We start from the raw sequence: 144179 nt of genomic DNA, 5'->3' as shown, positions 1-144179 counted from the left end.
CATTTAATGTGTTCATGAAAGATTGCATAGATACAAAATGACCCCTACATGGCTCATCATGACAAGCATGAAAATATTATATATCGCATCCTCCCTTATGACTATCCTCATGAAATTGTTAGGTATAGTGTACAAGTAGTATCCAAATACCCAAGAGTATGAAAAATGTTTTTATATTACTTGACATTTTTCTTTAAAAGAGAAGTAAGTTGGAGTCCCTCCTAATAATAAATAATTGGTAATATTTACATACCCTAGGCTACGTGTTTGAAACATAAAGATATGTTCATTTATAAAGGATTCATCATAATAAGGTATTCCACTTCATCATGACCACACCTTAAAAATGAAATCTACAACTACATTGGCCCTACTAGGTTTATCTATTGTGGTTATTAAAAACTCTATAGTAGAAGTAACCATCTAACTAACCTACCAGTAGTGATGGGTTTATTTATTATCTTATTATTGAATTTTTAGCATGTGCAAATACCTAATATCCAGTGATGTAGTGTCTAAACTTGTTGCCATAAATGGGTGCCAACATTTTCCTTTTGTCAACTCTATAACTATTATTAGCTAAGGGTCCATTTGGTTCATGGAATTGTAGATATTGAGATTTCTACAAATCTTGATTTAACTAAATCAAGGTTTTTCAAATCTTACATTACTATTTTTGGTATTTTACTTCAACCGTTTGTTTCACTTGGAAGATGAGCATGAATATACATTTTCATGTGTTTGGTTCCTTGAATTGGAATTGGAATTATAATATAGAATCATGCAATAGTTTGAAAATAGAATTAAAAAGTAGATCTATAACATCGTTCCGATGCAATAGCTTAATGGATGAACCCAAAATAGTGGGTTACACTTTTCTAAAGGAAGAAATTCCTCCAAATTGTGCAACTACGAATTTTACATTTCTTAGTTTTGACAGAAACTATTTTAAAAGTTTTGATAGAAACAAATTAGTTTGTATCAAAACTAATAAAAATGCAAGTTTCTATCGAAACTATTTGTGCCATGTAGTTTCAATCAAAACTACATAGATAGTTTCAATCGACATTATCTATGGAGTTTCAATCGAAACTACCAAGTCCGACCAGGGTTTGTTAACTCCGACGTTGAGCTTGCTAGTTTTGATTGAAACTAGTTAATATAGTTTGAATCTAAACTAACAAAAAATGAAAATGTGCAAATAGCTCACTATAACCCCACATGTCATTTTCAATAGTAGGGCTATAGACAGTTTTGATCGAAAGTGTAGAGAGGCATCTAAATTTATTAACCTTCAAAAAAGGTATGATTTTCCCCTTTTTTTACCCATTTTAAATTATTTTAGTTTTATTTTATACATTTTTAGTTTCATTTTATATATTTTTAGTTTCATTTTATATATATATTTGTATGTATGTATATATATCACGTATATGTATATATATAACATGTATGTATGTATGTATATCATACATGTATGTATATATGCATATATATACCATGGGTGTATACATGCATATATGTATATGTATATACACATGTCTATACATGTATATATATGTACATAAATATATATGTGTGTGTGTTTTATATACATATCATGTACATGTATATTTGCATGTGTGTATATACATACATACATATATATGTATATGTATATATATACACATGTATGTATGCATACATATTGTGAATATGTACACATACATTTAAATTTTTAATGTACACATGTGAACTTGTAATATATTAAGATTTAAGTTCATATATACATGTGTGTTTAAATCTTCACCTAAACCCTAATAATAATTTCAATGAACTAACCCTAACATTAGTTCCAATGAGTTAGGTGATGATATGAACCCTAATATAAACTTCACCTTGACCTCCTTACCCTAATCTTAAGTCTAATTAAACCTTGACTAAAACCTAATCTAAAAAATAAATATAACCACAATCCTAACCCTAAATGTCATGTAACACAATGCTAACCCTCATGTAAATTTAATCCTAATCTTAAATCTAAACATTATATTTACCTTAGAATTGATCTTGATTCTAACCATAACCATAAAATTTAAACCCTAAACAAAAAATTTTAAACCTAAAGTTATATCATTTTAACCCAAAAGTTATCCTTAAACCTAACCATGATTTGAAGACTAACTATAAATTTTTTACACCAAAATCCTCACTTCTTAACCCTAAAAAACCCTAATATGAATCCTAACTAACAACTTTAATCTTGATTTACACTAACCCTAAACATTATATTAGTTCCCTAACATTGATCATGATTATAACGATATAGCTCTAAATCCTAACCACGATCCTAACTCTAAGTATAACCATGTAAATATAACCATAACATAAACCTTAATCCTAATACTAAACTCTAATGGGATGATTAGATCAACTTGCTCAACATTTAACACTAAATCCTAAACCTAGTCATAATTCTTCTTGTAACCCTAACATAAGTCTCAAACTAATATTAAATACTAATGATCTAACTATATAAACACAATTATAATACTAACCCTAACTCTAACCATAATAGCTTACTCAACATAGAACACTATATCTGAACACACATTCCTAATGCTAACCCTAACATAATGAAAATTTACCATGATTAAATGCTAATAATGACCCTAAACTCAATCTTAATACTAAACCCTAATCCTAAGATTAACCCTAGAACCATAATATAAACCACAATCATGATATAACATTAACCTTGAATGCAAACCCTAATCAAATTAATTTATGGTATGAGGCACATGCAACAAGAACAATATGTACTACTAATTTTATAACTCTAAACCTAACACTAACTCTAAATCTAACCATAGTCCTACTTATTTCCCTACTAACCTTAGCCATGATTGTGACAATATACCTATTAAATTATAAATAGTGAATCTAGTTCTGTATTTAATCTAGTTATGTGTCAAGTAGTCCACCCATGTGATCTAGACTCTATCTAGACTTAATTGAAACAATTTTATGAAGTTGTCGCACACATTTAGAAAATTCTATCTATATGTACATAACATATGTTTGTTTCATGTTTAAAAACATATTATTTAATTTCATGAACTTATAAAATTCTAGTTTCTTAAATGTCATCAAGTAAACAAAGTTCAAGTTTATTAAATGTCATATTTTAATTTAGGATGTACAAAACACACATGTAGTATTGTATGTTATGTTTATTTCATGTTTACAAAATTCTAGTTTCTTAAATGTCATTGTACATGATAAATTTCATTTTTTTTTTAAAATGACATTTAAATTTTAATTTCAGGTTTACACATTATATACACATTCATACTACATATATTGACCTCTACATGGTAGATCAACAACCTCCTATCCCTCTTGAGTAGCAACCTCCTATCCCCCCTAAGCAGCAACCTCTTATCCCCCCCGAGCAGCAACCTCTTATCCCCCTCGAGAAGAAGTAGCCTCCTATCCCCCTTGAGCAGTAGCTTGTCCCCCTAGTAGTGATCTATTCCCACAAATCAGAAACCTATCCAACTTGACATGCTCTATGATCACACTAACCAAGAGATTCAAAGACTTTATGAATCCTTGGCTAATGGCACATGCTCTAGTGTGTATAGTAGTACATGTCAAAACATCTTATGGAGCCTCACATATATTAGATATGAGATTCATGCTTTTGCTCCATATTCTGTACATCTATGCATATTGTCCTTGACAATAAGAGATAAGAGGTCTCTTCAGGTCTTTCACTGTAGCAGGTACAAGGCTTAGTGCCCAAAGAGACACTAAAGAGGGAATATTTCCCTCATTACGTTCCACTAAAGTATGTGAAAGGGTATTCTCCCCTTAAGTGTACAGATCCACAGACGGTTGCACGTATATACCCATGCTTCCTTAATGCTCACGGTCATTATGAAAATAATGACCAAATTCCACTCTATTTTACATGGCATCTTTATGTTGAGGTTTTCTTAGGCAATGTGGTGAACTACACTAATTTATCATCACATTTAAGATAGGGGCATGGTAGATTAGTTGATAGGAAGTCGGGTCATCCACCACTAACACATAGGTCAATTTTTGGAGATAGGGCACCTATTATTTCCCGTATATTAGGTCTTTCAATTGATGAGGCCATGCATAACACCTAGTTGCAAGGGGTGATTTAGGGAGTTGGAGACACTGTTGTAGCTGTCAGATCTATTTCGAGTGACAAGTTTGGCCAATATTTGATGTCTTTTCAACATTCCACATCATTTCCTAGTGCTTCATCTTCAGGAGACTTCTACAGTGCAACAAGAATCTCTTCATTAACTAGCTTAGAGGGTCTCACTAGAGTGTTGGCACAAGATACTATGACTAGTCTTATTGAGGATCTATTATATTCATATAGATTCATATTAGAGCATCTTGGCATACCCATATCAAATGTTCGACATTGTTTCCATGGTCCTTAGCCACGTTCCTCTCATTGATCAAGTAGAGGTCATGGTGTTAGTACACATCATGATCCACCTACTAACCACTATTTTGCTACAGACAGACATATATATACTAGTATAGACCCTTTAGCTAGTGTAGGGCATGGTCAGAGTTTAGATATGGACCTTGATGATGTTGACTTCAGCTTGTCAACCACAAGATAGACATACTTGTTGACACATGATGATTCTACTTCTATGCCATCTCATCTAGTCATTCCACTTGGCTCTTCATTATTAGGACATGTGCTAGTCACTAGTTCAATTAGGTCATCATTAGCATCAAATATTTGTGCTTGTCTATTTTGAAATTCAACTCAATGCCTAAACTAATCAACTAATACTCAACAAGTTATATTTTAAACCATCAACCCAATATGTATTGTCACATCTGATCTTATCATTCAGTATAACTGATTCTTTACCTTTCACATAACATGGTGCATCATTGCCAAACTTAACACCACTTCCCTTATAATGTTCTATCTTTTCAAACTTACTTGTATCACTAGTCATATCATGTGAGCAACCCACTATCAATGATCCATCTGTCATTCTTACTCACATGTAAAATAATGTAGTTTTTTCACCAAAATCATAATCATCTTTCATTGCAACATAAACTTCATCATCATTTTCATTTGTGATACTATCAGAACCATCTTCTTCAACAATGTAGCAATACTTCTTACCTTTATCTTTGTAATCTTTTTTACCTTGGTTGTCTCTACTATATCTCCTTCCTTATTACTTGAAGTCTTTCCTTTCCTCCTTATCATCTCCATTAGGACACCTAGTAGAAATATGAACCAACTTTTCTATATGTAAAACATATAAGAAGGAGTTTACCTTTGTAATTTCATTTTCCTCTTGGTATCCTTCTTTCCAATAATGCTTCAAGATCATCTAATTTACTATTATTGTCCACATGCCTACTTGTCTTCTTTCTCTTAGATCCATCGAGGGTTAGTTGAGACTTGAAAGCACATTCAATACTAGCAAGTGAACAATTATTAAAATTTGACAACTCAAATGTAGTGAGTTAGCCAATTAGACTATCCAAGGTTATATCCTTTCTAGGTGTACATCTGAGTTCTTGAATTGTAAAAAGTCTAATTGTATAGATAGGTAGTAAAGTCCTCAATACCTTACTTATCACAGTCTCATTAGTTATGATGCCTCCTACTCCTCTAATAGCATTTACAACCCCCTTGATTCGACCACAATACTGAGCAACAATTTCACCTTCTTTCATTCTCATGTCATCAAATTTACCTCTAAAACTTTTAGCTTTATCCCTCAATACATTTTTGTCTCCTCCATGGATTTGGGCCAAATTGTCCCATGTTTATTTTGTAGTAATACATTTCTTGACATCATCAAATTCAACATAACTCAATGCAGATGTCAAATCTATCATTGTAGACGCCCTAAAATTGGAAAAGACCTAAACCAACATGAATTTTTGTCAAACAACAAAAAAAAAGGAAAATTGAGGGAAAAAACAAACTTTTGAATCAATTAAAACATCAAGTCATTTGAGTGGTTAATTAATTAATTACCTAAACCCTTCATCAAATTCAAAGAGACCAAAATCACTTTCAAAGAGGAAATTCAATTCATAAAATCAAAAATAAAGTAAATTAAAAGGAAAAGGATAAAGACAAAAAGTTAAAAAGAAATGCAACATTTAATAAATAAACTAAAATCATTTATCCTCTCAAAAGTGAAATCCACTCTTTTTGGATTTTAAAAGACTTGAAAATTCCTATTTATACCCACAAACCAAGTTCGTTTGACTATTCCTCTTGGGGTTTTTTGAGATATTTAAAATTTCACCTTTACCCCCAGTTAATGGAAAATCCCATATCTTTACCCTAACTCCCTTTTGAAATCCTATAAATGGAAGAGAAAATCAAGAACAAAAGGACCCAAGTTTTATGCATTCTTTCTATAGGCATATTAGAGCTATCATTTTGGTCATCTAATTAACATCATTATTATAGAGATTTTTGTACCATTTTAGCATCATTCTAGTATAATTATCATTACTTAGCATTGTTTAGTCTCATATACATATCTTAGCATTTTCATCTTCTTATTTTGATATAATTTTCACTTAATATAGATCTCATATAGACTTTAATAGATCTGCACTAATAGCGTAATCCCATTCTTAAATTATCACTAAGATGTTGTTCTTAGAGTAATTTTAGTATTTGTAGTTAGAGAAACATGAGATGTTCATAGAGACATTACTTAGCAGTTGTTTCTTGGGTCTAGCTTAGTTTATTATTATTCTTATTGCACTCTATACCAAGGTCTATGGAATATATGTTCCCATTGTGGGGCTTCATTTTAAAGCATCATTGTTATTTAACATTTCATTCTAATCTTTGAATATCTTTGTAGATTTGTGTGTTACTCTTATTTCTTGTGTAGATCTAACTTTTTCCAAGCTTAACAAAATTTGGAAAGACTCGTATCAAGCATGATAACCTTTCAAAGATGCTCCCAAACTCACAAATACCATATCTAAGATTTTTTTGATGTTCTAGAACTTTTAAACCCTCTTTTAATGCTTTTGAATTATGTTTTTAATGCATTTGAAGTGTTTTGTAATGCATTTACAAGATCTGATAATGCATTTATATGAGTTTCTAGTACATATACAAGATATCCTTGCATATTTTCTAGATTGTCTAGCACTTTTATAAGATTACATAGCACATTTGAGTAATCCTATAGTGCATATGTGCAATTTTCTAATGCATTTGGTTAGACCTAAAAAAATCATGTTTAAATTGATGATTTGGTTTTTGGGTGCTTAAAGGTCTCTTTTGAACCAAATAGGAGCTTCTAGGTCATTGAAGTAGTGGGAAGGGAGTGAAGAAAATTAAAAATGTGCCTAGCATTTGCTAGCATTCAATTATGTAGGCATAAAATTTTGTTAATTAAGCTACAAAATTTTCAAGGTTTTGAATCTAGTTTAAGTAAGAAAATGGTTTCTTTGACCTACTTTAAACAAGGCCTATGCTCTAAACTCTTTGAGTTGATTAGAATGTCAAACCTTCCAAAAATGTCAATAAGAATCGATTCGGGAATGAACAAACACATAGATTAAATAGGAGCCTCATATTCTCCTAGTTTAAAGGCTCATAATTAAACATCTTGCTTGTTGTGTTTGAGAAGTTAGAGTAGTAGGAATATGCTCTCACCCTTTTAGGGTGATCAAACTCCCCAACCTATTTTCAATTTCTATCTCTTATGCTTTTCCATAGGTAGTTTATTTAGTCATAGAAAGGCATACCTCCTGATATTCACCTTAGTAGGGTTGGTGAGAGGGAAAAAGAATTCCAACTTGTATTCTTAACCGAATGCAAGCTGACTATTTTTGAAACATAGCCTTCCTTTAGTAGCCTCGAAAGAGATTGCACCAAAAGTCCCTCACATTGGTGGGAAGCTCTCATTCATAGAGAGGTATATTTGAACATTGTTGAATAAATACTAAAACTCCTAGACACCAGCCTTAGCAAGCCATTGTCAGGAAGCCATTTTTATATTCTAGATTTGTGCGTGGAATATTTCATTTTCATTTTTTACTTTTTTGTGATTGAATGTTCTTGTTTTAATACATGGTAAAGAACTTAAGGTTACAAAACTTATAAGAAAATTTAGACACAATTGCAAACCAACCTTGAATTAGACATAAATTTTGTTGTATGCCATTAAATAATGCCTTTACAACCTCAAACAGTGCATGTATTCATTCCTTTAACACATTTTCAACCTAAAATAATGCATTTGACACATAAAACAACACATCTAAATAATTTGATAGTGCATTTGAAACTTAAAATAGCACAATGGTATTCAAAATATCACTTACAATCTACAAGAGAGTGCCTAGCACAAAATGAATAATGCATCTAAGTAATGAAATATTGCATATAAATATTTCTACAATGAATTTGAGACAATTTAAAAAATAATGGCTACTTGCACATAGAATAGCCCCAAAAAAAGAGCATATCTGAATACCATTTTACTCCATTAATACTCTACAAATTTGAGGAACTTTGAAAATGACCAATATCTTCAAGATCGAGCAAGAAATTTTCCATCATCCAAATGACCCTACCTAGGGGTTTTATCCAGCCAATATCATCACTCCATCCTTGTATGTCAATCAAATATGAAAGGACACACACATCCTTTCATCACCCGACTTTACAGAGCTAAATCCTATCACCATTAGTATTGCTAGAAACTATTCAAAAGATTGCTTGATACTTCCTTATAACTTGGTCTAAATATTATCCCCATATAATGAAAATGCAAAAGGATTAAAAGGTTCCCATTCACATCTCATTCCACTACGCAAAACCATCATAAGTGCTAAACAAAAAGAACCAAAAAGATTGGCCACATGAGCAAGTGCTAGAATACCATAACAAACTACAAAATATGTGTAATCCTTGAACACCATTGATCCTATAACACTCACTGATTGCTAATCAACCACCATTGTCAAAGAATCACCCCTATTCGAATAATATAATTTAGAACCTGATAATGAAATGGGTTCATCCCAAATCTGGGGCAAGAATAGCCTTGATTCAAATATTGAAGACTTTCAACAAGACCCAAAACTTATTGATATAAAGGAGAGACTACTAGAAATACATAAAGAGTATTACCTCCTATCATTGGCACAATAAGGTGCAAACTTACCTACCAATTTTGATATATCTAACCTCAAAAGGGATCAAAATTATTCACCCTTGGAGGTCATGACCCAAAAACTCCAAGATCTACAAATAGAAATGGAAAGGATGAAACTAGGGAGAGTTCAACTAGCCAAATTTAGTCTAGAGAGGATATGTCCTCTTACATTTGATAGAAGTGTCATCTTGACACCTTTTCTCCAAAATATGCAAATACCAGAATACAAAAAATATTTTGGTACATATAACCCCCAAGATCATCTTTTTCAATTCTATACATTAAGTGTGAGGCCTCACCCTAACACAAATTGAGGAGAGGATTTCTTATAAATATCCCATTGTAATATGTAACAAGGGTCGTCATTATTATGCAATAAAATTATGCTTTTGGTGCTCGCATTTGGAGTGTAGTGATTCTTGCCTGAATTTTTCATTTTTTTGTGAATTTTGTTCATAGAATCGTGATTGAGCCAAAAGTTTATTGTGTTTTTTGTGGTTGTGCAGTCTTTTAGTTCTAGTGTTTGCTATAGATTTACAAATTCTGTTGATGTAACAAGCTTGAGAAGAGATCATCAAATTATGTCTGCATAGCTTTTGTCTCGCATGAGCACACTTTCTATGGCCTTGCGATTTGATGAAAGGTGAAATATCATTTGATTGTTAAATTTTCTCACCAACAATTGCATCAGTGGATTCTAGGAAGCACTGCTCCTATTTTCATTGGTTTCCTACTAATTATTCAAAAGCTTAACTCATAGCGTATTGTTTTCTGTAGCTTATGTCCATTTAGGATTTCAATTTCAAGTTATTTCAATTTCATGTTATTTTCTTTTAGTTTCGTTATTTTCTTTTCTAACCCCTTGTTAGAATAGGAACTCATATTAGCTGCACTATTAGATTGCATTCATTGAAAAAACTAGAAAATACAAAAATATTGTTCTTTTGTGTGTGATTTTGAGATAACAAATAGATTTACTTCATTCTGAGATCATAGTAGAACTAGCCAAGGCCTCCTCGTGGACAATCACATTTATCTTCAACTGAGTAGATTTTGGTACATTGCAAGACAAATACTAAACCTTGGAGTTGATCCCAAAAAGATTAGCTTTTCAAGAGAGGAATTACGTAATGGATTCCTGCCATTGACCTCACGCAAAACCACCGCCCAACATAAGTGACACTAGAAGGAGGGCCCTTTTAGACTCCTAGAAAAGAAGAAAATTTGTCAAAGTTTCAGAATTTTTTCACTTCTATGAAAATCTGTGCTTCACACAAGTTCAAAATTTTTTTGAGTTTTTGAGAAATTTAGGTCTGTAGGTATGCAGGTCTGTAGATTTGCAACTTCAAAGGTGCGTAGGTGCGCAAAACTTTGTGGTGTGAAAAATTTAGAGAGATGAGAAAGTGTACTTCTACAAAGGTGTGATTTTTCCAGAACTGATGCAAACTGGAGGATATTGATCCAAAATCCCCATTTCAGCAAGCATTAAGGTCTATGCCAAGTGGACACAAGTTTCTCAAGCTTGCCCACTTTCGCAAACCACGTAGTGATAAAGGGATACCAAGAACTCCACCCATTCACATTATACATTCCAGCATCATTGCCCACTTTACATTCTACTTCACACATTTCCATCATTATGCACCATGTCTTTCTTCAATGCCCAAAGTTCACCTTTGAACCTAACTGGACCATTACATGACTTGCCCAGAAATCTTGAAAATGTTTGCCCATGGTTCATCTATAGAAAATCACAAATAGCAGAGGATCATCTTAAAATTTTCAAAGAAATTTGTAATCGAAACTAGATTCAGCATATGGATGTGGTACGCCACCTTTTTCCTTACACTTTGGGGGAAATGGCATTCAATCGGTACCTCAATCTACCACCAACATCAATAAGGGATTGGAACTCTTTTGAGAGCAAGTTTCTAGAAAAATTCAAAATCTATATCAATCTAGTTCTCCTACATCATCAGTTCATCTCAATTAAGAAGGATCCTCATGAGACTATTTCATAGTTTAATCATCACTTCTATAGGATGTATCAAAGAATGGAGTTTCCTTACATTATACCACAAGAGGCTTCCATCTAGGTGTATTTTGGAACAATGCATTCATTAACTTCTATTTTTCTAATAAGGCTCCCACCTAGAGACATTGATACCAATGAAAAGGTCTTCAAAGAGGCTATTACATTCACGAAGTAGGTTAGTGTTGCTCTATTGTCAACAATTACATATTCAGGGTATGAGCCCCAAAAGGCTATATTCTTTGAGCAAAAGAATTCTCCACCTGCTAAATTTGAGAACAATATGGCTATAGAATTTAAGGCCATGAGGAGATGATGTCCCTTTTGTCCAATGAACTCATCAAAATAAAGTTGAATTCCTCAAGAAATCAAGGCAATCATCCAAGGCAACTTCCTGCCCTGAACAATTATTCTCAAAATCAAAGCAAAATTTTTGGCCTTTATAGTAACATCAACAATGAGAATAATGGTATTATAGGTATGAGACCAAGTGAAAATGGATATGGGCACAATGATTTTTTAGATCAGCCTCCCCAAATCATGGAGGAACAACCTTTGCAATTTAGTGCAATGGTGTTTCAATCATGCAATAAATCTGTAGGAGGACAAAATGATGAAGATGATCAAGAGGAGTTTGTATTCCCATTCAATGAAGAAATTCTTCCAAGTTTTGATGTTTCAAAAAGTGTGGATATGCCAAGAAATTTTGAGAACATGGGAAATTTTGAAGTTCCAAAACTCCTTGAAGTTGCAAAAGGTGATAAAAATGCAGAGGATCCTGAGGTTGATGAGATTTTTGAATCAAAAAGCCATCAAGAAGAAGATACCAATTCTTCCTACTGTGATATTGATTCCCCATTTGATAATGATAAGATACCTCCCTCAAAACAAGATATGTCATTAGAAGAGATGGATAGAGTGCTCAATTTGGTCTCAAGCTTAACTGAGGAAACGTCTATTTGTGGATATTCTACACATCTATTAAACCATGTCATAACCAAGTCATGTAGAATCCATCCATTTGAGTTCCATTCAGAAGGAAGTTTTCCTAACTTTCTGTTAGCTTGGGAGATTGCAATGGAGGGAAAGTATGATTTTGAATAGGATTCTTTGGGATAAGAGGGAAAAAAATCTAGGTCGATGATAGTAATGAATCTTGTAATTTGAAAGGGAGGCTGGTAATTGAGTTTTCTAGTCCAAAGAAGCCAAAAGTAGAACCTAAAGTGTTTCCAAGTGCACATGAAGTTATGTACCATGAAATAAGACCACTAGAAGAAGAGATTACAATGTGTGAGTGTACCCCTATGGTGTGGGACTCGCTAGATCAAGTGATATTTTCCCATTATCCCTCTTAGTTTGATGATTTTCAATTTGAATATGATGCTAAAGGTAAGAGAACTTATTTGTGGATTCATCATGGTCATAAAGAGTTATGACTTCTGATTTTATGTGATTTGTGCCCAGAATTCAAACCAAGATTGTTTGAACTTTATTTTTCTAATTACAAAGACAAGTCAGCATTTTTGTGAACTATATGGGGTGGTTCAACACTATTGCACATAATGAGAAATCTACTGACAACTACCCTACATTCTTATTATTCAAGGTTTTCTATAGATAAGTCTTTGTTTTTTGTTTTTGTTTTTGTTTTTCTTAGTCTTTTTAGTCTTTCTAGTTAGGTATTAGTTTGCTTGGAGTCTTTTTATTTGGGTTTTGTTTATGTCTGCTTCTTTTCTTTTTTTAGTCATGTTAGTCTGGGGGTTAGGTGCAATCAAGATTTTATCTTGACATATCTCATTAACTACTCTTTTGGTTCCAATTTCAGGAAGATGTATTTCTTTGTCAAAACATTTGGACAATTGTGTGTTTTATACCAACTAAACAACCAACATTCCTTGTGGAAATAGGGGATTTTCAGTCTAGAAATTAGAAGTCTCGACCAACAAGTTCTCAACACTTTGCAAATTTAAAATTTGATTGTTTTAGGTGTTACTAAATTGAAGTCAAAGATGACGAGGGATGATCCAAACTTCAATTGGTTCAAACAGAAGGGGTCTTCTTGAAAGTTTGCTAAGATCATTGTTTGGCATGAGATTTTCTAAAAATTTCTAAAAGAGGAATACAACGGATGTTCACAAAAGGTAAAATCCAAGAAATGGCATCGATGTCTTGACTACATAGTCTAAGCATAGTTAGGATATAGAAGAAAAAGAAGAGAAAAAAAAATACGGTGTTAAGGCTGAAGGATTCTAAAGATCTGAAATGGAAAAAGATATGTTTTCAAAACAAAGTATCTTGTATTCAAAGTATTGTTTCATCAAAAGTAACATTCTAAATGACATGGAGCAATTATTCAAATAGCTAGAAAGTTAAAAGAACGTGGCATCTCGCCAAGAGTCCTCCAACTGATTTCTCATCTGGTCAAGCAATTGATCGATGAATAGCCTTCAGAGAGATTCTGAATGAATGAGCCAGGAGGAATGGAAGATCATTTTGAGTTATCAAAAAACTTTGATAGACTACATCCTAAGATGTCAAAGGGAATGAATACACAATGCACACACTGAGTTTGAAGGTTTTGAATTCTAAGATTTTGATTGTAAAGTCATCTGAAAGACAATCGAGATGTTCAAAGTTTGGTTGGTGTTTGACACACGTTGGAAGAATGTTTTCTAATGAAGAAATGTCTTGCTCATTTCTTCCTTTTTTTAGGGCTATTTGTTATGGTGTCCACAACACACACCCAATTTCGCACTAGAAACAGGGACCCCCCTAATCTTTTTTCTTTTTTTTCTTTTTTTCAACTCTCGAATTCATAGTTTGAGAGTCGAGAGAAAGTTGTTAGAGTTAAAAGTATTTGAGTAGTCAAAAATTTTTAAAACACAAAAAAATTAAAAATAAGAAAAAAAAATTAAAAGTAGAAAAAAAAATCTAACTCTGGAAAATTATGAAGTTGGAAAAAAATCTAACTCTGGAAAATTTTGAAGTTGAAAAAATAAAAATCTAACTCTGGAAAATTTTGAAGTTGAAAAAAAATCTAACACTAGAAGATTCTAAAGTTGAAGAAAAAATCTAACCCCAAAAAATTTTGAAGTTGGAAAAAAATTTAACTCTGGAAAATTTTGAAGTTGAAAAAAAAATCTAACTCTGGAAGATTTTGAAGTTGAAGAAAAATTCTAACTTTGAAAAATTGACACTTAGAAGAATTTTTGGATTTTTGGGTCTTATCACCAAGGTAAAAAGGAATCCTTAACTTGTCGGGGTCATAACTTTTGACCTAGAGCTCGGAATGTAGAACCATTTACACCGCTGGAAAGAAGAACTGAAGATCTAATTTCAGTCCCTAAAATAGTGAGCCTTCAGCTACCTACTTTTAGGGACCAACGAAGGTTTCAACTTGAAATTTTGAGCAAAAGACCTATGAAAAAGCTAGTTAAGAGGACCTACAAAAACTTATAAAATGAGTATGAAAAAGTTTCAAACATCTGATCATTTTGGATAATGTGGGTCACTTGGTGGGAAGGATAGGGCAGTTGGAGAGAAGACAAAGTTCAAAGATATAGAGGTTGGATACATGAAGCGGAATAGGTTCCTCATTTTATGTAACTATTATTGACAAGATTCAATGCAGGTGCTTTGGGATTTTAGATTGAAGAAGTAGGAGTTCAAGTTTATGAAAGTGATTGGCTATAAAGAGGGTATAGCTCATCAAAAAGGGGCAAAATATGTAAATAAAAAGTGATCTAAAACCCCATTTGAGAAAAACCTAGAAACTATTTTCAAAATTGAGAACTTTAATTTTTTGGCAAATGGAGCTTCTGAGGTCCGCAGCTTCTCAGGTACATGTTGGCGTTCATTTTGCACAAGGTCAATGGCAGGAATCCATTGCATAATTCCTCTCTTGAAAATCAAATCTTTTTAAGGATCTGCTCTAAGGTTTAGTATTTGTCTTGCGACGTACCAAAATCCACTCAGTAGAAGATAAATGTGAGTGTTCACAAGGAGGCCTTTGCTAGTTCTAAAAAACTCTTTTATCTCAGAATTAAAGTAAATCTGTTCATTGTCTCAAAATATCACACCAAAAGAATAATATTTTTTTATTTTCTATTTTTCAATGCATGAAACTACCAATGCAACTAAAATGTGTTCCTATTCTAAAAAGGGGTTAGCAAAGAAAATAACAAAACTAAAAGCAAATAACATGAAATCAAATGACTTGAAATTGAAATTCCTAAATGGACATAAGCTATAAAATGCAACATGCTACAAGTTAAACCTTTAATAAAATCAGTAGGAAACAAATGAAAATAGGAGCAATGCTTCTTAGAATCCACTGATGCAATCGTTAGTGAGAATCTTTAACAAGTTGAATGATGTTTCACTCTTCATCAAATCACAAGGCCACAGAAAGTGCGCTCATGCGAGACAAAAAGCTATGTAGACACAATTGGGTGATCTCTTCTCAAGCTCGTTACGTCAACAAAATTCATATATCTATAGAAAACACCAAAACTAAAAGATCGCACATCCAAAAAAAACACAATAAACCTTTGGCTCAATCATAATCTCATGAATAGAATCCACAAAATAATGACACATTCAGACAAGAATAACTACACTTTGAATGCTAGCACCAAAAGCATAATTTTATTGCATAATAATGACGGCCCTTGTTACATTTTACAATGGGATATTTATAAGAAATCGTCTCCTCAATTTGTGTTGAGAGTGAGATGCAATAAAATGCTTTTAAAACATTAAAACAAACTAAATATATACAAACTAGCAATCCAACTGGTGCCTAGAGGGACTCCATCCATATTTTATTCATTAATTGGATGCATGAGCCCTTTACATGTCAAAAAAAAGTATAAGAGAGAAAGTAAGAGGAAGCCATGAGTCGAAATGGAATTGCATGGAGGTGCCAAAAATAGAAGCCAGCCCTTCACTCAGCGTGTTTCGAAGTTAACTTGCCATCAAAACACGTCCCCTATGCATGGAAAGTGTTATTTTTGGAACTGGCAATCAACTGTTAGTGCACCTCTGAATTGTAGACCTATGGAGCTACAAACCTCGATTGGGTCAAAATCTAAATATTTTACTAAGTGTCAAAATTGAAATTCTGGCATCTGGGTTTTGTTCATCTTCATCCTAAAACTATGTTTGGATGTTTGCCCTAGAATTTCTCTATCATCTCAGTAATTTTAGTAGCATCTAGAAGATCCAAAGCCTCATACTTGTCCTTAACCTTCTGTCTATAGTTGTCCACCTCAATTCGAGTCTCTGCAAAATCTCCAAGTTTGGTGTCCAACTCTAATAGTGCTTCCTCTGTCCTGAAGGCTTGTCTAATGTCTTCATCATTGGATGCTTCCTCCAAATTCTTCCTAAAATTTTCCATGACTACCTCAACCAGCAACAACTTCTCTCATTTTTCATCTTCAAAAATGTAAAAGCATGCATCACTGTACAACTTTTCTGTTTCCAAAATTTGCTCTCGAGCTTGGTCCTTGAGCCTATGTATCTCATCATGCAATATTTCCATCACTTTATTTCCATCTGCAATCTTTTCTATCCAATCATCTATCATGTCTAACTCTTCTTCAGTATATACACCTATCAAAATGCAATATCTTTGCGCTTTTATGGCTTGTAGATTTTGTAAATCTTTGCTCCATGCCCATACCTCATCCATGATACTGAAGTCCTGTGTCAAAATTGCCACAATCTTATCAACATTCTCTTGTGTAGCATGCAACAACTTCAAACTTCCTATGATTATAGTGAAACCCTTATCCTCAAGGCTGTCTCGCCAATCCTAACAAGCTCTCAAAAAATGGATTGAGTCGTACACCTTCCCCTTCTCTAAGAATGGTATTCAAAGTCTCCTCAAGGCATTTAGAATCAAGAGGACCAATAACTTAAGCTAGATATCCCTTTAGGATCTCAACTTTCCTTTGAAATGTACTAATTTCAATCTTGTCCTATTCCATATTGTTGAGAGCCTCCTTGACTCCCATAGTCATCATCTGTTGGGATGTATCCTATGTAGGCTTTCCTAACATAATATCTCTCACTTCATAGTCCTCAAGACTAATAGTTTCTGCATCTGTACCTTTAGGAGGGTGAGCCACTTGTGCAAATAAGTCCTGGTTCCATGATATAGTGATGAATGTAAATGGCATTGCATCATGTAATGGAGACTCAGGCTTGTTCAAAATCTCTGCAATGTCACAAATATCATCCTCTAAAGCACAGAATTGATGTTTGGCACTTCTCATTATTTCCTTTCGAAACCATCTTGGGATGTCCTTCTATAGCCTTGGCTCTAGATGATGAAGGGATGTGTTCAACTACCTCCTTCCCTTTATTGCTCTTATTTGGAGTCTCCTATTGTGAGGACTCTTCTTCTATAGTCTCAATTTTTGTAGATCCTGTAGTTTGATCCTCAACTTCTTGAGAAGGTTGTTGTGCACATTCTACTATCTGTGCCTCTTTGGATGGCTCATTAGTAACCCCTAGTTCTAGTTGCCCTTGTAATAATGGTTCCTTTTGAACATGTTCTTCTTCTAAACTTGGAGGTGGAGGAGTTATTGAACCCTTATCTACCATCGTGACCTGAGGTGGAGATGGAGAAGTGAGATGAGGACCTTGTGTCTCGGGTAGCATCTGTGTCCAATCTTGCTATTGAAGTTCACCTGTAGGGGTATCTCTGATCTTATCTCTAACTAACTCCTTACCCACAGGCATGAAATCAAAATCCAAGATGGAGAGAACATCATCACCTTGCTCCCTTTTCCCATTCACCCATCATTGTACTTCATCTTCCAAAGAAAAGAGTTCTACCATTTCTGCTTGGGTAGGTGGTGGGGTATTCATGACACTCTTCCTTCTTTTCAATTATGTGGCTTTTGCTAGTCAAGTTCTTCTTTGTAGGGGCACTTTTTCCTCCTCCTCATCTAATTCCATTTCCCCTTCATCTGATTCTTCCTCTAGAATGGTCTCAAGAATGGATGGATTAGGTTCTAATCTTTTATGAACTATTTGTCTCTTGTTCATTCTAACCTTGATCCTCTTTTGTTTCTGTGGAACCATAGAAGAAGAAGGCTCTTCATGCACCGGAGGAATGGAGGTCTCTAAAATTTCTCCCTCTTCTTTTTGACTTGAAAAAATAGGAGGCAATGGACATTCAACCTGGATATGAGAAGCTCCACCATCCTGGGGCTCTTGGGGACTTGATTCCTGTTGCTAGGAAGGGACCTGTTCTTCAACATGCTCTATCTAAAACCTCTAAGGAGAGGCTCTTTTCCTCTTTCCCTTCCTCTCTGAAGGGTGATAGTATCCTACTGGATGATCAAGCTGGTAGATTGTTTCAGGCTTGATAGGAGACTGGAGCGCAAAGATAGGAACTGTGAATTTCCTTCCCTTACCCCTTTCTGGGCGAGCATGTGCATGGAAGATCACTGTATCTAGAATTGGATCAAGTGGAAAGGGTTTCTTGATCCAACTCTTTGTCATTCAAATAACATGTCTTTCTTGATAATTAATATCATCTCCTTCCTCTCTATCAACTTATGCATTCAAAATGGGTCTCTCGCCAACTTTATCTGTATTGAATAGAGGATCCAGTAGTTCTTTCGAGTCTTGTAGCCTTATCTCATTAGGGATGGTCAAATGGAGAGCCTTCTCTGCTAGATACAAAGTCATCCTCCAATAGTCTCTGATGCGGACATCATAGTCTTTTATGGCGTTCATCCAATGATCTTCAATGGCATCCTCATGATAGAACTCCTTTTTTCCAAGTTTTCCACTTTACCAACATTGTCAAAGAATGGCTGAGGAGAGTTATACTCTTCAAGAGGATAATTCTCCCATTCCCACTCAAAATTTAGGATATCCTACTTTCTCTTTACCTAATATGTTCCTATTACGAAAGGCCAATCCCAACAAGGTTTCTACTATCTTTTGATCCTCTCATACACTGACTCAATTTGCGGGATATTTACATTAGGACCAACTTGTCACTTGGGTACCTTGGGAGTTTCTTCGAATTGATAGATGCACCACCTACCTGAATGTATGTAAATGTTTAGAACTAGATGAAATATGGTCTGAGAGTTGTGATCTATGCCTTGGCTTCCTCGAACAATCTCTTTCCATAATCACCTTCGATAAATGAAATGATGGCAAAGATGAAGGCATCATTTACAACCCTATACTCTTTGCTTTGTGACAAGAGCTTCCTCTTTAACGAGGATAGACTATGTATGGCCATGCATTAAGGTCCTGCATACTACCTTTCTTGTATAAACTAGGATGGCTCGTTGCCCTTGTTGCAAGTAGGCACACCACATAAAAATTCATCTAGAACTTCTTCTTTTCCTTTATTGTCCTCAGCTGCTCACAAAAGTTTTCACTAAGTGTAAGGGCCCAATCGAGTGGCATCTTCGCATGTCTGATGGTCTTGATGAAGTTGACCACGAATGGAGCAAGATGACCCGCTGCAAGCAAACCCATGACCCATCTCAGAAGAATGATTGAATATTCGATGTCATCCTTCATGTATCCTCAAGTCATATCCACTTTTTTTATTGTCTTTCCCTGAGGTGGCTTCTCAATGAATTATAAGGAATATATGATGTCAATGGCCTCCTAGTGGTGATCTTTATACCATCTCTCCACTACTTCATACAAGAGTCAGATGAACTAATCAGCTCTGAGAAGATGGAAGACTCTCTCAATGTTATCAAGTCATAGATCTAAGACCACTTCTCCAATGACGCTCTTAACCACACTTTCATCAGGAACAAAATGTCGAGATAAGGTCATGATCAACTTGGCTGACTATATCGACACAAGATGTGACGCTGCATTCACTAATCTGGATCAGATCAATGCAGACACCAAGATTGACCTTTGTGTCAGATTGTTGCATACTCTTAGGAATTCTCCTAACTCTATGTGTCTGAGGTTCGTGTCTTTGATATCAGTGTACTCATCAAGTAATCTTAATTTTGGGGTCACAACTTGAAATTTGTAAACAACTGGTTTTGTTGCTGATCCGAATGTAGACACAATTTAATCACCTACACGATACAAGAAAAATGTTATTAGTTCAAAGACAAAGCATAAAAACTATTAAATTAAAATAGGCATAAGGGAAAAAAAAATGTCCCCTTTGGATTTTTTTTCAATATTTTTTAATTTTTTGATTATATATATATATATATATATATATATATATATATATATATATATATTTTTAAATTTATTTATTATTATTATTTTTAAATATTATTATTTTTTTAAAATAATGTATGTAGGGTTTTGAAAAAAATGCCCTAAGAGCGGTGCGGGCACAAAGCACCGCCACAGGCGTTCATTTTTTGTAGTGCACGCATTTGTTTGTATGGCATTGCGAGTGCTAAGCATGTCATGGCTAGGGTTGGCACCACGTGCGGTGGAGATGTGGCTGAAAAAAGGCACCGTGGGCCATGAAATTTTTTTGGTGCTACGAACCTTTGGAAGTGGCGAGGCCGTGTGGGTGCAAAGTGTCGCGGCGGTGGGTGTAGGGTCTTTTGGAGGTGGTGCAGCACAAGATGCACACACTGTGTGCAACAGAGAAATCAGCGTGGAGATGCGGCATGGAGTAAGAACGTGGCGCGACACTTAGTGTCGCCACGGGCCAAAGCGCCACTGCAAACAAACATGGAAGTGTCACAGGTGCATAATGCCATGGCGGAAGGTTTTGATGATGCTACAATTTTTTAAGGTGGGTGCGCGGGCGCGCGCACTACGTGCAAGCGCCACCTTGGCCGTGGTGCAGTATTTGTCCTAGAGCACGTGCAAGAGCCTCTTTGGGTGCAAAAAAATGTTTATCCAAGAGCATACACAAGTGCCTAGCATAGATAGCGTGGAGGCAATATGTGGGTGTGCACAACACTCAATGCATGCGTAGTGTGAGAAACGAGCGCAAGGTGCCAAAAACATGGAAACGGCGCCAATGGCCACGCCTAGCAAAATGGAGTGCTCACCTTGTGCGAAAACAAATCAAAATGCAAAAGAAGAAATGAAGTATAAAGAAGTGAGGCGGGGGTTGGGGTTTTATAACCCCGCATTGGTCAGGGTGTGCGGCGTGCCTCAGCACGTGTGTCGATGCATGGCGGGCATTTTGACCGGTGTGCGCATGTGTCAGGTACTTGATTTTTTATTTTTTATTTTATTTTTATTTTATTTTAGTTTTAAAGTTTTTTTGTTATATATATAATATATATATAAACTCTAAAATTCTAACTTTAACCAAATTTTCTTCTCCCGACTCTCGAATTGTGAGTCTGGAAGTCAAAAAAAGTAGGGGATCCCCATTCCTTGCGAGGAATGGGGTGTGTGTTGTGGATACCACAAAAAATAGCCTCGAAAAAAGGAAGAAATGACAAAGGCATTTCTTCATTAGCAAACATCTCTCTGACGTGTGTCAAACACCAACCAGACTTTGAACATTTCGAGTGTCTTTCGGATGACTCTTTAATTAAAATTTCAGAACCCAAAACCTTCAAGCTCAATGTTTGCATTGTGTATTCATTCCCTTTGACGTGCCATGGTGTAGTCAATCAAAGTTTTCCAATAACTTGAAAGAATCTTCCACTTTTCTCAACTCATGCATTTGAGATCTTCACGAAGGCTTTTATCAATCAATTGCTTGACCAGATGAGAGAATCAATTCAAGGGCTCTTGGCAGGATGCCACATTCTTTTAATTTATGGTCTTTAGAATAATTGCTTCATGTCATTTAGAATGCTTCTTTTGATGAAGCGATAAAATAGAAGATACTTTGTTTTGCAACATATCTTTAGCCATTTCATATCCTTAGAATCTGTCAGACTTAACACCGTCTTTTTTTTTTCTTTTTTTTTTCTTTTTTTCTTTATTTTCTATATTCTGACTACGCTTAAACTATGTAGTCAGAACATCAGTTTCATTTCTTGGATTCAATCTCTTATAAGCATCCCTCGCATTCCTCTTTTAGAACTTTTTAGAAACTCTCACGCCAAACAATGATTCTAGCAACCTTTTGAGGAGACCCTTCCCATTTGAACTAGTCAAAATTTGGATCATCTCTCATCATCTTTGACTTCAAATTGAACAACATCTAAAACAATCAAATCTTTTAAATTTTCAAAGTGTTGAGAACTTGTTGGTCTAGGCCTCTGATTTCCAGATTGAAAGTTCCCTATTTTCGCAAGAAATGTCAGTTGCTCAGTTGGTATAAGACACATAATCGTCCAAATGTTTTGACAAAGAAATACCTCTTCCTGAAATCTGAACCAAAGAGTAGTTAATGAAATCTTAAGAGAAAATATCAAGTACACCTTACCCCCTAGGACTGATGCAACTTTGAAAGGAAACACACAACTGAAAGCAAACACACAACATGAAAGCAAACACACTTGCGGAAAGAAACACACTTATAGGAATGAAAATCTAAGCTAAATGCGGAAATGAAATCTAACTAATTATTTATTTATTTATTTGTCTTTTAGGCCTCAAAATAATGCTTCAAAAATTGCCCATTTACGGGAAAAGGAACAAATTCCCTCTATAAGCAACTTAGCCTAAAAGCATTCTCTCTCAGATTCTCCGCAATTTGATAAGGGCATGTTTGCAAGCATTGAAACTTGGTATGACTCCCTAGCTTTTCTTTCACCTTATCCCAAAGTAGGACAAGGTCAGAGATCCTGAATCATTTGATCGTGGCTCTCTCGTCGAACCATGTTTTAACAACAACTTGATGTTTGGCCATGTGCTCCAATGTAGTTGTTCATTTCTCATCCATTTCTAGAAGATTCATTAATTGGATTTGTACTCTATTAGCATCATCAGCATACCCACTCATGAATTTCAAAATAGGAATCTTGAGATTAAGTGGGAATATTGGTTCTTTTCTGTAAACAAGCAAATATGGAGAAGTCCCCAAGGCATTTTTGACTCTCGCTCGATCTGTCCATAGGGCATATTTAAATTATGTATGCCAATCCCTAGGATTCTCTTTCAACAATCATTTTATCATAGTGATCAAGTTCTTGTTTGTAGACTCTGCTACCCCATTTCCTTGTGGGTAGTAATTTGAGGAGAACTTGATAATGACTTTGTTTTCAAATGCCCACTGGGTCAAGAATGCAGATGCAAAAGCAGACCCATTATCACATACAAGAGCGAATGGCATTCCAAACCTGGTGAAAATGTGTTATTCCAAAAAGTCAATCACCACCTTAGCTGTGCAATTCTTGAATGCCTCAGCCTCCATCCATCATGTACAATAATCCATAGCTATAAGGATAAATGCATGTTCAGTTGATGATGGTGGATTGATTGGACCTATGAAATCTGATCCCCATTTTGCAAAGGGGTGCACCTAATACACCCATTGTAATGAGATTGTTGGGTACCTCTCCTTGTTAGCACTGGTTTGGCATATATGACAAGAGCGCACGTGTTGAAAAGTATCTTTGAATATTGATGGCCAAAATTAACCTGATCTTAGAATCATGTGATCAGTTGCTTCTACTGAACCATGTCTTGTACCATATTTGTCATAGAAATGTTCCAAGACATCCTTAGCTTCTTTACATCCTAAACATTTCACATAGATCCCTTCGTAGTTCCTTTTATACAACTTGTTATCAAATAACATGTAAGACTCACATTTCATCTTAAGTCCCCTACGTTGTGAACTATTCATCCATTGAGGGATAATAAAAAAATTCTTAGTACCACACATCTGTCACCACACCTTGGTTTATATCAATTTGTGATATAACCATCTTCTTTTGATCATCTTCATGTGTTTCATCATCAAACTTGAATTCCTTTTGATTTCCATCTTAGTTATCAACTATCATTTTTGATGACCCTTGACCTCTAGCTAATCTCATAGATTGAATTTCAAGATCAAGTTCTTGAAGTATAGCCATCCACTTTCCTCTCCTTTCACCAAGTTCATTCTGCATCAAAAGCGTCTTTATTGCTAGACCAGGTACAATTGCATACACCTTACTTCTGAGTATGTAGTAACAGAACTTCTTTACTACCTTGATTAATGCAAAGGAATATTTATCAAGATTTGAATATTTCAACTCAACATTCTTCAGAGGACAACTCATAAAAGCAATTGTCGCTCATCTTCCTTCTCTCTTTTTTTTGTCTAGATCCCTGTGCAAGAGTGTTTAGAAGCAAAGGAATAGATCTTGAATGGTAACTTGTAATCTAGACTCACCAAAACTAGGGTTGTGGAAATGGCAATCTTAATATCATCAAATGATTTCTTTATCTCTGGTACCCATTTTGTTTTAGCCTGCTTTTTGAGTAAATCATTGAGGGGATGAACTATCTCTGCGAAACTACTTATGAATTTGTGTACAAAGTTTATCTTTTCAAAGAAAGATTTTAGTTCCTTCCGATTATGTGGAGGTTCTAACTTCAAAATAGACTCAACTCTATCTAGATCAATGGAAATTCTAACTTCAGAAATGACATGTCCTAGGAGCTTTCCTTTAGTAACACCGAATGAACATTTTTTGGGATTGAGGGATATGCCATATTTATGACATCTATTGAATACCTGGTTTAAATCAGCAATATGGGTACTTCGATCTTTTGAAAAGGCAGTCAAGTTGTCAATATAGATGAGGATACACCTATTTATCAATCCTTTGAAAGCTTTATCCATTGCTCATTGAAATGTAGCTCTGCATTAATCAATCCGAAAGGCATCCTTTTGTAAGAAAATGTTCCCCACTTGGTTGTGAAAGTAGTCTTTAGCCTATCTTCTTCGTTGACCATCACCTAATTATATCTCGAGTAACCATCCAAGAATGACATCATCTTTGAACCATTAACAATTTGCAATACCTCATCTAGTGAGGGAAAAGGATAGTTATCCTTCTCAGATGCTAAATTCAAGTTGTGAAAGTCAACACAAAGATGAATCTCTCCAGTCTTCTTCCGTACGAGAACCAAATTTGCCACCCATGTGGAATGACGAATAGGAAATATGATCTTAGCATCCAATAGTTTCTTTACTTCTTTCATAATCAGTGGTTTGATAATTGCATTTAGTGGTCTCTGTCTTTGTCAAAATGGCTTTACATCAGGTTTCAGCAGGATATCATGTGTGATAATTGTAGGATCATAAGTCTTCAACTCTTCATAGCTCTAGGCAATGGCATCCTTATACTCAGTGAGTAATTTGAGCATGTCTTCCCTTTCTTGTGAGGTACACACTTTTCCTATATGTACCATTTTTGGTTCTTCTTTAGTACCCAAATTGTATGAATCACATTCTTTGATTCCCTTTTCTTGCATTTCCCTTCTATTAAGTGTCGATTGATCAAGGTCAAAGATGCGTTCAAGTTTGACCATCCCTTTCAGAATAGTGTTAGTTTTTAAATTCAAAATCCCATCTTCATCTTCAAGTCCATCATCTTCAGGTCTATCATCTGGTGTATCATCAATTTCTTGTCCCTCAAAATGATGACTACACACGATAATCTCAAGTATATGTTGATCATCTTGAAAGACCTAAAATTTTGTGATATTATCAGGGATGGATGGGACAATGACTAGTTCTACTAAAAATCTTTTCAACTTGCTACCATGTTCTTTCTTCTTGGAATGGATTTGATGTTTAAGGCCTCAAAGTCATCCAATATGTCCCATACCCTTTTCTTGTAAGTCAGTAATCTTTTGTCATTGTAGGAATATATGGATTTTACTTGTTGTATGACCAATTGGGAATCCCCCTTGATTTTAAGAGTTGTGACTCCCTTTTCGAGTGCAAATAGGAATCCTCTGATTAACGCCTCATACTCTGCACCATTGTTGGTACATCTAAATTGCAATTGATATGTAGCATAGAAAGATCTACCTTTTGGGTTGATCGATTTGATACCCACTCCAACTCCCATCCTGCACCTAGAACCATCGAAACAGAGTGTCCAAATTGCATTTTCCTTGGGTTTTCTAACTTTATGCTTATTCATCCTTAACTTTTATTTGACCTTAGCCTTGAATGATTATTTCTTAGGAACCCATTGTAACTTTCCTCGTGTAGGGCTTGAGGAATCCCCTTCATATCCTATGGATAGAGGAAGTGTGTGTTTTTCTTGTTTCTCCTAAATTTCCCCTATCAACTCTTTGATTTCCTCAACTTTAGGTTTAAGATGAATGACTATTGAAGTCCATCCTTTACCTTTCACATATCATCTTCTTCTTTGAATTTTAATCATCCCTGGAGGAGGAGAGGATAAACCTCCACCATCTGAAGAGGTATCACTGTATGATACAATTAAGTCTTCACTTTCTTCTTCAGTCTTTTCAATAAGGTTGGATGAATTCACTGAATCTTGACTTTCTGAGAGTTCATCTTTTGAGGTCTTTGTATCCTTGTTCTCCATCATGTGGGTCAATACCTTTGTAACTGCTTCTTGATATGATGAACATTCAAATTCAAAGTGACTAACTTTGTGTAATCGACAAAATTTCAGGAGGAAGATGTTGGGGTCAACTTCATCTCCTAAACAATGTAGATTAGTCACCATACTTTCTATGAATTGTGTCACGGTTTCACTTTTGGGTATCGGCACCTTAGGTTCTTCATTTTGATCTTAAGATGTATTTTTTGGAACCATATTCAATACCATCACTTTGTATGAACCCAAATCCGATTGTCAGAATGCTATCTCATTTGGGGCATTGTAATCTGTGATCATTGTTTTCAATTTGGGCTCAACATCTATCTTGATTTGATTGTTCAATCCTTTCCATGGCAACCATAATTGAGTGAAGTCTGTAGAGAACCATCCTCTGAGACATTTTGTCCATTCTCTGCTCAAGAGTAATCCATATGTCTCCAGGATATCAACCACATGTATATCAATAATATCTTGGACCCAAGGATCAACTGTTAACTGTATCTGCACATCTTTCAGTACTCCTATGACTTTTACCTTTGTTTTATCCAACTATATCACTAGTCAGTTAGAGGGTTGAGGGTTAACTCCTAGCCTTTGGGCTATTGATAATGGCATTACGTTACATAAAGCTCCTGAGTCAATGAGGCAATTGTGAAGATTCTTCCCATATATCCTTATGCTTAGCAAAAATGGGGTACCTCAACTTTGTCCTTGAACATAGTGGGAATTTCTTTTGCAGCATTTACTTGTTGTAGCACCGTCTTTTGAGGGACAACATTCATATTATGGGAAACCTTTGTATTATCTAATGTCTTCATGAGTGCTTCTCTTTGTTGTGGACAATTCTACAACATGTCGAACATGGACATATTGGCTTTAGTTTTCTTTAGATCTTCTACTACATTATACTTTTTAGTAGACCAAGCGGGGTTCTTCAGTATTGTTGGTATGTTCACTTGATTCTAATATTGTTGTCCTCCTTAGGCTAGCCTTACTGATGGCGGATTGTCATTTGCTCTAGGATTAGGTGGAGTTGGTTGCAAACCAGGAGGAATTCCATCAATCAAGGGACCCTTTTTATTTCTAAGATTATATGTACTTTGATTATCATTTCGAAAGGCAAACATCTCATTGTGTTGAAGATTGGGTTCTTGACTAAATGGGAATGAGAATTCCTCGCTTGTTGTTCCACTTGTACATTCTGTGTAGAATCATAAGATTCTAATAGCATCGCATTGAATTGAATAAGAGGAGAATTGTCATTCACTTGTGAGTTTTAATTCACCTCCTGATTACCATTATAGTATGCACCATCGTTGCTAGGCACATTTTGGCTATCAGCATACTGAACATTGTTGTTGTTGTTATTAGCAAGAATGCTTCCATTATTCAATCAAGTATTCCATTGTCAGTTTTGCTTTTGGAAGCCATTGTTATGATTAGGAGGATTGAAGTTATTTCCTTTGCCATTATTTCCTGCATTGTTATTACTATTATTATTAAAGTTCCTGTTGTAATTTTGACCAAAATTGTTGTTGTAAGGGCCAGCATTATTTCTTTGGAAGTTGTTATTTTGTCCTTGTGACAACCTAAGACATGTCAACTCATTGTTCATTTGTGACATGGTCTTCTTCACTTGATCAAATTTTGAAAGAAGATTGTTATCTGCTTCCACACGAATAGTTGCTTTCTGTTCAAAGAAAGTTGTTTTGGGGGGCTCATACTCTGGATATGTTATCGCTTGAGTTTGTGGAGCGGGTGCCTGCTGTAATGGAACTGGGTTCATAGGTATGAACTGGCTAGGCATGGTGGGTGCTCTCATGGGGTATATTGGTATCGTAGGGACTGCTCGTGCCAGAAGCATCATTCCTGCTCCATTAGGATTAGCTTGCTTCGTGAACATGATTGCTTCTGCAAAGACTTTGTCCAATGTGTCAATATTTGTTGCAGGAAGTCTTCTTAGAAAGATCGCAATAAGAGGGTCCATAGAATTCAAATAAATCTAGATGATGACTTCAATCGGTATTGTATATGGTGTTTCCAACTTGCGGTAGGTCATTTGAAAGCAATGGATGAAGTGTGAAACTGTCTTAACTGGGTCCCTTTTTATTGATATGAATTGTTGATGTATCACCGCTGGATTGATGAATGTTTTGAATTGTTCCAAAAAGAATTTTTTGAATGTATCCCAATCCCCAATGCATCCAGGTGGCAAATTGACGTACCAATTGAAGGCAATTTCCCCCAAAGAGTAGCGAAATAAAAAAAGAACCACGTCCTCATTAGCCAGTTGCTTTTGGTTGCAAATTTATTTGAAAACTTTGACATGATCTTTAGCAGTTCGTGTTTCACCATAGATGAATCTTAGGCAAAACTTCTCAAGATTCTTTGGGAAGTCATGGAGTGCACCTCTCAAGTTTATTGGTGAGTCTACAGCGTTTGTGAAGAAGGCCATGGGAGGATTTGGTGGACCTAATTGTGGTTGTTGGGGAATAGCTATCGAAGTATGTGGTGGTTCACCAAGTGTTTGGAGTGGAGGTGGAGTTGAAGAAGATGATGAAAGTTTGAAAGGGAGTGGTTGAACTTAGGATGTTCCCTTGTCACTATGTGGTTTACGAAAGTGGGTAAGCTCAAGAAATTTGTGTGTACTTGGCATAGATCTTAATTCTTTCTGAAACGAGGATCATGGATCAATATCCTCCAGCTTGCATCAAATTTTGGAGAAAAGTGCACCTCTACTAAAGTACAATTTCTCATAGTTTTGGATTTTGCACACCACAAAATTTTGCGGACCAACAGACCTATGGATATGCGGACATGCATACCTATGTACCTACAGACCTACGGAGCTACGGACTTGAATTTCTAAAAATTTCAAAAGTATTTTTTGCACTTGTATGAAATGCAGTTTATTGCAAGGGTGCAAAATAATTCTGAAACTTTGTCAAATTTTCCTCATTTTGGGGAGTATGTTGTTTAGTTTGTGGCCCTCCTTCTAGCACCACTTCTATTGGGTGTTCATTTTGCATGAGGTCAATAGCAGGAATCCATTACATAATTCCTCTCTTGAAAAGCAAATCTTTTTAAGGATCTGCTCCAAGGTTCAATATTTGTCTTGTGAGATCATAGTAGTACTAGCAAAGGCCTCCTCATGAACAATCACATTTATCTTCAACTGAGTGGATTTTGGTACGTCGCAAGACAAATACTAAACCTTCGAGTTGATCCCAAAAAGATTAGCTTTTCAAGAGAGGAATTGTGCAATGGATTCCTGCCATTGATCTCATGCAAAACGACCACCCAACATTAACCTACAACATCCTATTAGGAAGGTTGTGGATCCATTACATGCAAGCAGTTCCCTCTACTTATCATCAATATTAAAAAAATTTATATATGGGTCAAGAAGTAACCATACCTAGGGACTAAAACTACATGCAATATTGCAATTCCCTTGTTCCTCATAACAGGGAAGAAACCCCCATCATCACAAGCAACACCAACCAATCTATACTAGCAGAGGCTTCAACCTCCACTAGCAAGACAACAATCACTATTTCACAACAACTAAGGAAAAAGAGAAAGTGGAGCCTAGGAGACAAAAATATTTTATTTTATTCCACAACAACTTACAAATATATCTTTTATTTTATTTTATTTTATAATGATATTCTAGAATTATTAGAATGGATAAAATTCTAGGAAACATATTAAATAAAAAATAAAATCCTAGTTTTTTATGTAAAAAAAAAAATGAGATATTTATATTTTCACATGATAAAAGTCACATTATAACACAAAAATGAATTTATCATCTTCTCTTTTTGAAAAGAAAAAGCTTTCTTTAAATATTTAAATAGATCTACATATATATTTTATATGAAAATGATTCCACTTTCTATTCTAAATAGTTTTTTAAGTAAAATTTATGTTTATATAAAACAAAAATCACATTTAATCTTAGTCAAGATTCTATTATCATTTCAATTTTTAAATACATAGTTAAATTAAAAACATTTATTTAACCTAATTCCTTTTTCGTAGAACACCTTACATTCTATTATATTTTGAATAGCTTTCTTACTAAAAATTCCCTTTTTAATTTAGATTTAATCCGCACCTATTGAATGGAGTTATTTTCCCATAGATCTTTAGACAAGAAAAATGCTATCAATGCTTAGTTTGTTAGAAAGATAACAACAAAAACAAACCAATTAGTTTGTTATAAAGTTGCTTGCAATCACATCATATCCAGGTATGGCAAGAGAATAAAGATTTTTCTTTGTAAATTGTATTCAATATTGCTCTGAATCTTTTTATTTATTTATTTATTTTGTCTAAGTACATTTCCCTGTGGGTCTTATAGATCAGCTGATCTCAAAAATGTATTCAGATCTTATAGTCTGATCTCATAAACATTATCTTGTAGACACCTTAAAAAGATTATATAATCTCACATATATTAAAGACTTTATAATTTATTTGGCAGCTCATAATATTAGAGGTGTTAAATTCCATATGTATATAAATATATAAATACAGTTAAATCCATAATTCTAAATTATCTCTAATACCACTTTAGAAAGTTAGAACAAATACTTATTAAGCTTTTTCCTAAGTTCTCAAAATAAATTGCTTTGAAAAAAAAAATAGATAAAAGAGCACCTAAAGGATGTTATGAAATACATGAGAACATTTAAATTTCAAAATGGTAACAGAAAAAATTCCCTAGATACCTTCACCAATTACACATTTAACTTTATTCAACAAATTATAGTATCTACAAAATAAATTAAATCTATAACTCTAATGACTTTATTTTCCTAAGTCCTCACCTATAAAACTTTACCTTAACTATCACCCAATTCTTTCTCCCTTATCCCTCTCTGCCATGCATACTTGGCCCATGTATGGTAGGTTGACTCAAGGCGGAATAAGATGTGTTTGTTTTAAAAGAAACAAGGAGATGGTCAATTTTGTTAGGAAAGCAATGGTGCATTTAAAACAAGGAGATGGTCAATTTTGTTAGGAAAGTAATGGTGTAGAAATGCTTTCCGAATGCCAAATGAGAAGGAAATAAGCATAAACAAAAATTACATAGATGTGCAAACTAATAAACTATCAAAAAAATGTATTAGACACAAGATAGAGAAAATACAGATTTAACGTGGAAAACACTTCCAGGAAAAACCCACCACCCAAAACCCCGAGCAAGCTTTTGTATTACAATAAACAAAATTTACATACAACACTCCGGATTTTCACAGGCTCAGACTTTCTTTTTATCAACCTGATTTCATCAAGATATATTCAAACAAATTCTTGCAGCCATTAAAAACACCCTACAAATTCGTTACAGAATACCACAAATGGTTAGAGACAAGATAGTCTGTCGACTGTTTGTCACACATGGATGCCTTCGGTGAACACGGATAGCTTCGATTACTCCATCATTCATTGTACTGTCTAGCACCATCACCACCATATTGTTCAGCACCATGTATTGTCCATCACCACTATACTATTTGGCACCACGACATCATTCACTATGTCTAGCACCACTGTACTATCTAACACCATTGTACAGTACAATGTTCACATCCACTGTACACCTCTTTACATCTCCAATTATTTTAAAAAAAATATTATCACCGTACATTTATATATATATATATATATATATATATATATATATAAAACTATCACCGTATAGTGACTTACCTCCACCATATGGTGGACTCATTGTACGGTGAGGCTACACCGTACAATGCACTTCGTCACCATAACAATCTCCCACTTGACAAAGTGCAAAATCACTCTCCCAGTATGGCTAAAAAAGTTAAGCATATTAAGGCCCATGGAGTTTGTGCACCATTTGAACTTAGTTGTGTTCACCAGCTTTGTCAATGCATCTACAAAATTTTCCCGAGTATCAACCTTTTCAAGATTTACCTTTCCATCTTCGACCATGTCATGTACAAAGTGTATTGTACATCAATATGTTTTGTTCTAGCATGGAAAGTAGGATTTTTCGCCAAACATATTGCACTTTGACTATCATAGAGAATTGTAATTCTTCTTGCATCATAGCCAATATTCGAACACAAACGCTTAAGCCAGACTGCTTCCTAACATGCACGAGTAGATGCCATGTACTTTGACTCAGTTGTTGACAACACAGTTACACTTTGTCGTTTGCTCATCCAATTGATAGCACCACCATTCGCCATGAATACATATCCACTAGTGGATCTTCTTTTATAAATGTCCCCAACCCAATCTGCACCAACATAACCTTGCATGCTAACCGATATGTTATATCCCACTGAATTACCTTGATAACATAATGTGTACTATGACGTATCCTTGAAATATTGCAGAACTCTTTTTACAGCATCCAAATGTGACTTTCTCAGATTCACCATGAACCGACTCAATATTCCCACTGCTTGTGCAATGTTTGGTCTCGTACTAACCATTGCATACATAAGGTTTCCAAAAACACTTGCATAAGGTACCCACTTCATCTCTTCAATCGCATCAGAAGTTTTTGGACTATCATTGACCAATAGCTCTGTTCCATGTAACACTGGAACTACCTGTTGCTTGTAGTCAGTCATATTAAACCACTCCAGAACATTGGTAATATAATTTCTTTGGCTGAGCCAATGTTTTCTGCCTACCCAGTCCCTTATGATTTTCATCCCCAAAATATAATTTTGTTGACCCTAAATTTTTCATTTCAAACTTCAAAGATAATTGAGATTTTAATTCTAAAATCATTTCCTTACTATTGCCTATAAATAACATATCGTCTACATATAGAGCAATAATAAGTATCCGATCACCTTCATCTTTATAATATACACTATGATCTAATTTAGATCTCGTAAAACCCAAAGACAAAACATATGTATCATATTTTTGGTACCACATTCTGGGTGACTGTTTCAAACCATACAAAGATTTTTTTAGTTTACATACCAAATGTTCTCTACCTTTTTCTGAAAAGTACTCTAGTTGGGACATGTATATCTCTTCTTCAAGATCGCCATGAAGAAACATTGTTGTCACATTCATCTGCTCAATTTCAAAGTCATGTGCCACTGCAAGTGACAACAGAAATCTGATAGATGTTAGCTTAGCTACTACTTCTCCATAATCAATCCCTTCTTTTCGAGAATACCCCTTCACAACCAATCTTGCCGTGTACTTGTCATTCCTCTAGTTTGGACCGTACTTCTTCTTAAAGATCCATTTACATCCTACAAGTTTCCTCCCGTTAGGCAAAGGTACTAGATCCCAAGTTTCATTCTTTTCCAAAGATTTCATTTCATCCTTCATGGCTAACAACCAGGAATCTAAATCTGGCATATTAATTACTTCTTTGATAGTCCTAGGTTCACCAACATCTGTAAGCAAAGCATAGGCACAATTAACATTCAACATGGAATAATTAAATCTCTCTAGTGAATAACCACACCTATCAGGTTGTCACCTCTCCCAAGTAGATCTCCTCACTCCTTGTGGTAAAACTTCCTGAGGTTCATCACGAGGTTCAAGATCATGTTCTTCTTCACTTGTATGATCGCTCAAGCTCTCCTCATTCTCATTCTCAGGTATTTATAGATTCTCATTCTCAGCTTCATTTGGAGTCTGAAATACCTCCTATCTGGAAGCTAAAGGGATTTGAATTGCTTCCTTTCTCTTCCCAATTTTCTCTAGCTGCTCAAGTGAGTTAGGTTTCATTTCACGAAAGATAACACTCTTGCTATACAAGACCTTTTTAGTGAGAGGGTTCGACAATTTGTATCCCTTCACATCAATATTGTGCCCGATGAAGACACACTTCATAGCTTTGTTATCCAACTTCAACCTACTCACTTCAGGTACATGAGCATATGTCTCACAGCCGAAAACACGCAAGTGTCTTAATGAGGGCTTCTTACTAGACCATGCTTCCATAGGTGTCTTGTCAATTAGCACTATCGTAGGAGAATGGTTCAACAAGTAACACGTTGTTGCCATTACTTTAGCCAAAACTTCTGTTCTAGACCAGCACCTCCCAACATGCTCCTTGCTCTCTCTCTATCAACAACCGATTCATCCTTTCTGCTACTCCATTTTGTTGCGGAGTATAAGGCATCATCTTATGCCTCTTGATGCCATGATCTACACAAAATTTGTCAAAATATGCATTGCAAAATTCTCCACCGTTGTCTATCCTTAGGCATTTAGTCTTTCTTCCAGTCTAATTTTCAACAAGGCTTTTAAATTCCTTAAACCGATTAAACACTTATGATTTGTTCTTCAAAAAATAAACAAATGTTCTTCTTGAATAATCATGAATAAACAATACATGATATCTTGAATTAGACAGAGAAGGAACATCCACATGACCAAACACATCAAAATGAATATAGTCCAACAAACCAAAAGATTTTTGAGAATTGGAATAAAACTAAACACGGTTTTGTTTTCCATAGATGCAATTTTCGCAAAAATCAAATTCAAGGTTACAATCAACCAACCCCTCAACCAAGTTTTTATTCTTCAAGGTTTTTAAACCTTTCTTGCCAATATGGCCAGGCCTATGATGTCAGAGCATTGTTTCTTTGCAGGAAGTTTAACTTCCATAGCACTTGCACCATGGGTTGTGTCATTACTTCTACTAAACTTTACAAAGATACTATTACAGCACACAGGTTTGGCATCTAACTTATACAGTGTTCCAATGTGTTCACCCTTAGCTAAAACAATAGAACCCCTAGTCATCTTGCAGCTACCATGGACAAACGTTACCTGAACTTCAACATCATTCAACTTGCTTACAGACAATAAGTTTCGAGCTAGACCAGGTATGTGAAGCACTCCATCAATTTCTTTTATTCTGTCATCAGGGAACTGAATTCTGACTCTTCCTCTACCAATAATTTCTAGTGGGGAATCACTCGCTAAGAATACCGTTCCACCATTGTATGGTTCATATTTTGAGAACCATTCTTTATGAGATGTCATGTGGAATGATGCTCCTAAATCAAACACAGGCACTACCAAGGCTATTACAAAGGCATCAACATTACTTTGAGAAGATTCAATGTCAGAAGTAAAATTCTTCTTCTTTTTCTCCTCCTTATAATCCTTTCGAATATGACCTTTCTTCTCGTAGTTCCAACACTTCACCTTGGACTTCTTTCTAGGAGTGGCAGATCGCTCCTGAGACTTCGACTTCATGTCCTTTTTGCTTACTCTTTTCCTTAGATCTTCCTCTAACACAGGGCTTTTTTGGCTACCTCAGAGGACTTCTTTCGCATCTCCTCCAAAAGAAGTGCAGCAACTAATTCGTCCATTTTCAACTTGGTAGTCATACTTTCGATGGTCGTTACCAAATGATCCCACGAATCAAGCAATGAGCATAACAGTAACATCCATCGATCTTCTTCATCAATGGACACACCAATAGATGTTAACTGTGCAATCACCATATTAAATGAGTCTAGGTGATCCACCACTATCGTTCCTCCATCCATCTTCAAGGAGTGCAGTTTCTTTCTCAGGAAATTCTTGTTTACCAAGGATTTTCCCTAATAAATGTCTCCTAATTTTTTTTGGCCTTCCAATCCATTAGTTCCCAATCTTCTTGTTTCATGTCTGAAGGCTTAATGCCCGACACGACACTCCATAGGTCTTGATCAACTAGCAAATCTTCTACTTTAAGTTTCCACAACTCAAAGTTCGTGCCATTGAACTTTTCAATGTCTACTCGTCCTGACATTCTTGCCATCTCAATTTACAGACAAAAAACTCACAAAACTCCCACTAAAACCAAATTGGCACAAAAAAACCAAACCCTCCCCAACAAGGATAAAACAACTAGCCAGGCTCTAATACCACTTGTTAGGAAAGCAACAGTGCAGAAATACTTTCTGAATGCCAAATGACAGGGAAAAAAGCATAAGAAAAAATTACAGAAATGTGCAAATTAATAAACTATCACAAAAAACATATTAGACACAAGACAGAGAAAATACAAATTTAACGTGGGAAACCCTTCTAGGAAAAACCCACCACCCAAAACCCCGAGAAAGCTTTTGTATTACAGTAACCGAAATTTGCATACAACACTCCAAATTTTCACAGGCTTAGACTGCCTTTTCAATCAACCTAATTTCATCAAGATATATTCAAATGAATTCTTGTAGCCATTAAAAACACTCTGCAAATTCATTACAAAATACCACAAACAATTACAAGCAAAACGGTATGCCAACTATCTATCACACATGGATGTCTTCAATGAACACAAACAACTCCAATCACTCCATCATTCACCGTACTATCCGGCATCATCACCACCATACTGTTCAGCACCACGTACTATCTATCACCACAATAATATCTGGTACCACAACATCATTCACTATGTCTAGCACCATTGTACTGTTTGACACCATGGTGTTCACATCCGCCGTACACCTCTTTACATCTCCAATTTTATATATATATATATATATATATATAATCATCGTACATTAAAAATATATATAACTATCACGTATGGTGACTTACCTCCATCGTACGGTGAGGTTACACCGTATAGTGCACTTCGTCATCGTAACAAATTTTTAAAAGGTAAGGGAGAAATTTCATACATTTAAACCTCACCTTATCAACCACCAACTGCACCTTATTCAAGGTTTAACCCCATGCGCACTAGGTCTGACAACTTGGCAAGAGATGAGAGTTTTAAATTATGTCTAAACCTTTTTCCTTGACCTTTATGCATTCCCTTGTCCTTGATACTGTCCATGCGTATTGAATAGGAGAGTTAAGAGGAGTGTTTAATATTACCTTGACTTCCCCCTTCCCAATCTCCAACACATCCATCTCCTACACATTCCTCTTCAAGCATACTCACTTGGACAGCCTACGTGTAGTCTTGGGTAGCGTAAAAGGGCTGGTGGGGTGTGGGAATACGTGAGGCCACTTGGCAAGTGGATAGAGATAATGTTTAGGAGTAGGTTAGTAGTAAAGTGTAAGGGTTAGGAGTTAGTGGAAATGTTAGGCTAAGTTAGTTATAGTTAGTTTTTGTTTAGTAATTGTATGAGTATAGTAATGAGTATGTTTTGTTTTAGTGGATAGATTTTCAAGAAAATGATTATTATTATTTTATTTGAATATTAAATTGTAATAAAATGAAAAGATTGGGTTAGTAAGTATAGTAAGTAGATAATGAAGTGAGTAGATAGTTATAACACAAAGAAAGAATGTATAGTGTTATTTTTTTAATTTATATTAAAATGATATTTCATATTTGAGATATATTATTAGAAGATATGTTAATAAAGTTTAGTGGTTAGATTAGTAGGTGTAAGTTAGATTATGTTAGTAGGAGTTTAAGTGAAAGTTTGGGTCAAGTAACCTTAGTAAATAATGTTTGTGTTGAAGTTTTATGTGAGATTAGATTATTTCTATTTAGGGAAGCATTTTTTAATAATGTTTTATAATAAAATTATATAGGAGTTAAATTGTTTGAATTGCTAGGGTATTTGAAAGAAAATGAAGAGGTCTTATGCAATTGACCCAATAGTGAAATAGAAAGGTGTTGTAAGGGATGAAATGTATATCGTATGTAATTGCATGATGTACACTTAAATGCATTAATTAGTTTTATCATTAAATTTTGATTTATTGGGAACCAGTATTAAGGTTCTAGATTACTTCCTAAGTGATGCAAAATTAGTTCACCTAGGGAATTGTCTGACATAGCGAAAAGAATATATGTTATCATGTCAAACCTAATGTGTCCTATGTAACTAGTCAAACATATTAATTCAACTTTTACCCAAGAACTATGGAACCCTAATGTTTTCTCGAATATGATGTCACACTTTAACTAGAGTTTAATCAAATGAATTATGTAACCTGGATAAGGTGTTCCTATAGCACTAGGACTTGAGGTTTCGTATTAGTGTAGTATGTTGAGATGTCAACTCTACGTCATTATGAAATGAAATCAAAACTCACTTCAATCTTTTTCAACCTTTCGTAATATGTACAATGTAGCAAGTGCTAACATTGTGTTGTTAACTTTATTTTTGAAAATGTTGTGTTTTTGCCTTGATTTTTCGGCATGACATTCCTCTACTTTTTCCTAATAATGTGCTTTAAGCAATTTCTAATCCTGTGGGCTTAAATTTGGAATAAAAAACATGAGTAGAATGAAAATAATAATTTCAACTAAGTAATAAAATAGAAATACATCTGGTAATGGTAAAATAGAAACTCATGTAGCATCCATTTGGGGTTTGTTGCAGGCAACAACGAAAGCAATTTTTAGCGCGATAGTGGAGTGCAAGGTCACACATTAGCAGATTAAGAAATCACATTGAAAATAAAAAATTAAATTTGATGAAGTTATGAAAGGATATGAGACATTCTCCCACGCGTTGCTACTATGACTCTCAAAACTCTCGGAAATTTTAATCAAGGTTTGGTTGCAATATGGTATCTAGCCAAGATCATGAAAATTATAAAAAGATCTGTGATTTGATAAAATAGACCAAAAAAGCTTACTAAATTTTAAAAACATTGACAATCAAAATCGACACTCTCATGAGGTTTGGTGGTGTAGGCAAACTCCAAAAAATAGTCTTTTCTAAAAAAATTACACTCCTCAAAAAGTGTAACCAAGTTTTGAATTTCAATTCCTAGTTGCTAGTGGGAAGTCTGATAACCTAGTTTTGAGGCAAAATTAGAGGTCTCGTATTCTAATTTAATTTTGCCAATTTCGAAACGAATGCAAAAAAATTCAAATCCGGATTATGAAAAGGTTAATTCCTGTCACCTTGTAGGAACGAAATAGAACCTAAATGTAAACATTCATTGATATGGTAGAGAACACATTCATTAATGTGTCCCTCTTGCTCTATTACTCCATATATTGTGTGATCTTAAGCATCAGTATGAATATGGAATTGAAGATTCTATTTTGGTACCATTAAGATAGGTTCTTTAGTTAAAAGGTTCTTGAGGATTGAAAATTTGTTTGACGTTCATTAATCTAGTTAATTATACATCTTTAGTTAATAAAGTGGATAATGGAGAACAATGTTACTGGATAGTGAAACTTATCCGATAACATGTCCTCGAAAATTTCATACATCACTTTGCTTGGATGACACATTTAGTTTTGGATAACTTCTTCACAAGATCAACTTGTATCACATGCTAAGAAACATAATGACCAAGAACCACTCCTTGCATCAACATGTATCATTCACTCCAACCTTGTCCTAGAAGAAGGCATTATGGTTTTGAACCTATGCTTTGATGTAGAATGAATTATATTTAATATTAAATTATAATTAGTGTAGTAAGAAATATTTGTTTGATTAAAGTGGATTATTATGAGGTCAGTGGTGATAGGATCTCACTATTCCTAGGAGGGCTTCACTTAGTGAACCTAAAGCATAGCACATGCATACACTAAATACTAAAGAACCCTCCTATTTTCAAAAAAATATTGCCCAAACTCAATTTTTGTTACCTCCCTCCAATACCCTCACACCTCTTTTCCTATATAAATCCCCCCCCCAAAAAAAAAAAAACCTACCCAAACACACATTAGCCCATACTATTAAAATTGGGCATACGACAAACCAAAAGACCAAGCATCTCTATTAGCCAAACCATCATGTTGCCTCCTCCCTTGAAAAGTTGAGGAAAGGACCCCCAACCCGCACCACTATTTGAGCTCTTGGCACCAATGCCACCATCTTGACCACCACCCTTGGGACTAGCTTGCTTAGGAGGGATTTGACACCAAGGAACTAGGACCCCATCGTTCCTCCAAGGAGTCGTATATTTCATTAGCGAGTGCTTCACTTTCCTCCTCTTCCCAACCACCGATTTTCCCTTCACCACTGATGACATTATCATTGTTATGTTGTTAATGATGAGTATTTATTGAAGGGGTGGAATCATAATGTTCAAATACATAAAAATGATTATGCTATTAAAATTCCATTTCAATAGTTGCAATTATTTGTATATGTACTTTGGCAATTGCATGAGTAGGTAAACTTGACACATGATTGTTGTAGTGGTTGTGGATACAAGGCATCAACTACACCTATCTCAATAGGTCTAAACATGCCGACTTCCCCAATGGTGGTTATTTAGAGATGACACATTGGACAATCTCCCTAAGCCTAGTGCCATCATGCTTACTTGAGTACAATTTATCTATTTATGAGACTCACATTACACACTAGGTACCACTATTGGTAGTGTTCAATGACCTAGACTTTATGTCAAGACTCCATAACAAGTATTCTTGTACTTGCATTTAATAGAAGAAATTATTGCAATTATGAGTTGATATTCAAATCAATATTTTTCATAGTTTAATGGTTTAATTAATGGTTTTTGCAGTTAAGTAGTTATTTAGGACTAAAACAAGCTTTATATGATTCTTCACAACAAAACAATGTCTAGATGTTGTTTGGATCTCTTGGGATGAAATAGGGTTTGAAAACAATGTGTTGTGCAATTAAACTATGATTTAATGTTTCTATTGGATCTTAATATTACATGTGTGGGTTCACTAATGTGAGATACTATGATTTAATGTTTTATTGAATCTTAATATTACATGTGTGCTTGTTAATGTGAGATTTTTGTCACTGGTGAAGCTGATTAAACATTGGACACACCCGTTGAACATGACTACTCATTATTCTCAAATTCTTATCAGAAATGGTCTTTTGAGAAACTCCCTTGAAAGCCCAAGTGAAAGCAATAACTTCAATTGATGCAAGTACAAATAATACTCTTTGATGAATTAAAATATTTTTCTTGCTAAAAAAGGAAATAGCTAATATTTTATGTTGACATAAATCAATGTGAAGGTGCAAGAAAAGAGCTAGTGTTTAATAAACACATCATATTCAACTTACAAGCAAAATTGAAGGTAAATGCTTTTACTGTTTTGCTTAAAAAATAGTTCACTTTGTGGAAAAGTCATATATCAATTTAAATATGTTTGTTTTTATTTTCCTCTATTGCATTTCTTTTTTATTTATATTAAATGTTAAGCGAAAAATGCCATAACATGTCTACAATATTATCAATTGTAGAATAGTTGTGATTTAATACACACACAACCATCTTATATAAATTTGCACTTATTTTCCCTATTGTCCTACTCCATGCACCTCCTTTGGGTGCAAGTGCTAGTTTTATTTTATCCTATAATTGATTGCATATCATGATTATCAGTACTTGTTGAACTAAAATATAGAATACAATTATCCTAAATCATTATCATTGTTCTCAAAATTATCTTATTGCTTCAGGAAAAATGTACTATAATCTAGCTTCATAATCATGAAGAGATACTGTCTGAAAAATCTAAAACCTCAGCTTTTTGGTTGAACGGTAAGATCATCAAATGTTGGTTTTAAGTGGACGTTCTTCTACAAACTAACCTATATATGGTTATCTGTTAGACCCAATGATATGCCTGTGTATTTTAAAATCCATGTGAAAAATAGCAGCCCAAAGATAACCTCTCGAATGAATGAATTGGTAAGAATTCAATGCAAATTGCATGACTAATGAGTAGATAGGAATCTTCAGAATTTAGGGCATAGGTGTGCAATTGATGTGAACTCACAGAATCTCAGGGCCCCAGGTACCAATGCTAGTTCTAAGTTTCGTACCTTCCTTGCTAGGGACTTTTCATGTGGCCCTGTCGTTGAATTGATCCTTAATTGAGTAATGTAAGTTGCATTTTTCCTAATACTAACAATAAGGCATATAGAAGATCTTCAAGGACAGTTCGTCAGAATAGCATCCAAAAATTTGGGCAGAGAAGAAAATTGGAATAGATTTCTGTGTCATATTTGTGCGTGGATGCAGGTTTCAATTATGTACAGCACATGAACCCAATCTACTCAGTGAACATGAAAAAAGAAAGCTTATCAGGAATCCTCAGAATCAGCACAATAACCAAGCATACTTAGCTAGAACATATAATTTATAACCTCAGCTAATACAACTATTTTATGGTTGTGGAAACTCGTATACTTCATTCCATTCAACATAAAAGCAATATATTATAAATCAGCAATCACCGTATACTTGGCAGCTGCTAATGTGTTGACATTTATTTTCAAAAACAACATGCTTAAGAATTTTTCAATCATTCAGAGGAAAAATTGACAGTTGGGGACTTACAGAAAACCGAAAGAATCAACTGTTTGTGATATTTTAATCATATCTGACAGGACTATCCTTACACGTTCAAGATAGGATGTTAGTGGCTACAAATTTACAACATTTAATAACCTGTAAAAACTTCTTGACTCCCCACAGTCAAATTCAATATAGAGAAAGATACAGTCAGTCACATGAACAGTGCTCTCCCCTAAAATAAGGAAGCTGATAAGTAATCATCTCTATGTTAAAGATTTTGAGGTTGAAGACAGTTTGCAAAAGTTTATCTGCATAAAATAATCCTCAAAGTTCACTGTTCAACCATTGCCTCGATTCCATCAGATATTCCAGTTTAAATAAGGTGTTCAGGGATTTTCCTTGTATGGCAACTCACATGCAATCTGTGTGCCTTTTGATTTGTACTTATCAAGCATTTCGGCAACAGTTTTGCAACGACATTGAAGTCCTGGTCGAATCACATTTCCATACACAGCCATTTCGATGATATCCAACTCTTTATCTGCAGTCGAGCCAAGATACAATAAGTTCAAAAAAAAAAATGCGAAATAATGTTTTCTAACCAAAAAAACAGTCCCTAAAATGTAAAACCTAATGTTCTACATTAATTAATATGTTTTCCTGCAAGGTCCGCTTATAACAGAAGGAAAGCTCCTAATGTTGAATGTCCCTTACTGCACACTACTGAAATTGCACCTAACACGGGCAGTGATGTCTTAGCAAAGGCAAACCATTTCCTTCAATTGCAGGTTACCATTTCAATGTACTCATTTTAATGTGAATGTGTACAGGTACAAATAGATATTCCAACCATTAGACTAAATCACTTTTTGGCATGCATTCAAAAAGGCTCATGATAAACTTTGTTGAATTGACTTTATTTAGCATAATCTGAAAAAGGGAACTTCTTGCCCAGCTAGAGATGAGCACCGAGTTGGTACTCCTTATGTTTGATAAATCAACACGTGGAGAAGTATTTCAGACAATATGCATAAAGTTCTTCATCCTGACATTTTCACTAGTTAAGCAGTTTCCTATTTAGTTATAAAAGTAACTTCCTAAGTTAAAAACTACCTGCAGAAATATAATTTCTATTGGCTGTTGCATTCCTCAAGTCATAAAGATTTGTAAGTATTAAGTCAAGTTGGCATTATTAGAATTTCCACACAGCAGTTTCTCTATAGCACAGGATTTCACTCTAAGCATTCTTGAAGTTGTAAAGATATTGAAGTCCAGGTTGACATTAATAGAATTTCCATGCAACAGTTCCTCTCTTGCACACTATTCCACTCTAAATAACTTTCACATTTGAAAACAGTATCTTTAGTTTCCTCTATGGAACTATAAATAGTATGTATCAAAGGACACATGTCAACTTGTCACATTTAATTTGACAGTCATCTACTGATATGACATTCCACCTGCTCATAAGGTTGTGATTCATGATTACTAATCTGTTGCAAAAAACATTGACCAATGTTTTTTTCCTGCTTTAGAGCAGAAAATGACTGCTCCACCAATTGTTTCCTTACAAGTAAATAGCAAATAGAAATGTCAATAAAGGCATAAATTGCAATTGACGATTATAAAACTGATGCAAGAAAGGCAGGCAATGTTATGCAACAGCTTAATGCGCAGAAAATAACTACTCCACCAATTTGTTTCTCACAACTGAATAAAATATTGAATTAAAGACTAAGTTGTTCGTTTGGATTCCGGTACAGACAGGGGTCCGTTTTAGGTTATAAAAAGTCAAAAAAAAGGCTTTTTAAAAGTCAAAGACACTGACGTGGAATGTGAATTCGCTCCACATTTGCTCAAATTCTGACCAGGCTCGCAGAGGATGGGAAAAAATCTTCGAAATTCGATGGAAAGTCGGGCAGGGTCTGATTTTAAGAATTTAGACTGGATATTTTAGTCTGATGCTGACTTTGGAACGAATGTGAACAGAATTCAAATTCGGTGTGAACCTAGTTCCGAATTCCATGTCTGGGCCGCATGTGGTAACGTAGATTACGGATGGTTAAATATATGAAATTGAATATAATGAAACTGGAATTGTCTAAAAATATGAACAGTCCTTACTTTGTCATACATAGAATTTTGTTGGTCAGAAGCTGTACAATTGAGCAAAGCAGGAGAACTTTTGTTCGAGTATTAAAATGCATATGCTGAATCTATACGCATTGAAATATAGAGCAGAAAACAACTACTCAACCAATCAGTTTCTCACAAGTGAATAGAAATGTGAATTAGAAACGTTTTCCATTTTCCCATCAAGGAAAGGCATACATTATAGCTGGTGATTATATAACTGATGCAAAAAACATGGACAATTCTAGGCTCATTAATGAGCAAATGCAAAAAAGTTTCCCACAAGCGGATGGAAATGTGAATTAAAGATGTTCTTTTCTCTTTGACCTTGAAGACAATCATAATAGGAATGTGCAAGTATATGAACATCCTTGTTTTTCATAAGACAATCGAAAGCTCTAAGAGCAGGGCATGTAACAATATAATTATTAATGAGTGGTTGAAGTCAAATATCAGTCCATCCATCCATAACGATGGAACCAACCCTATTCCATGTTAAATCATCCCTCTGTCATGTTCACCTTTGAATATTGTTTGTTAAGGTGGAAGATACACAATCTATATTCTTCAAGGGGAGCACAAGAAGATCCAACTATCATTGTACTCCCAACACACATTTGAACTAATGGGACCTTGCCAAATGATATAGGATAGCATAGGCATATAAAAAGTTGGCCTTGGAAACATTCAGTTGCTCATGATTTTGTGAATTCATTATCTGTAACGCTGTAGTTTTTTCCCTTTAGTAGAAGTGGCCTTCCTCTTCCCTCTATCACAACTCTCTCCAACTAATACATTGGAATAGTCATATTTGTAAACTCCCTAAACTTAACTATGCTAAATTATTAAATTTTTGCCCCTAATTGTTCTTCTAAGCTTTATGTTTAATGATATTATTTAATTAATCATTGTCATCCTTGTATGTAATTAATTTACATAATTAATTACATTTTCCTTTGTTCTTCTAAAGTTCAATTAATTCAATTAATTGAACAATTCTGACTAAATTCTTCCGAAAATTTAATTAATCAAGATTAATTAAACTTAAAACCTTTGCCTAATTGCCTATTTATTGTTATACTAGTTGTTTCAGACCTTGAACAAACATGTAAATGATTGAAATTCACTAGTACAACTAGTTGACATAAAGATAACACTTTCCATGCATCCCAATGTACATCTACAGTCACTAGGCTTTTAAGCAAACAGTTTGCATGCATTAATCATTCATTATAAACTAAAATTAATAATTACAGTAAGGCATTCGTCAAACAGTTAGTGAGCAACCTTGTAACTCACTATTTTTGAATACCAAGCCAAGTACAATGTGTCAAACTAAATGATGTTAAAGGTACAATGAGAAACCTGGAAAGTAGTGGCAGTTTGCTGAAAAATTATTAATTCTTGACATTGATGCTGATATTATAAAACTGGTATCTTCAAATGCAAATACGAGCCCTCAACAAACATTCACGGGCTCTCTAAAGTCTAAACAATATTGCAGCTCCCTAGAAAGATCAACACTGTCCCACAACAACTACCGCAGCTAAGTAAATCAAACGCAGCTTCAGGCTAAATCTGTGATTGACACGTAATCACCAGCCACTGACTTATAATTATTTCCTTCAAGAAAAATGTTGAAACCCCTCTCAAATCTATCCCAATTTCTGGCAAAATTATGGTCTCTGAATAAGAGCATCGCAAGCACAATCCACTGGACAGTTTTAACAGTTCAAAGTGTAAAGACACTTGGAAGAATTCACAATTCTACAAACTCAAGATCTAAAACCCTTGTTTCAACTTCTCCAAACAAAAGCAAAAAGCACGAGTCATGAATTAATTGATATTTTAAGATGAAGGCTTTTATAAAATTTCCCCCTGAATCTTCACTAGCAAGGCTTTTTAATGAATATTTCATTTGCATTTGTTGACTTGTAATATATCATTAATAAAGCACATTTTTAATCGATGGGTATTAATTCCTCATTTCCCTCACCATGGCCAACACTTTATTATGTAGTCAATTTATAAATTTATAATATAACTTAAATATTTAGACATCATTAAGGTCATTAAAATATTAATATTTCATTAAATGCTCATTATTTTGAAAAACCGTCTAAACCAGGGAGTCAGCCACTGCATCCTCTATCGGTATGACTGACTTACTCAAAAATCAAAAGGGCCCTTCTCGATCAACCTCTGAGTTTCTATAAATAGAATGGAAAATGGATCCCTCTAAATATCAAACGAAAGCTAGAACTGGAAACCACTGAGCTCTGGAGATGGTAAGGGCCTCAAGAGACCCTCTATCCCTACTCATCAGCCTAGGAGGGTCAGAAAAATAGGTTAATCCTCAAAAATCCATGTCTGCCAAAAGGGGACATTACAATTTGCCCCTCTTGAAATTGCTTGTCACCAAACAATCTCAACTGCAAATAAACTCCACCTAAATCCCAAGGGAAAACCTGTGCAATGTCTCTACTGCCACCAAACAAACTTGTGTAACACTGGCATGTTGAACTGAACCTGTTGAATCAACTCATCCTTGCCATCAGCTGTTACAGGTGTAAGAATCTCGAGTGGAAGCAACTCAAAACATTGATCTTGATTGTTTCCAAACTTGGCACAAGGTATGTTGTCATGCAGATTGTCCATCACACATGCAACTGAACCGTCCATCTGAAATAAATCATGTGCATGAGGACTAAATGTGAGACTACAAGTAATCCACACCATGTATACAATGCAATACACCCAGGTGATCCCAGACTGTAATCTCGTGGCACACGAAGGATCACACTGCACACTAGAGAGTGACCGACCAAATATACCTGGAACCCAAATCCAGAATAGAAACCTACCAAGAAGAACATTCCCAAGCTTCTACAACTCAACCTTGTTCGCAACTTTACCATACACCAATGGGACCCACCCAAACTGCAATGCTAATCCTTTCACCACCTGGGTTCCAATATAACTGAAACTCACATCTATCCATCACAAGGAGGTGAGAATATCTAGAAACATCTAATATACCAAACCTCTTTCTATAATATATCAATCTCTCATGGGTGTAAAATCCAGCAAATTTGTGGAGATACTCCTGAAGATGTTTGTATCAATCACCATCTCCATCCTTTGCTAAGATGTCATGGATGTGTTGACTATGCAAGTTGTCCCCACTAACTTGCAGCTACTGAATCCATCTACTTAAGATGGAGTATATGCATCTCACAAAGGATGGTATAATCCTGGAGCCAATCCACATGGACCCATCATCAAGTCCTCCACATGTGCATCAAAAGAAAAATGATGATTACTCCTCATTGTGTAGTTATGGTGAAAGGCTTCAATCTTTGTCAATGACTCATCACTTAGAACTCAGGAATCGGAAGATAGCTTCAATCTCTGACCCCAAACAGCTACTTGGTTTAGGACATTTGCAAACCCTCTCTACAAACCCAACCACAAAATCTCTATGAAGGAGCATTGTAGTCAAAGTACCTATAATTGCTCCCACCAACTGTTGAATCCCGTGAGAACCTAGGATGAGAGTACCCGTTACTAACTCCAAATGGTCCCTCCTAAAACTCCGGACTATCAAACAAGTACTCTATAAACAAATCTGCACAATAGAAACAATATGAGGCAGAATCAAACTGTTCTCATGTAACCATCAGCAGATCACTCTGATTTGGTGACACATCAAGTTGTCTATCACCATCAATTGCGTTAGATGAAGTAATCGATTTTCTTTCAAGGGAGGGAAACAAATACAACACACAACTCTTATGATAATCCACCATTGCAATACAAGAGCCACCAGCGATCTGATCTGAATCATCTATCACAATGCTGGCCTTGGGAGAATTTGATGCAATAAGTGGGAGTCATTTCTACTAACAACCCTACAAAAAATTGCCATATTTTGCAAGTTGTTTGGCCACAATTCCTTCTCTTTGTAATATTTTGCAACACGAGCCTAATTCTGAGACCCTCCCTAGTTGGACTTCTAGTCAGCTAACCACTTTCCACAGAACTTCCTCATATAACTAAGAACGGGAACAAGTTGAAAACCTTCACCTAATTTTGGGTAACCGAGCCATTCATCCTATAATCTAGAGTTCAAATTATAAAAAAATTGGGCAAAAACTCTGAAATCCATGATGTTGCTAAGAATCATCAAAAGAAGTTGCAAAACAGCACCATAATTTTGTGGAAAAATCATCAAACCCTCGATACAATGTTGAAATCAAACACGATTTTGTGAAAAGATTGTCAAAAAACTCAAGTATACTTGCAGGAATATCATTTTCCCTAGAAACCCTAGGCACAACCCAAAAACAATTTACAAAAAACCACCGTTTTTAAAATTAAAATTTAAAAATTGTCAAAACATTTTGTAGAAAATAGAAAGCCACAATTTAGTTACAGTTTTAAAAAACCTTTGTTGTGGGAAAAACAGTAAAAACCAACGATTTTCAAAAAAATGTTAAAAACCAGAAAACCCACAACAAACAAAGCCACGATTGTTTTTGGGAAAAATTGAACAAATCCTATTTACATTACAAAAATCATTCAAAACTCACCATGCAAAACCCTCTTAGATCAAAACAACCAGCAATCCTCAGTTAAAAGAACAAAAAACCCTTTAGTATCTCCACAAAAATTTGATTTTTGGTGAAAAAATAGTAAAATAATCTGCAGAAACCACAATTTTTGTTTTAAAAAAATCACCAAACTGAAAACCCTAAATTTTATTTTAAAAATAAAGAAAACAATCTACTGAAAATTTTCCTTATGAAATGTTCAGGAAAAACCATAAATTTGCTTGTATAAAAAATTCAACAAAAAAATCCCACAATTTTAGTTTTAAAAATATGGGCAAAAACTTCTAGAAATTTCTTCCAAATCTCTACACAATTAAACCACAGTTTATTAGAAAATTTCGCCAAAAACCAGACTTTTCTCTAACACCGTGAAATTATAATCAATTGATATTCAATATTAAACAAATAAGAGGAATTCTCCTTAAATAAATAATTACAAGAAAATCTTTTCATAATGGAAATGATTAAGAACTAAAAGACAAAATAAAAAGTTACTAGACAAACAACATAAAAATATAGGGAGTTCAGTTGACCATTTCTCCCAAAAGATTCATTTATTTAGGAAACTACTATCATCCTAGTCAAGGATCTCAAATGTAGTTACCAAACCATATCACGATTCTCAAGGGGATATGTTGCCCACCTAGGACCCTGCTCTAATACTACTTAGAGAGAGTTGAGTTGACCATTTCTCCTAAAAGGTGCATCTATTCAGGAAACTGCTACCATCCCAAATAAGGATCTCGAAGGAGGTTGTTAAACCTTGTTATAAATCATATGGGAATATGTTGAACACTTACCAACAAAGAACAAAAAGTTACTTAAAACTAGCTGGCTTGAAAGAAAGCTACTTACATGACCATTATACCAAATATTTCGATATTACTTTAGTACATAAATGCCTTTGAGGTTTCGTCCAAAGCATTCATCATCCTTATGGAGTACCCTTGGGAGATCATACAAGGTGCCTTTGAGCTTATCCAACAAGTTTGGGGGCCTAGAAGTACAACTATCATACTAACCCTGCTTAACTCTTTAAAGATCAAAAGCATGAAAGCATATCCATATTAAACAACCTGCTTAACCCAGATGAATTTCCAATGGTTTGCCCTCATTGTGTGTACCTATACCATCCTAAAATGTTAGCACCCATCATTGGAGGCTCTAGGACCTATTAGACTCCATTTTGGGGGTTTCTAGATCTGAAGGTCCTTTATGCTTGATTCCTGCATATTTCATTTTCTTCTTCTGCCACTTATCGCACTCCCCAAGACCCAAGATTGCTTTGAGAAAATCAATGCCAGGAATAGGCCAACCAAGTCGGCCTTGTCTTGAAGCATTATGCTTCGGTGAACTCTAAGCCCAATGAAGGAATTTTTCTTCCCTATCTTTATTTTTGGTTGTTGTTGGGAAATTCTATATTGTAGCCGACGAGTAGAATAGTATCCGAACGGGCACGTGATGATTGAGTCACCTCTTCGGGAAGGTATATGTACACCATCTAGAATGGACTTTGGATCATAATAAGAATTGTAATCATCATTGTAATCGATCATACCAAATATTGTACTATCTTTTGTATACATGCGAATAATAAAAGGAATACTTCTGTGTTACATGTTCTTGTCTATTGTTTGAATGCATTAATAAATTGTTTACCCTGTATGGTAAACATTTGGCACCGTTGCCTATAAGGATCGAGTGCTATGAATGTCGAACACATTGAATAAAGATAGAAATAAGAATCCAAAAGATGACAGCATACGTATGGCACGAGAAATATTAAACCGCACACAACAAAGCAACCAGAGGCATAGACTCTAACAACTCGCCGAAGGGTACGACAGTGGAGTCATAGGAGGTGACCACGGTACCACAGGAGCATTGACGAACGAAGTGCAGTCACCAAATTGATCAAGGGAGAGGTTGATAGAAGAAGCTTGAGAAAGGCAAAGGGTAATCGAAGGAACAAAGGAAGAATTGGCAAACTGGTGTACGCCAAGGAAGAATCCGGACAGAAAGGAAAGGACCATGTGAATAATAAAAGGAATACTTCTGTGTTACATGTTCTTGTCTATTCTCTAAATGCATTAATAAACTGTTTACCTTGTACGGTAAACATTTGGCACTGTTGCCTATAAGGATCAGGTGCTATGAATGCCAAACACATTGAATAAAGATAGAAATAAGAATCCAAAAGATGACAGCATACGTGTGGCAAGGGAAATATTAAACCGCACACAGCAAAGTGACCGGAGGCACAGACTCTAACAACTCGCTGAAGGGTACGATAGTGGTGTCACAGGAGGTGAACACGGTACCACAGGAGCATTGACGAACGAAGTGCAGTCACCAAGTTGATCAAGGGAGAGGTTGATAGAAGAAGCCTGAGAAAGGCGAAGGGTGATCAAAGGAACAAAGGAAGAATTGGCAAACTGGTGTAGGCCAAGGAGGAATCCAGACAGAAAGGAAAGGACCAGCATGGCTCAGAGTGTCGAAGGAACACGAGTGTGGGGTGAACTCTTTGTCCTTGATACACGTGACGAGCAAATACAGTTTGGTCAAAACAACCAAGTCCTTGAGGAAGCCTTCACACCACTTGAGAACGTAGGTGTCCGTAATGCGGGTGTTCAGAGCAGTATGAAAGTAGAGAACAATGCGGGTACAAACAATAGTGCACAACAAAAGAAAGAAAGGGTTCCGACGGGCAATCCAAAGGAAAAGTTACCAAAGTTCAACAGGGATGGCACGGCTGACCCGATCAGACATTGCAAAACTTGCGAGACAATTTGGATAGCGAATGGAGAAAACAACTAGGACGAATGGGTAAGGCTATTTCCAACCACCTTACAAGGTGTAGCAATCAATTGGTTTTCTGACTCCGAACTGGCAAAGCTAACAACATGGGAAAACATAAAGAAGGAATTTATTACAAAGTTTCAACTGCTACGAGATGACAAGATAGTAGCAGAAATCTACAGCACAAAACAAGGAAGAAATGAAACAGTCCATGTATATGCTAGAAAGCTAAAAGAATTAGTAAATAAAATGGAAAGTAAGCCAACAGACGGGTTGAAAAAGAGATGGTTCATAGAAGGACTACGAACGGAGTTAAAAAGGAAAATGAAGATTGTATTGCCATCGTTGTACACTGAAGTGTACAATCGAGCGATGGACTTAGAGAGTGAACAGAAAACAAAGAAAAAGAAGAAAAGCAGATCATCCAACTTGGATGAATCCTCTTCTGAGGATAGCAGTAATGATTAAAAGGGCAGTAAGAAGGTCTGAGCCCTCCAGAAGGATATGATCAAGATGATGAAAGAGCTTAAGAATATGCAGAAAGGGAATAGCCAGACCAAAGAAAACAAGCTATGGTGCACAAAATGCAAGACAGAAGGTCACACTAAGGGATCCTGTCCGAAGAATCGGTTCTGTGACATCTACCAAATTGTGGGACATTCCACAAAGGAATGCCTGTTCAATATGAAAACAAGAGGGCATCAACAAGTGCTCCTCACACGGAAAGCATCCACGTCAGGAGGGAATGGAAACACAAACAATGACAGTGCCACCTTGGGTGGGTACAGAAACAACAATAGGGGACAAAACAACACCAACAACAACAATAATAACAATAATAATGAGGGCTGCAGTCAAATTCAGTATGATGCGAACGGCCGACCAATGGTTCAATGTCGGGCATGCAACTTGTGGGGCCACTTTGCACGAAACTGTACAAACACACGTTAGTTGTTATGCAAATGGTGTGGTCTTGGAGACCATGAAGATGCCAAGTGCCTAAAATCAAAATCGAAATCATGACCATTGTTAGCCTTCGTCACGAGTTTATTGCCCGCTTTCCTTTGTGAAATTTATGCACAACCACCTCTGAGGATCTCTTGTCTCTAAAATTCTTTCTTCCTTCCATAAAGAGACCCTTAATCTCAGTAACAAGCTCTTCAAAAATTTCCACACTTTTACCATAGTTTGAAAATGTTTGGTCCTTCCATCCCTTGAAGAAGATATTGAGACTTTAGGATCAAAGCATGGAGGCGCTCTAAGTAGGGAGTTGCATCACCCTTCTTTAGGATTCTCGAAACCTTTGCATTTCTTTTGGCATCATCACATGTTATAGTTTAAGCATGTTCCTCTTGCCACCTATCAAAATAAGCAGCCTGAAAATCACAACTAGAACCCTACCCCACAAAATCACTACCAGCACAAATTTCCAAAAAACTGTCTGACTTTTATTCCACAACAAAAACTAAAGAACAACATCAACAATCTGCATGGTTATCATGAAATGGTAGGGACTACCTTTACCATCATTTTTCAGACTAGCTAAATGATCACCATGAAGGACCTTGGAAAAAGCAAGGAAATTAAGTGACATTACGACTTTGGTCTTGAAGAAAAAATCATGTTTAATAATGTCTTCAATATTAGGTGGGAGGGGGGTCATTTCTTTGACATCCAAACACATTTTTCATTATGATGCCAATTTTGACAAAGAAGTCTGCCAGGGCATTCCCTTCCCTAAAGATATGGGATAAATAGATGCTTCAAAAGGGCTAATTAGTAAAAGTGAATCATTTATTAAGGTCTCAATAGATCAACTAGGCTTTTAAGTCCTCTTCAAACAGCAGATTATGTAGAGAGTCACTTTCAATTGAAACCTTTTTGTACTTTTGAGAGCAAGCTAGTCTAGGCCATACTATGCAGCAGTCGCTTTAGCACGTTGAGTTAAATCTGAGTTTGTTAAAGGATATCTTACTTGCAAATAAAATTGTAGAATTTTCTGTTGCACATTTTTGGAGATATTGTTGCTTTTCCTTTAACCTTATTTGGGGATATTACAACTTTGGATTAACTAGTTAGCTTACTATTGCTTCTGACTTGTGGACCGTAGTTTAATAGGAGTCCCAATTTACATTCATTCCGTGTCATTAGGGAAATATAATCCGGTTGCATATTTCTTGGTGGACTTGAGAACCTTATGAGGTCAAATTTATTATATTCACGCATTTGGGGTTAAAGCATGTTTAACAATAGATGTAGCTGTAATATCCCTTTCTTGGATTCCCTTGTAATCTGCCCTAAATTCACAAAATCCAAATGAAACAAGGAACACAATATAGTTAGGTATATAATTCTAACCTAGGAATAAGATGACATATGCATATCTTGGAATTTGTATCGAAATAAGATAATATTATAATCTTAATACATGTGATACATCCACTTTTAGGGTTAAGAAAGAAATACACTTATAGCACATAATTGTCATGGGCTCAATCATAACGAGGGTTGAAATAGGAAGGACATGATGAGTTACCCTAATTACTTCCAGCCCTAGGCTTAAGAACGGAAATTCTATACCCCTTGGCCAATTGTACTAATGAGGTGGTGTACCTAGCAGAGCCTGTATACTGTTCCCCTTCATCATGCTATCCTTCTCTCCTCCTATAATTTAGAATCCCTTTCTTAATTACCTCATTAACTAACCCATATAAGCTTAGAGGGAAGACTGCAATAGGGCGCCCTTAACTTGACCCTAGATGCAAGAGTGGAACCTCTGCCTTCCTTGACCTCATGAGGTGGTGTACCTAGTGAGGCCTCACCGTTCCCCCTCCTTGCACTTTCTTTCCTAAATATGGTTGATTATTGTAAGTGTATGATATTGTCCATTGTGTAGATATAATACTTCAATCTACATTTGCCTGTGTATGTTTATTATAAGAAGTGGGTATATTAGAGATAAAGTCTGAAAAATATACTGGCATTCACATTCATTCAAATATGCATGAGTACAATTATTCCTTTATACCAGGCTGACTGAAGGTGTTATTACAATTAAATTTGCTGTAGATGGTATTCCCATTTGATGATTACCTTCTTCCTTTATTGCATATCTCTGCTATGTGTTTACATTTGCTGGATGATTGATGATATTTGCTGAATATATGTAATTTCTCCTGCTGCTGATTGATTGTTGTTGAATTAATTGATTGGTCGAATGAATTCTTTTGATTTGATGATTTAAGGTACAGGTGAGTTATGATTATGTGATCAAGATGATTGAAGAGTAATGATATAATGTTAGCTAGTTTGATATATTGGTGGGCGATGATTGAATGATGTTGATTTGATAGAGTGATGTTTGATTGCTGAATAGTATGTGTTCTTGATCCAAGATGATGATGAGTGATGTGGATTTGATGATTGTTTGCTTGATCTTGCTGATTGATTGTTTACTTGATTTCTTGAGGGATTAAAGATTTATGAATGCCATGTCACAGTTATGTATACCTTAAGTCTGATCAGATTATTGATTATTCCCTTAGATCTATTTCATTGATACTATGCAACTGCCAGTGCTTATCCTTGTTCTCCATTAATTCATTGTGTCTGATGCTTTTTAAATCTCCCTACCTAAATGAAAAAATGCAATACTTTACAAAGGATGCCTTGCTTTCCAAGAGAGGTACCCTTACTTGACTAATAGCTATTTTAAAAAAAGATAATGACTTCTCTATTATAGACATGATTATTACTCACTATCCTTTATGACTTCCATTAACAATATTAATTGCTGTCTTAGCAGATCATGTCAGTTGCTGCCTTGGAAAATATATTTGCTGTTTGTCAATTGTTAATGATTGTTCTTTATGTATCGTGATGTCTTATCAATTTCTGTGCACACCCTAAAATACTTTTTCTAATGTACCTTTTCCCTCCAACTGCTCCTTTTCTGTTCTTACATATCTGTATTTCAACATATTCTTATATCTGCTGTTGTTTATCTTCACAATCTGCTCTTAAAATCAGAATTAAACTGCAATGAGTGGTTGCCCCAATGAGTATCAACATACCTCTCTTTATACCTTCCAATAGGCACTCTTCACCAGACAATACAGCTTATCAAATCAGCTCGACTAGCATATATAATATTTAATCTGGATTTAAATACGTCACCAAGGGTCAGAACTTGGTTGGCCCACAATAGGGACAAATGCTTGTTATATTTTATTTACACCCTCAGATAGGGTGCCCATCTTTAGGGGGTCAGCCTTCTTATTGATAAATGACTTGGCCCTAACCCTTGCTTCTGAGTTTCATCATTGAGTGCTGCTATTTATTATTTATTAAGCCTAATCTCAAGTGGGACATGACAGTAGCTGATAATACCTATCATCTATGGAACCAAAACAATTATGAATCGTAGATTTTATTTATTCCACAACCATATGGTAATAAAGTTTCAAATTTGATGCAACTAAGCAACTTATGGACTTGAAGCAATTATAGAGTGAAGAATCTTGAGGCGCAAGTGTCTGACAGTGCAGAGAGTGCCAACAAACCATGATTTACTTGTATTATGTCCGTGGGATAGGAAGGTTTAAGTTTGGTGATTTCCACAGATTTGTAGTGCTTTTTAGCTCGAGTCTATTAAAAGCTTGCATCTATGGTTCGGATACACCCTGTTACATTTGTTTCGGAGCTCTTGGATTGTGGAGATGTGGTGGTTCAAAATTGAAACAACATTGTTAAGAGTTATGCACTCTGTTTTGTGAACTTTGCCCCTGCTGTTTGAATATCCCTAAATACCTTGAAAAGAATACATTAATATTTCCAAAAACAGCATGCAAAACTTCTAAATTTTTATTTGCATGGAAGAAATTCTTCAACAAACTCAGATTTATTTTTTTTGATAGGTAAAAGGCCATAAGGCCCAAATTTATAAATAAATTTGATATCCATTTTTGTGAGGTATCGAAGATTAGGGATGGATAATTATCTTTCATTAAAGCTTAACTAATTTAATCATTTTATGCCAACTTTTTAACTTCCATATTTGTAGTTGTACTTTTTTGATATCCTTACTGAAGTACCTGTCAAAATAAAATAAGCTAAGATCAAGTTGTTAGAAATGCATTTAATACATTATCAAATACAAGTCAGCATTTTCTATTGCACAATTGAAATATGCTTTAGAAAATTATTTGATTATACATATTTATATTTCTTTTTCTTTTTCTTTTAATTATTTTAGAATATTTATATTTCATCTTTATTAGATTATATCCCAAATTAACTTTTATCCCTCTACAATCATTACTATCTAAGCATAATTATCTATCTAATGATTAACATATCAATTTTATCTTATTAATATCTCCTCTCCATCCGCTCCTTTATTAGCAAGGTTGTATGCTTCTTTATTAGCTTCTCTATAGATATGTTTGATGATTGTTTCTTCAAAATTGTCAACTATATCTAAGGCATACTCAAGTTTAGAATTTAGGATACAATTAGGGGTTTTCCTTTTTCTTAACACATTTAAGATAATTTGTGAGTCTCCCTCTATAATTAGTTTCTTAATTCCAATATCTCGACTAAGTTTTAATCCTTCTATTAGGGCTTCTAATTCTGCCAAATTGTTAGACATTAATCCTAAGGGTTTGGCACGTTTATTTAGACATGGTACCTTATTTGAATAAATTGTACATTCTAGGCCTGCTGATCCCAGATTACCTCTAGAAGTCCCATCAAAATTTAACTTTGACCATCCTAAAGGATGAGATTCCCATTTACAGTTTTTCCTAGCAATCTTATTTGTTTTAGCATAAATCATTGGAGGATCTATTAAATTAAACCAATTTTTCCACATTTTTGTATCCCAATCTGAAAAGGATCCATCCTCCTTATATGAATTCTTGAGATTATTATTGGCTACCTCACTTATGCATGCCTCTAATTTATTAAAGAAGGATGTTAGATCAATCTTTGTATTACGAAAAATTCTTCTATTCCTTTCTTTCCGCGGTTCCCATAAAAGAATAGATGGGGATATTTTCCACAAATTATTATAAACATTAGAACTACCATATTTCGGGCAACTACTTAAAAAGTTAAAAAGATTTTTAGGAAATGCAGAATTCCAATTTAATTTCTTACATAACTAGTACCAACATTCTTTAGCAAATGAACATTCAAAAAACAAGTGTTCAGCAGTTTCAGATTCTTTTTCGCAGAGAGGACATCTTGACGGTCCTTCAAAACCCATTTTAGTAAACCTATTTGCTGTTAGAATTCTCCTTTGAAGAGCTGCCCAAAGAATGATGCCTGCTTTTGGAAGACATACCGGATCCCAACATAAATATAGAGGAATATCAATCATATTCCATCGTTTCGAGTTTATTATCTTTTCATACCCTCATTTCACTTTATACTTTCCATCTTTTGATGCTCCCCAAATTAGTTTATCTTCCCTTTCTTTATGATTTGTTTGTCTTTTACTTACAAATTGATTAAATATGCGTTTCTCTTGATCTAATAGAGGGGTTTCATCTAAAGATTTCCATTGCCATTCTCCATATTGGTTATTGTTTATTTAAATTTTGTAATCACTCACATACTCACCCCATAGATTTGTGAGGATATGTTTTATGTTCAATGGTATATTTACGCTATTTGGAGAAGGAAGCCCATACCATGAGTCCTCCCAAAATAAAGCTTTTTGTCTTGAACCAAAATCCCAAGTTAGGGTTTTAGCTATTAAAGGACGACAACTTAATATAAAGTTCCAAAGTCTTGATCCTTTTGGCAGATTTACTATTCTAAAAAGAGATATGGGGATACTACTATTTAAATATTTACGGTATAAAATTTTGGCCCATTTACTATTATGTTCTTTGAACATTCTACAAACAAGTTTAATGCCTAATGTTACGTTTTGTCAACTCAAGTTTTTAATTACTAAGTCTCCAAACTCTTTAGGTCTACAAATTTTATCCCATTTTATCAAAGCTTGTTTTTTCTTTTCTTCAGTTCCTTGCCAAAAGAAATGTTTAAGTTTAGAGTCTAATTTCCTTTTTAACACCTTTGAGTAGTGGTAGGCATGACATATGATATATAGGAATTTCAACAAACTTAGATTTGCAATCAGATTATTGAACTAATTTTTCTGCTAATATAAATAAATTTCTAAGTATTCTCAGGTATCAAAAAAAGTACGAAAAATCACTCAATTTGTCTAGAAACATAAAATAAGATTCATATCAACTTACATTTTTTTTTTGAGATATAGATAATTGACAGTCTTCATCAAGTTTCATAACTCATCTCGAAGTGAGCCAACTCTCTAGAGTGCACCTTCAATTCCTTGTAGTCAAACCATTGTATCAATGTATAAGAAAACTGATCATAAGAAACTAACTCACCATGATCTTGTGTCACTAAACTTGTTACAAGTGTGGTTGCCATTGCACCAAAAGATGGACCTATCAATGCCCAATACAACCGCTATACTTATAGAATCCATAGGAGGTGGTTAGTCCTCTGTCACAAATCGTAAGGGGAGTGCTAACCATTTTGCCAACAATCTCCCCATTAGTGTTACTCAAGGAGTTTTGAACCTATGACCAAGCTCTAACACCACTTGTTACAAGTGTGGTTGCTGTTGCACCAAAAGATGGACCTATCAATGTCCAATACAACCACTATACTTATAGAATCCACAGGAGGCAGTTAGTCCCTTGCCATGAATCTTGAGGGGAGTGCTGACCATTTTGCCAAGAAAACGATGATAACTAGTGCCACTCATTCAAGGTGAACGATAGCAAATTTGATGGCCTCAAATCTCCTTCATCTAATTCAATTTAAGTTATTTGATTTCTAAATCCAAGATCTATTTCCACCATTGGATGATTTATCAAAACTCGGCACAGATAGACATCCCAACCTTTTCTACAACACATGAGTTTGTTTCCCCTAATTCCACCGTTTCTACTTTAGCATTGTGCTTTTGGTGATCTACAAGTAGTCCCTTAAAGAGATAGCTGACTATAAATATGCTCAAAGCTTGATACTTAGCCAAAATTTCACTTTCCTCATTGTTTTTCATGGGTTCCTCTTGTATAGACTCATCTTTTTGTATAAAGGTAGGCATGAAGGGTTATCATTTCTTGCTTTGGAATTCTTCTTTTCTAAAGGATTATTTGTTATCAATTTTTGGAATTCTCTTATTTTGTCTCATTTGTGAAGGTTGGAAATAAGACCTTGACAAGGGATTATTTTTGTTTTTGTTTTTGGAAAATTCCACATTCCATTTGCAATCTTTAGATACAATCTAAAAATCCCTGTTTCATTTTCATTCCAAGGATAAAATCCCTATTTCACTTTTGGAATCTTGATTGATGCTCATCTAAATTCTGGAATTTTCTCATTTCATGAAAACCTTCTCTAATCCTCACTTATCATTTCCAAATTTCATGTTCTTCTCATGAGTAAAATCTTTTTTCTCTCTTTGGAACTACCCACAATCCTAGTGTGAATTTGCAGTTTTATCCTTGACAATTTTTCAACGTCATGTTTTATCAAGCATCTTCTTCATGCTTTTGCACTCAATTACCAATTTTGAAGGTTGCTCACTCGTAAGTTTTTTACATTAATTTCCTAATTTGACTTTTCTATTATTCCTTAGGGACTAGGAGACTAAGAAACCTAAAAAAATGTTGCAAAACTAAGGAAAACTAAGCTATAACTTTGAGCTAGAAAACAAAAAAAGGGGGTCCCTATTTGCAATGGAGTATGTGTGTGTTTACAACACTGCTTTTGAATACGTGTGGCAAATAACCTAGGATGTTTAGGTTCTTGTGTTTAGGGTCTCAGATTTGTGGTAAACAGTCTTGGGAAGTACAAGCCATGGGAACTATTTGAGAGTGACTAGGGAGCATCATGGATGCCAAGATTTCCTTGTGGGTACATTGGGACTCCTTAATCACTCTTGGGTGCTCCAAGGATCATAGATGGGAGAGTTCACGAATTTTAAAAAAACACCTTTCTAATAAAAATATAAAAAGAAGACCTGAAAAGATTGCTAAACCTAAAACTCACCTAACTTTATAAACACATCTTTGTTTAATGCAATCAGATTTCCACAATCCATGATTTATAATGCTAAGTTTCTGGAATAGATTGTGTAGAGATTTTTCATCAACGTTCCGAATCACACTACATGATCCATCATCAGGAAGAGAAAGCAAGAGGTGTCAAACAATGTAAGATGCAGATTTGGCACAAGGTCGCTAATTAAAGAAGACCTGGAAGAGAGGGACTGCACACGCCCCAACGCAAGTCAAAAGAAGTAAAATAAAATAAAGACAAAAAAACAAACAAACACGGGGGAGAGACTAAACCCACCAAGACACAAAGTGAAAGCACCAAGAGAGATAACAAAGAAAATAAATAGGACAAGACAATAAACTACAAAAAGGAAGCAAATGGTAAGAGTTAGTATATGTACAACTATAAATATATAGTAGAAAAATATATTACCTATATAAGAACAAAGCTAAAACCTATACATAGTGTCAACATATGAATATGCCACATAAATGTAAAAATATATACCATATAATACTACCAATTAATAATAAGAAACTTATCACATAAGAACGTTGATGAAAAATCTCTACACAATCTATTCTAGAAACTTAGCATTATACATCTTTGTTTCACAAGAACACATTCTTGCTCAACCATGTTTGCATTTTGGAAAGTAATTTGTTTTTTTCGAAGGAGAACAATCAGAAACTGTCATAGGGCTGAATATAGCTTGCACAAAAGAGATCTTGTCATCTAAGGCACGCATTTCGAGTTTCTCTTAGTTTTTAACAAATTTCGATGAATTTTCAACCTAAATTTTTTGGAAAAAAGAAACAAGTGTCAAAATTCTATAATGTTTTTTTGCTAGGATGCTGGTTTTGGTTTGAGTTCAAGTTTGGGTTCAAAGGACCGGTTTGCCACTATGACAAAATTTTGAAAAAGGGTTTGGGTTTGTTAGTACAAAAACCTATAATATACATACATGCATATATACATATTTATGAAGCCTAGGAACATGTGTTAAAATTAGAATGTCACATAGTACCATAAAAACATTTAAACAATGAAAACACCATGGACTTGTAATCAAAGCATCATGAATCATTATCATACCATCATAGCATTATATATTTCAAGCTCAACATCAAAGATTCAAAACATTAAAATGTCAAGTGATAAATCATAACATCACTTTCAAGTATCATTGTCAAGTTCAATTAATGGGTTAAGAAATTATTAATATTCTTCTTCTTGTTCATTGGCATTAGTTGACTCAAAAATATAGTTTAGGCCAATGGGATCAGCTGCACCAATAACATTATTGGGGTTAAAATCTTCAAAGTTATCAAGTGCAAGCGAAGAAGTGGAAGCATCCAAGTCCTCAAGCTCTACATTTATATGCCACCTCTTCGTGTCCTCTTCTTTGTATTCTTTATTCTTGTGTGAGATGAGACAACAAGTTGTAATGCACAAATACCAAGTTCTCTACTCTTTTTGATTGCAGCCCATTGTCTATTGCTCTTTATCGATTATTTCTCACAAAGGAAGAGGTAAATAGGGTTCTATTCTTTGTTCAATATTGCCTACAGAGGAAGAGGTAGATGCCATCGTAGTTCCTTTTCCTGTGGCAAGAAATTTTATCCATATTCAATAAAAAACAAGAGAATAAAAACTTCAAAAAACAAATAGGTAGTTCTTATGGACAATGAAAGAGAATTTAAAAAATTTAAAAACTTGAACAAAAACAAAATCAAATGGAAAAAAGAAGTTACCTATTTAAAGGGGTTGGAATGAGGGACAAATACTTGAAGATCCAGAAATGAATCTTCTAATTACTTGTGCAATCAAACTCTTGCACAACCATCTAATTTCTCCGAGTCAAGAAAATTAACCAATTCACAGACCACAAATGGAAGTTAGAAGACAACAAAAGCCTTTAGAATCCACTTTTTAGGGTTGTGGATATCAAAAAATAATTAAATTTGCAAAAAAAATCCAACTTGGTCGTTGACTTTGACCATCTGTGGTACCAGGTCCAATAGTGGTTCAATGTTTTCCATCCTGGTCCGCTCGGGTCCAAACTAGGTGTGGTCTGGTTTGTACTACCCTCATGTGACCTTGTATGGACCCATAGGCAGACTGGACTAGAACCATGGACCAGATTGTACTATGGTTGGTTAAGGGGCCCTTAGGGCAAATTGGAAATCCTAGGTTTCTTGGTATTTGTTTTGAACTTTAATTTGTTTATACATATTGTACAGTTGCATTAATTTTATTTTGTTTTTAATTTTATAATTTCTTAGAACAGGTTACAATTTGTTTGGAATGGTCTCTAGTTCAAGTTTAGTGGGCATTGAGCCAAACAAATGAGTTGTAAGATAATCGGGCACCTCCTCTATGGAATATGTTACAACGCTCATTCAACTTATGTTGAGAACTAGATTGGGTAGCTAGTGTAGTGTTGATTCCCAATATTGAAGGAAAAGAATGAGATCCAAAGGGATCATTAGGATCTATATTCCTTCTAAAAACAGGGCCTGATCTAGAAGGATTGTAATGATTGGAAAGAATATTCAGTCTTGAGCTCCTTCTATAATGATTCCTGAGGTGGTTTGGGTCGTGAAGTCCATAGAAGAGCCTTTAAATGCTCTATCAATCACATGTATAGGATTCTTTTATCAAAGTTTATAACACGAGGTGAAATGGTCTCATGTCAGGTTAAAATATATATATTTTTCTTTTGACAACCCATTTTTATTTTTTCCTTCTCTATTCTCATTACATGCCCACTTAAAGCACATCAGTTAGCTTGCCCTTCACTAAAGAGCTCTTAAATTGAACTTTGTACTCATTACAGAACTAGAAGACATTGATGTTGTGAGTGAGAGAGCAAAGGGAAAATTTTGCATTGTTAAAAAAAGCATTAAATTTTTATTTTAATACTTTTCATTAGAGTGTAAAAAAGCATGGATGTCCCACAAAATCTCCCACACCCCTCGTACACCCTAAAATGATGATAAATTATGACATATTGTTTAGTGGCTTCAGTTGAGCCTTGAGGACTTGCATTGCTGCTTTTCCATTGTTGTTACTAGATTCAGGGAGGAGGTTTGAGGGTTGGGAATGCCTGCCCATGTAACACAATCACAAAAAACACCAAGTCTTTAAGTCTGAAGAATAGTTGAAAACTTGAAGCTTGGTGGTTTGAGTTGAATCTTAACAAGAAGCAAATTTCAAAGAGTATACAACAGTATCAAGGTGTATATTCTTTTTTCATGTTTTTACCTTGTTAGAGAGCAGTTGTAATATTTCATTTTTTGTAAATTTCAAAATGTTTTGGTTTCAAATTGTTATCACATAGAAACACCATAAAATTGTGATGGCAATGATCACTTTAGAACTCCAATCAACTAGTCATTGCATTGTGGAGGGGAGACATGGTACTGTATCATATGAAATGGTGAACATTGCTATGAATGAAGATGGCTCACTAAATCATGTATATGATAACATTAGGAACACCCCCAAAAGCTCACCCTCAAACCATAATGACCCTTGTCATTGTCCATTTGAATTTTTATTTTGATCTGTATTTTGTCTTGTCTCCTCAACATTAATAAATGTACGAGGATCTTCAGATATCCTTTTCCTTTTCTTCAATGTAATTTCTGATATCTTTTTCTTTCCACTTCTTCCAAATACTTATATGTTTTCATTCATCCGTCATGACTCTTCATGATTTGATAAATATATTTGATATTAGTAATTAATTGTTTCTATGTACTATATTTATTTATTAATAGATTGTTCCTTTATTAAGATTTGATATTATATCACATCAAAATAATAATAATCTTTAATTTGTATTATATAATGTATTACTATTTTATATTTTAGTTTATTGTTTTTTTGACCTTATTAGATTATTTATTCTTTAATGATTATTATATTAGTGTAATTATATCTCAGAATTCAAGTGCAGAGATTTGGGACTCAGAATCAAAGAGGTCGGCTCTTAGAAGTAAGTAAACTACAACGCCTACATTGGAAGATGATTACTGTAACTGTGTAGAAGCCATAGATTTAATAGTATCATGCATTATGCTGAATTGGAGTAAGGAAAGCATTACACCCGTGTATATTGGAAGCATTCAAGAGGCCGTGTTTCAAGCAAATCACAAGAGATAGTGAATGTTTTAAAAGACAATAAGGAGGGGACGAGTATAAGGCAGTCCTGTTGAGAGTGGTGAAAGTGAGTTAACGACAGAGGTAACAGGAAAAGCGGTCGCAGGCATAGCAGAGGTCTGATTTCGTATTGGTGTCTAGACTCACCATCTACACCAACGTGCGTGCAAGCTCATGGTAGGAACAGCAGGTAGCAGACAGGACTCCACAGCAAGGCAAATAGCTTGGGGGACACTGTTGTTACTATAGCTCAACCACAGCAGTGAGCAGTCGCTAGAGGAAGAAGGAACCAAAACATCAATCAAGCGGTAGCTATACTCTCCTCACGAAAAACACCAGTTCCAAGACGGAGTACATTAAGAAGCAAGCCAGTTTACTAGGCAGCTACTGTATACAGGTTCTTCCATTTTCATGTCTGCGTTTTGTAATACTATGTATTGGCATTTTGAAGACATAAATAAAGTGTATGAACTCATCAGTACTCATTTCTTCATAATCCGAGATAGTGAAAGCATGGTTTGTGCTTGCTGTACGTGAAGGTTAATATAAATACAGTGTGATATTTTCTGAACTTGTTACATTGTATGCAAACTCCATAAACATATTGTTATATATTCTGGAGTGAATCTTTCTCAGCAGCATTAGAACTTAATATCAGGGTTACATGCCAACTCTATGACAAAATAAACCAAGTGGAGATTTAATTATTTTTAATCATTTTAAGCCCAGATCATTACAGTGGTATCGGAGCTGGTCTTCCTGCCAGCATGTGGATTTATAACAGAGGCAAATTTTTATAAGGATTTATCAGAAACAGTTTAAGTTGAGAGATGGAGATTGTGGAGTGAATTTGTAAGGAGTGTTTATGCAAGTAGAAGTCTGTTTGTGAATGCAGTAGTGCAAAATCATAGTTTTGGGAGATAGTGGTATTGTGATTTTTGCTATCATCACAAAGGTAATAAAAGCCTAGAACCAATAGTGCTACGAATGGAGCATTGTTCAGTAGTAGGTACAGGAAAGAGGAAGTTAAACACGTACAAGACACCCAAATGGCTCATAATGAGAATGAACAAGGATGGAAAGTGAGGGAAACTTTGAGGGCTATTAGAGATGGACAGAACAATATAGCCACTGCACTTCAGCAGCTTAGAGGACTCCGCCTCATAGGGCAGCCCCAAGTCATCACAATGGAGGTGGTAGTGTGGCAAGATCACCCCGAGCTGCTAGGGCCCCCACACGGAACACTGACAGGCCTTTGATGTCGGCTTTTAATGCAAAGGAAGAGGTAGCACTACTCACGGCACCAAACTTACTACCAAATACCGTTATGGCAATGTACAATGAATGGGATTTATTCCTTGATCCTATTAAGCAGAATTTGTCCTCTATTCAATACTTAAATCAAGAAATGGAGAGCTTGTCAGGTCCAGAGACAGTTGAGAAGACAGTGAGGTATACAGTTTCTACCTTTAGAAGGCCAACATCGAGATTCAAGGAAGGAAACTTGAGTTTTCCCCGACAGGTGTCTATGATGCAGATGTACCTGTATTTAGTACGACACCTGCTAGCCTTATCTGTCGTGTTGATGATGGACCCAATTCACAAAGATCAGTAGATGTGTCAGTACCCTTGGTGGATAGTGGCACTAAGCTTCAGCACATTGAGGCCCCTAGAGTTGTTGCAGTTAGTGCCGAGCCAGTTGATGCAATTGTTACTACTAATACTTCAAGCTCTCTTGAGGAGGGAATTATTATTGGAGATTTGTATGGGAATTTTCATAGTGTTGCTCTAGTGCAGGAGGTAGTTGCTTCCTCAGGTGGGACCAATGCACGTATGGAGTCACCCAGCTGTGATGCCGGTGATTTGGGTGTTACAGCAGAGTCAGTAGATGTGGGTTCATGCTCTAGAGTTATTGATTCACAACCTGGCATAAAGTCGTGTGCAAAGTCAGGTGATAGTAGTTGAGATTCTATTAGGTGATGGGGATGCAGACAGTGTGGACACCTCTGGTGATTTGTTGGATGATGCTATGATTTGCATAGGGTATGATTCCTCTTGTTAGATATTGGGTGATGACTCTTATGAGATTTTGGATGAATCTTGGGATCAATGTTTGCAGGATCTTACTATTGAGGTGGAAGCCGAGACATGTGGAGAGATTGAGATTGCAAGGGCTTCTATTTCTTCGAAGGAGTTGTTTGAGGTACATAGTAGTTGTATCTAGGATGCAGAGTTGTGCAAGGACAGTAGCACATGTATGAATGATCTTGTGGTGGACAGTTTTGATTCAATTTCCTATCTTAGTGTAGTTAGTGAGACACAGAGCTTGCATAGGAGTTAGGGGTTACAAAGGCATCATGTGACTTATCAGCTGAAGGTGAGTGATAGTGACATTTATTCATCTCTTGATCATTATGATGCTATTTGGCATATGCTAGCGACATCTAGTTGGGTTGCCCCAGTGTCAGATGAGCACGGTGATAGTAGTCTTTCCCTAACAGAAGTTCATGCACTTCGAGAGGCTGTTAGGATCTTGAAGCATATTTACTCTCAGTTATTTGATGATAGAGATTACCTTTTGGAGTGGGGTAGCACTTGCTATGAGGCGTTGTTAGGGAAAAAGGAGGTGTTTGAGCTCACCCAGGAGCTTGAGGTGATGGTGGACTCTCTTCAGTTCAATTGGCTCTTCAGGAGTCACAATCACAGTTGGGTGAGGTTACCATGGAGTTAGAATAGGTATAGTCAACACCAACCCCAGACCCTCTTTAGTTACATATTGTGGTTGTTCGTGAGATTGCTTCTATGGTTGAGGATGAGGGATGTGATGATGTGTCGAACACATTTGTCCAAGATATGAATGTAGTATGTACAAAGGAGGCGAGGGCATTAGTGGAGATGGGCTCTCATGGTGATTTGCTTCCTTCTACTGGAAGTGAATCTATTTTTTCTTTTCATACAACTGGTAGCATTGGACAATTGGCATTGTCACATTTTTAGAGAGATCAGTTGTGGATTGTGGGGGAGCAAAATGATGCTTCCACATATAATTTCTATTGTACTGAGTCATTCATAGAGTATTTGCTTGAGAGCTCGGATTTGTGGGAGGTTTCATACAGTATATCTGAGAGTGCTCTCATTCAGGGCTCTCGTGCTATTCGACGATTGGTGAGGAAGATTGTAGAGACCTTGGCTACAATACTTCCCAATAGGGATTTTGTGGTTGGGCTTACTGAGAGGGTTTCCCAAGATCCTGCCCAACCAATAGTCTAGTGTCAGAGATTGGAGCCATCTTCTGATTTCCAATTTGATGAAAATTTGATGACAATGAGCCCTTGACAAAGATTGGGAGTTTTTATCAGCATTACAGTGTGAGGAGTGCTCATCACTTTTCTTTTGACCCATAGGTGGAGGACCTGGTTTTCAGTGTTATGGATGGTAATGGAGGGTTTTGTATTCATTACACCCGTCCAAGGCATACTTCTCCGCTAATGGAGGGAGATTTTGAGATACATGGTATTGTGAAACAGTTGGATGTGCTAGTGAATGAGATGAATCAAAATCACAAATAGATAACCCAACTGATTTCAAAGCCGAGATTTGAGCAAAGAATGATATCACTTTTTCTAAGAGCGAAAGGTGATGATACAATTGCAGCTTCAGATTTGCGAGACATTTCTTATAAAACACTGCATGAGTTGGGCACATTTGAGGTGGAATGTGATGAGGATTTATGTCAGGTTAAGTCAAATGATGCAATTTTTGGCATGAGTTCCCCCGATCATGTAAAATTGATGGCGATGCAATGATAGTGGGAGTAGGAGCATGCGAGGATAGAGTCACATCAACAGCCACTTCTGTGTCAGTTGAGCCATCCAATGAGGAGTTTAATGCAAGTGGTTGTATATGTGTGCTCTGATGGTAATACACTTGTTAATGTTGATGAGGTGAGTGATGTAGTGATAGTCATGTTATACTATCGATCAACAAAGTGTTGTGTTCACTTCATGAATAGTCCTACGCTTGACATGGATGCAACATTGTCTTATGACAAACCGTTGTTTGAGGATGATGTTGATCATTCACCCGAGTGGAGTTGGGCTCAGTTTTCACCATCCGTAAAGATTCAGTTTTGTGTTGCGGCAATTAGTAACGTTCCTGTGTCCACAAATTTTGACGTGGCTACACCTATGGTTGATACAATTGGCATGAGTACATATGGTTCTCCTGTAGCTACGTCTCTTCAAGGGATTGTTGATCTGAATTCCAATCTAGTTTATATTATATGGGTGAGAACCAAAATGAAGATATTTCTTGTGGGGGATTCTTCTGGTGATATTCTAACTCTTACATCATTAGCACAAGTTTTGAGTGCTATACTGCAGGTTATGTTGTTGGTCCTGATGATGTTAGTGGTATGTAGCTGGTTCAATGTTAACAGGGGTGTCACGTACTACTTCACTTGAGATCCAAGTGGAGGTTGGAGTTCACTGTTGTTGCTAGATTGCTTGAGGGCAAGCAATCTCGGGAAGGGAGGACTGTAATGTCCCCATTGGTTGCCAACATCAGAATTTCAAGGATTAGGCTAATATTGGATCCTTGTAGGCTAATGAGGATGGTTAGATGGTCTTCTAAGGATTGATTCGTCTCCAACATTCAGTGATTTGTGGATTTGGCCTTTGTTCGATGTCATTTGGACTTCATTTGCCATACTTAATATGTATAGTAAGTCAGGGGTTATAGAGATGGACCCTTTCTAAATAGAAAGTGTATCTAGTCACGTGGGAAATTATGAGGAGAGATTCCTATTTCAGACGACATGGCAATCAGACAAGTATTTCAAGAGATATTTAAGTTCAAGTGACTTAGGTGATTTATTTAAATATTTTAATGTTATAAAGTTATAAAGTTACTTGACTAAAAGACAAAATTGGCTTCTAATCCCACATTGCCTAGTTATTTGTGTCTTTCATCATATCGAGGTTATAATAGCATAGAGCTACATTGGGATTGACACCATGAATATATGTTGAACTTATAAAATTGTATTTGGTTGCTTTAATGTGACTGGACACTCTTAAGGACGAAACCCCTTGAGAGAGAAAAGAGGAGATGGACATAGCCCCAGCAACTCGTGGAAAATTATATCTCAGAATTCAAGTGCAGAGATTTGGAACTCAGAATCAAAGAGGTCAGCTCTCAGAAGTAAGTAAACTACAATGCCTACATTGGAAGATGATTAATGTAACTATGTAGAAGCCATAGATTTAATAGTATCATGCATTACACTGAATTGGAGCAAGGAAAGTATTACACCGGTGTATATTGGAAGCATTCAGGAGGTCACATGTTTCAAGCAGATCACAAGAGATAGTGAATGTTTTAAAAGACAGTAAGGAGGGGACGAGTATAAGGCAGTCCTGTTGAGAGTGGTGAAAGTGAGTTAACAGCAGAGGTAACAGGAAAAGCAGTGGCAGGCATAACAGAGGTCTGAATTTGTATTGGTGTCTGGACTCACCATCTACACCAAAGTGCATGCAAGCTCACGGCAGGAACAGCAGGTAGCATACAGGACTCCACAGCAAGGCAGATAGTTTGGGGGCCACTGTTGTTACTATAGCTCAACCGCGGAAGTGAGCAGTCGCTGGAGGAAGAAGGAACCAAAACATCAGTCAAGCGGTAGCTATACTCTCCTCACAGCAAACACCAGTTCTAGGACGGAGTACATTAAGAAGCAAGCCAGTTTACTAAGCAGCTACTGTATACAGGTTCTTCCATTTTCATGTTTGCGTTTTATAATACTATGTAGTAGAATTTTGGAAACATAAATAAAGTGTATGAACTCATTCAGTACTCATTTCTTCATAATCCGCAATAGTCAAAGCATGGTTTGTGCCTGCTGTATGTTAATGTTAATATAAATACAGTATTGATATTTCTGAATTTGTTACATTGTATGCAAACTCCGTAAACATATTGTTATATATTCTAGAGTGAATCTTTCTCAGCAGTATTAGAACTTACTATCAGGGTTACATGCCAACCGTATGACAAAATAAACAAAGTGGAGATTTAATTAGTTTTTATCATTTTAAGCCCAGATCATTACAGTCCCCAAATGTGACCCCACTAGTTCATATCTCTAGTCAAAAGTGTTCACCAATAGAAAAAAAACTTATAATCATATGAACATTTTATTGATGTCTATAATTATTTGAAGTAATTATTTTCTAATTATTATTAATGGTTAAATAATAATAAGTATTACTTATTCAACTGAATATTTGTTAACCAATGAAATATAGTAATCATTAGGATTCAAGAATACTAAGAGGGGGGTGAGTAAGTATTATAGCTCTTTTATTAACTTTGAACTGATTGGACAAATACCATATAATGCAAATAGAAAGTAAACTGCAACACGACACAAAAGCAATCCAAGAACTCATAACACCATATTCATTTTCAAGGAAAACCCAATTAAGAGAAAAACTCTGGTGGGGATGAAACTCAGAAATAACTCACTATTGCGGTAATAAGGGCCCTGTTAAAGGCATAAATATAAATGAGAGGAATGCACTCACATGGAGCTCACTGCTCAATTACAAAACAGACCTTCAGTCGGGTTCTCTGATCTACAATTCATCAAGTTAAATCAAAAAAGGGGACTTACAGCGCTATACCAAACTGACTGGTAGCATCAACAACGCTTATACAGTTCCAATTGAGTTCTAACAAGTACCTGCATCGAATACAATCTCTAATCACATAATTTGCATCTTCACATCATATTTGCTATCCACACATCACGCATGCTCAATTGCAATCAAAACTTGATCTCATTTATGAAGTCATAACTCAAAAATATAACTCTGTCAGCTTCCAAATGAAACATGTAGAAACCTTTATTGCGGTGTAACCAAATCATCAAAACAAAGCTTGCTAACCAAGAGTAATTAACTTTGATATGGGTTCGACCAAAATATATCATTTGCTTGAAGCTTAACTTTGATTAATCAATCATACCGGTGGACCACTTCAAACTTCTCTGCTCTACACAAAATACTGTCAAACAGCTATTCAATAGCGAATATCTCACACATATGATAACATATAGATATGCAATGATTGGATTAGACATAATCATGTCTACATTCAAGCTCTGCAATCCCATCCTCTAACTCTTCAAGATCTGCCAATTCCAAACTGATCTAACCGATTGTCCTATACACCGTCTCCAGTATACAGAAAATATTTAAGCATCAAAATCTATGATAAAGTGTCTAATCTGCAACATGGCCAAGAGCTAAAGATGAGTATTTGCCATCAAATTGAATAATAGTAGCTGATATAGAATTGAGTTCTATTAGTGTTCTCCTTTAAATCCAGTAAGCTATATGAATAATAGTAGCTGATAGAGAATTGGGTCTACTACTATGAGATACTTTATACCCAAGAATCATAGGTGGAAGTTTTAAATCTTGTTGTATAATGTGATTCACTGCCATCGCTCTTCGATCCCATTTAGATTTTGTCAATTCCTCCACAACCTTTTTCGTGGATGATTTCAAGTTAGGTGTTTCTTCGGTTGAACTAAATCCAGTTACCTCTTGAATAAGTTCCTTTTTAATTTTAAATGGCTGGTCATTTATCTAGAAAAATTGATCATGTATCCTGCTCAGACCTATCTTTATCCACTCCAGTTTGTTGAATTCCACAAAGTCCTCGTATTGAATTAGGTTACCTTTTTTAAATTTCCAGAATTTGTCCTTCAAAATTCCATTGTCACACATCCAGTAAGCTATATGAATAATAGTAGCTGATATAGAGTTGGGTCTAATACTATGAGATACTTTATACCCAAGAATAATAGGTGGAAGTTTTACATCTTGTTCTATAATGTCATTCACTCCCATTGCTCTTTGATCCCATTTATATTTTGTTAATTCCTCCACAACCTTTTTCATGGATGATTTCAAGTTAGGTGTTTCTTCAGTTGCACTAAATCCAGTTACCTCCTGAATAAGTTCCTTTTTAATCTTAAATATCTGGTCATTTATCTAGAAAGATTGATCATGTATCCTGCTCAGACCTATCTATATCCACTCCGGTTTGTTGAATTCCACAAAGTCCTTGTATTTTGAGTAAGGTTAACTTTTTTAAGTTTCCAGAATTCATCCTTCAAAATTTCATCGTCTCACATCAATTTGTAATGTTTGTAAATGTCCAGACGTCCAATTTCCTCCAATTTACAATAAATATATGAACAGATATCCTCAACATACAAAATGCTGTGGGGCACATGCAAAATTGCACCTTTTGGGTCATCCTCCATAGACTTGATTGGGTGCAATTTTAATTCATAATGCAATTTCTCCAAAAGACTAAATGTATGAGGTGTATCCATGATTATATTGAAAGATTGACAAGATTTTGCTGAAATAAATACCTTTTTCTTCGCACTACGATTTGCACACAAATTCAATCGATAGCACAAATCTCTATTAGATCTCCTTCTGCTCGGTTGCATGCTCGTTCTCTATAAAACAATGTCAAATGAATTCCAAAAAATGCCCTTTTCACTCCAAAATCTCATTACTCATTTAATGCAGTCGTACTTTTAACTGTCAAATAAAGTTGAAAAAGCCAGTGAGCCAAAATCTGCTTGTGATCCTTGAAATGATCATGAAATTGCCAATATCTTATATCTAGTTTCTTCAAAAAAATTCATCTTCAAAACAATTCACAGTTGAGATTGCCCTTGCAATGTATACTGCTTCAAATCAAGGGATGCCAGTGGATTTTTTGATAAAAATCTCCACTTTAGGTCTTATAGCCTAATTAGTTGTGAATGATGGATCTACACCAGAAACTAGCGCAATTTTTCCAAAAGTATCAATTTGTTCTTTTCTCATCCAAACCTTGTTCATCTTATCTCTAACATCACTTATATCTATTTTCTTTCCTTTATCATCATTGTTTACATTGTTCCTCTTAACCAAACCATCCACTCTTGTTTCAGTATCTTCTTAGCAATATGTCCATAATTCTTGCATTTGTAACAAACAACATTTTGAATTACATACCTTTGATTACTCGGATTTGTCATCAACCTGCAATTCCCTACTGTAATGACCCTGCTCAAATCTGATCCCAAAATGCTAATAAAGGTTCAAGAAAACACTTTGCATACAAGGATCATATGACCGATATAAAATTCCAGTTTGCTTTTATGGCTCTTTCCTTCACTTAGCATCAATAAGAATGCTTGCAAGCAGACTCCGAATTGACTGAACAATGACCTAACATGAATGTGCAACTAATTTTGGCAATATACAATGCATATATATGATCTAAACATGAGAAATGAACACCTACAGCCAACTGACATTTTTACAAATAGTTGGTATGCAAACTAACTAGGTGATAAATAATGATATCGAATTGCTCAAATGACACTAGCAACTATTATCTCCTTAATTGCAATGAAATGCTAACAAAGGAACCTAGTTGTAGATGGCTGTAATAATTTTCTCCAACGCTGCCTTTTCTGCTTTGCTTTTTCTGATCTGCTTTTTTTCCCTTGCTTTTTCGCTTTGCTTTTTCGAACTGCTTTTTCGGACTACTTTTTCGGTTTGCTTTTTCGGATTTCCTTTTTCGAAGCTGCTTTTTCGGAGCTGCTTTTTTCAGATTGCTTCCAAAAAACTCAAACCCTTAGGTAGTCTAAGTATACAAATTAAGCTCAACTTGAAATGGCTGAGTACCACTTCCAAAGTGCAACCCTTCAAAAGGTCTTTCACTTCCTCAGTTATGCAATCTCTTGAGAGGTATTGTTCTCAAGGATTATGCTGAATATTTGCAGACTATCAAGCTCCACAAATGCTCATAGAAAATGTAGTTGAGTTATCAAATCCCGTGTGTCCAAATGAGAGGCCAAGCCCTCCATTTATTTACTTTTCTAAGAAGTTACTAAGGACTTCTAGAAGCATCCTTTCCTAAGAAGTTACTAAGAACTTCTAGAAACATCCATTATAAAATCCCATTATAATGCACTTTTAAATAAATAACTTTATAAAAAAGTGCAACTCAACTTAGAATTATAACATGTAGGCCCCATATAAAAATGATGATAAAATATAAATAAAATAATATCTCCAAGAGCATAATGAGTCATCCAATCACCAAATAAATGCCAAAATGACTCTCATCACAACCACCCGTCTACGAGAGTCTATGATAGACTAATCTGGCACGCCAAACGATGACAGCCAAAACGGGGACATTACACCTGCAATGTGTCCAAAGTTGTTGCATTTGTAGGATGTAGGGTTTCCTCCATTTGCATTAGGTCTAACATTCGATCTTGCTCTAGATCTACATTCTCTAGATTGTGTCCATACTGCTAGCATGTGAAACAATATCCAAAAAAAGGTAGAGTTTGAATTGCTTCCACATTCCATTGCCCTATGACCAGGTTTGTAGCATGTAAAACATTTGCCATTGAATTTCTGCCCATTAGCTTGTTTTGTAGGTGTCTCTCTGGATTTCTCGGTTTGATCTGCTCTAGCTTCAACTGTTTAAGAACATTCTCCTTGTTCATAACCTAATCCTTGCTTGTCCCCATCTGGTCTTTGTCTTTACAACTAATATGAAGCTTTTCAGTGCTTAATTTGAATCTTTCCTTGAATTTCTTTGCTTCGACTAAATCATTCCTTACGACTTCAGTCACTTTCTCAAGTTCTTGCTCATTGTGCTTTGTTTCATCTAGATCAAGTTGCACCAATCTGAGTGTTCAATTTGTGGCATTCATGTGATTTCTCCTTTAGACCCTTTTCTAGCTTTTCTTTGTTTTCTTGTCTTTCATTAAGTTCCTTAGACAACCTAAGAACTATGATCTCCATCTCATTCTGCAATTCAACTTTTTCTTTCATTACCTTCTCAAGTTGCTCCAATGAAGACTTGTCAACCTCAATAATAGTATTCTCATCCAATTGCATTTGATCAATGAGTTCCCTCCTTTAAGATCTTGATTTTTCCAACTAATCTCTGAGAGTATCAATAAAACCATCAGCTTCCTTAAGCTTTTCTTTTAACTCAATGTTTTCTCCTTTTTGGCCTGTCAATGTCTTCAAGTGCAATCAAGAGCTGCTTAAGAATGTTGCTAGTTCCCATAAGGATTCTCCTCAAGCTATTAAACTTCTTCCGAGGCACAAAGCTCTGATACCAATTGTTAGGATTGAAGAATACTAGGGAGGAGGGGCGGTGAATCAATATTCTAGCTCTTTTATTAACTTTGAACTGATTGCACAAATACCATATAAAGCAAATAGAAAGTAAATTGCAATACAAACACAAAGCAGTCCAAGAACTCATAAGACCATATATTTGTTTTCAAGAAACGCCCTGGTGCGGATGATATTACGAGGTAATTGGTAAATACTTGCTTATTAATAACAGAGACCGAAAGGTCAATTTATACAAAAGGAAGAGACGATGTTTCCTTAGGAAACGATCCTAAAGAATAGAAACATTCTATTCCAGAGAAAGCAAAAAACAAAAGCAAACTAAAGCTAAAGATATTTACAAGATAACCATTAACTAATAATAGACGTCTTATCTATTATTGTAATACCCTCCCTTAATGGTTAATCTATCTAACACACCAAGCTGTCCTCTGAATTTGACAAACTTATCAGGACCAAGAGGCTTGGTGAGAATGTCTGCAGTCTGATCTGTGGTAGGAACATACTGCAGATCTATAGTCCCGTCTTCAACCAACTGTCGTATGTAATGACAATGAACATCCACATGCTTGGTTTGTTCATGGAAGACTGGATTCCGTGCTAACTTGATAACGCCTTCGTTATCAACAAACAGAGTAGTCGGTCCTGCTGGTGACATCTGCATATCCCCAAGCATCTGACGAAGCCAGACAGCTTCACATCCTGCCTTAACAGTCCCTCTGTAGAAGAGAGAGAAACTGCCTGCTGCTTCTTGCTGGTCCATGTGACCGCACCGGATCCCAAACTGAACACATATCCAGATGTTGACTTTTTATCATCAACAGAGCCTGCCCAATCTGAATCTATGAACCCACTGAGTTTAGGATTAGAACTCCGAGAATACAGAAGTCCATAATCAGAAGTGCCCTTCACATAACAAAGCACACGCTTTGCTGCCATCCAATGATCAGCCTTAAGAGCTGTCATAAAGCGTGAAATATAGCTGACTGCGAAGCTGATATCAGGCCTAGTAGCAGATAGGTAGATGAGGTTGCCTACTAGTTGCCTATACGTAGTATCATCAACGGAAGGAGAATCAGACTTGGCTGATAACTTGAGACCTTTCTCCATAGGTGTAGATGCAGGTTTGCAATCTTGCATTCGGAATTTGTCTAACAAGGCCCTGGCATATTTGGACTGAGAGATGAATATACCAGAAGACTGTTGCCAAACTTCAACACCTAAGCAATAATGCATGAGCCCAAGGTCAGTCATATCAAAAGACTGGCATAAGTGTTGTTTGATTCCCTAAATCAAAGATGTCGAACTGCCAGTGATGATCAGATCATCCACATAGATAACCAGAAGGATGATGTCACTGTCAGTAGTCTTGATGTACAGATTTGAGTCTGAAGAACTCCTCTTGAAGCCTTAATCACTGAGGTACGTATCAATCTTGATGTACCATGCCCGAGGGGCCTGCTTCAAACCATAGAGAGCTTTTACCAATCTGAGAACCTGATGGTCTTTACCAGCAACCTTGAAACCAAGAGGTTGCGTCATGTAGACCTCTTCATGGAGATCACCATTCAGGAAAGCACTCTTTGCGTCCATCTGATGGACCTTCCAGCCAAACTGTGCTGCCATGGCTAGGACTAATCTGATGGTGCTCATCTTTGCAGTAGGAGCAAAGGTCTCCTCATAATCAATGCCCTGACGCTGAGAAAAGCCCTTTGCCACTAAACGAGCTTTGTACTTATCCAAAGTACCATCTGATTTGTATTTGATTTTGTAGACCCATTTGCAGCTAATGGGTTTCTTCCCTAGGGGAAGATCAGAAGGGACCCAAGTGTTGTTCTTCAGCAGGCTCTGGTGTTCAGATTGCATGGCCTGTTGCCACTCTAGAATTCCTTTAGCCTCGGAATATGTTTGAGGTTCAAACACACTGTGAATGTTGGCCATAAGAGCAAAGTTAACAGAATCTATAGTTTTGCTCTTTTTCCGAGTAGTTCTCCCATCAATGAGCTCATCATCATGAAGATCAGCAAGTGTCTTAGCCCACCACTTAGGCCGGAGAGGAGAATGACCAACAGTAGTACTAGGAGATGCTTGATCAGCAGGATCCTGATCAGAAGAACCTGGATCAAACTCAGGTGAAGCATCTTCAAAACGAGGTGATCCTGTAGGAGAAGTCGGAGGTGGCTGTACAGGTATCACTGGCAAGACTGGAGCTGTAGGAGCTATTGGAGCCCTCCCATCAGGTGGACCTAATGGAAGCCGAACTCCCAAATCATGAACCTGCATAGGTTGGTCTGCTGGATCAGGAACAGGAGAAACAGGCATGAATGGTCCTCGCTGCTCATCAAAGACTACATCGCGGCTGTATATGAGACGAGATGTCTCAACATCAATAAGGCGGTAGGCTTTGTGAAGACTGCTATATCCAGCAAGCATCAGTTTCTGACTCTTGGCATCCAACTTGGTGCGTGAAGCATCAGGGATCCAAACAAAAGCAAGAGAGCCAAAAACCTTCAGGTGACTGATTCTGGGCTTGCGACCTGACCAGGCCTCTTCCGGAGTTTTACCTTTGACCGCCACTGTGGGTGACCGGTTCAACAGATAAACTGCAGTGTTAACTGCTTCTGCCCAAAAACGCTTCGGAACATGTCTGTGTTCGAGCATGGAAAGAGCCATCTGGATGATTGTCCTGTTCCGATGTTCAACTACACTATTCTGTTGTAGCGTGTGCGGTGTGGTGAACTGGCGTTGGATGCCATGTGTATCCAAGAAGCTGGAGAAAACATTAGAACAAAATTCCCCCCCATTGTCTGATCTAAGAGTAATAATAGATTTCCCAGACTCTTTTTCAACTAAGGGTTTAAACTTCTGAAATACAATAAATGCATCGGATTTCTTTTTAAGGAAATACACCCACATTTTTCTACTGAAATCATCTACAAACAGAAAATACCTGTACCCAAGAACAGAAGGAGTGGCCATAGGGCCGCAGATATCAGCATGAACAAGCTGAAGTACTTGAGAAGCTCGCCAAGAATCGCCACTGGGGAAAGGTGTGCGATGTTGCTTCCCAGCCTGACATGCATCACAAACTCCAAGGTGTTGGGTTTGAATCTCTGGCAAACCAAGAACAAGCTCATCCCGAGCAAGTTGTGAGAGATAATGCACATTTAAGTGCCCATATCGCCGATGCCAAAGTGTGCTGATGGAAGATCGCCAAGCAGCCATAGCTAAGTCCTGAGAATCACCAGAATCAGTAAGTCTGAAAAGACCATGATCCTCAAGACCAACTGCAATAGTAGACTTAGTCGCCCGATCAGTGATGGTGCACTGATGTGAACTGAAGGTGACTGCCAAGTGTGGAGAATGTCGCAGCAACTAACTGACCGAGAGTAGATTTAGTTCCATCCCTGGAACGTAGTACACATCAAGGAATATGAGCTTCCTCCCAACAGACTGAATTTGAATGTTGCCTTTACCAACAACCGTGTACTCTTCTCCACCACCAAAGATAATAGAATCTGAATAAGCCTGGTAGTCAGTAAACCAGTCTCTGCGGTGAGTGAAATGTCGAGAGGCACCTGAATCAATGTACCAAGCAGATGACTGTACATGATTTGTGGGTCTTTTAACCATGAAGGCGTAAAAGGCAGATTTCGCCTGCTAAGTGTGCTCTGCACTGTTCGCTTTGGGTTGCGAACCCGATTGCTTAGACTGGGCAGCTAAGCGTTTCCGACATGCAACCTTCATGTGACCATACTTGTGGCAATAGTTGCATTGAATGTTCTTCTTTTTGGTACCATCAGATGCTGGAGCAGAAGACTTCTGCTGAGATGGTTGCTGAAACTTGCCCTTATCCTTCTGAAAGGATTTCATAGCAAAGGCTTGCTCAGTGGAGGTGGAACTGGAGCTGCTACCGAACCGTTGTTTCCACCAATCTTGCTGAAGTAGCAGGGTGCAGAGATCAGTGAATTTTAGATCAACACCAGTAGATGTGATGTTGAGAGTCTCGATAAAATGCTCATAGGAATTTGGTAAACTCCGAAGAGTGATTACCACAATATCCTCTTCCTCCATCTTGCGACCGATGGCAAGTAACTGATCACGGATTTCCTGAATCCGATTCAGGTGTGCCTGGAGCGAGGTGCGCTCATCCATGACAATAGAAAACAGAGTGTTTTTCAGAAAGAAGGCTCTGCTCTTGTCGGAAGTCTCATGAAGACCTTTTAGATGTGTCCAGATTTCGGCCGCTGTCTTGCCGGATGGAATCTGAGAAAGCTGGTCATCCGATACGGATAGTTTGAGAAGCATTACTGCCTCTCAATTATTTAGATCCCATGTATCTTGATTAGGACCCGGAGAAGTCGGACGCTGCGTAACACCCAGAACAAGTTGATCAGTGTTTCGATATTCGAAGATTGCAATGATGCGTTGCTTCCAGGTTCCATAATTGTGACCATTGAATTTGGAATTATGCTCGAGCAGAATATTTGTCAGAGATGCCATGGCACGTTTTTCAATGAAAAAACTGTGAAAATCTGTGAAGGCACATTCTTCGAGGCAAAAATACGGAAGACCCAGAAGAATCAGAGAATGACCCAGAAGAGAGCTCGAAAAACTCAGAAGGAATTTGCTATCATTTTTTGAATCCGCTGGCTCGAAAATCGAGGCACAAAAATCGAGGCACCCAGAAAAAACGGACAACCCAGTTGAGCTCTCGAAAAACCCACCAAGAATCTGCAAACAAAATTTTTTTTTGACCCCAAAAATTAGGGTTTCGAAAAAAAACGGCCCTAGCTGAAAAAAACTTGAAAAAACTTCAGATTTCTTGATGAAAAATGGTCGAATCTGCTTCCCAGAGCACGATGACAGACTGAGACGGCAAAGAGCATGAAGATTTGATACAGAAACATGCAAATTTTCACCCCAAAAACGCAAGTCTCCAAAAAATGGCCACGATTTCCACGCGATTTGCAGACCCATAATTCGAGAATTTCTCCAAGCAGAAAACCCTAGGTGGGTTTTGGAGAATTTAACTGAAATAATTTTGGAAAAATTTAAACAAATAATTTCAAGAAGAAATTATAAATTTTTCCGAAAAAATTTAAGTATTTAGCTCTGATACCATATTACGAGGTAATTGGTAAATACTTGCTTATTAATAACAAAGACCGAAAGGTCAATTCATACAAAAGGAAGAGACGATGTTTCCTTAGGAAACGATCGTAAAGAATAGAAACATTCTATTCCAGAGAAAGCAAAAAACGAAAGCAAACTAAAGGTAAAGATATTTACAAGATAACCATTAACTAATAATAGACGTCTTATCTATTATTGTAATAGATGAAACCCACAAATAACTCACTATTGCAGTAATAAGTGCCTTGTTGAAGGTGTCAGTACAACTAAGTAGATGCACTTGCGTAGAGCTCACTACTCAATTCCAGAACAGATATGGCCATAAATCGAGTTCATTGATCTACAATACATCATGTTACATTAACGAAATGTACTTGCAGTCCTATACCCAACTGATTGTTAGCATCAACAATGCTTATATAGTTCTGATGAAGTTCTGACAAGTATTTGCATCAAATAATTTGCAATGACATAATTCACATCTTCATATCATATTTGCTATTAACACATCATGTACACTCTTTGTCATCAAAACTCAATCTCATATATGAAGTCATAACTCTAAAATATAACTTTGTCGGCTTCCAAAAGAAACGTGTAGAAACCTATGTTGTGGTGCAAGCAAATTATCAAAACAAAGCTTGCTAACTAATAGTAATTAACTCTAAAGTCATCTCCACCAAAATATATCATTTACCCTAGATTTAGCTCCGATTAATCAATCATACCGGTGGATCATTCTGAATTGCCTTGTTCTACAAAGAATACCATCAACCTGATATTCGATAGTGAACATCTCACACATATGATAACATATAGATCTGCAATGATCGGATTAGACATAATCATATCTCTACATTCATGCTCTGCAATCGCATCCTCTAACTCTTCGATATTTGCCCAATTCAAACTGATCTAACCTATTTTCCTTACACCATCTCCAGTATACATACAAGTATCAAATCCTCTGGTAAAGTGTCTAATCTGCAATATGGCCACGAGTAAACGAAAAGTAGTTGCCATCAATTCCAACATACCATGCCTAACCAGTCACTCTTGCCAAAAATAATAATTACAATTACTAGTATCACATATAAGTATACATGTAATAATTAATCTCTATGATAATAATGATAATAGACATATACTAATAACTGTTTATACTATTAGTCATCTGTGACACCTATTATTCATAGTAATGATTCTATGATTTATTATGAATTATTAAATTACTATTATTAAAAAAAAGTATTTTTATCATTGTCCGAAGTAGGACAAAAAGATACCTGTTAATTATTATAAAAAACAAATGATTTTATCATTCACATATTGTGAAAAAAAGGACAAATGGAATAGCGAAATCACTATTGTATGAAAATGAAAAAAATAAAATCATAAAAGAAGTTGGTCAATTGATTTTAATTTGCTTCTCATTGGTTGGTGGTTTGACATTTCAAATGCTAATATCATCCCATTAAGACTGTAGAGTACTGTGGTCAACAAAATTATAGATGAAACTATTTGTATATTTGTAAAGAAATTTGAAAAGTGATGAACTTTAGAAAATGTTGAAAACCCATTTTAATTTTGGATGATGATTCGTTGATGCTTTGACATTTAATTGATTTGGATGAATGCATTAGTATCCTGCTTGTGGCAGGAACTGACAAGTTGGATCTCCCTTAATCCTCCAAAACACAACCAATTTTCGAAGTCTTGTGTTTAAAGAAAGTGCTTGAACACATCCACTTTCAGTCAAAACTCCTTAATTGGATGATGCAAAATGTGTCATCAATACAAATCAAGAGCTACTCTAGACAAAAAGACACCAATTCCATAACTACATCTTCATGGATATTTTGGTTTTATGTTGAGAGGTGCAACTAGAAGATGCGACTTTAAAACCCATCTATTTATTTCAACACCTATTTCCATAGTTCAAGCCTTAAGGACAAGCCTTTGCAAAGGGTTATGTTACATCCCAATTTTTGACCTAGCTTGAAATATAGCCGTTGAGGTTCACATGAAGTCAATTGGCAATTTAATTTGTTATAATCTGGCGAAATGGTAAGATAGTTAGTCGTTATGATTTCAAGTGAAGATGACACGTTAGTTGATCGTTTATCACGAACTCATGAAATTGAGAAGATGGTTAACCATTATGATTAATTACGATTAAATAATCTATTATGATAATATAAATTAATTACGAAGAATTTCCTTGCAGGAAGCATGTCAAAGGGGTGGAAGCATTGTCAAAAAAGAATTAGGGAGGGCATCACCATCATTAGGCAGACAAGTAGAGGACCTAGCGATTTGAACCACGACACATCTGTGGAACCGCATGAGTTATTTAATAATTAATTTAATTAAAATAATTAAGTTAAAATATAAAACATCTCTCAAAGGATTTTAATTTACCTTTCATTATTATTTATTTTGATAAAAATTTATATTCGTGCATTTAAATATAAAAATGATTTAACAACATTATAATTTAATAATTTAAATAAGTGATTATAATAATGTTCAAAACTATAATTTCTTACTTTTAACCGATTAATTCTAGGCATGAAAATCGATTTAACATTTGACGATTTGAATTGTATAATCGTTCAACTTTATTTTTTCAACCTTTTATTTGTTCTTATTCTTTTCCTCTTATTTTTCCTTCTTTTTATAAATTCGATTTGAATGGTATTCGAATGAGTTCTTGTAACTAAAGGAAGCTGTAAAGTTTGGCTCATTCTATATTATGGATTCCTTAATCGACTATTGGCATTCTTCCTCCTTTAGCATTCATGTTCTTTGAGCATTCAAACTCCCTGTTAGCATCCTCATAGTTTGCAGAGACAACCCGAATATATACTGTGCTATCCGACTGAGTTTTATTTTGCCGCGGGTCTCGGAATAAGTTGGCGGATTCATCCAAATATGCAAGGCTCTTTGCAGATATACGGAAAAGTCAGGTAAGGCTTTTGATACAATTTGTGAACCCTTTTACACTCTCTTTTTCTATTACGTATTGATCATAAATTTGCTCCCTTAGCCGACGTTGTTGATCATCGGTTTCCTTAGTAATAGCATAAGATGCTATGTCTTTGACTTAAGCAATAAGCTTGTCGTATCTTTCTCTTAAGTCTATCGTTTTCCATTGAAATAATAGGACACGGTTTAAAGCATAAAGATGTTGATTTCCCTTTTTCAAGTTTGACGTTTTCATTGAGATAATATGATATAGCTTTTATAGTCTATCGTATCTCTTATGATAATATGATATTGTTTTATGCATAAAAGTTTGTCGATTTTCTTATCCATTTATAATCAAATATGTGAGATGATCCAATAGAAATTCTCTGAATTCATTTGCATAAATGTTATCATTTCAAATGGAATTAATCTTGATACATATATATTTAATTGAGAGTAAGATATTAAAATCAGAACACCATGATTTCACCAGGCTAAGATGCCAGTATGTGGTGAAGAAAGTGTAATGCACCTTTGTGATTTTTAATCTGCAAGCACCAAGGAATCACCGGCTTGATGGCCTGAGAATGGTGAAGAGGTGGAGTTAAAGGAAAATTAGTTATGATTAATTTAATATTCAAATTTGAAAGAACTTAATTATGTAAATACAGAATGTGAAATGATGGTTGTATGTAATCTTCTTGAATAATTGATAGAGCCGTCTATTCTGAGAATTTCGAATACCTAGGACTCACTCGGCTATGTAGCCAAGAAGATGGGTGATGAGGTGTGAGAAAGGAATTATCAATAATATGAACCAGTATCATTATGACATTTCAATATTTATCATTTAATATGAATCAATTATAAGCTCATGCATATTCCTGTTATTGTGATATCCTGCTGCCAAGTCGTATGGTGAGTTTATTACTAGGAAGCCCAGTGGATGGCAAGATGTAACCTGTCTGTGTCGGATAGGGAGGGCCTTTCTCATTAGAGATTGTGAGGGGATAAGATTTGGTCCGAGGTTGGGCAGTTAAGCCCTTGACAATGTTTCACCTCTCCTCAAGATGTCGAACATGCATCAGACGGAGTCAAGCTATGCATTCAATTGTTTATTGGAAACAGGTATTATCATTTTTATTTATGAGGTAAGAATTGAGTTAATTTATTTTACACATAGATGCAAGATATAGATTTGTAGACTATTTTTCATTTATATGGATATTGAATATAAGTAAATTTCTAACCGTGAGTTATTGTCATAGTTAAGTAATCAGAAGGGAAGGAATCTAAAGCCCTAATTGATTGAGAGATGAGTGGAACCCTGAATGATATAGTGGTATCGAAAGCCCTAATTGAATCCATGGTAATTGGAAGCCCTATTTGAATCAATGGTATCGGAAGCCCTAATTGATTGAGAGATGACTGGAACCCTAAATGATACAGTGGTATCGAAAGCCCTAATTGAATCCGTGGTAATTGGAAGCCCTATTTGAATCAGTGGTATTGGAAGCCCTAATTGAATTTGTGGTAGCAGAAGCCCTAAGTGATATAGCGGTATCAGAAGCCCTAAATGAAACAATGGTAAATGATGCCCTGATTGATACAGTGGTATAAGATGCCCTAATTTTTAAATTTAGTGGTATTTAATTGTAATTATCATTTGTTTTTGAGATAGTGGTTTTTAGATGATAGACATCATGTGATATTGTTAAATTGGTATGGTGGACTAATCCGGGTGGTTACAGAAGCATCCCTAGTAATGATTTCGATCTTAGTTTCCGAGGTATGTGGTTTTTAATTTCTATAGTAATTTCGTTTGATGGTATTTCAAGTATTTAGTTAAAAAAAATTGTCTAACTAATGTTAACGGTAAATCTTATTCACATGAACATGAATGATGTAACTGTCTTCCTATAAAAGTAAAGTTATAATTGTATTCTTGAGTATGATTTAGACTCGAGAAAACGGGATGTTACAGGTTAGGGAATGTTATGACTCTTACATCCTTGACTTTTGTTATTGTGAGCATTACATTGTGTAGAATCATCCCGTGTGCATCATATAACGTTTTAATAATGTAATAAGTTCAACTTAAATGTATAAATTCATCGCATACTTGTTGTACCTATAAGTCATTCTTTGGGAAGCCTCTATATTAATGTTGTGAGTAAGAGGTTTTCTTAGACTCGTAGTTTGTAAGAAATATTTTCCCTTAAAGAGGTTGCCCCATCAAAGAGAGGCGTGTTAAAGACCCATACTGTAATGTCCCAAAATAATCTAGGCTGACCTATCTTGGGTTGACACCCAATTTAATAAACAATTAATTTGAAATTTATTTAATTTTCTTTCTTTGTGGTCAAGCTCCTTGGGTTTGGCTTCCTCGCAAGTATAAAGTAAGAAAATTTGTTTTGGACATGATGAAAATTTGGAGAATAACCTCTTTGTATGCTCTAGAAGCATAGCTGCTCAAACGGGGATACTCAACATGGAGCGTAGCTCCAGACTGGGCAAATTTTGTCTCAAGATTGTTTATTCGACATTGCACGTTACTCTGTGTTTTTCCGTGGGTAACTTAGATACATTATTTGATTGTGTTCTAAGAAAACTAATGTGTATTGAATGATGTGCCCAATATTTGCAAACCTTATTTTAAATGATATTAGAGTCGTGCTCTAGTTTGTCTCAGACTCCTTAATGCATTCAAAGTTTGCTAATTTTTTCTTTTATATCATAATTGTGCCCAAATCATTACAATGGTATTAGGACCTCAGATTTGCCAACCTGAGCGTGTATTGTACAATTAAGCCAAAGAAAGCAGCGAGCAATCAAGAGGGAAAGCAAGAAGGCAATTGTTGGGTCTTCTAGAATAGGAGGCATACAGAAGATGGTAAACAACGATGAACAATTTGAGAACTTCTTGAAGTAAATAACTCAGATGCAAGAGTTGATGATCAAACAACAAGAGAAAACAACCCAAATGATGCAGTTAATAATGCAATCCATTTAGGACAAAAACAATAATTGTCGATCGACCTCAAACAATGGTCTTGAGAGTAATCATTCCGGATTTGAGACCCAAAGCAACAGAGTTTCACACTCCACACAACGCACATTTTTACCCAGGCATACATCAAACCATAGATTAAAATCTCTCCGAGAAGTGGCAGATATCTCTACTTCTCGTGAGAAATTTTCCTAAACGAGAAAACTTACGGTTTTCTCTCAAGAAATTGATGCCGAGAAGTGGCCAACTTCCCAACCAGAAGTTGACCACTTCTCTGTGATAAATCACGAACTTCTCACAAGCACCACCAGTGAAACTGGGACACCCAACAACTTGTCCAACCATTGTTTATTTTACAATTTTGAGTGTCTAGTGGAGGAGAGAAGGGTTTTGGTAGAGAGAAAGTCCTTGGCAGCCTTGTAGATCGATTGCAAGTGGATTTGAAATGGACTAGTTTTTACTAGAGCTACAAGGAAGGGAAAGAGGAAGATGTAGACTAGTTTCATATTGTACTTGAGATTTGTATTTGCTTATCTTTTTACAAAGCCAATATGCTATTTTTCATTTGCTTCAGAGTTTAGAGTCTCTAACTATGGCTGCCAACTATCAACATTCCACATGAAGATGCGATTTGTTACATATTGCATTTATATATATCTAGATCAGCATGTTTGGTTTGTTTACACATTTACTCACTCTTTAGATGCATCACTTTGTTGAATTTTGTAAAAAAAAATGCATTTCTAATAAATTTTATTCATTTTTTAAAATTCTTGATATTTTCCCAAGAATTTACCGGTTTATCTCCGAGATTTGCTAAGAACCTTTTTTTTGCCTTGTTGATAAGTGGCAAAGAACAAGACTTTGAACTATGCATCAAACAGTGGGAGTGAAGAGTTGCTAGCAAAGGGAGACATCAATACGAGTACGGACACCTCTATGTAGATTGATCCTATGATAAATTACTAGCTTTTGTTCATTCATTTTCACAACATGAGAAATGGATCAAAGCAAGGTCAAGAAAAATACTTTCCAAATACAAATCTGCAACATAGAGTGAGCACATTGTCACTTCCAACTTTTGATGCCTCTAGAGAGGTTATTGCACAAGCATGGATATAGAAGACGAATAACTATTTTTGTTACATCCCACATTTTGTTTAAAATTTAAAACATTCTATATAGTCGTTGAGATTTCATGTGAATTGGAAATGGTTGGTTAATTTGATTATTCGTTATAATTTCTTGTGAATCGAATAATTGCTGGTTAAATTGGTTAGTAATTATGAGATAATGTGAATTGGAAATTTGGTTATTCATTATGAATTTCTATGAATTGGAAATGGTTAGTTAATATGATTATTGATATAATTAAATTTGAATGATTTGGAAGTGTGCTTTCACTGTATTATTACTCCTTGCAGGCGTACAGTGAAGAAGCGGAACCATTGACGGAGAGGGAATAGGGCATGAGCACCAACCTGCCACCGAGTTATCAGGTATTTGTCTAAACCACTTTGGCTTGGGAAAAGCAGAGTAGGACAAACTAACTGATCCAAGTGTCCACTATGAGCTGACTAGGCCACCTAATTAAAAGATATATATATATATATATAATAAGAAAAATAAAATTGTTACCAATAGATTTAAACCTAGGTGTTTTGCACCATATGATGTCAGATATGTTATATTATAAATAATACCCATGGTACCTAGGTATTTTTGTATGTGTTTCATTGTACATACATACATACATACATACGTGTGTGTGTGTGTGTATACCTTGAAATAACACATACGTATATATATGCATATGTATACTTTAATGTAATGCATATCTATATGTGTGTATGAACAACACGTACAAGTAAACTTAAATAATATGAGTATTATCTATAATAGTGTGGGAGAAGACCAAATACCAAAACAAATTAATTATCTCATATAGTCTAATGGACTCTTATGTTCCATTTAATATTTTGGCCTTCTTTATTATTCATATTTTTGCCAAGATTGCAAATGCATGCCTTGCCACCTTGTATTTCTTCATGCACGTAACTCCTTGTGCCCATTTGATACTGTGATAACCGAGCCTTTTTCTATATAGTTAGCAATTGTAGTGACTCAATGGCTTGCTCTTACTTCATCCATTTATTGTTGCCAATCTGCATTGATCAATCAAACATATTTACACACCAATTAGTTGGCTTTGCTAGCTTATATTGAACAATGTTGTCGGATAGAGACTCACTGGAGTTCGTAGCTTGGGCAATAAGAAGCAAGTGATATATACATTGCAGCCTCTTGTCAAGTCGTATCTCTTGGATTTTCTATGTTATTTTATGCTTAGCCAATAATAGACTATTGTGCATAAATCTTTTCAAAACGATCCAGGTGAACCCTGTAATATTATATGCAAGCAAGTTTGAACTAGTGACAGACTGTCATACCAATCATGCAAGGAGTTGTGGGCTTACAATCTATCTTTGTTTCTTCTTTTTATATATTTTCTCTCTCAAGCTTACATATGTAATGGGAAGAATATTGTGTATATGTCGCGTGTTTCCAAATACAGTGGCATCGATCTCATATATCTCTGAGATTAAGGTAGCATACCCCTTGCTGAAGAGTGTCTAATTACTTGGAAATCATAACTCTTTCTTGTCCTCATTCAGAAAACTCTTGAAAGGCTAAACATATTTCTTTATATCGTTTAACAAACATAATATAAGCTGGAAAGTTACACCAAGGATCATCAAGGATGGCCAAGTATGGTGGAGATGAGTGGTGCAGTCCATGTAAATTGAACAGTATGAACAATCTGCAGAAAACAGAAATATGAATCAGAATCAAGATGAAATTACAATCTGAAATTAATAATCTAGTCAGCTCATGGTGGGAATTGGGTATTGCTTTTGTCTGTCAAGTCGAGGGGCGGGTGATCAGGCACATAGTGTCCTTTGGAAATCCCTGGCCAAGGGAGGTTTAGTGACTATGATGTTGCTATGATCACTAGAGGTCAGAATAGCTCATAGTCGGATGGATAGTCTATCAGAAGGGTTGCGCAGTCTAGCCCGCTATGTAGTTGACAACTCTAACACTAGAATGCTCAAGTGGCAGGACAAGAGGGTGTATGTGTGCCTTATCCCGTGCAAAGTTGAGTCATTCTCAATAGAGAATCACTGGGGATTACACTAGGTCCAAGGTTGGGAGGTTAAGCCTCTGTCAATGCTTTTCCTCTCCTCCAAATGCCACGACTTGCACAAAACATATCTGCTACTACGTCTTTTGGCATGAAGAGATCTAAACCTTGTATGTCTTTGTTCTCTTTCAGTTGCATCTTATTTCAGTTTCAGCTATATACCTTATTGTTGTTACTTTTTTGTTTATTACAAGTAGATATTGTTTTTACTTATCATGTGTGATATAAATGGTTAATCTATTTTGATAGTTTCTTCTAAAGATAGTTAACATGTCAGTCGGTAGTTAAAGCCTTATCATGAGAATGCAGTTAATTTGTTGTAATTCATTATTCCTTTCATGTGAATGGGTAGCTAGCTTACTTTATTTGATAAGATAAACAGTATTTAAGATTTAGAAATTTTAGTTGTTACATATGGTATCCAAGCCCTAGGTTTGACACTAAACCTTGGGTTCACCATTGATTTAAACTGAAAAATAAATGTTTGATTGAGAGCAGGATGAGAACCCAAATGACACCTCGAAATAAACCCTGTCACCCGGTTCATATCTTTATAATTAAGAACATGCCTAAATTTGACTACTCATTCTGTTTCGTACCTATTGATGATGAACATTAGCTCGTGCCTTAATCTAAATCAAAAAGGAAAGAGTCAAATGGACTCCTGCCATAAAGGCAATCGTGAGAAACAAAATTATCCAAATCTGGAATTCAAAACAAACTAATCCACTTATGATGTATCATGTACCTTGTATTGGGCAAAATAGGCCCAAGATGAAAAAAATACAAGATATCCAGGAGAATACAAGTCATATATATATATATATATATAGAGCCCTAGGTTCGACACTAAACCTTGGGTTCACTATTGATTTAAACTGAAAAATAGATGTTTGATTGAGAGCAGGATGAGAACCCAAATGATGCCTCGGAAGAAACCCTGTCACCCGGTTCATATCTTTATAATTAAGAACATGCCTAAATTTGACTACTCATTCTATCTCATACCTAGTGATGATGAACATTAGCTTGTGCCTTAATTTGGATCAAAAAGGAAAGAGTCTATGGACTCCTGCCATGAAGGCAATCATGAGAAACAAAATTATCCAAATCTGGAATTCAAAACAAACTAATCCACTTATGATGTATCATGTACCTTGTATTGGGCAAAATAAGCCCAAGGCGGGAAAAATACAGGATATCCAGGGATAGGGTGTCCGATTAAAGCAATGTTGAAATTTGGTACTCACAATAGTAGGCAAGTTTTGTAATAAATGCAGTTGCAGTTGCAACATAAACCCATTGTTTTATTTATTTGAAAATGGAAATCAATAAAGAAAGTGTGGAGAGCAAATGGGATTGTTTATTTACTTATTCTTGTTATTTCTTTAGCAATCAACTTTAAAAAAACTCATAGATGAAACCAACTTTATTTCAGGAAACTTGATTAAAAGCAATGGTAAACAATGAAAACAACAATCACGTACAAAATGAGATATCCATGGAAACCAACTCATAGGGTTCTATGCACCAACTTGTTCAAGTACTACTAGACACCCAAACTCGAATGGAGAAGATGGAACAGAGAATGAATAATTTAGTAAACCAAATTGGGCAAGGGCTTGAAGGCACCTAATCCAAGAACCATTTGCTCATTGTGAGCAAGGGAAAAGGCCACTTCCAACTCAGTTTGAGATCCAAAAGAAGAATCAAATAGCCAGTGAGTTATGTGCTGATGTAAAGAAAATCAAAGCCCCCAAGTTTACAACATCCCAAGTTTGGGAATGTCCCTAAGGCGTTGTTCGCCAAGATGGAAAAGTACTTTAATATTATGAGTTTCTCTGAGTCTTCAAAGGTTGTTTGGGGAGCGTATCTACTTATTGGAGAAGATGCTGCCTAGTGAGAAAATAGTAAGATGGAGCTGAATCTTAAAACCACCAATATTACTTGGGACAAGTTTGTCACAATCAAGACCAAATGGTTGCCCCAATCCTTCTATGATCAAAAGGTGTTGGATTTTCAAAACCTTAAACAAAGGGTGCTATCAATGAACGGATACTAGGAAAGGTTCACTCAACTTCTAATGTATGTCCCTGCTTGCTAGCAGGATGGAAATTTCAAGGTCAAGAAGTTCGTCATTGGGTTGAATAACATAATTGGGGGAGTCATAGATGTACTAGCACCCCGAACCATGGAGGAGGCCCTTGAAAAGGCCATCAAACAACAGCAAAAATGAAAGAAGGATAATTCCATCTGAGAAAATAAAGGAAGGCAAATTGGTGTTCCTCTAGTTCTAAACAAGGAACTAATAAAAAAGCTTCAAGAACTTTGAGACCAACTAACTCGAGTTCAAAGGAAATAATGGTAAGCATTTCATAGGCAATTCCCACTATAATAATAGCAGCAAGGGAAATGAAAAGAAGGTACCAGCAAGGAGCTGTTTCATCTGTGGCGGAGATCATTATGCCAATCAATGTCCTCCTAAGGGCACATCTAATTAGCAAGCGTGTCCTCCATTACCACCTCAACAAACCGTCTTTCAGAAAATGATTCATGTAGCAACGGATAATTGTCAAGTAGAGTACCATCTAGGTCCTATAGAAACCCTGGGTAAGATATATAGAAACCACATCTCTATATTAATTGATATTGGAGTCACTAGGTGTTTTATATCTCCAAAGTTGTTAAGTAGGTTCCCAAAAAGATCTAGATATATGGTAAACCCTTGGATTGTTAAGTATGCAAACCAGTTAAAGGCTCAAGTAGATCAATGTTTGTTTGAGACCCAATTAGACTTTCCAACTTTTCACCTAAGGTTAACCTATAAGTAGCACTTCTGGGGTCTTATGATATTATTATGGGAATCGATTGGCATAGCGAACATAAGGCAAAATTGGATTGTCTTGCAAAAACAATGGAATGCTTAGATGACAATGGGAACCCTATGATTATTCAAGGAATACAACATGAAGTTAAAACTTGTCAAATATCAGTTATGCAACTTAAAAGATGTAGAAGAAAAGGGTGACAGATTTATGCAGTAAAAATAGAAGATCTAAATGAGGTTCAAGAAAGGGATTACCAAGATGATTACATTCTAGAGGAAGGGGAAATTAGGGAAGGAATGAAATAATCTTTTGCAGAATGTATCCTTACCTTAAGAATTTTCAAGATGTGTTCCTGGTGGAGCTACTTGGATTACCTCCTAGAATATTTGATTTTACCATAGATTTGGTGCTCAAAGCAGTTCTCCATATCTAGAGCACCTTATAGAATGACTACCACAGAGTTGATGGAATTGCAAGTGAAGTTATAGGAATTACTAGACAAGAAACTCATCTCCCCTAGTATCTCTCCTAGGAAGCCCCAGTATTGTTTGTTAAAAAGAAGGACGAAACATGAGGTTGTGTATAGATTATAGAATGGTTAACAAGGGGTAAAATTGCAAGTTCTAAAAGACTTCTGAACAACAAACTCCAATAGTGATTTTGAGTACAGTTGTGAATTCTAAATACTAATTTTATTTAAATTTACCAACTTTATCATGAAAATATTGTTTGTGCTACTTCCTCAAAATTTGTTCAATGATACACACTTCTTTGTCAATTAAAATTTGATATAAAACATGACAATGGTTCCATTGATTAAGATTACTATAGTACAGAGCAATGCATCTGTATAAGTATAGTGATTCTTGTCCATGTAGGAGGATACTCACGTATGATCATGTCGATTACAGCCAACACTAAGGGAACTCATGTATATATCTTTGGGTTCAAGTGATGATAGATTTTGCAGTACATGCAAATACCTTTGTTATATCAGCTTGAGGGGATGCCAACAACTAAGGAAACTCGATAGGAATCGCCCACGCACCATTCACTATTATCATCACTTTTGCGCACGTGAAAGGGTGGCTTTTTGTATGATATTTCCTTAGCAGCTTCATACACCGATCGTTCTCCTCAATTTGTAAGTGACAGACTCCATCGCGACTACTATTGGATTTATACCCAAGGATGACCCTCTATCATATAAGCACTCTACCGCTGATTATCCCTACCTTCCATGCAACTAATATTAACTCCTCTACGATAGAGTGTTGTATCACACAGCAAAAAACTTCAATTTGGTCTTCTTCCAAGCACTTCGTTTTCCACTAGGTCAACCTCAAGGGACTGACGAAAGGATTCTTTTGTCATCGAGAACTACAACTTTAGTAGTTTGTATTCATTCCAATCTACCTTTTCCCTTCTAGTTTCGGCCTTTTAACATATCAATTTCAGTTGCTAATCCCGTAATTGTTCACGTGGAGTTCCAACTAACTTGCCAAATAATAGTTTTGTTATGAACTATTATTGATTTATTCACATGGTTTTATTAATTGAACAATTACTATTACTTAGTATTATTTATTATAATAAATTAGTTCATGATATTGTCACTAATATAATGTAATTAATATATACATATTTGTCTTTTTTTTAGAAAGGCAGTTTTGAATATGGAGGATCATTACAAATCTCCCCTTCCCCAAGTTGCTTGCCCACAAGCAACTATAAATTAGGATGTCGCAATGCTTTCTCTCTTTCCCAAGTAGCATCATCTATTGGCAAATTTTTCCATTATATCAGATATTCCTTAATAGATCGGTTGCGCAAGTGCCTTTCTTGTGTATCCAAAATACGTTCAGGTATGGTGTCCAGCTTGACTTCTGAATCCAATGGGGATAATTCTTTTGATACTGTCACTTGTTTGCCTAGAGCCTTCTTGAGGCAAGAGACATGGAAAACATTATGAATTTGACTACTCTCAGGTAATTTTAATTCATAAGCAACTACACCATTTTTCCTTATAATCTATTAGGGCCCATAGAAATAGGGTTTCAATTTTTTCGCTACACTACATTTGAGTGAAGATTGTCTATATGGTTGTAGCCTGAGGTACACCAACTCACCTTCATTAAAACTATGTCTTGTACATTTCCTGTCTGCATAGATTTTTTAATTGATTATGTGCAGATTATAAGTTTTCCTTGAGGGTTTTTTAAATATCTTGATTTTCCTAGAGCCAGTTCTAAGCTTTGTGAACATTACTATTGTCGAAAGCTAGGTCAACAAAGGATATTGTATGGTATCCATACAAAGCCTTAAATGGAGTCATATAGATAGACATATGATATGTCGTGTTGTAACAATATTCCCCTAAATACAACCATGGGATCCAAGCCTTTTGATGCCCAACCGCATAATTACGAAGATAGCCTTCAACCCACTTGTTCATGTTATTTGTTTGCCCATCTGTTTGTGGATGGTAACTAGTGTTGTGGTTCAAATCTGTATGCGTTAATCTGAACAATTCTTCCCAGAAGATGCTCAGAAATCTATTATCTCTGTCACTGATGATGTTCTTTGGCAAACCATGTAGGTAGAAAACCTCCTTAGAAAATACTTTGGCAACTTGAACTACAATGAACCCTCTAGTGATAGCAAAGAAATGTGCAAATTTCGTCTGTCTATCAACCACAACAAAAATTTAATCTTTACCTTGTACCCAAGGCAAAAAAGTAATGAAATCCATAAAAAATGCTTTCCCATTTTTGTTTTGGAATGGGTAAAGGCTGAAGTATTCCTACTAGATAGGACTGCTCGGCTTTATTTTGTTGGCATGTGATACATTCCCTTACATATTGTGAAACATCACTTTTTAGCCCTTTCCATGTGAACCGTTCACGGACTTGCCTATAAGTTTTGAAATAACCTGGATAACCTTCTAAGGGTAAATCATGGAGTGCCTACATAATCTTCAATTTCAATTTAGATCCTGGTACAAGAAAAATTATGTCTTTATAATAAATGATCTCATTTATAATCTTGTAGTGACTCTTGAAATAGCATTTATTTCAAGTTTCCCAGATAATGCATCAACAACCACATTGTTCTTGCCTTTAACACATCCAATTTCAAAATCATAAGCTTGGATCTTACTAATCCACTTATGTTGCCTATCATTCAAATCTTTTTGGCTCAAGAAATATTTCAAACTGTTATGATCAGTTCTAACTACAAATCTACCACCCAACAAATATTGTCGAAATTTAGCCAACGCATGCATTATAGCTAACACTTCCTTATCATTTATTGAAAACAACCTTTCAACATTATTGAGTTTCCTACTTTCATAAGCTATAGGATGCTTATTCTGCACTAAAAATGTCCCTATGCCTTCACCAAAAGCATCTCATTCTAAAACAAATGGCTGATTGAAACTTGGAAGTGCAAGAACTGGACAAGAACTCAATACCTCTTTGAGTTTGTCAAATACTTGTTGTGCTTCTTTAGCCCATCTGAATGCCCCCTTTTTGGTAAGATATGTTAGTGGTACTCCGAGCTATGAAAATCCTCTAACAAATCTCCTATAATAATTGCATAGACCAAAGAAACCTCTTCAATCTGAAAGATTCGGTGGAGGTGTCCAATCCAAAATGGCTCTAATCTTCTCCTGATGTACCTACACACCTTTAGCACTAATCATATAACCTAGATATAAAATCTCTATCATACCAAATGCACATTTAGAGACTTTTACATAAAGGGACTATGTTTCAATTATACCCAAAATCTCATCAACGTCTCAAGTGTTTCTCCCAAGTCTTGTTGTAAATCAGTATATCATCAAAAAAAACTAACAAAAACTTCCTTAGTTGCTTATTAAAATTATAATTCATACAAGACTGAAATGTTGTTGGAGCATTTGTTAATCCAAACGGCATAATTAAAAATTCATAGTGACCATAATGACAATGGAAAGCAGTTTTATAAATATCTTGTTCCCTTAGTTTTATCTAATGGTATTCGGATCTTAAATCAATTTTAGAAAAATATACAATACCATGAAATTCATCTAACAGTTCATCAATGCAGGGAGTTGGATACCTTTTTTTTATGGTCTTTTTAATAAGGGCGTCTCATCTTTCTTTTTGACCAGCACTACTGAAGAAGCAAATGGACTTGAACTGGGCCTAATATACGTCCCATCTTCAGCAACTCCTTAATGGCATTTTCTATTTCATCTCTGAATGCCTTAGGATATTTGTAAGTGGTAATAATTGGCTTTGCCCTTTCTTCCAACTCAATAGTATATTCAAAACCTCTATCTGAAGGTACTCCTGGAGGTATGTCACTGAAAACCACACCATGTGAATCTAAAATCTGCAATAAATCATCTTGATAATGTTTAGATTCAAAACCTATTACCTTAGTGGAGATAAGGCATTGTGCTGACCAAGCTCTATCACCATGACGGAAAATGGCTGCCATTCTGTTAGCAGACACGACTCAAGGTCCACGATTTGACATTCCTCTGAGAATTACTTTTTTGTCCATTAATTTTGAAAGAAAGCTCCATACACTTGAAACTCTGAGTATTTATCCAAAATTATCAACCATTGAATGCCCAACATAACATTAGAGCTAGCCAAATCAACCACATAAAAATCATTTGTTACTGTATAATTACCAAGAGTAATACTTAATTGAAGAACCTTATGTGTGCTTACTAAAGTAGTACCACTTGCTACTTGGACACCAAAACCTTCATGTTTCACTGTATGTAAGCCACGTTTTTTAACAAGAGCAGTATTAATGAAATTATGTGTAGCACCACTCTCTATCATAATAATGACTCATTGCCCCTGTAAAACCCCTCTTACTCTGAAAATATTATAATGCGGAGTTCCTCTCGTTGTTGCTATTTCACACTTCCCTGGTGGATCTTCATGAACAAGTCCTAAAGTTTTAAGATCTTGTTCCTGATTTGGATCTATGTTTTCCTCATCTTCACTATCTAATACTACTTCAATGTAGTGAATTTTCCCTTTTCCCAAACATATATGACTTGGTGCCCATGCTTCTTTACATGTGAAACATAATTTTTTTCTTCTAAGTTCATCACACTCTTCCATTTCTAATTTGTTTCTAGGTAGTGTGTTCTTTGGAAAAGGTTTTTTATCAAAATCTAGCTTAGAGATTGGCACTTCGTTAAATGTCTTTCCTTTAGGAGGTTCTAGTTCTCTAGCGCTTTTTATGGCTGACTGCAACGAAGGAGGCTTTAAGGACTTAGCCCACCCTTTGATAGTATCAGATAATCCATCTATAAATATCAATGGTTTCTGCCTCTCGGTGATTTATGTTACTAATACTACTAATTTTTCAAATTCTGAAATATATTGTTCCACCGAACCTATTTGTATAAGCAGAGTCAAATCTTTGAGATGGAGTTTAGGTTCCTTAGAATCAAACCTATCAATAAGTCTTTCTATGAAAACAACATAAGTGTTAATCTAATTATGACCCAATGTGATTTCTCCATGATGCCACCATTCATGGGCAATTCCCTCTAAATGTAATGTTGCATATTTAATGGCTTCATCCTCCACCAATGGATTAATTGTCAATTTTTTGTACCCAAGCTCTGGTAATGGTTTTCCCTCACCCATCAAAATATGGAATGGACATTTTACCAATCTTCCTTTGTAATTCATTATTATATCCCCTTTGCCCCTTATTATGTTTCATCCTGACATCCAAATATTCTCTAAAGTCATTAATGCCCTGAATTCATCACCTGATTGTATCCAATCCTAATAAACCTCTTCCTGGAGTTCCCTAATAGTAGGTTCTCTTTCAAGTTATGGATTTCTAGGAGTGAAGGTTGGCATGTAGGGTCTTGCTGAGGTTGAACTTTCAAAATGTCCATTTACTGATTGGTTCTCCTGTCCACCTATTTCCCTTACATTATTCTGATTTTGATTCATATTATTTGTTCATGAATTGTGCCAACAAATCTACCATGCAGTTTACATTATTTTGCATATCTTGTTGGCTCCTGAGAAAAGCAGTTATGAGATCCCTAGTGTCATCTGTGTCTCCCATATTGTTTCCAAAATTTATTTCCTCGTCTGACTTTGTATGACTGTCTTCAATGTCAACTTCTATGGAAGAACTAGATGACTGTATCAATTTGTTTTGTCTGACTCGGGTATTTTGGAAGTTATAATTCCCTTTCGGAACAAGTCTCACTTGTGTTTTTGCTCCACAGGCTAGCATGATTTAAAGCTTTGATACCAATGTAAAATTCTAAGTTCTAAAAATACTTCTGAACAGCAAACTCCAATAGTGATTTTGAGTATAGTTGTGAATTCTAAATACTAATCTTATTTAAATTTACCAACTGTATCATGAAAATGATGTTTGTGCTACTTCCTCAGAATTTGTTCAATGATACACACTTCTTTGTCAATTAAATTTGATATAAAACATGACAATGGTTCCATTGATTAAGATTACTATAGTACAGAGTAATGCACCTGTATCATAGTGATCTCTATCCACGCGAGAGGATACTCATTTATGCTCATGCTGATTACAATCAACGTTGAGGGTACTCCTATATAAATCTTTGGGTTCAGGCAATGATAGATTTTGTAGTACATGCCAATACCTCCATTTTGTCGGCTTGAGGGGATGCACACAACTCAGGAAACTCCATAAGAATTGCCCATGCACCATTCACCATTATCACCACTTTCGCGCATGTGAATGGGTGGCTTTTTGTGTGATATTTCCTCAGTGGCTTCATACAACGATCGTTCTCCTCAATTTGTAAGCGATAGACTCCATCATGACTACTATTGGATTTATACCTAATGATAACTCTCTATCATATACCACTTGACAATCAGCCTTGCAATACCACTTTTTAAGAGTGGTGATATTAACAACCCCTCCAACTATAGGACTATAATGATCAATCCCCTCTTTGCTAAACTTTTTGGCAACATGATAGAAACTAGGATCAGCAAATGGGCAAAAGAAAACCATAAACATGCTAAAGGGCAAGCTGGTTTTAGGCCAAAGCACTCGATAGTGGATCACTATATCACTCTGAGGCACATTATTGAAAAAGAGTGGGAGAAAAAGGAAGAGGTTTTTTGTTTCTTCGTTGACTTTAAAAAGGCTTTTGACACTGTCCCTAGAGACCAGCTTTGGCTCAGGATGGAAGAATTGGGGATTCCTATGCATCTCAAAGCTGCTGTTCATAGGATGTACAAAGAGGTGAAAGTCAAAATCAGAACTTCAAATGGCATTTCAGAATGTTTTAGGAGCGATATCGGGGTCAAGCAAGGTTGCCCTTTATCTCGTACTTTGTTGGGTTTATATATTGACAAACTAGAAGAGTGGTTAAAACATGCGAAAGGGTGAAGGCATTCAGCTAGGTGAATTAGTTATAAAGCTGCTCCTATATGCGGACGATCTCATTTTGATTGCCAAATCTGCCTGTGGTTTGCAAGATCATCTATCTTCCCTTGAGAGCTTTTGCAGAATGGTGCGGATGTAGGTCAATATCAGCAAGACTAAGGTTATGATTTTCTCTAATAATAAAAAACAACATCAACATGAGTTTTATTACAACAGAAGTGTTCTTGAAGAAGTTGCAGAGTATAAATACTTTGGCGTCAATTTCAACAAAAAACTAAGCTGGTCTAGTTGCAGGCATAAAAGGACATTAGGTGGGTGGAAAGCTTTTTATGCTCTTCAGAACAAGTGCCATGAAGCAGAGTTGTGGGATTGGAAAACTATCCAAACCTTGTTCAGTCTTCTTATGCTATCGGTTGTTCTTTACGGGTGTGAATTATGGGCCAGCAACACTACTATAGCACAATGGAAACAAATCAAAAGAATCCAAAAGCGTTTGATCGCAAGCAAGTTTAAAATCAAAAACACTATTCCATTTGATATCATGCTAAGTGAAATGGGGGCTGCTCCTATCGAGGCACTTGCTATGGTTCGCCTTTTAAGCTATCTAAAAAGAATCAAAAAAATGGAAGAGGATAGATGGCCTAAAGTTGTCTTTAGTGATACACTATGTAAGCGAAAAAGGACATGGATGCAACAAAACATCAAATGGATGAGTAAATGGAATATTCAATTCAATATGTGCCCCACAAATAATAAAGAAATAAAGGTATTTGTTATGGAGAAATTCTACAAGAGAAATTGGGGAAGTGAGATCGGGAGGAAGAAAATATATTATATAAATGAGTTCAACCCCACTTGTGATCAACTCCAAAAAGCGTACATAGGAGCCAACATTTCTTGGAGGGCTAAAATTCTTATTGCTCAGCTGAGAACCAACTCTCACCAACTTCGTTGTGAGACCGGGTGTTGGAAGAGGCCAAAGGAGGCTTGGGAAGAGAGAATTTGCAGATTCTGCAATTCTAGAAAAGTGATAACTGAACAGCACTTTATTTTAGAATGTGAGGCCTACAAGGACAGCAGAGATAAATTTGCGGATACTATATGTGACAGTTCTTGGCATAACCTATTCAATGAAGAGTACATTGAGCAATTGGGTGGGCTCATCATCATCCTACACAAGAAACGAAAAAAGCTACTTAAGTCTGCTTAAGTTGTCTTGCTGTCCCATAGGCTATTTTTAGCCTCGCAGACATTAAAATTTTATCTATCTATCTATCTATAAGCCAACTCTACCATTGATTATCCCTACCTTCCATGCGACTAATATTAACTCCTCTACAATAGAGTGTTGTATCACATAGCAAACAACTTCAATTTGGTCTTCTTCCGGGTACTTCGTTTTCCACTAGGTCAACCTCAAGGCACTGATGAAAAGATTCTTTTGTCATCGAGAACTACAAATTCAATAGTTTGTATTCATTCCAGTCTGCCTTTTCCCTTCCAATTTCGACCTTTTAACATATCAATTTCAGTTGCCAATCTCGTAATTGTTTTGGTGGAGTTCCAACTAACTTGCCAAATAATAGTTTTGCTATGAACTATTCTTGATTTATTCACATCGTTTTATTAATTGAACAATTATTATTAATTATAATATATTAGTTCATAATACTGTCACTAATATAATATAATTAATATATACAAATTCGTCTTTTTTTTTAAAAGACAATTTTGAGTATGGGGGATCATTACACAAGGTTACAATCAAAATAGATATTGAATTCCCGAATAGATGCTCTATTTGATCAAATGAGAGGGGCAACGATATTTTCTAAGATTGACCTTATATCAAGCTATCACCAACTCAAAATAAAAGAGGAAGATATTCATAAAACAGCCTTTAGGAACCCATTATGGGCATTATGGATTCACCACCTTACCCTTCTAATTAACTAATGCCTCTGCAACATTTATGAATCTTATGAATAGTATATTCCAAGATTGTTTAGACAAATTTGTATCGGTTTTCATTGATGATATCCTTATTTATTCTCAGAATGAGGAAGAGCATAAAAAACATCTAGAAATAGTTCTTCAGAGGTAGTGTGAACACAAGTTGTACAGGAAATTGTCTAAATGCTCTTTCTATCAAAAAGAGATTTTGTATTTCGGGTATATTATCTCTACAAAAGGAATTGCAATAGACCCTACCAAGATTAAAGCAACCAAGGAATACCCTAGATCTAAAAATGTGTCGGAAGTAAGAAGTTTTATGGGACTAGCTGGATTCTATAGTAAATTTGTTAAAGACTTCTCTCGAATAGCCCTACCATATCTACCTTGCAAAGAAAAGGAAAAAGGTTTCTATGGTCACAAAAGTATCATTCAACTTTTGAGTATTTAAAGGAGAAGTTAACTACCATACCAATACTCAAAGTACCAGATCCTGAGGTTCACTTTGTGGTTATCACTGATGCATCAAGAAAAGGACTGGGGGGTGTATTGATGCAAGATGGTCAGGTTATTGCCTATGAGTCTAGACAGTTAAAGAACTATGAGTAGAATTATGCACCAAACAACTTAGAATTGGCAACCATTATTCATGCTTTGCAAATGTGGAGGCACTAGCTAGTAGGGAAACCGTTTGAACTAAGGTTAGATCATCACGGATTAAAATATATATTCACCCAATCTAACCTTAATGCTCGTCAAAGGAGATTGTTGGAATTTCTAGCAGACTATGATTTTGAAATCAGCTATATCCAGGGCAAGGAGAACCGAGCAGCTAATGCCTTGAGTAGGCAAAGACACATTTCTGCCAAAATAACAATTAATACCAGACTTAAGGTACAAGTGCTTCAAAAATTACAGAGGGATGATTTCTATAAACAAATGTGTCAAGCCCTCCAAAATGATCCATGTGATATTATATACAAAGGCTACCAACTAGAGCAAACATACTCTTAAGGTATAAGAGAAGAATGTATAAACCTAGGGATTTTGAAATTCACAAAATGATTTTGAGAGACATCCATGTCACTTCTTACTCAAAACATGGTAACAAAAATGCTAGGCGATATGAAACATTGTACTCTTGGAAGGGTGTGAAATAGGAAGTAGCCGAATTTGTTGCAAGTTGTCTTGAATGTCAAAGGGTCAAAATTGAACATTGATATCCATCTAGGTTACTACATCCAAATGAAATTACAAGATGGAAATGGAATATAATTAGCATGGATTTCATACAAAGGTTACTCATGACCAAAAACAAGCATAATACTATTCTTGTAGTAGTGGATCGACAAAGGTAGCTCATTTTATTCCAAAAAATTTAACATATGGGGCATAAGAAATTGCCGATAAATTCGTAAGTGAAATCTTCAGACTTCATGAGGTTCCAAAGAAGATTATATCAAATGGGGATGCTAGAATGACATCTAGATTTTGGCAAACCTTGTTATCCGCTTTGGGAACAAAACTAAATATCAGTTCAATATATCATCCAAAAATTGAACGACAAACAGAAAGGGTGAATCAGGTATTAGAAGATCTTTTAAGGGTGTATTGTATGGATCAGCAATACTGTTGGGAAATGCATCTTCCCTTAGTGGAGTTTGCTTATAATGACTCATATTAGTCTTATTGTTGATCCCAAAATGCTCTTAGAAATGGAAGAGTAGTCTTCTCAAATCCATCAAAGATTGAAGGAGGCGAATGATCGCCAGAAGAGCTATGTAGATGCTAAAAGAACTCCTAGAGAATTTGAGGTGGGGGAGAAGGTACTCCTAAAAGTAAAACCTTAGAAGAGTGCTATCAAATTTGCTAAAAACACCAAGTTAGCCCTAAGATACGTGGGACCTTTTGACGTGTTGGAAGTTGTGAACTCTATAGCTACAGAATTGCTCTACCTCTAGCCCGTCCTTGAAAGCATAATGTGTTTCATGTATCTTAAGAAATACATAGCCAATGTTGAGGATGTCATTGACTAGAATTTCTTGCATGTGTGAGATCCAAGGGTGGTGGTAATAGAACCACTCAAAATACTTGAGGTGCATACGCTACACTTACGAAATTGGAATATAACCCAATGCAAGGTCCAGTGGGACCAATATGTTGAGGAGAATGCTACTTGGGAAGATTATTATGGAAAGTTCCAAAAATTTCCCCATTTTTCTAAGATATGAACTTCAGATTGACACTACTACATTGCAATCTAAATTAAGAACTTTGAGACTTAATGACAGCTCTTATATGGTTGCTATGATTATTATAATTGCTATAATTGTTCATCAAGGATGATGAACCACGAGGGGGAATGTTACATCCCACATTTTGTTTAATATTTAAAACATTTTATATGGTTGTTGAGATTTCATATGAATTGGAAAAGGTTGGTTATTCGTTATAACTTGTTGTCAATTGGAAATGATTGGTTAAATTGGTTATTCATTATGAGTTCATGTGAATTGGAAATATTGGTTATTCGTTATGAATTCCTACGAATTAGAAATGGTTGGTCAATATGATTACATTTGAATGACTTGGAAGTGTGTTCTCACTATGTTATTTCTCCTTGCAGGCATTGGGGGACGGAGAGGGAGTAGGACACGAACACAAATCTGCCACCGAGTTATGAGGTATTTGTCTAAACAACTTTGGCTAGGGAAAAGCAAACTGGGACAAACTAAATAATACCAAGTGTCCACTATGAGCTGACTAGGTCACCTAATAAAAAATATATATGAACAATAAGAGAAATAAAATTGTTACCTTTAAATTTAAACCTGGGTGTTCTGCACCATCTGATGTCTAATATGTTATATTACAAATAATACCCATGGTGCCTAGATATATTTGTATGTCTTTCATTATACATACATACATATATATACATGTACCTTGAAATAATGCATATGTATATGTATACGTATACTTTAATGTAACGCATATGTATATATGTGTATGAACAACACGTACAAGTACACTTAAATAATGACTATTATCTATAATAGTGTGGGAGACGACCAAATACCGAAACAAATTAATTTATCTCATATAGTCTAGTGGCCTCTTGTGTTCCATCTAATATTTTGGGCTTGTTTATTATTCATATTTTTGCCAAGATTGCAAATGCATGCCTTGCCAACTTACATTTTTTCATGCACGTAACTCCTTGAGGCCATTCGCTCCTATGACAACCGAGCCTTTTTCTATATAGTTGGCAATTGTACTCACCCAACGGCTTGCTCTCAATTCATCCATTTACTATTGCCAATTGCAGTGATCGATCAAAAATATTTACACACCTATTAATTTTTCTCTAGTAACTGTTGTAAGGTTTTCACACCATCGCCTCAAAATTTTTGGGGACCCCCTTTTTTCTAATCGCCTTGGCAAATTTTTGGATTGTCCAACAATTTTGAGTTTTGAAAATTGTCACGCCTTGGCATCTTCAGGACAGATATGGGAGGCTTAGCTTATTTTCACCCAGTTTCAACTTGATTTTCCAGAGCTATCGATTTTACCCCTAGGCCGAATAAATTTTCTAATTTAATTTCAACTTGGCAGGATAAAGTTGTGAATTTTGTACTTAGACGTTTTCTTTTGAAATTTTGGTTTTAACTCTGTAAATTTGGATAATTTTCAAAAGAGAAATTTTTTTTTACTTAAGTTTTTGGAAAATCTCAAATTTTTCTTTGGTGAAATTTTTTTAATTTTGTTGAGGAAAAGTGCAAAAAATCGATTTTTGGTTCTAAATGCAATTTTAATTTTTTAATTTTTAGCTTTGGCAAAATCGATTTGGTAGAAAATTGCAAAAATTGACTTTAATTGGATTAATTTGCTTTGAAAACTTTCAAGTTTTTAATGAAATTGGTAATAATTTAATATTGAAAAATGGCTTTTGGTTAGCCAAAATCCAAATTTAATGACGTATTAATTACTAAACCCTCATTAAATGGAAATATTTAACACCCTCAAGGCCATTTAATTTCGTTTTGCAATTTGAGCTAATTGGTAAATTTAAAAGTGCAATTTCCTTTTGGCAAAATTTTTTTTTTTGAGCTAAGTATTTCACTGTGGGCCTTAACTTGAATTTAATTTTTGTTTTTTTGTTTTCTCCTAGATCATGTAGGCCAGCTTTATGGAGAAAGAAAATTGGCTATAAAAGGAGTCTCCTCCCTATCTCATTTTCACAAATCATTTCTTCCTCTCCATGTGGGCGAATTTTGTGGAGGAGCAGATTTTTTTCAGACTTGGGCGAATTTTGTGGGAGCCGAAATTTGTGCAGGCCGAATTTTACGGGAGCCGAAATTTATGGGAGCCAAAATTTGTGGGAGATAAAATTCTGATTTTTGCAAGTGGCTGTGATTTTTGCCCTAGGTTGGGAAATTTTATTTGGAGGTGAATTGCATGATAAATTTCTAATTTGCCAAGGGATTTGAACTACTTGAAAGTCATATCCTAGGTTCCGAAAAGTCGCTGTAAGTTTATCGGTTAAGGTGAATTTTCATCATCTAGAGTTGCAAGGAGTGCTTAAGCTGACATCCATCTTTCGTTCTAGTCTAAGGATTGCTTCGCTTGGTTCTTTTGGCCTTTTGGTCCACCACTCTACCATCCTGTAATAGGGCGACGAGCATGGAGGATGATAGTGCAAGTACGAATCCCAAGCGGGCGAACACTAAGAAAGAGAAAGAGGATACAACGCCCAATACGTCCTTCTTCTCGAAAATGAAGAGAATAACCGACACCAATATCTGTACAGTGGACATGATACGGATGAGGGACAGACTGAAGGAAGGACAATCCCCCTTGGCTATAGGTAGAGGTAATTTCAAATCATTTAGAGTTGCAAGGGGTCCTTAAGCTGACATCCATCTTTCATTCTAGTCTAAGGATTGCTCCGCTTGGTTCTTCTTGCCTTTTGGTCCACCACTTTACCATCCCGTAATAGGGCGACGAGCATGGAGGATGATAGTGCAAGTAAGAATCCCAAGCGGGCAAACACTGAGAAAGACAAAGAGGATATGATGCCCAAAACTTCCTTCTTGAAAATGAGGCAAATAACCGATACCAATGGTGGTACAATAAAAGGATATACAAAAGGCAGTTGCACATCACAGCCCAAGCATCAACACTTCTATTTCAACCATGATGAGCAACATTGGATTGGCACTTGATTTTGAGGATATCAGAGAAGAGGATGTCAATGAAACAGATTTTGGATCGAGGTTTGTTGAGTTGGGAAAGGTTGCTCTCAAGAAAAAGCATTTGGGCACCCTTCCCTCTCTCAGCGCTTTTATTGGATTTGCAAAAGAATATGAGAAGGATCACGAAAAAAATACTACAAGCAGCGAACAGCGTGGCGAAGACAGCGGAACTCAAGGCGAAGCACACACCTTGTCCTCGTATGGAAGAAGTTAACGAAAGGCTAGCTAAGTTCATTGCATTAGCTAAGAAAATGAAAGAAAAGGGAAGATTTATATTAGAAGATCATTTGATGTAAGCCCAAGTGGCAAATTTCCCTTTCTTCTAGAATAGGACAAGTGTCTATTTCTGATTGGCCACCATTTTGGGGCCTTCTCATTGGTTGCCACTTTTTGCACTTTTTTCATTGGTCCATTGATGAGGTGGCAGCTTCTCATTGGCCGATGGGGTGGCAACACTAATTAGGGTTTTGAGGATCCAATCTAGATCGTTGATCTTGTTTTGATCTCCACCGTCCATTGTATTTTTGGCCCCTATAAAAGGCCATTTGCTCTCATTTGTAAAGTGTCGAAGAAATTGTTGTGAAAATAATACCAAAATTGCTCTCTTTTTCATTGTTGCGATTGGCATGTTGATCAAGAACATTGGGTGTTATTGCATGTTTTCTACTTCCACTTAGTTAGATTTCCTTTCAAGTTGTTAAAGTTGGTTTCATTTCAAGTTGTTAAGTAGGAGTGAAGTAGATGGATAGTTGTATGGTAGCATTGGTAAATGTTTGATAGGGATCAATACTAGGCCACTAGCATCCTAGCGGCTGGTTGGGAAGCTTTGTGTGGTAAACTAGTTTATTTTTCCTTAGAATCATTGCACCTGTGGAAGTGAGGCCGCTGGTCAGCTCTCATTAGGTTCGATCCCCATCCATTTGCTAACCTTCCATTCATAGGAGTAGGAGTAGAATAGTGAGTAGCTGAGTAGTCGAAGATTAGAGAGGGAAGTTAGGAGTAGGTCAAACATTAGAACACATCCATTCACCTTCCACGACCATCGCTTTCCCATCAACATCATCACTGGCAGACACATCCTCCATCACCACCATCATCAACATTATCTGCCTCCACACATTTCACAAATCGAGTTGTCATTTCCATCATTCCACCAAAGTCCAAGTCATCCTCGAATGAATAGCGTAAGGCCGCCTACGTGATTACCAGCAAATCACATCGATAAAACTGAGCGAGTATCCAACGGTGTAAGGAACATTGGAGCTATTGCTTATGTCTTCATGAGTAATAACTTTTCAAGAGAGGAGTTGCATGTTTGATATCCCATATTGAATATTCAAATCCTAATATGTTATGTAAGTGGTACAAAACTCGCATCAACAGTAACTTACCTTGAGCAATGCTATACGATTGAGATTCACTCCAGTTCATAGCTAGGGTAATAAGATGCAAGTGATATATACATCACAACCAATATATACATCACAATCTCTTGTCAAGTCGCATCTCCTGAATTTTCCTTGTTATTTCATGCTTAGCCAATAATAGACTATTGTGCATAAATATTTTCATAATGGTCCAGTCGGACCCTGTAATATTATATGCAAACAAGTTCAAACTAGTGGGGGACTGTCATGCCAATCATGCAAGGAGTCGTGGGATTACAATTTTTGTATTTTCTTTTTATATATTCCTCTCTAAAGCTTATGTATTATAATGAGAAGACTATTGTGCATATGTCATGTGCTTCCAGAAACAATGGCATCGATCTCATATGTCTCTAAGATTATGGAAGCATACCCCTTGTTGAAGGGTGTCTAATTACTTATAAATCATAATCTTTCTTGTCCTCATTCAAAAAACTCCTGAAAGGCAAAAGATATTTCTATGTATCATTTAACAAACATAATGTAAGCTGGAAAGTTACACCAGGGATCATCAAGGATGGCCAAGAATGGCAAAGATGAGTGGTGTAGTCCTTGTAAATTGGACAGTATGAACAATCTGCAGATAATAGAAAGATGTATCAAAATTACGATTGAAATTACAACCTGAAATTAGTAATCTAGTCAGCTCATGGTCGGAATTGGGTATTGTTTTTGTCTATCAAGTCGAGCAATGGGTGATCAGGCACATAGTGTCCTTTGGAAATCCATGGCTAGGGTAGGTTTAGTGGCCAATGATGTTGTTATGATCACTAGAGGTCATGATAGCTCATAGTCAGATGGATAGTCTATCAAGAGGGTTGCTCATTCTAGCTGGCTATGTAGTTGACAACTCTAACACCAAGATGCTCAGGTGGTAGGACAAGATGGTGTATGTGTGCCTTATCCTATGTATGGTTGGGCCATTCTCAATATGGAATGAGTGGGGATTACACTAGGTTTGTGGCTAGGAGAAAAAGCCTCTATCAATGCTTTTCCTCTCCTCCAAATGCCAAGACTTGCACATAACAAATCTGATACTACTTTTGGTATGGAGTGATCTCAACCTTGTTAGTATGTCTTTGTTCTCTTCATTTGCATCTTATTTCAATTGCAGCTATATATCTTATTGTTGTTACTTTTCTATTTATATGAGATGGTAGTTAGAATATCTTACATATTGGTTTTACTTATCTTGTGTGATATAAATGGTTAATCTATTTTGATCGTTTCTTCTACAGATAGTTAATCTTTCAATTAGTAGTTAAGGCCTTATCATGAGAATGCAGTTAATCTGTTATAATTTGTTATTCCTTTCATGTGAATGGGTTGCTAGCTTACTTTATTTGATAAGATAAAGAGTATCTAAGGTTTAGAAATTTTTGTTGTTACAGTTTTTCTCTCTATCCTGTTACTAAAGAAGAAGCCACCAACTATGTTATTCTATACCTAGAAGGTTTAGCACATGAGTGGTGGCACCATGGTCTAGTGACCCAAGGATTCGATCAAGTGGTGACATATATTGAGTTCACACATAAACTCATTGAGAGGTTTGATAGGAAAGATCTTGAGGCCTACTTCTAGTAGTTGACTCGACTCAAACAAACAAGCAAAATGAATGATTATGTTTCAGAATTCCAAAAGCTTGTAGTGATGGTAATGGATGTTTTCAGACAAGAGGCTTATGTTCTTTTTCGTTGAAAGCTTACTAGATTATTTTGGTGGCTCGGTAAGAGCTTTGGAACCAGCAACACTAGAGGAAGCAATCCAAAAGGCCTTAAGTCTAGAAGATTTGACCAAGAAGGAAAGAACCGTCACCAAGAGCACACCAGTGGAGCAGCCACAAAGGCCTTTTATCAATTCAAATCCAACTCCACAGGGTCGTCCTCCAAGACCACGGGACATGTCTAGGAATGAGTTACCCAAATTCTTTGCTTCACATATAAGGAACCATGGTCATGGGGACATTGATGCTAGGTAAAAACAAATCCATCACAACAAAGCTATTGTTAATGAGTTCCCCCAACTAGACACAGAACAAGAGCAATAAGAGGAACAAATCCATCTTAAGGAAGAGCCAACGGGGGGGCATTCGTAGCCCTCACCCGCGAACCACATTATGTTGTCTTCTATGTTTGTGGAGTGTTGAAGGAGCAAAGGGTCACCACCCTTATCAATAGCAATGCACCTATAACTATGTCAGCGATGAAACAGTGAGTTTGAAATTGAACGTCGTGCCAATCGAAGGGCTCAATGTCAAAACAGTAGGTAGCTTAGTTCTCCCATGAACCAAGAAGGTTTTGAAAATAGAACTTGTTGCCCCACTTTTTGTTTTCTAACCAATTGACAAAAGTGAGTTTTGTGTAGTAGGAGAAGTGATTGAAATCCTTGGTCATGTTTGAGTCTAGGTCTAAGTCCCTAAGGTTAGGTGATCTATATCGGATTTTCCCTTTTTACCTTCTCTTTCCCTCTTGTCGGATGGGTGTTTATTTTACCGTTTACTAGTCGGGTAAGTTAGTACCTAATCCAATAGAGATCAAATTTGCTCATTTGATGATTAATCATGCTCCATATTCACTCACGGCATACCACTCCTTAATAAGCAGGCGTTGGCGAAAATTTGAAAATCATCTTCTCCTCGGCTGGTTTCGAACCCATTAAGGTGATTTCCCGTAATAACCACTTGAAGACGCATATGGAGTAAAAACGTGCAAAAGGTGAAGGTTTCTAAGATAAAACAATGTTTGAATCCAAGTTAATATCTCCAAACATTGTTTAGATTTGTTGTTACTCAAATATTTAAGCATTGGCAGAAAACCCGAAGTTGTCTTCTCCTCGACAGGTTTTCAACCCATAAGGATAATTTTCCAAAAAATGGCTTGAGGTGAAAAACAAGATGTTTAATGACTCTCAAACAAGTTCTCACACCTTAACCAAGCATTCCAAGCTTCCAGAAGTGTTATTGTCGAAGATTTGAGTTGGAAGGAAGCAACGGCAGAAAAATGGAAAATGTCTTCTCCTCGACAGGTTTCCAACCCATGAAGACAGTTTTCCGATTTTTCAAGAAAATCAAGTTAATGGTTAAGTTCGACCCCCGTACTAGATCCAAAGTGTGTCAAAATGATATTGGAATGGATTGAATCATTAAGAAGAAATATAGCAAGAATCTCATTTAGCGGACTTTCCTCAACGACATACCCCAATGGTAACTTTTCGTACTTAAAGGAAAACAAAAAAGTAAATAGTGGAGATATAGAAAGTTACCATTGAGTTCAACGGAATAGTGAAAAGACCTCTAGATGTCTGTTGAACTCTTGCATTTACTTTCCAATGGGTATTTCCTTAAATTCATTCGAGTGGCACGAATTCTGAAGATCAACGAATGAATTGAGGCTCTCATATAAAGATGGACAAGTAGTTGAATCGGTTACCACTTTTTCTTTGATTTTTCACTCTATCAATACAATTAGCTTTTGAAAAACCTGTGACTATTGCATTTGTTGTCTCATTCACTTTCTCGAATCAAAATCTTGTTCACGAACTCATGGCTACCAAGTTCATAGGTTTTCATGAGTTAACTGGTATCAAGTCCGCACTGCAAAACTCCACAAATACTTCTTTTTTCTTCTTTGACATGGCAGACTTCCAGAAAAGGTCGAGATCTAAACAAATTCATCCCATCACCGAGACGCTCTGAGGATGCGGTTTAGTAGAAGCAGTTTGTTTCCCAGTCGCGGTCCAAGCACCTAAGTTGATTTATGAATGCATTCATCAGTACAACCCAAAAACCAAGCAAATTGTGCTACCTGATGATACAGTGCTAATCTCAATTGATAGGCAAACAATGGTGAACTACCTTCGTGTGCCAGAGTGGGAGGAGTTCTCCAATTTAGACACTGGTGAAGTCGTCTCAAAGTTCTCAGCTAAAAAGATGATCTTGAGGAAAGAAATCATGGGGACATAGTTCCAAAAACCACGGAGTGATAAGAGTAAAGTTCCCAAAACCTTGTTTGGCACCAACCTTAAGCCCAAAATCATTGATATTTTGGTCCTACTGCATAGGTTGAAAGGTGAGGTAGAAGCTTTGAATTTCGTCGAGCAGTATTTCTTTTTAGTTCAAGTAATTTGCTCAAATACCAAATACATTGACTGGGCTCAAGAGGTAAGCCAAATTTCGTCCAATCCTCTTTGGGCAGCCAAGTTCTATAATACATTCTACATTTCTTCCTTCTTGATTTACATGTGGGCATCATTGCAATTATGGCCTGGCCCCCCAAGATCTATGAGTTTTATCCACGTCTACAATTACAAAATAGTTATGCAGATTATGTTAAGGTGAATGATGCATTTACTATGAGGATTTGCAGGGAGTTACAGGGATGCTCAGAAAGGAGATTTAGCCCAGAAGCCATGGCCGCCATTAGTCAATTTGGATGTCCCTTCATTCAATTCTCATAATTTTCTTATTTGTGTCTTGCAACATTCGACGGATTTCCCTTAAAGCTACCAAGGTATCCAAGTGACATGATTGTGTTGATCGAGATCATACGGCAAGCCCTACAAGTGAACATACTAAGTGGGAGCCTGAAGAAGAAAGGATATGAATTCCCCATGAAAGTCAGAGCCTTAAGTTGTGACACCCGGTCTGATGCCAAAAACATGATGAAGGTGTTCGAGAAAAAATATAAGTTGGACATGTATGAAGTCATGAGGCCCATGTTCAACCCGAATGGGTATGCCAAAGATGTTTTGCAGATAGGGAGCATGATAAAGCACATTGCTACCATTGAGGACTATTGGGCAGATTGCAAAGATGAGTTCGAGAGTCGTGATCGAGCCTTTGCTAGATTAACAATCGACCAAGTGAAGATGTATAAGGTTAACATTGGTGTAGAAGGAGTTGAAGACGACGGTCAAAACATGTATAGCAATACCTACTTGACCAAGCAAAGAGGTACTCCCATAAGTTCGGAACCTTATGAAGAAGCTGTGGAAGACCTAGAGATGATGATGGCCAAAATCTACAAGAGAACTAGAAAATGGGTCGAGTGGACCACTGCACAGCGAAGCAAGAGCAAAGGCACAACTGCCCAAGCATCTTTGAATGTAGTGGCAACCTCATCTTCTCAAATTGGTGCCTCAAGCACAATCTTGCCCATCACTCCAAGCCTTCTCAACCGGCCAGTGGAGGTGACCAACCTCCTGACAAGAATATCCCCCTTGATAAGACTTGTCAGGATGGTTCACTACCGGTGATCGGAACTAAAACGGAGGTTGAGATGAAGGCGGAGGAATTGAAGGACAACGCAGTCACGGTGGCTCTCTCACCCCACAGCAATCCGATCCCCATCTATAAATATTGCATTACTCCTACCAAGTAGTCCCCAAATACAAGTGGTGGACCTTGGAGATGGTGGAAGCAACGAGAGCGAGTCGACTAAGTCCAACGAAGCTACAAAGAAGACTACAAAAATAGAGAAGGGTCCTAAAGCTTCAAAACTTATTTCCTAAGTCCCAAAGAACCCTTTCTCTTCAGCTATGAAGACATTGACTCCAATCAAAAGGAAAATGTTCAGCATAGACACGCTCGGGACTGCATCTAACGTGATTGGCACAGAACCATGGCTGGAAGACACCTTGGACAAAAAGAGGAAGAGGAAAGAAGAGGGAATCTCCAACAAAGAAACTTTATCTCTAGCTATCCATTCTAGATTGGTATTGAGTGAAGTTAAGAAGTAGAAGACTCTGTCAATTCTTGGACAAGATATTGATACAGGACATTGGGCTATGGAGATTGTTAAGCCCACTAAGGAAGGGAGGATTGAAGACATGTCAACCAAGGACTTCGCATTACATTCTGTGGACCTTGAAGAAGTTAGACATGACACTAAGGTGGGCTTGTGGAAATCAACAAATTATGTGATAGGACAACTCGAAAGCCTTAAGCTAGCTAAAGTTAGAATGAAGGCGGAGATTCATGAACTTAATTGCTTCATCAAGCAACTAGTCACCCCGTTGGCAAGCATCTTGAGAATGTCAACCACCAATGATCCTACAGCCACTAACATTCAGGCTATCATCTCCTAGTTAGAATAAGACAAGTACTTCAGGCAAATTGGTAGGGAGTGGAGCGGAAAACTCAAGTTTGAGGGACTTGCAATCATAGAACAAATCGCTAATACAATACTGAGGCTCGAAATAGAGAAAGATAATATCTCAGCTAACCGAGCTACCCTATCAGCAAAGAAAGCATAAAGCAAGGATTGCATTTCCTTAGTGAAAATGATCATCCACATGAAGGCTAAAGAAGCAATAGAGCCAAAGGTTCTACCTAAGGGAGATGAGCCCTTATTTGAATGGCTACAGAGTATGCAATTCAAATCTGAAATGATTATAGTGGCAGAAGAAGGATTGAAGGAAACAGAAGTTAAAGTTAAAAAGGATCAGGACAGAGACTATGACTTACTAAGAGGTCTACATACAGAATCCCAAGCTAGTGGACAAGGGAAAGGGATAGTTGGAGTTGATGTCATGCGAAAGAATTTCTCCAATTATTTGGATAGCTTAACAGAGAAATCTTCTGATCGCCAAAACAGAGTGTCAGAGCTCCAAAAGCTTGGCGGGTGTGTACACATGGCTATGGAAGAAATGCAGGAGTGGTTGAATGCCATCAAAGATCTAGCCAAAGAGCATTCCAAGTGGCTCTTAAGATACACTAACGTTCATGTTCATAGACATGAGGAGTTGATCCCAATCATTGTTGCTGCCAAAGCCTATAGGGCGAAGTCAGAAAAAGGAAAGAAGGTGAAGTGATTCTTATCCCACCCTTTCATATTTTGATGTCATGATTGTAACTGACAATTGGCTCCTTGTCATTTGTCAATTTTGAGGAGATAAACCGATTTGAGTCTCATTTTGTAATGGTCATCTCAGAAACTATATGTATCTAATTGAAAGATTAATAGATGGTCAGCAAATTTTTGGTGTAAAATACTTCATGTTGCAAAGACAAGTTAAATGTATTTTGTGTTGATTATTTATTGTTCCATTGTTTTGTGATAGCTTAGGATATCTCTTTCCGTTGAATTGAGTTAAGGAATAAACAAAGCTTTGTTCCCTTGTTCAATGCAACAAGCTATAGATTAATAGTAGTATTATTGAAAGTTTAAAGAGATTTTGTTTTGTGTTTTTCTTCAAGTTAGTCTCTTACTTATTAGAGTTAGAAGCTCTTAGTTAAGTACTTCATTCGTAGATAGAATCCATTAATATTTCATCAATTTTTGCAAGTTCATAAGATGTTTGAGTTCACAAACTTGATTAGTTTTAAGACCCAAATCTTTGCCTAAGTTAGTTCGTGTTTAGGCCTAACTTGATTTACCTCTCCTGTTCTCTGGTCAAGAACAAACCCCATTTAGATTTAGGAATAAACAAGATTCACTGAAAATCACAAAATCCGAGGGAGCTGTACCTAAGAATTCAGAGAGAAGTCAATCACTTAGCTATGATTTCCCAACTGTCGTAACTAGATATTGTTCAGGAATATTGGGCATTCGAAGAGTAGAATAAAAGAACAATCTGTTTACCAATAGAACTAACACAAGGAGAATATCATGTGAAAGATGACAACTACGTGTTGAAGCAAGAAGAGGAACAAAACCATCTTGAGGAAGGGCAACAGGGGGGACACTCGTAATCCTCGTCAGAGAACCACATTATTATACCTTTCGCATTCATGGAGTGTTGAAGAGGCAAAGGGTTACCACCCTCATTGATAGTGGCGCTGCCTACTACTATGTCAATGATGAAACAATCAGAAGGTTGAAACCGAACACCATAGCAATCGTAAGATTCAATGTCAAAACAACAGGCAGCTTAGTTCTGCCATGTACCGAGAAGGTTCCAAAAATGGAACTAATGTTGGAAGAATATCATATGAAAGATGACATCTACATGTTCAATTGGAAATGGAAGTTATTTTGGGAGTTCAATGGTCGACCATGATTGATAAATTTGAGTCCCACAATGGGAGAAAAATAGTTCTCCAAGGACTAACAAATAGAGAGCCAATATTTGTTTCAACAAATAGAATAGAGCATAATTTTCGCAAGGTTCATGTTGAATGGGCAATTGAATGTTTCATCACAAATACAAGACCAATCAAACTAAGAGAAGTTCCAAACATCAAGATTCAAAACATCTTAGATAAACAAGATAAGGTTTTTGAAGATAATACATCGGTTTGCCTTTGAATAGGGGTTTTCTGCAAATCATTGAACTAGAAGAGGGAGCCTAATTGGTAATGATCTCACCATATCTCCACCCCAAAGCTTACAAAGATGAGATCAAGACAACAATCAAGGAATTACTAACGATGGGACACATCAAATCCAACTAATGCCCCGGCCACTTTCTAATCATGTATTTATTGCTCAATTAAGGAAGTTTGTTCAAGTTTTTTTCGACAATATATTGGTTTATAGAAGAACTTGGGAAGAGCACTTAAAACACCTAGATGTACTATATGAGCATTCTCGAGCAATAGTCTTTCTACACTAAAAGGTCCAAGTGTGAATTAAAATTATCATAAATCTTGTATTTACGGTTCAAGATCAGCGAACAGGGTGTGACTGTTGATGAAGAAAAGATTAAGACCATTCGAAATTGGGTTGGATCTAGGAATCTGACACAATTGAGAGGGTTTGTGGGTCTTTGCAGCTACTACAGAAGATTCATAAAAGGATTCTCCTAGCTTGCAACATCACTGACAAATTTGATGAAGAAATGAGCTTTTGCATGGAGCCTCACAGCATAGGAAGCCTTTGATAATCATAAGGAGGTAATGAGCTTGTGTCCTGTTTTAGCTATGCCTATATTTTCACTACCATTTGTCTTACATTGCAGTACTTTGGGGGAAAGTATTGGAGTCGCGTTGATGCAGAATAAGCACCACATTGTATATGAGAGTAGAAAGCTCACCAATTCAGAGAAGGTTCTCTTCATCTACAATAAAGAGATGTTAGCTATAATGCATGCCCTTGTTAAGTTTAGGGAGTACTTGGTCTGTGGGAAATTTGTGGTGAAGACAGATCATAATAGTCTGAAAAACTTCCTTAATCAGCAAGATTTGAATGATAGGTAGCACAAATGGGTAACCAAACTCCAAGCCTACGACTTTGATAATGAATACTTTAAGGGTAAGGACAATGTGGTTGTTGATGTTCTATCAAGGAAGTCTGATATTTGTGCTATGACTGATATATCTATTGATTGAAAGGTGAGCATTACAGCATAATATGCTAAGGACTCATTTGCTAATGATATTTTGGAAAAGATGGTTAATGACAGGTACAAGGTGATTGAAGAGCTCATTCTTTACAAGAGACGGTACCTTGTCCCTCATTCAAAGATCAAGAATAGAATCATTAGAGCATGTCACGATACTCCTCTTGTTGGCTACCCAGGTTTCTAAGAGACATACAAGAAAGTAAGGGAGCATTTCACATGGAAGGGGCAGAAAATGATGTGTTACAACATGTAAGAGAATGCTGTGTGCCAACAAAATAAAACAGAGTAGGTGTTACCAGCAGGATTGCTGCAACTTTTCAATGGATTTCATCGTGGGACTCCTAAAGGTGCAAGGTAAAGATTGTATCTAAGTTGTGGTGGATAGGCTCACAAAGTATGCTCATTTCTATGCCATTACTTCAGAATTTAAGGTTCTCAACTTGCAGATTTGTTCATTAAGGAAGTGTTTAGACTCTATGGCTTGACAAAAAACATTGCGAGGGATGGGGACAGTAGGTTCATAAGCACGTTTTGGCAAGAACTCTTTCGTTTGGCCCACGCGGAGTTGACTCCCAGTTATTGTGATGTGAAGCCTAACCAGACTCGGAGGTTTATTAGGCGCATTTTTCTCACCATATTATTTCTACGAGGGTTTAGGGGCAGCGCCCCTGGTGTGCTCCCTCTCACAGTACATAGGGTGGGGTCGAGGGTCAATGCCCCTAAAGCCAAAAAAACCCTTATATTGTAAAAGGTGTCGGCTGCTATTTTTCCTATTGGATGACTTATTCTAGCCCTAAAGTTGTAAACGGCAAAAGGCTTGTATAAAAAAGGCTTAGGGTTAGGGATTTCATAATGTAATGGCGATATTGTGGCTTCTTGCGACGGTATTGAGCTGTATGGGACTGCGGATTGTAATCATTGGATAATAATAATATTGGACTTGATGTTGGTGGATGTAGCCCAAGGATTGGGTGAACCACGCTAAATCTTGGTGTCTTGTGTTCTTTTTTATGTGATCTACTATTTTCTGGTTTTGGTTATACTTGAATGTAACTGTTATCTTTGTTTGAGGTTAATCCTAACACCAGCTCTAGCTATCATCCCTAAACGGATCGATAAACAAAGATTGTAAACAAACAAATCAAAGGATACTTGAGAAACTATATGACAAAGCAGCGGTCAGCTTGGGTGAAATGGCTACACCTAGGAGAGTTTTGCTACAACACCACACACCACATGTCTATCAGAATGTCCTCTTCCAAAGCACTCTATGGTTACAAGGCTACCTTCTTCATGAATTTGATTCTTACAGGCAATAGTGCTTGGATATGGTGCAACAAAATGTTGACATCATGAACTCCTTTAAGGAGAATCTGCAGCATTCGCAGAATCAGCAAAAATTGTATGCAGATCAGCATAGGACTAGGAGGGCCTTTGAGATTAATGATTTGGTGTACTTAAGGTTGCAGCCATATAGACAGTCGTCCCTCAAGGGAAATAACGCAAAGAAGTTGAAGCCAAGATTCTATGGCCCATTTAGGATTGCGAGGCTATGAACTCAAGTTGCCTCATAAGACCAGAAGTCACAATATTTTTCACGTTTCATGCTAAAAATGCTTTGAGACAACAAATCACGGCATCAATGGACTGGCCATCCCTTAATGACAAAGGCAAACTCGCTCTCAAACCTGAGACAGTGTTAGATGTAAGAAAGAAGTGGTTAAGGAACAAGGTCACTACAGAGTATTTGGTGAAATGGAAAAATGTACTTATTGAAGACGCTGCATGGGAAGGAGTGGAAGTCTTTGACCGTCCAAATCTGAGGTTGCTTGAGGGCCAGCAATCATCTAGAGCAGGGGGCTACAATGTCCCAAATTAATTTGGACCGACCTATCTTGGGTTGGTGCCCAATTTAATAAACAATTAATTTAAATTTTGTTTTGTTTTATTTTCTTTCTTTGTGGCTAACCTCCTTGGGTTTGGCTCCCTGGCAGGTATATAGGCAAGTAAGAAAATTTGATTTGGACATGACAAAAATTTGGATAATTATCTATTCATTTGCTCGAGGGGCATAGCTACTCAGATGGGGATACTCACCCTGGTGCGTAGCTCCAAACTACCGAATTTTATTAAAGGATTGTTTATTCAACATTGCACATCACTCCATTTGTTTTCCCGTGGGTGACTTAGATTTCGGGTTTGATTATGTCATGAGAAAATTGATGTGTATTGAATGATGCGCCTAGTACTTGCAATCCTTATTTTAAATGATATCAGAGTCATGTTCTAGTTTGTCTCAGACTCCATAATGCATTCAGCTTAGCTATTTTTCCTTTTATATCAAAATCATGCCCAAATCATTACACTTACATACTATCATTTTATTATTCTAAGCATTTAATAATCATAGAATTTCTATGTAGATGTTACATTAAGTAGATTTATCCTACATTAAATCATAGTAATATAATAAGTTCATATGGATATAGTGTTTGCTATTTTTACTTTTATATCAAAATCACGCCCAAATCATTACACTTACATACTATCATGTTACTATTCTAAAGATTTAATAATCATAGAATTTCTATGTAGATGTTACATTAAGTTAATTTATCCTACACTAAATCATAGCAATATAATAAGTTCATACGGATATATCTCACATTGGCTATAACTCGTAAGTCACTCATTGTGAAGCGTTTATATTGATGTTTTAATGAAAAGAAAACCATCTTGGAATCATATTTGTAATAAACTTTGTTCTTAAGGAGGTTACCCCATGTCAAAAAGACCAACAAAACAATGTACATTTCCAAATGAATCAATATAAAATTGTTTTTTAGATATAATTTTTGTTTTATAGCATTTGAAGGTGGGCCTTACAATTATTAACTTTCACCACAATCAAGTCCCTTCATCTTTCTACCCCATTGGCATAAATTTCAGTTACCAGGTTCTTCTATTTAGGTTTCGTTTCTAGTACTGATACAGCTTTGCATCTGGTTCTTCTAGGGTGCTTGGGTTCCCTGTGGGTCCTTCTATGAAAAAGGGAAGCACCTGAAGGCAGTACCCAAGCAGATATAAGAAAATATTTTCATGCATTTAAAATGAAATATGCATTACTTTTAAATTCTCATCAGATATCTAGATGAATAAACCAAGAAAAATTTTGTCTTAAGCATTAAATATATAGAAGCTAAAATTTGAAGTAACTAGGACTATGTATGATGCTATTGATGAAGAAAATATAAATATTAAAAGTCAATTGTAACTTGAATTTTCATTCTGTATGATATTTTGAGACTTGAATGTTTTCATTTTAATTGATTACCAATATGATATATTAAATATTTTATATATAATTTTATTGGCAACGATAGATTTATGAGTATCGCTCTTCTTTTAAAATTCATGACTTTGATGTTTGAACATGTACCTACTATATATGGATGGATGAACATGAACTCCATACCCAAGCAAGAAAAAATAGGCCGTAGCCGCATGCCCAATCTCTGTACCCATAGCTGAACCGGAACAGCAACTTAGGCAAAAACAATGTGTTCAAAGAAGCATGCCTAATCTGATACCACTCCTATTCTAAGGCAACTAGACATTTTTCCTCTGAGTCCAAGTCGCCTTAACTTTGCTACACAATTTGGGGGGAAAAATTAGTTTACAGAGGCAAACCCATTCTGTACTATTCATCTTCTCCATGGTAAAGCCACCTTAGCTTGCCACCCTATTCATGAAAATGAGAACTTAAAAAACATGCACGCTTAGCCATGGATTCTCTGCCTGATAAAGCACACTAATGTCTCTACCTCATTCGCAAAACAATATCATTTCAGGAAAAAAGCATGCACCTGTGAACTTCAGATGACACGAGAACTGTTCAAGATCATCTTTGCCAAGATCCTCCTTATTTCCTTTAAAACGATTCACCCTGGACTGCAAAATCTGGCAGTTCTTCACATCCGTTTCTCCACCTAAGTTTCAAGGCAATTTTGAATTAATAACCCGTCTTTAAATAGTTTTAAAGTACCTCAGGTAGAAACCGAGCATTTGGAAAAGATTTGATCTTGATTTTAACCCAACCAAATTCTGAATCACGATGACGAGTATAAACATTATATTGGATAGGTAATCTATTTCGAAACCGAGTTTATGTGTAGTAAAGCCGAGTTAAAAGCGTTATGATTGAGGTTTAAATACCTTTGGAAAAGGGACGGACGTGATCATACTCGTAACACAGGCAACCTTGGCAGCTTAAGAACTTCCTGCAGACGGTGTTACCAGCAATATCCTTTCTCCAACGCTCAGGGTGGCGCCCCGGGACGGTATCAGCCTTATTCCAGCACGCATTTCTTAGCTTATGGTCAAAGAGTCTTTTCTTCTTCAAAGCGCTGTTATCATCATCGTCGCTGAAAGGCGAATAGGGGCTCCCCATTCTCCTACATTACACCCAGACAACCACCCAAACTCCGGCTCAAAACCCCCAATCGGAGTATTACACCCCTCGATTAAAGCTCTCCTTCGAATCACTTCATGACAACAAAGAGAGCAAATTGCAGTACTCGCTCGAATATCAGCTTTTGAGTCTTAAACGTCTCCCTCCCGCTGGAATCTTCTTAAAAACACATTTTCGAAGCCGATGTTCTAGATTGTAGAGGATGTGTACTTTTTTCACTCTAACCATAAACTTAGCTAAGGAGAGACAAGTAAACCAAAATTCTACAACTAGATTAGTTTCCCTCCTACCTTGGGGTGATCATGTCAGTCTTATAGGCTACTTTAGCCTCGTAGACGTCATTAAAATCTATCGTCTCATATCATATCATGTCAATCTTAAAGAGACTTCATTTTTTATAGTTATATCAACATTTTAAAACGTTATGTTAACATCTTAATCGCTAGTTTGTTGGATAATCTCTTCAATAATAAGAGCATAGTTGAAAATCGAAGAGTTCACACCAAATTGTACTTGTTTAAGAGAAAGATTATTAGATTAAGTTTCTTAGGGGAGACGATTCAGTAGTCGTCCACATTCTAATGATTGCTACATTTATCGTTATAGATCCTCACAATTACTGCTCATAAAAAGTCCTAGAAAATGATAGAACATGTATTAATTGTTGATCATTGTTTAGCTTTATTGGTTGTTGATTGGTCCATTTGTGCAAAAAGTGTTTTTTTTTTTTTGTGAGCGGCTTTTGGGGGGTGGACATAACAGATCTCAGACGAGCGTTTTAAAATGGCACTTTTAGACCACTTCGCACTATGAGTTCTATAGAGAGCTCTGTAAATGCAAAAAGGTTGAAAGGTTAGCTTTAAGCTCTTCATTCACCTATGGAGGTTCACCAAAAAAGTTGGCAAATTTTTAACATTCGGATTAAGAGTTCTAGGTGCCCAAAGTTAGCCTAGACAACTATTGGGTCGTCTCCCCTATAGACTATTTAATATTTAGTATGGTGAATATTAAAGTTCTTCTTCTTCTCCTTCAATGTTCATTTTTAAATTTTTTTATTGTGGTGTTGTATTGTTTAATGAGGCCATCATAATGTACAATCTTATAGTGTATTTTACAAGTCCTATTAGAATGTGCAATCTTATAGTGTATTTTACAAGTCCCTTCAAAACGCACAACCTCATAGTGTATCATAAACTATTAAAATATAACATGGGATGCTTCATTTTAACTTGTAAAATACAGTATTGGGCAATGCATTTTGGTGGCCTCATAGTCATGGTGGTGGAGTTGGGGATAGTGAAGTTGTTAGGAGAAGGGTTTCACCTTTCAATCATCATTTATGTTTCAGTGCATTCCTATATTCAATATTAAGGGTAATTTAGCTTATTTTAACCCTAGTAATGTTCAACCTTTTGGGTAGCAATTTGTGGAGTTGGTGGCCCAATGAATAATAAAATTTGTTGTTCCACAAATTAGCAGGTCTCTTTGAAGTTTATTAACTTATTCTAGCTAGTGGGAGCTACTAAACATTTTAAGAAATATTTTGAACGAGAATAAAAAGGAGAGAAAAATGGCGAAGACACTTGATTTTTCTCCATAACCTACATCCTCATGTGGTTTCTTATATCCAAGTTATGCTTAAACTTAAGCAATTGGAGTTTTCCCACAAAAAAATTACAATTAGGAGAAAAAGATAAATTAGATTTCCTATTTTAGTGGAGTAGCCAAATAAGCCTCGAAAACAAAGCATTACTTAGAATTTCATTTAAAAGTACCATTTTAGAGGATTTCTTAAAAATATGTAGTAAATGTTACTATCCATGTGGCCACTAGCTCCCCAAATTATATGCTGACAAAAATAAGCTAAACCACCATATGGGAACTTTGCCTAGGTGCTTATTTGCAACACCTCCATTGTTTCAAAACTCATTTTCAAAATTCATGTAATAGCTTCTCAACTAAACTAGGGAACAATTCTAATTTATCAATTTCCCTACTAAAATATATTACATGGGAGTACTCTACTTAAATTTAAGAACAAGTTGTACATAACCAATCGAATGAGGAGTGCATGGGGTAAGTATCTTAAAAGAAAATTGATACATTTAATTAAAATTTTATGCACTAACAATTGGAATAACCTAAAAGAGATTAGTGCAATCATGCAACAAGAGTCACATAGTAGGAACAACAAGGAACAATTGAGAGATATGCAAGATCAACCTTAAATTATTATCAAATTTTCAATCATAATGCATCTACAACATGCAACCATACATTTTAGGAAAATTAGTCTTATTACAAATAGAAATTCTATTGTTATCCTTTAATCTATGACCCACTTAATGTTCCAATTTCTTTTTACTTCTATTGATAACTAGAGAGATCAATTACGGTCCTTACAAATCAAGAAAACATTTTACAATATAGGGAGGGACCTAAATTACATAGATCTCATCACCTGAGTCATGAAATCTATTGCAATCCAAGATATAAGTCCGCATGTGAGCCAAGAACATCAAGATACATGAAAACACATTTTGTATATTAGGAAATAACGTCACAAGATTAGAAAAAATGATTTAGCCGAGAAACTATAAAGAGCATTAGTGACCTTATAAGAATCCACATAACCTAGACATGACACAACCAAATGCACTACAAACCTGAGAAATAATTTGCAAACATATCTAGAAAATTTTCATAGCTTTATAATAGCTAACTCAAAAAATTCAAGGATCACCATAAGAAACAATACAACTATACAAATAGGAAACTAAGAAAAAACATAATTTTGGATGATGCAATATTGCCAAGAGCACAAGATCTTCTTGCATTAGACACTCAAAGTTATTGAAAAGTGAATCTTTCACTTTAGTGCTAGAGAAAAATCAAAATGACTCACCTCATTATGCGAAATCTATGAAGAATCTTCAACTGGTATGCCTTTCCACTTCACTAGATACTCCTTGTATTGCATACCTCTTGTACTTTTAGTAACTCTACTATCCAAAATCTCTTTTACCCCTTCTAACTATTTCTTAGGATATTGTTGTTCAACATCTAATTTACCATCTAAACTAAATAATATTCATGATACTCGTATAAATGTGCAACATTATATATGGGGGGTATATCCATATCCTCTACTACTTAAACTTCATAAACATTCCCTAAATCAATATTCCTCAAGATCCTATATGATTCCTTGACTTGCTATAAGTACCAACAAGAAATCTCCCTTTATTCAAATAAATTGTTAGTTCACCTCCTACTTGATATTTCTTGTGTCTCCTTTTCATATATATTTTCTCTTTATACTTTTGATTCATCCTTTCCAAATGTTAACTTATTTTTTCATGTAATGACTTCAAAGGTTCTATAAATAGTTTTGTTTCTATACTCCTTTTAACCTTATGATTAAGATCCCTTAGTTATGTTATTCCCTTAGGATGCATTCCTGTAACTATTTCAAATGGTCTACTTTTTGTACTCCTATTCACTAAAACATTATATTCAATTATGCTTGAGCTCGAGCCAAATCTCAATTACCATGCTTGTCTCCAACCAAAGGCCTCAATAAGTTCCTTGAAGTCTTATTCATAACCTTAGTCCATCCATCAGTCTAAGGATGAAATATAGAACTAAATTTAAATCAATCTTCATCTTTCTCCAATGTGTCTTCTATAAATAACTAACAAACTTACCATATATGTTTGAAATAATATTGTTAGCATGAATGTTGATGTTATGGGGGAGCATTGCTAAACATTCATATGATAACTATGTTTATTATTGATGACAACATAGTAATAAGTTTGTAAAAGACTAACAAAGCAACAGACTGTGATTTCTGTATTGAGAACATTATATTACTTATATGATGATGCACAGTTACCAGCGCATACTACATTGTGTATTTGTTACATAAGCAAGTGTGCAGAACCTTAATCGATAGTGTACAAAAGATATAATTGATCTATAGAGAACCATATGGTAACAGAGTATTAGGAAAGTAGTTCCTATTGTGTGATTGTTATAGCTCATTACATTCATAATGAAGGGTTGCACAATTAGCCGGAGATAGTATATTGACCACTAATGACATTAGAGAGTGTGCATGTATGAAAGTCGCATGTGTGAAAGTTTGTGTATAAATATGTGTCAACAACATTGATTAAATGTGTATTTCATTTAATTAACGTGTGGAAAGCCAACTTAAGGATTTATTATTAAGCATGGTATAAAGGAAAGATGTTTCCCATGTTTTACATAATAAAGACAAGAGAAGACTTGTGAATTATTAAGTAGCAAAGCGATACAAAATCAGAGTGATCTACCTATGCGTGTAAGTGACCTTAAGGGTTATTGTTACCAAGTTTAGAGTTACAGATCTAATTGCATGATCTGAAGGTGAAGGAGTCTGATGTACTAGACAGAGGAAGAAGTGAAAGCTTGTTACACATTTATCATTCTAAAAGGAATAGTACCAAGGTCAATTGGACAATGGGTTCATTGATTTGATCCTGAAGTTGTTTGGACAATGGGTTTAGCTGCCTTCCACAACTCCTAATAGGTTTAGAATCTCCTAACAAGGATTCAAAGTCTCCTAATAGGGACTTTTTGTACAAAATGTTGTAATAGACTCCTAACAGGATCCATCCTCGAACAAGGAATATTCATATTAGTACATCATTTTGTGGGCATCATTTCCACTAGGGTTTTCCCTCTGATCAAGGGTTTCCCTAGTCAACATATCTGGTGTAATTGTGTATGAGCATCTCTTTATGGTTGTTGTTTACATTGATTGATTGGTCAAGATCGTTTAAGAGGATAAATGTTTTAATTGTCGTATAACTAATTCACCCCCCTCAATTATATTGGTAATTATTGTTTCTAACAATTGGTATCAGAGCCTTAGGTCCTTGAAGAAAAATTTTAACAACCTTGGGAGATCCATAGCAAACATGTTTAGAAAGGAAGTCCAAGATTTGATGGCACAAATTAAGACAACTGGAAGGATAAAATGAAGACTCATCTTTTGTGCATGGGTCCAGGATATTGGCTTGTAACCAAGGCACCTAAAAACATTGCAGAAGAAGATAATCTTGAAAGTTGTACTGAGGAACAAAGACAAGTATTTATGTGCAACATAAGGGCAAGAGAAGCAATATTGTCAACTTTACTTGAAAATGAGTATACCCAGGTAAGACAACTCAAAACATCTCATGAAATTTGGAAAACCTTTAAAGCTAATTATGAGGGTGATACACATACAAAAAGAGTTAGATTACAAAATTTGTATTTCACATTCCAAGATGCTAGAATGATGGAAGATGAATCTATAAGAAGCTATATTGGTAGAATATCTGAGATTGTTGTAGGAATCACATCTCTTGGTGGAAAGAAGTCTGATGATGAAGTAATATGGAAGATCTTGAAAAGTCTGACACCACCTTTCAAGACAATAACACAGATGATTTGAGTAATGTTACCTTATACCACTAATTCCACCAAAGAAACATTGCTTGGTAGATTGGAAGCTGAAGAATTTGATTTGAAATAATTTGGAGAATTAGCAAAAGTTGAGACAACATTCAGTGCATTTAATATTAAACCTAGTCTAGCAAGGAACACAAAAGCACAAGGAGACATTGCTAGCAACAGCAAGTCTATTTAGGAAAAGATCCAGGAAGGAGTGGCTCTTCTTGTGAAAAGAGAAAAAGATGGTAAGAATATCTTTAAATGTTGGACATGTAATGAATATGGTCATTATGCATCTAAGTGTCCTAAAAGAGAAAGAAAATATAAGGGAAGTTTCAAATCTAGAAGACATAGAAATTTTTTATATGCTAATGAAGAAGAAGAGGAAGAAGAATCTGATCAAAACAAAAGTGAAGATGAATTAGGATTCGTAGCTATAAAGGAGGATGATCTTGATAGAGAAATCAAAGAAGAAAGTGTGTTGATCTCACAAGTTGAAAGGAAAGATTGGATCATTGATAGTGGTTGTTCACATCACATGACTGGTGATATGAGCAAATTTGTCAAATTTAGAAGCCATGATGGAGGAATTGTCAGAGTAGGGAACAATGCAGCCTATCACATTACAGGAATTGGATCTATCACACTAGATGGTAAAACAAATGTTGATGATGTTTATTTTGTTGATGGATTGAAACATAACTTGTTAAGTGTTGGACAACTTATCGACGAAGGTTACCAATTGTAGTTTAGTAATGACACATGCATCATCAAGAACAAGGAAGGAAAACTACTTGGTATTGGCACAAGAACTAGAGGTAATGTATTTCAGTTAAACTCCACTAAAATAACATGTTTAGTAGCCAAAGTCGACAACAATTGGTTATGGCATAGAAGATTTTTTCACATTAACTTTGATAACATTATGAAAGCCAGTAATACACTTGTTGTGAGAGATTTACCTAAGATTACTAAGCCCGCTGACATTATTTGTAAGGAATGTATCTTGGCTAAGCAAAAGAAAGTTTCATTTCCGAGCAAGTAGTTTGGTACTACATAAAAGTTGGAATTGGTTCATACAGATTTGAGTGGTCCCGCAAGAACAAGAGGATTCTATGGAGAAATGTATTATGATTTTTGTTGATAATTTTACCAGGATGATGTGGGTAGCTTTTCTTAAAGAAAAATTAGAGGCATTTGAGAAATTCAGGATATTCAAGAATAAAGTAGAGAATGAATCTAGAGTTAAAATCAAGAGCTTAAGATCTGATAAAGGAGGAGATTTCACTCCTAAACAATTCAATATCTACTACGAAGAACATGGAATCAGGAGATAGCTATCTTCACCTCATTCACCTGAGCAGAATGGAATTGCTAAAAGAAGAAACAGATCAATTGTTGAAACAACAAGAGCTATGTTATTCAAGAATGATGTACCAAAGACTTTTTGGAGAGAAATAGTCAACATAACAGTATACACACTGAACAAAGTATAGATTAGAAAAGGTATGGAGAGAACACCTTATGAGTTATGCTTTGGTCACTCACCGTCAGTCAAATATTTCAAAATATTTGGAAGCAAATGCTACATCAAAAGAGATGATGATATCGATAAGTTTGATCCAAGGAGCGATGAAGGTATGATTCTTGGCTATTCATTGAAAAGTAAAGCTTACAAATGCTTTAACTATAGAACAAAAACTATAGTAGAGTGCGCAAATGTGAGAATAGATGAAAAGTTTGGCACCAAAGAGAAAGTGACGGATTATAACTTTGATGGAGATGATTATTCTAGGATGACCAACATATGTAATGAATTATTTCTCAAGACTAACAAAGACTTGCAGAGCAATGTGCAAACTGAAGAAGTACGAGAAGAATAGAGTGCAGTACCTGAAATAAGAGTTGAAGTAGCAACTCCTACCCCAAATAAGAATGTGATGATAAATCATCTTGATGATTAGATAATAGGATGTAAAGAAAAAAGAGTAATGACAAGAAGCAGAATCAAAGAAGAACTATACCTAATATCTCAAGTAGAACCAAAAAGCACAGATGAAGTAGTCAAAGATGATCATTGGATGAAAGCAATGGAAGAAGAACTTCAACAAATAATAAAGAATGACACATGGGAACTAGTCCCTAGACCCAAGGACAAAAATGTGATTAGCATAAAATGGGTATTCAAAAACAAAATGAATGAACAAGGAGAATTAATAAGAAACAAAGCAAGACTAGTATGCAAAGGCTATTCTCAATAAGAAGGAATTGACTATGAGGAAACATATGCACCTATAGCAAGAATGGAAGCAGTCAGAATGCTCTTGGCATATGCAGCAATTAAATTTTTTAATGTATATCAGATGGATGTTAAGTCAACATTTTTGAATGGAGAACTTGAAGAAGAAGTTTACATTGAGCAACCGTAAGGTTTTCCTTTGACAAAAGAGAAGGATATGGTTTGTAGATTAAAGGAAGCCTTGTATGGATTGAAGCAAGCACCTAGAACTTGGTATGCAAGGTTAGATAAATACCTAGCAAAGCTTGGATTTGCTAAAGGATTAGTAGACAGTAACCTGTACTTGAAAGAAATAGAAAATGGTTTCTTGATAATCATTGTATTTTTTGATGATATCATTTTTGGAGGAAATGATGAAGCCAGTAACAAATTCTTAGAAGATATGAAGAATGAATTTGAGATGAGCATGATAGGAGAAATGAAATTTTTCTTAGGATTGCAAATTGTTCAAAAAAAAGAAGGAATCTTTATTTCTCAAACAAACTATTTGAAAGATTTGTTGAAAATATTTCTTCTAGAAAACTGTAAAACTATTGGAACTCCTATGGTAATTGGTCACAAGTTATCAAGCAAGGATGAGACACCTACTATCGAACAAAAGAAGTATAGATCTATGATTGGAGGATTACAATATCTGACTCATAGTAGACCTGATATAGCAAATGCAGTTGGAATTGTGGCAAGATTTTAGGCTGATTCTAAATAATATCACTACGTAGCTATAAGAAGGATATTTAGATATCTAAAAGGGACATCTAATTATGGTATTTGGTATGACAGAAGTAATGATTTTATTCTTTTCACTTATATTGATGTTGATTGGATTGGAGATATGGATGATAGAAAAACACTAGTGGAGGAGCATTCTTTCTTGGTGGAAGATTGGTTTCTTGGCTAAGCAAAAAATAAGATTGCACTTCACAAAGTACTGCAAAGGAAAAATATGTTGCAACAACAAACAACTGTAATCAATTTATATGGATGAAGTAGATGATGAAGGATATTGGAATTACATTCAAAGAACCTGTTATCATTTACTGTGATAACACAAGTATAGTTAACATGTCTATGAATCCTCTTTTGCATTCTAAGACTAAGCACATCTCTATAAAGTATCACGTGTTTAGAGAGAAAGTTTTAGAGAAAGAAATTAGACTGGAATATATTAACACTAAGGAACATATTGCAAACATTTTCATGAAGGCCCTACCAAAGGAAACATTTGAGTACCTAAGAGGTATGCTTGGGGTTATGCCTTTGCCTAATTCAGAATAGAAGATGCAAAAGTGCATCAGTCCAGAGAAGAAAGCACCATTGATAGACTAGACTAAATGTTGATGCTTCCTCAATGGGGGAGTATCTGTGATGATCAGAGTCAGCAAAGGACTCTTGGTAATTGGTAACTGGTATACAACAATCTCTTTAGACACTTGAGTTGTTTATGGATTTATGTACAAAGTTGTAAAGCAACAAATCAGCTTGTGGTTGTGCTAATAAATTATTGGATGTTTAAGAAAATTGAACCATTTGTGTACTATCTTTGACATTGATGTCAATGGGGGAGAAGTATGCCATGAAAAACATTGTACTATGGGGGAGAAGTATTGCAATAAAGGATTTGTATAAAGAAAGATTTGATTGATGAAAAGGATTTGAGAAGACTTGTTGGTATTCTTGGAACTAGATGTTTTTCATCTATGTTGCCATCAATGCCAAAGGGGGAGATTATTAGCATGAATGTTGATGCTATGGGGGAGCATTGAGAACATTCATATGATAAGTATGTTTGTCATTGATGACAACATAGTAATAGGTTTGTAAAAGGTTGACAGAGCAGCAGGCTGTGATTTCTGTATTGAGAACATTATATTACTTATATGATGATGTGTGGTTACCAGTGCATACTACATTGTGTATTTGTTGCATAGGCAAGTGCACAAAACCTGAATTGACAGTGTACAAAAGATATAATTGATCTATAGAGAACCATATGGTGACAGAGTATTTGGAAAGCGGTCCCTATTGTGTGATTGTTACAACTCATTACATTCATAATGAAGGGTTGCGTAGTTAGCTAGAGATAGTATACTGACCACTGATGATGTCAGAGAGTGTGCATGTACGGAAGTTGCACGTGTGAAAATTTGTGTATAACTATGAGTTGACAGCATTGATTAAATGTGTATTTCATTTAATTAATGTGTGGAAAGCTGACTCAAGGATTTATTATTAAGCATGGTATAAAGGAAAGATGTTTCTCGTGTTTTACATAATAGAGACAAGAGAAGGCTTGTGAATTATTAAGCAGCAAAGTGATACAAAAGCAGAGTGATCTACCTATGCATGTAAGTGACCTTAAGGGTTATTGTTACTGAGTTTAGAGTTCTAGATCTGATTGCATGATCTAAAGGTGAAGGAGTCAAACGTTCTGAGCAGAGGAAGAAGTGAATCATTTTGAAAGGAATAGTATCAAGGTCAATTGGATAGTGGGTTCATTGATCTAATCTTGAAGCTATTTGGATAGTGGGTTCAACTTCCTTCCACAACTCCTAACATGGACTCTTTGTACTAAATGTTTTAATAGACTCCTAATAGGGTCCATCCTCTAACAAGGAATATTCATATTAGTACATTATTTTGTGGGCATCATTGCCATCGAGGTTTTCCCTCTAATCAAGGGTTTCCCTAGTCAACATATCTGGTGTAATTGTGTATGAGTATCTCTTTATGGTTGTTTTTTACATTGATTGATTGGTCAAGATTATTTCAGAGGATAAATGTTTTAATTTTTATATAACTGATTCACAACCCCCACCCCCACCCCCCCCCCCCCCCCCTCCCTAAGTTATATTGGTAATTATTGTTTCTAACAAATACTCCTTGTCCTGCAGACAAGGATGGAAAAAATCCCAATAAAGGTGTCCAATCAAGAAACAAGAGTAAACATGGGGAAGCAATAACAAGGAATGAGAGAAACAATATATTTTATTCATTATATGCAAATACAATGGCAATTTGGCTACAAAGATGTCAAGCAACAGGCCTACCCGATTATAGCCTTCAATTCATACTTAATCCCAAAGTGTGTTCACAAAATGCATAAAAGATAAAACTTTATATCTTCCAATTAGGTTCTTTCTACTTGATACATCATGAAATTTATACACATAGTCATCGTGACATGCAAGTCAGCTCAAAAGAATCACACTTTCTAATAATTAGGAAATGTGTTACAACAAATAGAACAACCCTAAAGATAATATGAGTGATTGAACTAATGGGCACATAGGGATGTATGAGCCAAGATATAGGTCCACACATGACCCATGAATCATCATAAAGAGCTGCAAATCATCATACAAAAGAAAAATTACTACACAATAAAATTTCACACATTGTTCAAGGTGTTGATGAAGAAAATTCTACCTAAGGATACATGAATTGGAACTTGAAGAATATGAAACCATAAAATGTATGATCATAGAATACTGATCCATGGTATGTCTGTCCTCTTTAAGATGCTAGAATTGTGCCCAGTAAAATGCATGATCAAAAAATTACACATACAAATAATCAAAATGGAAAATAGGAACAAAAGAACAAAACATAAATAGAATGATACAAGATTTCCAAGAACCCATGATGCTCCTGCATTAGACTTTAGAGTGTAGATGCTAAAAAATTGTTCGCTTCTACTATTTAATCACATTTTCATACTAACACGTCCCATTTTCTCATTTCACTAATTCCAATCTTTTGGCCGACTTGATTATCATTCGAGTATGTTTCGACAACATCCTTCATCATTTACACCCCCCTTTGCAAATTGTTTCAAATTCGGTTCCTATTTTATCTAAACTTTTTGGAATTGACTCTAGATCATTTCAACATCATCATAATCTCATCCAATCAACCTTAAACCATTTCAATATCATCAAAATCCTTTTTAATCATCCCAAATGAACCCAAAACCATCCCAAATCAACCCTAATCAATCTAAAACATGTCAAATGTCTCAAATCAATTAACACTTATCTAGTCCTACACATTTTAATGTCCCTCAATGCCTTGGAAATCTATGAAACCTATCAAACCTATCAAATATGACATTAGCATTTCCATGTCCTTTAGCACATCGACACTATTGAGTCCTCAGTGTTAGATGATGGCTTTGTCCAATCAAATTAATAACATTGGCAATGTTTGTTGATGTTATTATCAATCAAATTTGATCTTGTGGCATTTACAATGTCTGTTAAATATCACATGCCCTCAATCCATGTCATATGTCCTTGGCATGTTATCAATCATAATCACTCAATCAATTTGATCATGGCTTTGATCTACCCACCACCATCCCAGTCAATCTACATAATCATCGCATCACATCAAAAGGATATTCTTGCATTTATCTAATCAAATTGGCCAATCATTTACTAATTTATCCTATAGGATTAGATAACCCATAATCTATTCCTATGTCATTTCAATCATTTTTCATCCTGCCTTACTAATTATTCTTATTAACCAACATTCTCAAGTAATTAATATTTATTAATTAATTGGTCCATATTTGCAAACTATGGGAATTCTCAATTTCCGAAGTCTTATTTTCCCATTTCTAATCTTTAATTTACTAATTTCCATTTGTGTGGAATTGTGAATGTTTAATTCAAATATTCCACCTAGTCTTGGCACATGAACATAATGTGCCATAGATCCTCTCTCTACACTTGGCTAATATCTTTCATATTTGATATATATTATTCCTTACACATGACTAAAATAAGAGTCATAGATTCTTGTCTACAAGTGGCTTTGATGTGTCATATGCATGTCATAGACTCTCTTCCACTTTTAGTCATGTTGACTTATATGTGTCATAGAATCCTACATTTGGCTTATTGCATCATATTTGTCATAGATATCCTAAGGAATATTGTGCGAAGTTGTACACTCAAATTGATGAATGCCCATTTCCTCATTAATGTCTAACCTCTTGCATTTTGGCTATAAATTGAGCCATCTTGCACTCATTTTTTGTCTTCAATCCCATTATCCTTAACATCCATATTCTCATGAATTAGGCCCAAACCATGCTTCTAGTATTCTCAATAACATTCATCCCATCATCATATAATTTTGTCATTTGCTTTCAATTGTGTGTGCGGTATAGGCAATTAGAGCTACATCAACAATGGAGAAGAAAGGACATGGGAACTACAATTGAAAAGGGGTTTTTTATTGGTTTTCATGGTAGATTAGATTGGTTTAGAATATGTTGATTGAGTTTTCTAGTTTCTCGTAGTATGCTAGGTTTTAACCTATTTTCTAGTCCTACATAGAGATTATAGGAAAAATTGATGTCCACATCAGACTCCTTACACAACCTAGATGAAACCAAAATGATCTATCTTAGACTGAGAAATCCAAGAATTGTCTTCAACTATTTTATTCTTCCACTAAGCTAAATACTCCAAATAATCCTTTCCTCTTGTACTCTTTCCAATTTTGGTATCCAAAATCCTCTCATTCTCTTTCATTTGATCTTAGGATAATCTTGCTTCATAACTAAATCATCATCAAGTTCATGATACTCATACAATTTGGAAATGTTGAATGTTGGTAAAATATCCATGTCATCAAGTAACTCAACTTCAAAAGCATTACCACTATCAAACTTCCTCAAGATCCTACAACTTCTTCGTCTTCATCTTACTATATGTTCTATTAGGAAATATGTTCTTCTTCATGTGAATCATAACCTCATCACCTACTTCAAAATCCTTATGTATCCTAGTCCTATCATTTGTATCCTTATACCTCAAGGTATTGTGCTCCAAATCATGCTTCAATTCATCGTTCAAATTCTTCATGAAATTCACATAACCCTCTACTTCAATTTTTATCTTCTCCTCTTGACCAAGATTCCATAATTTAATAATCCCTCTAGGATACATGCTAGTAACAATCTCAAAAGGTGTATTCCTAATACTCCTATTGATAGAATTGTTATAAGAAAACTAGGTTCTTGTCCTAACACTAAATCTCAATTATCCAATTTGTCTCCAATTAAGCATCTCAACAAGTTGCCCAAACTTCTATTCAAGACCTCTATTTTTCCTTCAATTTGTGGATGAAATGTAGAATTAAACTTTAAATCAACATCCATCCTCTTTCAAATTATCTTCTAGAAATATCCAACAAACTTACAATCCCTATCTGAAACAATACACTAACCATGCAATCTACAATTTCCTTAAAGAATAAGTTAGTGACATGCACTGCATTCGATATCTTCCTACAAGTCATGAAATGATCCATCTTGGAAAATCTATTTACAAAAACAAAAAGAGAATCATTACCCATATGTGTCTTGGGTAACCCAATAATGAAATACATGCCAATGGCTTACCAAAGTCTAAAGGAAGTAAGCATTGGTTTATGCAATCTCGCATACTGACTAGCCACTTTAACAACTTGATATAATTTGTAACTTTTCACAAATTTCTATAAATCCTTATGTATTTTAGGCCAAAAGTGCTTTTCATTAGCCAAACACATTACCTCATCAATGTAATCACCCAAAAATGGTCATTTAGACTATTATTCCCCTTCTCGACATTTTGATAAAATTATTAAATCAGTTATCTAGATCAAATCTTTAAAAACTAATTTATTTGATTTTATCCTATAGTTTGACCACTATATCCTAAGTTCTTATTTAATTTAAAGAAACATGTTCCTCTTTAATTAAATAAAATATCCCTTTCATCTCTTATCCTAAGTTGCACAAATAAAGTCATTTTTCCATTTAAAAAATAAGAGGAAAGAATTTTTGTCTCACATGGAGATATACAAGTCAATTTTTTCTTATTGGTGGAAATAATCTTGCACATGGATCATGCAAAAGTCAACTCCCAAGCCTTGATTATATCTTTGATGCAATGGAGCCTAGTGGGTTAGATCAAATGATGATCAACTGGTCTTAAGACCCTCTTTAGTAAAGTCTTGCCAACCAAATGACTCGTAGAATTATCAAAAGTGCAAGCACCAATCACAAGTTCTTCAAGGATGATGTTAGGTCATCACAACCACTCACCCAAACAAGGAAAACGCTAATTATAAGGGAACCCTACAAATAAGACATCTTATCATAAGTTGCTCAAAGGCATTTCTTGACCAATTTGGGTAAAACAACCCTAAACTTCTTAAAATGACCAAGGGAGACCCCTAAACAAGGAAATAGTATATTTAGGTCATAAATGGAACGGTTCAATGGATAAAATCAATTGTGCAACTTCTAGCATATAGTTGCTTTGTAGAACCACTCAAAAGGCTAGTAGCCCTTTTTGATGAAAAATTGTCTTGGTTGCAAATAAATCCACACAACTTAGGAAAAAAATCATAGTTTTGGATACCATTTTAGGGCTTACCAAACATAATGAAGCACCAAGGTTTGATGACACAAAAAATTAAGGTTTTGTTCAAAATCTCGCTTAGGCAATTAAGCTTATTAGGTCTCCATTAACTCAGGAGGTACATATTCTAGGATTCCATACTAAAAACCAATGATGGAAACATGTGAGGGTAGTCCTAAAAAAGTCACAAACCTGATTTCAAGCCTTGATGCCAAGTCTGGAGCAAGTTGTGGGAGTTGTTGCATACATTTCCTAGCATGCACATAGGTCTTACATGCCTAGGGCATCAAATATCTAATGGGTCCTTGCAAGTACAATCCTAAAACTAATATAATCTTATAATAAATTTCAAATACTAGGATTTCACCAAATGTTGTTAGATTCCCATGGTGAAATCCCTGTCTATGCCTCAAAATTCTTCAAAACCCTAGGTTAGCAAGAATTTTAGACGAGCCAATGCAAAAATATGAATATCTTTAAATTGGAGATAGGTAGAGACTTAAAACTAGATTAATTGGAAGGATACTTCATCCACCTATCCAAAAAATATGGGTCTCAACCCTAGATGTGTCTGTATAGATCCATACAATTTGTTTTAGTAGTCAAATTGCGGGAAAATAGGGTATTTTATTGATTGAAAAAGTGTAAGTACATCATAATGCCTATCACCCACCTAAAAGGGCTTCTTATAGGCCTTACAATGGTCATAACAAGTTTTCAATCTTGTTTGTGGCCATTGGGGAAGTTTTTGCATTAGTTTGCAAAAAGTTGCTTGACAACTTTTGAGCAATTTTTGCAAAATATAAGAAAATGTCATGAAAACTTAATCCAAAAGACCCAAATAGGATCCAAACATGTCAAAACATGAAATAATGCAAAATCCTAAGATTCTAGACCCTTTGACCATCTTTGACCATAGTTGACCAAGGGCTTATAACTGTGCCAATCTTGGAACTAGGTCTTATAATTTGGTCTAGATGCGTAGATGATGGTTCTAACCTATTCTAGATTTTCCTAGGAATTTGATGAATCATCATTTATTGTGGGTGATTTTACACCAATCTTCTTGTCATATGATCTCCATCATCCGTAATTATTTAAAATGGAGAGCTCTCTCCTCATCTAGGATCCATCTTCTTTGTCTTATTATTATGTTATAGGTTTTTCTATAGATACTCTCAAAGCTTGTGGATAATCTTGTGGCTTCATATTCATAGCATTATAGCATAGTTTAATATTTCATTAACATAGTTTCTTTTATGCATTAGAATAATACACTTAGCTTAATTAGAGGGATTTTAATTCTTTCATATTTGTTAGCTTAGTTTTGCATTCTTTGCATCTCATATAGTTTAGTTTCATCTTGCATAGCATTTTCATGGTAGTTCTTGGACACTAGCATTCAACTCTTGTCTTTGAATCTCCCATTTCATGGTGTACTTGCAATTTCTAGATAGTTTCTATAGTTGTTCCATGATACTTTACTAGTCAAAAGTATCATGCGATGTTCCGTCGCACTGTGGTTCTAGACTCTATCACCTAGCTTAATATAGAGTATTGCACAGGCATAAAGTATCGTCTGACTATATAGTGAAGTTTCATAAGATACCTTTGAAGAAGAAAGTATCACCTGGTCCAGAACAAGTTGTTTAGGTTTTCTGTTAAAATTTCAAGTTCTGAAGAAAAAAAATTTCTTCAAATTTCTGGATTATTTACTATCTAACTAGTGAGATTTTTTAGGTTTATTATAGTTTGGCGAACCCATTTTGATGTACTAACTTGTTGTTTTTGGAGGATTTCATAAGTTGGTTGCTAAATTTCTTATTGAAAAGAACACATGTCAAAGACTAATTGGTAAAAGGGGCTACCAACATTTTTTGCAAGGTTGCCCAAGAAAAGCAAAATAAACCAAGTGTGCTTGCTCTCTATTTCATTTCTATGTGTAACATATACTAGTTTCTTTCAATTATTAGGCACATAAAGCTTGCAAGTAGGTCTCTTTGTTGGTAGAAGAGTATGCTCTTCACCCTTGTGGTGAATCAAAAATCTTGACCCTTCATTGAGTCTTGAAAGTGAGTGGCATATTCCACTTTCTAGTGGTCTTAATTAACCTTCTTGGTGTGTTTGGGGGAAGCACTTGAAATAGGAGAGTATGCTCTTCACCCTTTGGGTGAATCAAAAATCTTGACCTCTCGGTGTGGATCCATTTTGTTTCTATCTCCTAGTGAGGGACTACCTTTAGAGGGCCTACTATTGGTGGAAAGATACCCAAAGTGGGAACGAGCACAACCCAGCTAACCTGACCCACTATAATCACAAACCCCTTGAAAAAGGCCAAAGCCTTGGGAACGTAGCACTTGTATTCATTTATTAGAAGTACTTTTGGGATTGGGACCATGAGGAAAATACTAAGTGGGAATGCTTAAGGTACTCTTGTGGTATTGAGGTTTGTTACTTGTCTCTGACAAGGTGTCCTATTATCAGGTGTAAGAGGAGTGTTGTGAACATGACCCTTTTCAAACACCCTAGGAATAGAAGCTACCCTTATTATCTACTTAACATCTCGGTGCAAGGATTGATCCTAGTGGACTACTTGAATCACCGCAAGATTTTTACACTCACCATTTATGTCCCTTTGGATGTTGTGCCAATGAAACCTCCATGACAAAGCCAACATCTATTGTGGGAAACCACTTTCTCTAACGTGAGGGGGCATCAAGCGTGGACCAAGTTGTTGAGTAATGAGTCGTGACCTTTAGGTAGTTCTACTTGATGTTTTTTCGAATGTGATAGACCTATGGAAACATTTTGGACATACACATTGCGTTAGCATTCATAGGGTTTTAGTTTTAATATTATAATTGCTTGTATTGACAAGGTTGCTTTGTCCCTTGTTCAACTATTTGAAGACATGCTTATATCCCCAATTATTCTCAAACTATTGTATCTATTGTTGCAAACTAGAGTTTTATTCTATCACAATTCTATTCTGGCCTAAAACACTTAAAAATTTGAACCAAAACATAGAAATTTGGCAGTAAGTCGCATACTACATAGTATACTAGCCCTTTATTGCATGCTAGTTCTGAGAAATATCATACAATGCTTTTGATTTGCTAGAAGTATTGCATCACTTCACAATTTTTTTCACCCTGCTATGTTAGAGTCTATCGTATGATCCACTAGGAAGTATCACCTACCTACTATATAAACTATCACACGATATAATTTGTTGAACTTCTATCACCTGGTTGATTGCAAATTGTTTCTTGGTTTCTGCAACTTGTGGAATTGAGTTTAGGTTGTCTTTTAGCTGAATTTTGGTGTTTTTACCTGGTCTTACCATAGTCTAGTTTGAAACCTCGATGTCTAGTATTGTCTAAAGCTGAAAATATGGATTTAGTCTCTCAAATATGAACTTGATGTCTCTACAGTTCACTTGTCAAATAATCAGTTACCTCCTTCTCTTGGCTACTTGATATCGATCTTCTTGCCCAATTATTAGCTAGAATCATTAGTGTTGTAAATTCTTGAGCACTTTTGACAATTTATTTGCTCCATTTTATCTTTTGACAAGTGGTCACTTTGATTATACAGGTTTTCATCCTAAAAGGCTCTATTTTGTCTCATTACGCTAAAGACTTATCCTTACATGCTAATTATGACTAGACTCCAAGTTGATCAAAGAAGTTGTCCCTCATTTACTTTTTCACAATTGGCTACTCCAACTAGACACCCTCATAAGAAAAACTATGAGGAAGAACTTGTCCTTGATAGGAAGGAAGGGGCTAACACTACTACTTGGCATAATCCACTTTACCACTTTGATAATTTCTTTGATACCCCCTTTGACACCCCTATGGCTACCAACAATGTTTCACTCATCATGAATCTCAAAGAGAGGAACTGTCATCTAGGGGACCTTTTTTACACAAAGAAAAGAACAAGCTCAGTTAGATAGAGAAATACTAGAAGAGGCTAGGCATATAACTGCTAGAGAAATGTCTCACTCGCATGTTGAGACTAGCATTTATGCATATAAATTTGAGAATAGACATGCTCATGGAAACTACAACAACCCCTTCATGAACAACCCATTTCTTGGCAACAATGGGAATAACATGCCACCAAGATCTCCAAGAACACACGTTGGGGGATGCCCCTTGCCACCTAGATCCTCACAATTTCACCATGAAAGTGAGATAGATAATGAGGTTACTGGTGAGGACCTCATGAGATTTTAACAAGATGAACTTCTCCAAAAAATTATGCTAAAGGTGTTAGAGAAAAATGGAGACCAATACTTTCAATACATAACCTCTAGAGGGTGGAAACTCCCTCATGACTATGACATTTAAAGGTCTAGGACTAGAAAATGGGTTAGAACATAGCATACTATAAGCAACCAAAAAAACTCAATCAATATACACTAAACCTTTCTAATCTACCATGAAAACCGATTGAAATAAAGGAAGTAAACATAAGAAAAACACCCTCTTCAATTGTAGTTCCCATGTCCTTCTTCCTTCTCCATTTGATGTAACTCTAATTGCCTATAGTGCACACAATTGAAAGAAAAAGACTATGATGGGATGATTCTATTAAGAGTACTAGAAGTGTGGTTTGGGTGTGAATAGAGATTATAAGGATAAAATGAGAGCAAGATGGCTCAATTTATAGCCAAAGTGCAAGAGGTGAGACATGAATGAGAGGATGGACACTTGTCAACTTGAATGTGAAACTTGGCATGATATTCCTTAGAATATCTATGAAAAATATGACACATGATGCCAAATGTAGGATTCTATGATGCATCAAAGTCAATATGGCTAAAAGTGGAGGAGAATATATGACGTGCATATGGCATCTAAAAGCCACTTGTAGACAAGAATCTATGATGAGGTGGCTTATCATAGTCATACGTAAGGAATAATATATATCCAATATGACACATATTAGTGTAGCGAGAGGATCTATGATATGGGATGTCCAAGTGTCAAGACTAGATGGAATCTTTGAATTAAAAATTCACAATT

At 35.7% G+C, this 144179-nt stretch overlaps 1 protein-coding gene across 1 annotated transcript; it reads right to left on the bottom strand.

The window, feature by feature from the left end:
- Window positions 1-42833: 42833 nt before the first annotated feature.
- Window positions 42834-124096, bottom strand: LOC149530346 (HNH endonuclease domain-containing protein). The gene is made up of 3 exons (XM_089810521.1): window positions 123684-124096; window positions 123335-123457; window positions 42834-43455 (listed from the first exon to the last, which is right to left on the bottom strand). The coding sequence occupies exons 1-3, from the start codon at window positions 123916-123918 to the stop codon at window positions 43301-43303; spliced, it is 513 nt and encodes a 170-aa protein (XP_089666647.1). The 5' UTR covers window positions 123919-124096; the 3' UTR covers window positions 42834-43300.
- Window positions 124097-144179: the final 20083 nt, after the last annotated feature.

Source organism: Cupressus sempervirens, chromosome 11 (assembly GCF_028749045.1).
Source record: "Cupressus sempervirens isolate cs-2001-9-10 chromosome 11, ASM2874904v1, whole genome shotgun sequence".
In the NCBI taxonomy this organism is placed as follows: domain Eukaryota; kingdom Viridiplantae; phylum Streptophyta; class Pinopsida; order Cupressales; family Cupressaceae; genus Cupressus; species Cupressus sempervirens.
The sequence above is the reverse complement of the archived record's forward strand: the minus strand, read 5'-3'. Positions and strand labels throughout refer to the sequence as shown.

What these genes read in the sequence shown, in the direction of transcription:
- LOC149530346 (XM_089810521.1), bottom strand. Translation starts at nt 123,918, where the DNA reads ATGGGGAGCCCCTATTCGCCTTTCAGCGACGATGATGATAACAGCGCT. An exon ending in CGTCCGTCCCTTTTCCAAAG is followed by an intron (nt 123,458 to 123,683) that starts GTATTTAAACCT and finishes CTTGAAACTTAG; the next exon opens with GTGGAGAAACGGATGTGAAG. An exon ending in GTGTCATCTGAAGTTCACAG is followed by an intron (nt 43,456 to 123,334) that starts GTGCATGCTTTT and finishes GCTCGACTGCAG; the next exon opens with ATAAAGAGTTGGATATCATC.